This window comes from Delphinapterus leucas, chromosome 19 (assembly GCF_059928025.1).
Source record: "Delphinapterus leucas isolate spDelLeu-1000000601 "Yukka" chromosome 19, BTC_Dleu_Yukka2, whole genome shotgun sequence".
Lineage (NCBI taxonomy): Eukaryota > Metazoa > Chordata > Mammalia > Artiodactyla > Monodontidae > Delphinapterus > Delphinapterus leucas.
The window spans coordinates 58770224-58897268 of record NC_143147.1 but is presented as its reverse complement, the minus strand read 5'-3'; the positions used below and the strand labels follow the sequence as shown (position 1 = coordinate 58897268).

Here is a 127045-nt window from a genome sequence, read left to right as displayed (position 1 = left end):
TCCCACAAGCTGCGTGGCTCAGCCAAGAAAAAAAGAAAAAAGAAACAGGTGGCTGGAAAGTGGGGCCTCCTGGGGAGGCGAGAAGCAGGAATAATGTTACTCACCTTTGGTCAGGCACAGTCGGGCCAGGACACCTGGTCAGCCACACCCACAGATTCTACCTGTCCCTTTACCTGGTGACTCGGTCAGGCATCAACACCAAGAGCCAGGGAGAGTCTGCTGGCCAAGGTTTGGGTCACACACAGGTCCTGGCTGGACATGTGTGTCTGGGCTTCCTGTGGGGGCAGAGACCGCATGGCCATGGGGGTCCTACCTCAGCAAGAATCATGCATGGCCCCTGCTAAGCTCGAGGCAGAGCCCACTGCTCAGGAGTGGGGTCTGCTGGGAGGCCATCTGCCCATGCCGGACCCCCCGGTGTGCCATGTTTGCATCTCCCCACCCCGGGGAGCCCTGGTGGTCAGGGCAGGACTCACCCTCTTCTTGGAGACACCCACACAGACTCTGGGTTGAGGATCTTAATCCACTTACTTGTTTGACCACCGATCGAGTGATCATCATATCGTAGGCCCCTGGGTACTAGGTGGCAGCGCCTTGGGGGCGAGACCTGGGCATTGGTGGAAACAGGAGGAAGGTGGCATCCAGCTTGTTTGTTAGCAGTGGTCACCTCGGTTAGCACCCAGGGTATGTGACAAAACCACACGGAACCTGTGGATGGTGTGGAGGAAGAGACCACAGTCTCAGGTTCCCAGAATCCTCTTGAGAAGGGGTGGGGGGTGGCACCTGGGGGAGGTGGAGGCGGGGCAGGAACCAAGAGCTGTTTTCACTTGGAATGTCCGCTGAAAGTTTTCTAAACGTGCTCTGCGCCACTTTCTAAAAGACTGAGAGCTTGTCAATTATACCCAAAAGATTTTCATTATTTCAGAAGGTGGCTGCTAAAATCCTCCAACTGCTGTCTCCCCGAGAGGAGACCAGGGGAGAGGCCCGCATCCCGCCTTGGCCCCATGTGTGCTATGACACCAGGGAAGAACTCAGTTTGAGAAACAAAAGTCAACTTAACATGTAAAGAACACAATTACCCTAACTGTCCCTTCCTTCCAAACCCGGGAAGCGTTGCTAAGGGACACGGCTCTCCCCAGATGTGGCTCCCCATCCTTCTCCCCACGTCACCATTCCCCACACTGCAGGTGGTAGGAGGATGTGGCTGGGGCAGCCCCTCTGCCAGGAAATTCGAAGTGCCCCCAGACCACCCCTTTCCCAGGAAACAAGCCGCTCGGACCCTCTTCCCGAGTCAGAGGCGAGCTCAGGCTGGGCACAGTCGGCCCCAGTCCCTGGGAGGAGCCGAGGGTGGGGACCCCTGCGGAGGAACTCAGGGCCTGGACACTTGCACAGGCGCAGCCCTGCAGAGCAGGGGACCGCAGAGCAGGCTTGTGAACAAAGACCAGGTAAAGACATAAATCAGCCGCCAGATCACATTTCCTGCTCTGAAAGGTCCTGTAAAACACGGGAGAAAATTGACCTGTCAGGGGGATAGATGGGCAGCGTTAGTGGCCGCCAGCCAGGGGCCAGGTTCCCCTCCACCCTTGGGATCTCACCTGCACCAGATGCCCTTCACCCTGCCAAGGGTTGGGTGCCCGTGGCTGGAGCAGTCCCATAGCAGAAGCCAGGGATGGGGGTGGGAGCAGAAAGGAGGTGCGTCTACCAGGACGCCTGGTCTGGCTGGTGGGGGTCTGGCTCCTCACCGCCCCCCAACACACACACACACACACACACACACACGCCCTGACGGCAAAGCCCAGCGGCCTGAGCCGTCAGGCTATAAAACAGATGGAGACCAGAGATGGTGTCAGCAGACAGCTAGAGTGCCTTTTTAAAAAATGTAATCTTTTTTATTTCCCCTCCCCCGGCCCCCTCCTCCCTCGCTGTAACCTCCTGATCACCCCTCTCCCTTCCTGCGGTGTGGGCTGGCAGTGACCTTGGTGCCTGGACCTTGGCGTGGGGCCGCCAGAGCCCTCAAGGATGCCCTCTTCACCTTGAGGAGCTCCGAGCTGAGAAGAGCTTGGCCGGCGAGCCAGCACGTGGAAAGTTGGGGGGGAGCAGAGCCCGGCTCCAAGGTGACCCCACCACCTGCAACTCTGGCTGCCCTGGGCTGATGTGGGACCTGGGCCCCTGTGGATGCCATCTCCAGGAAAAGGCAGGAGGCTGGCGGCCGTCTGCTCCTGGGGACCGTGCAGGGGGCGCTCTGGCCTCCTCCCACAGCCCTACCCTGTAGCCACTGGTCCCGGGCAGCTGTTTAATGGCTCCTGGGGACTCCATCACCTGCTAGAGTCGTGATGGGGGCGGGGGGAATGGCCGCTTGTTCTCTGAGGGGAAAAGCCAGGAGAGGTTAAGGGAGGGGCCTCGTCCTGAGGCACTGTGCAGCCTCCCACAGGATTGGGGAGAAGACAGCAGGAGAACCACACACATCTTCCTGCAACAAGGGACTGAAAAAGGTGCAAACATCCCCATCCCCTAGGAGCGAAGGGTCTAAGTAAGCACAAGCCTTCGAGGTTCTCTGGAAGGTGCCTAGGTGTCTGGGGGTGGGCATGGGTTCGCGGGCTTCTCACTGAGGTGGCTTCTCTTGTTGCAGAGCATGGGCTCTAGGCGTGCGGGCTTCAGTAGTTGTGGCACACGGTCTCAGTAGTTGTGGCTCGTGGGCTGTAGAGCGCAGGCTCAGTAGTTGTGACGCACGGGATTAGCTGTTCTGCGGCATGTGGGCTCTTCCCGGACCAGGGCTCGAACCCGTGTCCCCTGCATTAGCAGGCGGATTCTTAACCACTGCGCCACCAGGGAAGTGCCCCCGTTAATCTCTTGCCCCAGGCTCTCAAACGGGGCTGAGGGCCCGACGGAGTGAGGGCTTGTCTCCCAGGTGCATGGGCACAGCAAGTTTGGGGTGCTTGTGGGGTGATGGAGGTTATGAGAGCCTAAAGTTCACTCACACTCCCCATGGTGCCATCTTCCCTATAGGTCACCCTGCGATGGTCCCTCTCCAGGTCGAAGGGGACCCCTCCCTCATTTCTCCTCCCCCTATAGCCCTTTGGAACCTCTGAGGACCCCTCTGTACAGCATGCCCAGATTGGCCCTCTCTTCAGCCTGTCTTGGGTCTGATACCCCAAAGGGCAGAGGGGTGTTGATTCTATTTGCTTTTTTTGTCTGTATTGTAGCTTAACCCTTCACTGCACCAGCCCTGGAAGTGGGGGGCCCTGACTTGTGCCTTAGGGTTGTCCCCACCCCTGCTGCTCAGCCTGAGTCTCCACCCGTCCATTTGTCCACTGGCTGGTTTTATATTCTCTGGCCAACGACCTGGCCCAGTGACCCTGGACATTCTGCCCAGCAACAGCCTGTCTGACCAGCCCTTGGGCCCCAGCCCTTCCTCCTCCTCTTCCTCGCCTCCGCCTGAAATCCTTGATATTAAGTGCTGGGTCCTGGGCGGCCCGGGCACAGGCTTATGTAGGACAGGCCTCGGCTCCCCGGGGGGCAGCAGACTCAGAAAAGCAGGTTACAACCAGTGAGCCTCAGGGCCGGCACGTTCTTAAGAAAGCGTCAGGAAATGCGGGTGGGCACTGTCAGGCCTCCAGGGCCTCCCTGGCATCTCGGGGCAGCTGGAAGGTGGTGGCTGAATAAACAATTCCCAGTGTCATTTAGGATCGTGTCATCCAGGGGCTCTGGGCCTGCAAAGGGCTGCATGAAGAGCAGGCATCGAATATATCCCCGTTTAGGCCCCAATTTTGGTGGTGTGGTTGCTTTTAATACACTGTATTTTCCCATGCCTTCAAAAAATTGTTTCCTAACTGTAAAGAGACAAAGAGAAAACTCACAGAGCCAAGGGGATTAGGTGCCCACATCTGGATTGGCACCTGCAGGGCCACCCACTGTCCCACTGTGGGGGGTAGTTACAGAGCAGTGAATCATCTGGGAATAAAAATTCGGCGGGGGGCATGCATAGGGGACCTTGGGGTTGGGGACTCCCAGGCTGGTCCTGCTACGTGGGGGAAGTCTGCGGTTCCTCTTCATTATCTCTCAGGGCTGAGAGCAGGAGTCCCTCCCCCAGGCTCGACTCGTCACACCTGACCCCGGGCCCCCAGGGAAGCCGGGCAGGACCACAGCTCCCCTTTCCCAAACACACCTCTCTCTCCCACAAAATAATTTAATGCAACTTAATGGCTTGAAGTTGATGTAAAAATTACAGGCGTGTGAGGTTGGGGTGGGGTGGGGCCCACGTAAGAAATCCTTTTGAAAATCTAATTGAGTTAATGGAGCCATAACTGTGTCTCATTTTGGGGGTAATTGGCCTGTTTTTTGTCACTCTGTCCATTTACATACTCCTGTTTTCTTTTAGCTATTGATTTTTTTTCTTTATAAAGTGGGCCACTTTACTGCAATTTTTAAAGCCCCAGTGATGAATAAAAACCTCATCTTCCCACTCATTAAGACACAGGAATTAGCTAGGCTCAGGGCCCCACCAGTCCATTTGCGCAACAACCCTGGGCTGCTGTGTTTTGGTTGGGGCCCAGGGGCTGCCTGCTAATGGCAAGGGGTTCAAAGGCAGCAAGAGGGGCCCAGTCAGTTTACGGGAGGCGGGTCCTGGGTGAGGGGCCCGGAGGACCGAAGGGATCTTCTAAGCCCTGATCTAGGAATGCCTCTTTCCCCCCTCCCCTTCAGAACTTCCTCCGCTGCTGAAGATGCCTCGGGCCCCTCCCTCGCCCTGCACCTGCCTCCTTGTGGCTGTAACTCAGAGGCCCCGCCCACCTGCCTTTGACTACAGACCAAGGTCACACATGCAGACCAAGGTCACATGTCCTTTAGAATATATTTTTTAATTATACAACCCATACACACACAAAATAAATGAAGCCAACGGCACAAAGGATACAAAGCGAAAGTAGTCTCTTCCAGAGCCTCATTCTCCAGAGGTGGCATCTGTGGACGGCCCCACGCCACCTGCAATTTGGTTGTTTGTTTGATCTCACTCACAGTCTCTCGGACACCTTGCCCGTTGGCACACGTAAACCCACCTGTCATTTTTCCTGACTTTGTATTACTCCCTAGCTTGTCTATACCGTGGTGTGTCCTGGTATGAGGGGGCTTGGGATCCCAGGACGTGGGATTGTCAGTGTTAGTGCCAGGAACACTGAGACGGTTGGTTAGGGTGGGTCAGCTTCCACGTATTCAGCCAGCGGCTACTGTTGGTTGCTTCAGTTGTTGCTAGTTTCTCAGCCTAACGAAGGGCATCTCTGTTCACACATCTTTGTGCCCTTATGCACATGTGTCTGGAAGATAAAATTCCTAGAAGAGAAACTGCTAGGTGAAAAGCATGCATATTTCAAATTTTGATTGCTATTGCCAAACTTCTGGGCAAAAGTGTGCCAATATATACCCCACCAAGTGTGAGCGCTTCCGCTTCCCTGCGTCCCTGGCAAAGCTAGAGATGATTGGTCATTTTGGCCTCTGTCATCTGATAGGTGACAAATAGTGTCTGGTAGGATTTTTTTTTAATCAGCTTTAAGTTATGACTTAGATACAATAAAAGTGCCCATTTTAAGTGTCCAGTTGGATGAGTTTTGGCAAATGGGTACAGTCGTGTAACCACCCCGACAGTCAAGATACAAAACTTCCCAGCAGCCCAGGGATCTTCCTTCAGGCGCCTGGTCAATCCCCATCTCCCGCCCAATCTCAACCCGGGCCACCACGACCCGCTCTTTCTGCCCCTGCGGAATAGTTTCACCTTTTCTAGAATTTCAGATAAATGAAGAAACCATGCAGAATGTACTGGCTGCTTTGCTCAGCAAATGACTTTGAGACTCAACCAGGCCATTGCTGTGTGTGTCCTCTTCACTGCCAGGTAGCGTCCACGGCCTGGTGGCCGTGTCTGCACCGTTCACCTGTGCTTGGACACTTGGGCAGGTCCAGTTTGGGGCTACAAATAAGCCAGGCTGCTAGGAACACGTTCAAGTACAAGGCTGTATGTGAACGTGTTTCATCTCCTGGGCAAACACCTGAGAGCAGAACGGCTGGGTCACAGGGCAGGTGGATGTGACCTTTTCCAGCGCTGTCACCTGCTCCCCCCCCCCACCAGGCTGCACCATTTTCCATTGCCTCAGGCAGAGCAAGAGGCCCAGCCTTCCACACCCTCACCAGCATCTGATACCGGCTGCTTCTTGCATTTGGTCACATGGGGAGGTGCGCAGCGGCATCTCTTTGTGGCTATAACTTGCATTTCCTGGGTCAGTCTGCTGTCTGACATTTGTCAATAACGATGTTTTAATCATGGAGAAATTTCAAACATTTTGTGTGAGAAATTTCTTTTTCTGTTTGTGGTTTTGGGGTTTCATCACATTTTCCTTTTATACCCCAAGTGTGATGGCTTCAGTCCCCAGAAGTTGTCCCCTCAGGCTGATCCCACTTATTTTTAGGGGTTTCCAAAGTGATGGAACTGACACCCGGGCTCACAAACCCCCCATCTCCCCAAGAAACAAGCAAGCTGCTCAGTCTTCCTCTGCCTTAGGGTCCTCACCTGGAAAAGGGTTTGAAGAGGGTCATGGGGCACAGGCACACCACCCCTGGCCACCGTCCTTACTGTACGGAGCAGAGAGCCTCAGGGAAGAAGGCTCGGAGAGGCCTCTGCCTGGTGGGAACAAGGGCTGAACAGGACAGGGTCAGAGACCATGCCCTGGCCCTCACGCCCCCTCTCCCCTCTGCAAACCTGGGCCAGGAAGGGCTGTGGTAGGCAAAGACACAGAGACCTGGCAGTGTCCCTCTGAGAGATGGGCACAGGACCCGAGGCCAGGAGAGCAGAGTGCCCGTGCCCAGAGAGCACAGCTGGGCCTCCCAGAATGGATTGGGCGGGGGTGGGGCTTGAAGAAGCAGAAATGCTGGGGAGGATGGGAGAGCTAGCTTTCCACACCATGTGCCTTGGGCTGGGGCCCACAGGCCACTCACCAACTCCCAGCCCAGCCAGGTAGCCTCCCCATTGCCAGGCACACCTGAGGTTTCAGCTCCTGGACCTGTATTTCTGTTTCGTGTCATAAGGCAAGAGTCACTGGGAAGCATGAAGCTGCCCCGGGCTGGAGCAGAGGCTGGGCAGAGAGCTGCAGTCCTGGGGAAGGAACAGCATGGGCTGAAGTGGGCAAGTGAGCAGAACTCCAGGAAAATCCCATTCAGAAAAATTTCCCTCAAGTGCTCAGGAAGCATTAGAAACATTCCAACGGCAAACGAGCGTTATCAGAATTAAATTGGAAACCTAATAGATACTGTGATCCTGTTGCAGAAGGCAAATCCTCCCCTTAATTCTGTTCTCTGGTGTGGGGGCACCCACATCCCCATCTCAACACAGGTCCTGACCAAAGATGCAGGCAGGAGGCAGGGAACGGCCCCGGTACACCCCGGGCAGGGCCTCCAGCAGGCTGGAAGATCCTATCTGCAGGAACACCACTGTCTGAGAGCTGGGGGGATTTGGGGGGCTGAGAAGCGACACTTGCCCACCCAACTGGGGCGGCCCTGCTACCAGCCTGGCTCCGCCTCCACCGCAGGGTCCCAGCCTGGTTCCAACTTCAACCCAGAGGCTGTCCCAGAATGCTTTGTGCCAGAACTGTTGCCTATAGTGTGACCTGAGCTCCTCCTGAAGGGAGGGAGGTACCACACCTCCACCCCCATCACCCCCATCTCCCATTCTGCACAAGTCCCCAGACTCAAACTGGTTTCGGGTAACACCTGAATTTAAAAATCCTCATCTGGGGCTTCCCTGGTGGCACAGTGGTTAAGAATCTGCCTGCCAATGCAGGACCACGGGTTCGAGTCCTGGTCCGGGAAGATCCCACATGCCGCAGAGCAACTAAGCCCGTGCGCCACAACTACTGAGCCTGCGCTCTAGAGCCCACGAGCCACAACCACTGAAGACTGTGCGCCTAGGGCCCGTGCTCTGCAACAAGAGAAACCACCGCAATGAGAAGTCCTCACACCGCAATGAAGGGTAGCCCCTGCTCACCACAACTAGAGAAAGCCCGTGCGCAGCAACGAAGACCCAACGCAGCCAAAAATAAATAAGCAAATAATTAATTAAATAAATAAATTTATAAAATATAAAAATAAAATAAAATCCTCACCTGCGGTCACCAGCCCTTCTACGTGGCCCTGCCCGGGGTATTGCTGGCTATTTGCAGGGGAGCATGTCTTGGGTCCCACTCTGCTCCCTGTGCCTGGTCTTGTCAGCTATCCCCTTCCTAAGCCTGGGCCTGGCCCCAGGGGCCCCCTTGCACCCCCTCACCCCTTGTAGATGGATGCTGAGCCCTCAGCATTTCCCGAGGGGGTGGGTAGGGAGTGTGGTTCCCCAAAAGTGAGAGGAATAACCTGGCATACAGGCCTCTCTGCCCATGGTGTGGTGCTAGGGGGGTGGACAGGACAAGAGACCCCCACCCAGCAGTTGGGCCGACCTGGCCTTGGCTGTCCCCTCCCACCCTGGGGTCACTGGGCTTGGGTTTCGCTCCTGGAGCATGCAGTCTGGGGGTGCTGTTGGCTGGAGGGGGGGCGAGGGGATGCTTAGTGCATTCCTCTGCAGGGTGGGGACAGGGATGTCCTGAGATAATGTTGGGGGGAAGGGGGTGGCCTTCCAGCCTAGAAGTCCTACTCTGGGCCCCCCAGGGCCCCCTCCCTACCTGCCCTGGGAAGCCTCCCAGCAGCTGTTTTCTGGAACAACTAGAGGCTGTGGTCAGTGGGAGGCCAGTGGGAAGAGCCCTGGTGAGGGTGAGGATGGAAGGCCCTGCTCCCCAGCAGAAGGGTCCCCGGCCCCTCGCCTTGCGCCCCGGGGCCCCAGGAAGACTGGGGTGGCCTGGCCAGCCCGGGAGCCTCAAAGGGCATGGAGAGTGCAGCGCTGGGGCGAGCCACCAGCAGGGCCGAGACAATGTGGTTTCAATCTAATTGTCCCAAAATATTGTTACAACAGAAACCACGTGCCATCCACTCACCTGCAACTAATCAGCGGCAAAGCTACCGAATAAATCGGTTCCACGCCCGTGGGGCCCGGCAGCCTGGCGCGTGAACCCAGGCGCCCGGGCCAAGGCCACCGCCGCCACGGCCTGTTTCCTGTGGGGGGTGAGAACGGTCAGGGGGCTCCTCCTCTCTGCAACCCCCATCCCACTCTCGAGGGCAGAGCTGGAAGGGCCAGCCCCTCCTGTCACACCCGTCCAGACCCCAGAGGGTCAGCCAGGGAGCTGGGGCCACACTGGGGCTAAAGCCAGGTCAGCCAAGGTCTTCCCGTGGTTCGAGGGCCCAGGGAGTCCCCAGCATCTTCTCTGCTCCCTGACCATCCCATCTCAAGACTGGGGCCTTGGGGACTTCACCCCTTTGGGAAATACTGGCATGCCCACTGCAGTAACACAACTGCCTTTGAAGGCACCGAGGCCTTTTGGTAAATACGATTGAGAGATTCCTCCAACACTCACATGAGCTGAGGATACCCTCCGTTTAGCTGACCAGGAGACTGAAGCCCACAGAGGACCCCTGATGTGCCAGGGCCCGTTGCTGGCGGCCTGGGGCACCCACCCCCGGTTCTTCCCGAGGTCCTCGTTGCCCTGCTGGCACCTTGCACACTGCCAGCCAGTTGGACTGGACACAGGCCCTCTGGGAAGGGCCTGTGTCCTGAGGTCCAGGGGAGGGGACAAAGCAGAATCTGAGTGCTGGAGTAGCAGGCAGCTCTGATCCCTTCCTGGGAGCCTGGAAGGCCCCCATAGCAGCCCTTGAGCTCAGCCTTGAGGGCAAACGCTGTGTCCATGGGCAGGAAAGACAGCGCAAGAGTGAGCTCCACAAACCCACCCTCAGTGGGGTATTGGGGGGAGGCTGGCAAAGACCTTCTTTCCAAATAAAGTCACAGTCACGGGTTCCAGGTGGACATATCTTTTTTCTTGGGGGGGGCTGATACCTACCATTCAACCCCCAACACAGTGACAGCCTCACCTGTAACCACCCTTGAGAACACAGTCTATATTAAGTACCATGCAAATAAGCGCTTTCCCACATTCATTTTCACAATATTTCTGGGGTGCAGATGTTATTATCCTACTTTATAGATAAGAAAAATGAGGCTCAGAGATGTTAAGCAGCCTCCTGGAAATGGCACAGCTTGGAAACAGTGGAGCCTATTCTAACAAGGCCTGTGCTCTTTCTACAGGATATTGTGCTCTGTTATAGAATAAAGCTTGAAAAATGGCAATAAGGCCTCATTACAGAAGATGCTGAACACGCACCGAAACGCCCCACGAGGAGGAGCAGCATCTCTGAGTGCCACCACGCACCACCACAAGCCGGTGACTCCCATTCACATGCGGAGATGACTATTCCCTGCATGTTCCGTGGGTGACTCCGTGTAGAATCAGCGGCCCAGAAAGGTTGCAGGTGTTCCCAACGCCACACAGCTGGCAGTCGCAGAAGAGGTCCTAACTCGGGATCACACTGACCGCAGCATCAGGTCCCCCAGGACAGGTTTTCTGGCGACAGAGGTGGGGGGGATGGTAGAGAGGATACCACCCCCGAAACCAGGCAAAGAGGATGGTGGCAGCAATGCCGCCTCCTGGCAGCTACTCCTGCTACGGGTGCAGGACGTGAGAAATCCACACAAGACCCCCAAACCTCATATGTGCCGATGGTGTCAACTTCTCCTCCATCTGTCTTTGAATAAGGAGCAAAGTGGACAGAACTGCTTTTTCACTTTTTTTTTTTTTTTTTTTTTTTTTGCGGTACACGGGCCTCTCACTGTTGTGGCCTCTCCCGTTGCGGAGCACAGGCTCCGGACGCGCAGGCCCAGTGGCCATGGCTCACGGGCCCAGCCGCTCCGCGGCATGTGGGATCTTCCCAGACCGGGGCACGAACCCGTGTCCCCTGCATCGACAGGCGGACTCTCAACCACTGCGCCACCAGGGAAGCCCCAGAACTGCTTTTTATCTCCGGTTAAGCTGGACCTGCCTGGCAGGGGAGCTGCCAAGGAGGCGGACTCTGACTCTCAGAGGGATGGGACAGGGACGGGGAGGCCCCAGGGGGTCGCCTACATGTCTTTCACTGGGCCCCTTCCTTCTAAAAAAATCTTTCTTTTTATTGTGGAAAAATACATATAACATAAAATTAGCCATTTTAAGTATTTTTTTAAAGTGTGCAATTCAGGGACTTCCTGACACTCCGACGGTTAAGACTCCACGCTTCCACTGCAGGGGGCACAGTTTCGATCCCTGGTTGGGGAACTAAGATCCCTCAGTCTGCGTGGCATGGCAAAAAAATTTTTTTAAATAATAATAAAGTGTGCAATTCGGTGCCTTTTACTACATTCACAGTGTTGCGCAACCATCACCACTATCGATTTCTAAAATTTTCATCATCCCAGACAGAAACTCTACTCATTAAGCAATAACTCCCCTTCCCCCCTCCCCACAGCCCCTGGTAACCTCTATTCTACTTTCTGTCTCTATGAATTGACCCATTCTAAGAACCTCATATAAGTGGGATCATACAATATTTGTCCTTTTTGGTCTGACCACTTTCACTAGCATAATGTCTTCGAGTTCATCCACGTTGTGACATGTGTCAGAATTCCCTTCCTTCTTAATGCTGAATGCCATTCCATTGTATGGACCAGAGCACATTTTGTTTGTCCTTCATCCATCAGTGGACCCCTGGGTTGTTTCCACCTTTCGGCTACTGTGAACAGCAGTGTGCAAATATCTGGTTGAGTCCCTGCTTTCAGTTCTTTTGGGAATATACCCCAAAGTGGCATTTCTGGGTCACATGGTGATTCTATGTTCGAGGAACCACCAGACAGCCCTCCCTTTTTCAACCCAGGTTCTTATTTATTTATTAACGTGGGGTTTTTTCTTTCTTTTATTTTTTTTTTTTTGCTGTGGACAATTTTTAAAGTCTTTATTGAATTTGTTACAATATTGCTTCTGTTTTATGTTTTGGCTTTTTGGCCACGAGGCATGTGGGATCTTAGCTCCCTGACCAGAGATCAAACCTGCACCCCTGCACTGGAAGGCAAAGTCTTCAACACTGAACCACCAGAGAAGTCCCCTAACCTAGATTTTAACCTTTTAGAGGAAAAGATTTTGTCTCCATTCCCTCCCCTGGGCCAGAGAGGAATCTGTGAGGGTGAGAAATGTCTGGGGAGCTGCTGCAGGTGGGCAAGGGGGCCTGGGAGGCCGCACACCCAGAACCCAGGCCAGCAGGGGGACCCCAGCAGCCCAGGCCCTGTGGGCTCTGCCTCTGAGTCTCAGCTCTGACCCTCCGGGGCTTCTGCAGGGCCTGAGTGGGTGGCTCCGTCACTCAGTGCCTCAGTTTCCTCGTCTGTCAAAGGTGGATAGAACAGCACCCACCTCTTAGTAGGCTCAGCGCAAGGAGGCAGGTACAGCGTGGAGGCCAGCATTGGTATGTCGTGAGCACTCAGTAATATCAGCCCTCACTGCCCACAGCCTCGCTCTTGGGGACACAGACCACGGTGGGCCGGTCTAGCCCACCCTGCACCTGGCCTGTGTCTCAAGGACCTCATCAGCTCATTTCCTGCCTCTAAACTGCTTCCAGGACCCCAGGGCAGGGGCTGAGCTCACTACCCCCCAGAAAGAAGACCTACCTGCCACCCGGAGGAGGGACCCTGGGGGCAAGGTTGTGAGCAGATGGAGCAGGGGCCTCCTCCGTCCTCTGCCTTCACAGTGGCCAAGGGCTGGGGGGGACTGCATGCCATGCAGGTTCTCTCCAGTAGGGGGTGCGCTCTGCATCTCGGCCTCACCCTTGCTTTTCCTGAGGGGCTGCAGGGACTCTTTCTCGGTCTAGTGATTCTATCAGCTGGCAGTGGCCTGGGGCAGGCCAGGGGTAGGGCCAGTACAAAGCTGGTCACCTGGCCATGTGGGGGCTCTCCCAGCTGCAGGGTTCTCAGGGGCTGAAGCCTCATCCCACACAGGAGGAGGTGCCTGGGAGGCAGGGGCTTGGAGATGAAGGAGGGGTGCAGCCCAGAGGGGTGAGCCGAAGGGAGACATGAGTGGGTGTGAGGCCAACTGGGAGCCTGTTTGGAGTGTACCTGACCTTGCCCACTGTTCCCAGGGCGGAGGGGACCCCAGGCTGCCTGGAGAGGCTGCTTCTGGGCAGGCCTGTGGAAGGTGTGTGTAGCGGGGAGGGGCTCTGGACTGGACTCAAGACCACAGCCTCCACGCTCTGGGGCTGCCCTGGGGAGAGCCCCTTCCCAGGTCATCTCAGCTGCAGCCAGACCCCTCTGGGCTCTGCGTTTCCAAAGGAGGAGCTGGCCTTCCCCCAGGCCAGCTGTGCCTTACTTGATCCACAGATGGTCCCGACAAACTTTTTTAAAACACGTGATTTCTTTTAGCGTCTGTTAAAAAAAGCAAAACCAACAGATCAAGCCCGCGATTTCACAGATCTTAACACTTGGGACGAGATCAGGTGAACTTACAGAACTCTGTTGAGTAAGCAGTGGTACAAGGTCTGGGGATGGTCAGGCCTGGACTGACTCAGGTTTGGGAGGTCCCCCTTTCCCACCACGCAGGGGCCTGGGGAGGGAGGGAGATACTGGGCTGGGTGGGAGGCCACCCGCCCACCCCCCCGCCCGCCCCCCCCCCCCCCGCCCCTGCCGCAGGCCCAGCGAGGATACTCCCAGCACGGCCCCTCCCCACAGGTTTTTCCGTCTGTCAGGAGCCCTGGCAGGCTGGCCGGCAGGCTGGGCGATGACTCACGGCTGGCCGGAGCCTATCTGCCCTGCACCCTGCCTCTGCACCCTGCCTCGGGGTGAAGTGAGAAACCTGATCAGGTGCCAGCACAGATGGGAAACCCCACCGCAGGGCCCGCAGCGGGACAGGTGTGGCTGGGCTGTGGGCTCCTCCCACGCCCACACAGGCCTCGGGCCAGGGCGTCTGAGCCCGGCTTGGCAATGTCCCCACGCTGACACAGCAGCTGCAGCTCCTCAGGCCTGGAGCCCAGGATCCAGGCCGCCTTCCCGGTGAGCTCGCGCTCCGGCTCGGGGGCTCTGCCCTGGGCAGGGAACACCTGCTCTGATGGCGGGGCTGAGGAACTGGGTTTCCCACCCGAATCCGCAGTTAGCTCTGAGGGCTCAAGCAAGCTGCTTTGTCTCTCTGGGCCTCTGTGTCTGTCTCTGGATGGGTCACCTGCTCAACAGGCATTTACAGGTGACCTCCTCAGGCTCCTGAGACCTGGAGGCTGCCTGCCCTGTTCCCCTCTGCCCCCTATGTCTCAGGGACCAGGTGTTCCAGCACCAGGAGGGAGGGGGGCCGGGATCAGGGTCTTCACAGTCACAGCTCTCCCACACTCTCCCTGGTGGAGGGGCCAGGACCACGCAGGAGTTGGGTGGCTTCCCACCCAGGGAACCCCTCCCACGGGAGCTGCCTTGAGAGCCCAGGGCAGGGCCAGGCCTGGTGCCGCTGAGGTCCCCCCTTCACTCCTTTCTTCCTCCACTGGTTGCGGGCACTACGCTGACACTGGGGATACGCGGGGAGGGTGGGGCAGGGTTCCGGCAGCAGCAAGGGAGGCCCAGCAGCAGGAGGACACCCAGCCTCTCCAAGTAGCCGAGGACTCACAAAGGAGGTGCTATTGGAGGGCACGGAACAGACTCCTGGCAGAGCAAAGGCTCCCAGGCAGGATGGCGCAGATGGGGGAGGGGGGTGACTAAGAACGAGGATGTGGGAGCTGTTGCAGGGAGCAGGGTGGGGGGCGGCCAGCACCCACTGGTGCCAAGCCCCCTGCCTGCCTCCGTCTCCGGCTGGGGGCCCCACTCCTGTCCTCAGGGCTGAGGGTGCCACGGTATTAGCGGTTCTGATGGGGAGAGAGGTGAGACCCAGGAGATGGGGGATGGGCTTAGAGTCTCCCCCCACCCCCAGCTGGGGGGTGCTGCCAAAAGCCCTGGCTGAGAGGTCCCAATTGGCAGGTGCAGGTGGGCATCTGAATTTATAGCAAGTATCCCGGGTTTCAGGCCCACCCAGCATCTTCAGAGAGTACGGGTTCTCGCCTCGGGCCCACTGACCACTGCCACGGATGCAGGGGTGCCTACTGGCTAGAGGGGTGCCCAGGAATGGACGTCAAGGGAGGGAGGAGAGGAGGGTGGTCCTGACCAGGAAGAAGGCTGAGGAGGGGCAGGTCACTGTGGCCAGCCATGGCCACGTCCTCAGGTGTGCCTGGCAGAATCAGGGCCTGGGGCAGCCACCAGCCTGGAGCTGGACATGGGCTATGACGTGAGCTCTGGGGGCCGGGGCCCACCCCTTCACCTACCCAGAGAAGGGCACTGGGACGGCTTTCTGAGCTGTCCGCCCCGCCCCCACCTTCCCCCGCCCCCACCCCGGCCCTGTGGAGCTCCTTGACCTCAGGCAGAGCAGGGGCTGCAGAAAGTGAATGAGCCAGGCCTGGAGGCTGGACTCAGAGCCTCTGTCCCATCCCCTCCCCCTCTCCCTTCCCCTCCTTCCCCTCTCCCTCCCCTCCTTCCCCTCTCCCTCCCCTCCTTCTCTCCCTCCCCTCCCTCCCCTCCCTCCCCTGCCCTGGCCTCCCCCACAAGGTCCCACAGCTACCTGCAGGGGCAGAGATTTCATTCACACATATGAAAGCAAATCAAAGGAGGGCCCCTGGCCTCCATGCTGCCCTGGGGAGGCTGCGGGGGGTCTCTGCAGGCTGATTGGGATCCCGAGGAGCAGGAGAAGGGAGGCTCCAAGCTCTAATGAACAAAGGTGGTGAGGAGACTCTGCATGGGCCTTAGGAAAATGCAGAAGGCCCGGGCTGCCCGAGCCACAGCTGGCTCACCGCGCCCTCCTCACAGGGACGGACCCTAGTCCCTAGTGGCACATGGCCAGTTGGGTTATAGGAACCTGCCCGGAGCTGCGGAGCGCAGGGCGTGTTCGAGGTTCCAGGGGATCCGCATCAGCCCAACAAGCCTGTTTCCTCTTCTGTGGTTTGCACTTTGCCAGCATGAGATGCCGTGTGCACATGGCAGTAACGCACTCAGCCCAGCACAGGGCCTAGAGCAAGCCCCCCTGGGCAGGCTCCCTCTACCTCCTCCTGGAGGCGTGGGTGCCCCTGTGTGGTGCCAGGTCTGTGGGCATTGACCTGTGGGAATGTCCCCAAGTCTGTGTCTCTGCAGCCGAGACCTGGAGTGCCCAGGCCCGGTTCCCCTTTCCCTGGCTGGGGCCTTGGGCTCGGCGTTTAAATTCCTTACACCTCAACTGTCTCATCTGGGAAATGGGATCAGTATTCAACACCTTTCTCACAGCGTTGTTGTGAGGGTTGGAAGAGGCCGCGTGTCTGCAGCCTTGTTTTAAGGCCCTGTGCACAGTGAAGTTTAAATCAACGCCAGCTGCTGTGTCCTTTCCCCTGAGCTTCACTCTTTCTTAGCCTCAGTTTCCTTATTTAAAAATGGCTTAATAACAGCAAACTCCCAGTGGCCATGGGGACCCAGCATGTCAGCGTTTGCGACCAGACTTCGTGACTGGTTTCCTCTTCCAGCACCTTCCTGTAAGCCCCAGGAGCCTTTCTGTGTCTCAGGGTGCAAGGACAGGCACCCAGGGAGATGCAAGCGCTCCTTCCAGGAGCATCTGAGCAAACAGACCCTGCCCTCACCCTGCCCCGCCACGAACAATGCAAAATACCAGCACAGCGCTGGGCTGTCCTTTCTGGGCACCTCCCAAGGTCCCGTGGGCAGGGCAACAGTGGCATGTGGTCTTGCGGAAGCACCTGGGATCTGGCCCCTCCAGGCCTCGGAAGGCATCTTTTTTTAAGTATATATAAATAAAATGTATTTGTGTATATTGACTCTGTACCCAACAGCTCTTTTTTAAGCAATACTGTTGCATTTGCTCTTTCTCTCCCTTTATACAAAATTGCTGAACCACTTGGGAGTGAGTTGCAGACACCATGACACTTCACTCCTAACTATTTCAGCATTTCAAGTCCAAGAAGGTCTTTCTAACTTCATCATGCCCCGGAAATGTAGCTGGCACCATCTCTCAGATCCCATGCAGCCCCTGTGCAAAACTCCCCAGTTCTCTCTGAAATCCTTCAGAGCCGAACCCCCATGCCTAGTGGCGTCTGGAGCCTTTCCAGGGTCTCGCACTAACCTCTTTTCCTCTAGAACAGATACCTCACCTTTTCGTCTTTTTTTTTAATGAAAAGTTGTACTTCCTTAGCCTGTTAAAGAGTATCTACCAAAAATCTTCAGCAAACATTTGTATATAAGAGTAGTGTTAGAAGCGTTCATTTTATTATTTTTTATTTTTAAAATTAATTTTTATTGGAGTATAGTTGCTTTACAATGTTGTGTTAGTTTCTGCCGTACAGCAAAGTGAATCAGTTACACATGCACATATACCCACTCTTTTTTAGATTTCCTTCCCATTTAGGTCACCACAGAGCTTTGAGTAGAGTTCCCTATTCTAAACAGTAGGTTCTCATTTATCTATTTTATTCATAGTTGTGTATATATGTCAATCCCAATCTCCCAATTCATCGCACCCCTCCCTTCCCCCCTTGGTAACCATAAGTTTGTTTTCTACATCTGTGACTCTGTTTTGCAAATAAGTTCATCTGTACCATTTTTCTAGATTCCACATATAAGTGATATTATATGATATTCATCTTTCTCTTTCTGACATACTTCACTCTGTATGACAATCTCTAGGTCCATCCATGTCGCTGCAAATGGCATTATTTCATTCCTTTTTATAGCTGAGTAATATTCCATCATATATATGTATCACCTCTTTTTGTTTTTTTGTTTGTTTTTTTTTTTGTGGTAAGCGGGCCTCTCACTGTTGTGGCCTCTCCCGTTGCGGAGCACAGGCTCCGGACGCGCAGGCTCAGCGGCCATAGCTCACGGGCCCAGCTGCTCCGCAGCATGTGGGATCTTCCCGGACCGGGGCACGAACCCGTGTCCCCTGCATCGGCAGGCGGACTCTCAACCACTGCGCCACCAGGGAAGCCCTCTTTTTGTCTTTTTTAACAATGATCACTTCAAAGCATCCAGAGCAGTTGTTCTGCTGAATGTCCTTCATTCTGGGTTTCCTTTATTCTTCCCTTGTGGCTTGACTCAGGTTAAGCGTCCTGGACAAGAGCATCACACAGGTGGCACCGTGAACTACCTGGAGGAAACTGAGGCTCAGAGAGCTGGAGTGACACAGTCACCACTGCTGGGCCTGGTCCCCCACCTGCTGCTGCGGGCGCTCCAATGGGTGCTGTCCGCCACCTGCAGGCCTGGATGGCAGGGCTCCCACTTAGAACAGTAGCTGTTTGCTCACATATCTGTCCCTTTTGTGGACTTGGGGCTCCTTGAGGTGGCACCTGTCTTTTGCTTCACCTCTGAGCTGGCCCAGAGCCAGCAGGGAGCAGAGAGGACCTGGGATGGCTGGCAGTAAGGGGTGGGGTGCCCAAGGAGCTCGTCAAGGTTACCCCCAGGGCACCTGATCCTCAGACCAAAGCACGTGGGGCTCAAGCCAGAGCTCCTTGGAGGACTGGGGGCAGAGCAGAGCCAGGAAAAGTCCAGACTGGAATCTGCATATCCTTTTCCTAAGAGGAGTCTCAAGAAGGATGCAAAGGGCCCAGGCTGAGGCCCCTGGGGCGCAGGGTGGGCCCGCAGTCTGGCTGGGACCGGCCTGCATTCCTCCCTCTGCAGCCCCAGTGCCCAGAAAGGAGGTAGGAGGCGGGGAAGGCATCACCAGTTTCCCAAGATCTTCTCCTACGAAGGCAGAATCCCAAAGGTGGCTGGAAGAGGAGGGACCCCTGTCAGCTCACTGTGGGGGGTCTGAGGCCTCTGGGGCACCTTCACGGTGCTGTCTCTAAGGCAGTCCAAGTGTGTAGGGCTTGCTGCTCCCAAGCAGGCCTCTGGCCATCAGGCAGGTGTGCGGTTTGGGTCTGTCAGGGCCCCGCAGACCCACCCAAAGCGAGACGAGGGGAGCGAGAGCTTGCTGAAGGACATAGTGCACAAAGGTGGGCAGGGCCAGGCACCCTCACCCTCCTGGGAGGAAGGGCAGGAGAGAAGGTGCTGTTGGAGCTGGCAGGAGGGCACATAGAGGGCACTGTGGCCCAGAGCCTGGGTGCACGTAGGTGGGGTGCACACAGCTCTCCCCGCCCTCCTGCCCTCAGCTCTCCAGCCTGCATCTCCCCCAGCCGCACCCGCCCAGAAGCCAGGGGGCAAGGAGGCCACAGGATCAGCCACCAGGTCAGAGCAGGGCACGGAGTGGGGCTCTGCACCCAGCGGGTCCAGCGCCAGCAAGCCACTCCCATCAATTGACTCAAATCGATAAACAGGCATAGAACAAATTCCATTTTGATGAAAGCATCACCAAACAGCAGATTCCTAAGCCCCAGGTTGGCGTTCCAAGAGTTGAGGGCCCCCACCTGGGGCCACTCACACCCCTGTTAGGATCCTGGCTGATGGGAAGGGGAGGAGCCTGTGTCTTCCGCTGTCCACCCCAGTCCCAGGCCTTCCCACCAGGACAGCAGCGCCCTCTCAGTGTCCCACAGTGCTGCAACGTAGGAACAGCTATCCTAGGCTGGGCTGGGCAGGTAAGGCCAGGGAGGACAGAGGACCTCTGGGTCAGGAGCTTGGGAATGGTTTGTGGGTTGTCAAGGTGCTCTGGCTGGATAAGGACCACTGCAGAGAAAGGCTGGGTGAAGGAAGCCGGGGTGGGGGGAGGGCAGTGACCTAGTGACACATAAAGGACCAGGCTGAGAGAGAGGCCTTGAGCTAGAGACAAGATATCAGGGGACAGAATGGGCAGGACTCAGTGAAACCCAAGGTCAGGGGCAAGGAGAGGGGGGCCACCACAACTCGAGAGAGAGCCGACACCCCTTTGCTTCCATGCTTTTGCTCCACACCCCCATGGCGCCCAGGAGGGAATGTCTTCAGGACCAGGGGCCACGCCAGGATGGCTGCATCTGCAACATATGCCTAAGTCCATGGAAACTTCCCTCAGCTTTCCCGAGGCCAGGACACCATTACCTGCAGGGACCAGGACAGGGGCCCAGCCCAGGTGCTCAAGGCCTCCAGTCATGCTGGTGGTGGTGGGGAGGGGAGAGGAGGGGACCCAGATCAGAGCCGAATGGCCAAAGGGTCACGGCAAAACTTAGAAAGCAAACAGGTCCGATGTGACCTCAACCAGAGCTGGAACGCCAGAGCTTGAGCGTGTCTGTGCTCCAAAGGGCCACGTTCCCAAGTTAAGGGTGTAAAGGAAGCATCAGACCAGTGAGTCCCATGCTAATCTAACCCAGGCACCCAACAAGGCTCCGCAGGAGGGGGGGTGGTCAGTGTGAAGAGGGAGATATGGTCCTGGAAGGGAGGCACCCCCTTTCCTAGGGATGTCCTCAAGGTGGAGCCTCCCACCTTCCCCCACCCCAAGGCCCTGGCCAGCTCCAGGCCCCAGAGCTATGTGGTGAGGCGTGAGCCCCTCCCCCTCAGAAGCTGCCCAGCCCAGGAAGCTGGGTCAATTGTCTGGCTCGGGGCCATGGGCACAGTCTCAGGTGGGGGTGGGGTGGGGTGGGGCACCATTAGGTGCCCAGCTGGAGTGACCACTTTAATTAATCTGCAATATGTCATGTTTTGGACAAAGGCGGGCTTCCCAGCCAGACAGGCTTGGTTCAAATCCTGCTGTGTGTCCTTGGGCAAGTGAGTGAACCTCTCTGTGCCTCTTGTTTTCATCTTTAACATGCTAAGGCTGTAAGTGGCCTGAGTACGGGTGCCAGCAGAGTCAGCTTCTTTCTCTTCCTTTCCTCTCCCTCCTCCCCCATGTTCCTGCAGCCTCAGGACAAAGTTGTTTGACAATCCCCATATGGTGCCTGGGGCTGGCAGTGTAGGCCAGCACAAGTCCACCAAGCCCAAGGAGGGGTCTGCACCTGCCAGGTGGGCAGAAAGGCCCTGTCCAGCTATGGCAGTCAGCCAGGAGCCGATTCCACCAGAACAAGTGGGTCCTACCCACCTCTCCTCCTTTCATCAGCCCCTAATCTTCACCGCCCCTCCCTCCTTAGTCGTATCCCGGCTCCTCCAGCTTCATTTTGGTCACATTTCAGCAGCATGGGAATGCTGGGGTAGCGGGGTGGGGAGGAGTGCTAGATTGGCTTGGACTGCATTCCAGGCCCCGCTACATGCCCCTGCCCTTGTCAAGGCAAGGTTTTTCTTGTGTCCCTTGTGAGCTTGGTCACTGCAGGGAAGAGGCCAGGAAGCCCTCTCACCCCTCCCCCCACCCCTGTCTGTCTCCCTGGGGGGTTGATCTAATCTCATCCTCAAAGAAAATTTCTGGGTGGAACCACTGAGGTCAGCTCCGCCACAAACGGGCTGCAGACACTAAAAGGGCCAAGGAAATCATCTTTGCACCTAGTGAAACATCGTCATCCATCTATCCATCCACCATTCATTCAACAAAACATTTCTTTCGTGAAGACTGCCCACCCCGCCCCACTCCGCCTGCCTCCCATCACTGACCCTGTAGCCGGTCTAGGTCTCCTGGGCAGTAGTTGGGCTGCCGGAGTCAGAATCATCTGGGGTACGTGCTGGTCACACCCATACCTCCCAGGCCACTCTCTAGCATGGGTTTTTGCTGGGGGCCCCTGAGTACCCCTGCACTGTGGTGAAGTGCTGTTGGGGACCCAGCCGTTGTGCGCTGTGCCCTTGCTGCTCCCGGGGATGCAAAGGCCTGAGCAGGGGCCTGTTTTGCCTAAGCGCTGATTCTCCACTCAGCCCCAACAGGACCAGGGTGCTAGAATGATGGGGATGGGGGGCTGTGCCTCTTTATAGGACTGGAGTCCCGGGAACAAGGTCCCCAAGCACGAGGTACCCTCTGCCTTGGGTGGACCAGCGAGACCCTGGTCACTCGTTTCCAGAAGAAGAGCTCCAAAGCCGGGAGGTGGCCTTGATGACGAACGTGGCCCCCACGGCCATCCTCTCCTGCCCCTCCTTTAAGGATCCCAAGGGCCCCGTCCCCCCACAGGTCTCCATGTATGCAGTCAGGGCTCCCCCTTCCCTCACCTCTATTGTGTAAGAGACCCCAGCTGGAAGCACCCCAGTGGACTCCGTGGGGCCCAGGTCACATGGCAAGAGACCCGAGTGGGAGTGCAGGGGTGGCTCAACCCCCCCCAAAGCACCCTTACCCCGCCATCGCTGCACCCAGCACTGGGGCTGCAGAGCTCCTAAATTGAGTGAGGCACCCCCTGCCCCTTCCTCCCAGCTGGCATCATTAGCAATGAGTGCGTCGTTGGGAAAATTATTAATTTCCATTCATCAAGTTTACTTCTGGGAAAGTTTGCCAATTAACTCGGCATGCCAAAGTGCCCAGAATAAAACGGAGAGGGAGGAGGCCTGGGACAGTCCTTTCGGGAAGTGAGGGGGGCATCAGGTGTAGATTCCATGATCCTCAGGAGTTTGGAGGGTGAGGAGGAATTAGGAGGCTGCTCCCCAGCCCAGCCCACCCGTGGCAGCGAGCGCAGGAGAGGTCAAGGCTGCTTCAGTCCTGGTCTTTCTGGCTGGGGCTGCAAGATGTCAGGGTGTGTGTGTGGGGGGGGTGTTGTGTGTTGTTGGGGGAAGGGTGACAGGCTGGGCTGGGAGCCCTGGCTTTGACAGTGCCCGACAAAGTTAACGCTGGATCTGAGGATCCGCTGGTGGCCGAGGATCCTGTGACGACCAGGGCTGGAGTGTGTTTCAGGCTTTCCGATGTTCCGCCCTGGTCTTTCCCGCACTTTCTTTCCCTTCTTTGTCCGAAGCCAGACCCCTCCACCTTTGAGGCTGGATTCCAAACTCTCCCACAGGCAACCCGACCTCTCAAGTGCCCGTGCCCACTGTGGGCTGTGGCTGGGCTTGGAATGTTGCTGTTCTGATCCTGGGTTCTCCAAGTGCCCGAGGTCTGTCTGTGGGTTGGGGAGGGGGAGGGGGAGGAGCGCAGAAGGAAACCAGGGAGACACACCTGCGAGGCTGTCTGGGCCCTCAGGGCTTGGCAGTGCATATGGTGTCCCGGTTAAGCACACAGCGCTGGGACGACGGGACAGCTGGACCCTCCAGAGGCTGTAGAAACGGAAATCTGATCCACACACAAGGCCAGGAAAAGGGGGACAGAGCCACAGCAGGGATCCTGACACACAGAGTCTCCAAAGACAGACTGCTTCGGGACCTGAGGAACCTGCCCAACTGACAGTGGGGTGGGGTGGGGTAAGGGAAGCCGCTGTGCCAAAGGTCCCAGGGTCCTAGGAGACAGTCCTGCCCAGCAGGCTTCCGGATAGCTGGCTCAGGAATTCTTCCCCGGCCCACTCTGCAGCAGCCAGGGACAGAAGGGCAAGGCCTTGGAGTGACTTTTCATTGCTTTTTAAAAGGCAGCCCAGGGCTTCCCTGGTGGCGCAGTGGTTGAGAGTCCGCCTGACGATGCAGGGGACACGGGTTCATGCCCAGGTCTGGGAAGATCCCACATGGGCCCGTGAGCCATGGCCGCTGAGCCTGCGCATCCGGAGCCTGTGCTCTGCAACGGGAGAGGCCACAACAGTGAGAGGCCCGCGTACCGCAAAAAAAAAAAAAAAAAAAAAAAAAAAAATAAGGCAGCCCAGAATGTCCATCTCTTGCCAGCCTAAGGCCACGGCCGTGTCCTCTGCATTTCCTGCTGCTCCATGTCCCATTTCACCTCGGCCACTCCCTAATCCTCCAAATGGAGGAGCTGCGGCCCCTAACCCCCTCAATTTATGCCCTAGCTGCTGCCCCCCCATCAAACCCCAGAAGTACTTAGAAATGTAAATTAAAATAAATTGCATTTGTAAATCACAAAATAGGGGCCATTTTATCATTTTTATTGCATAACAACCATTAATGAAGTATAGTCCCTGCCACCTTAATTGCCTGGAGACTAAAGTTCAATTCCTGTCAGAGTGCAGGCCCAGGACCTGTGCGTCACAGCTACGCACTGGCGTAACACAAGTGTAAATACATTTACAGGCAGGATGAGGAGCTTCAGGGAAGGTCCCAAGGACTCCGTGGTGGAGGCCCTGCCTCCTGAGTGAGGGGTCAGGGGTTCCTGGGGACGAATAGACGCAAAGAGGCCTCTTCGCCTGCCCCCCTCCCCTTCCTAACCGAGGAGGGCGCACAGAGGGCGGGCGAGGAGAGGCAGGCCCAGGCTGGGCTGTGTGAAGGCCCCCAGAAGCCCCTGTACATTCACCACCACTCCCCCAGGGACAGAGAAGACTAGTGAGGCTGACACAGGGAGGCCCAAACCAGTCACATGCTGCAAGACCAGCTGGCCAGCCTGGTTTTCCCTGGCCCCCTCCTGGGTGCAGCCATGGCCACTTTTCTGGGCTTCTCGAGCCACTGGGGGAGGGGGCCAGGAGGGCCAGAGTCCCCTCCTCAGCAGGAGTCCCCAGGGCAGAAGCTGGAAGCCGGGTCCTGTGTGTAGCTGGCCAGCAGAGTCTAGCGACCTCTTCCCCGGCCAGACAGGTGGGCCCACCACTGCTGCCGGCTCGAAGCCACGGTTCAGCCCTGTTGGTGGGGGGCCAGCATTAGGGACAGGACTATATGTCCAACAGAGAGTACGGAGGACAGCAGGGGCCTGACTGCCCAGGGAGGGGCCAGCCTCCCTCCCCAGCCCCCTCATCCCATCCCCCAAGGCCCAGGCCCATTAATCTTTAACTGTCTCTGGTATAGAGCTGACACCCAAAGCAAACAGGGGTAGGATTCCAGGGGAAGGGACACTCCGGTGAGGGGTCGCCTGGAGGGGCTGGGGGTGGGGGTGAGGTGGTGCGGAAAGGTCTACCTCTTGCCGCACCCCCACCGATACTGGAGGAAACTACTTCTCCCCAGTTCGGAGAGCCGAGACCTCTCCCAGGGGTGATGGGGGCAGGGGCAAGACCCCAAAGGCGAGGTAGGTTTGGGATCCAGACCCGAGGTAGATTTGGAAGGTTCTGAAGGCCGAGGAGGGGGCTGGGGCCAGAGCAGGGGAGGTGGTCCCCAGCTGAGGTGCCCGCAGCTGCCTGAGGGCAGAAGCGTCCCAGGAGAAAGCAGGGCAGGGGGCGCTTCCTCCAGAAATCCGCTGGGCTATTGTTACGCTTTCCGAGACCAGGGAATTTTTCCAGGAGGTTGTGACAACCAAAAATAATAATAATAACGCCCCTCCCCCAGCAGCAGGAATTCTGGAAAAAACAGCTGCTGCCGCTATCGGGCCGAGGAAAAAACAAGGTCAGGCGCTGCGAAGATTTAATTTAAGGAGCGCACCCGCAGCCCGCCAGCCGCTCACTGGAATGCATGCGGTCCTCCCAGTGCTGGGTGCGGGGTTCCCGGCCGCGCGGGCGCCACGTGGAGTGTCCTGGGCTTGCGCCTGGCTCCCCCGTCGCAGACTGGCTGTCGGGTCGGAGTCCTACCTGGGAAAGGGTGGACCGTACTTGGGGCTGCCTACCGGCCCCGGATGCTCAGGGAGGGGTTGGGGGCTAAATCTGACTTCAACAAACCGCCCACTAAATGGGGGAGGGGCGAGAGAGAAGTGGGAGGACGTCGCAGTCTGGAGAATAGAGCCCGACCTTAATCAGAAGTGACAGTAGAATGGGCCGCGGGCGCTGGCGGGCCAGGCCCGGGCAGGGCCACTGAGTCCCCCATCCCCCCGCGGTCTTCCGCTAGCCTCGCGGGCCGCGCCTTTCTCCGCCGCCGGGAGGGACTGTCGACCGCTGAGCGCGGAGAGGGCGGCCTCCGGGATAAGCTCAGAGGCGGGGGGTTGACCGGCCCTGGGCAGTTCCGCGCGTGATGCCCACTCCCCACGGGCCACGAGGTGGAGAACAAGGCGGGTCCTGGGGCCAGCTCCTGCGGTCGCCCTGGGCGAGCCCTCGCGGTCGGGGCGAGCCCTCTTGGTCGAGGCGGGCGCGGAGCACGCCCAGCGGGAGCTAGTTGTTTTGCACAAAGTAGCGCGAGCCTGCTCCATTCCCGGTGTCCTGCCGAGGGTCCTACCAGGGGAACGCGCGCCTGGCTTTCAGAGGGGCGCCTTCTCCATCCCACCCGCGCTGCCGGGGGAAGCTGTCCGTCGCCGAGGGCGGTCAAAGGCTTCGGCCCCTGTGGGTGCTCCGACGGCCCCGAGACTCCGGAGCCTGGCTGGGCGTTTCGACTTTTCCAAAGACCCCGAGGAGTAGGACCCCAAGGCGTAGGACCCCAAGGCTTCTCGGGGAAATGGCACCGCGTGCGCGCCGCTGCCGAGGCCTGCGCGGCGTGGTGAGGGCCGCCAACGGGCCGGAGCCGGGGAGATAAGGCCCGCTGCTCCGCGGAGCCCCCCGCTCGGCCCGAGTGTCTCTTCCCGGACCACCCCCTCCTGAGTGTGAGTTCGTGTCTCTCCCGCAGAAATTAACAAATAATTCTCGGTATTTCCCAAACTGGGGAACCGGGGGCGAGGAAGAAGGACGGAGAGAGGAGGGGACAGGGCCGAACCCGTTGTTTTTTTTACTTTAAAAATTTTATGTTTTATGTCACAATCACTTTTCGTTAAGACCACAAACATCCAATTTGGCTTGGCGTAATAAAATCAGCCGGAGCTCCCTTAAACGGAGCCATTCCGGTGAATTAAGTTGTGAAATCTAATCTATTATATCCATAAAGGAGAATGCTTTCATTGTAAATTCAGGTTATAAAGAAACTATACCTGGGCCGCCAGCCTCCCTTTCGGATTTGCTACTCGAAGCCTTATCAAATTACTTTAAAACGTTGGACTACCCTCTCCATATCCAACAGCAACAGAAATTAAATGTGGCAACATTTCTTCTAACTCTATGAAAGGGTCAGAAACAACTGCCACAACAAGGGGGTATAATTAAAGAAAGACACCTCTCTCAACCTCTTCTCTGTGTTGGGAAGCCAGTTACTATTTTCCCAATTAATGCGAGTTTTTAAAACAATCTAAACGAGCCAAGACTTCTTTCACTTTCTCTCCTGCCCAGGCTGGCCTGGGGCGCAGCTCCTGGGTGGATGATCGCAGGTGGGCCCCAGGACCTCTGGAGAAGGGCGCAGAGACTTCCTGGCTCAGCTGAACCTGCATCAGAGGTCCCCACCCACAGCCTGCACACCTGAGACAGGGAAGGGGTCCTCGGAAGCCAGGCTGGCTCTCTAGCTTCGGTACCCCGCCCTCAGGCCAGGGCGCTTGCTCCAGTAGTGGCCAGGCCAGACAAAGGAGTCACCAGCAAGGGGTTAACGGCCGCCGCCACCCGCCCCCCCCTTCTTAGACCTCCCCACCACACCCTCCTAAGGCAGTTCGGATAGGGAAATGCAGCACCCTAGTAATATTTATTTGGTTAGCAAACTGGGTGAGGGTATTTGTGGCCCTTCCTTGGATGGGGGTCTTGGACCCTAGTCACTCCCTGGCCAGACTACCCCTTCCCCCTACAACACCTTCCTCCGTTTCTGAGAACTAAGCCTCTGCACTGGCCAGAAATTGAGGCCCCCCCAAGGACTCTTCACTCTTGCCCCTGAAGAGGCGTGTTGGGGGACTGGGAGGAGGCGATCCATAGTTCCCAAATTCCCAGGTAACCGGAGGACGCAGCTTTTGTCAGTCCCGCGAAGATTTATGAGGCGCAGGCGCTGTCGGTCGGAGTGTGGGCCAGGCCTCGTGGAGGCCGCCAGCGCACCCCGTCTAATCTTTGATTTCCATGTAATTATTTTTTTCCTGCCACTTTCAACTCAGAGTCCGGAGAGGCGAACAAAGGGAAGAAGATGGGGGATGGGGCCGCCAGTCAGTGGCATGGAATTGGTCCGGGATCGCCCCCCAGAACAGTGTGTGTGTGTGGGGTCCTTCAACGTCCCAGGCTCCTGTCCTGCACGGGCTCCCAAGAGGGTGAAGGATGAGGGTGACCAGACTGGGGCTGGGACCAGAAGGGGACTCGCTCTCCGGCTTGACTCACCCCCAGCCGCTGGGCCGGGGTGGGAGCGGATGCACGGGAGTGGGGTTCTGAGGCCCGCGTAGTCCCCACACCGAACCTAGCGCGCCACAGGGCAGTGCTTCTAGGGAAGAATCCTTGTTAACGCCCTTGGGCGGAGGGAGAAAGAAAAAATACTTTTCCCTAAATTGCAATTAAGGGGGCCGTGGAGGAGTTCGACAGGTCTGGTACGCCCAGCCCGAGGCGGCAGAGAAGGCAGAGGGAGGCCGGATTTTTCTTCCCGCACGGAAAAGGCCCGCCCAAGCGGGTAAGAAAGAGTGAAGCTTGCATTTTTCACGTTTTAAAAAAAAGAATCCAAAATGGAAAATGATTTTAGTGGTCACCCACCCATAAGTCAACTAAAACCAGGGATAATTAAAGTGTGGGTAATTCGGGGGACCATAAATCTTTGGCGCCTTTTCCACTGGAATCGGGAGCCTTTTATGGCTTGTTTTGTTTTATTGCGAGAGAAATGAGGTCCGGGGCTTTGGTGGATGCGGGTCTGCGTCGGGAGCGCCACGCCGGGACGAACGGGTACAAGCGCAGCCAGGATACCGCGAACCTCTCGGCTCGTCCCGGGAAGGTGGAAACCGAAACTGCGCACTGCACCCCAAGGAGAGATCTTTCCCGCCCTCGGGGCCCCTGCTCCCCAGCCCGGTAACCAGGACTCGGGAAAAGATGGGGAGGCTCTCGGGAGCTGGGTATGTACAGATCCCAACTCTGGGGGGTTGCCTCCTTTTCTTTCCAACCCAAACTCTAATGAGAATATTCGGGGGCGCGCGGGGACTGGGAGGTTTTTACAGCGTGCCCTATTTGAACCCCGACCCCATTCTGCCCCTTTCACCTCGGCCCTTTGTTCTGGCTTACGGCGGGGGGGGGGCGGTAGAAAATTACACAAAATCACCCCCTCCCCTTTAACCACCGAATCCCTAATTTTCAGTCTCCCCCAAAATGGCAAGGAATATATTTCACTCCATAGGGGATTTTTCCCTACCGGGTGGAGACCAAATTACCAATTTCCCACCTATCTGGCACTCTTCCTTTCCGGAAAAAGTCTCCAAACAAAAACACCCCAAATGCAAACATCACCTAAAGCCCCATTAATCAAGTAAGAAAATGGGGAGAAAGTGAATGTGCATTCTCTCTCTTAAAGTCTCCCTAAATAAAAGCGCGCCCTTTCCTTCAACTCTCTCCAACCTTCCCCTTTGTTGTAAAGACTGTCCCATCCTAAGAACTGGAGCGGGGGGAACTACAGGTTCACATTCAGAAGAGTTCTCCCCAGGAAACGATTCTCCGAGGACTTCTTTTGTTTGAAATGGTCATGGGGGAGGGGAAGGAGCCCGCTCCAGGCTGGCTACCGGGCCTCCCCAAACCACCCCCAAAAAACAAAGCCTAAGGGTCTCCCCTAACCGGCAAGTCCGGGGCTCGTGGGGCTAACTACAGGACAAGGGGAGCTGCCCGCCCACCCCGGGACCAAGGTCTGGTCTCCCCATACCGAGGTTCCCACGATCCTCCCTCAGTACTGAGCGTCCCGTCTCGAAAATCCCCGCGGTTCCAGAGAGTAGGGGTGGGAGAGACTGCACGAACAAAGCCCCATCGTCCCAGCTCTGGGGCGGAGGAAGGGCGCATGGACTCCTCGGCAAATTAAACGGAACCTGGAGAAAAGGGACAAGCTTTTCCAAAGGGGCATTTGCACCGAGCCCCGAGATGGAGTGGAGGACAGTCCTGTGGCCGAGGCCGCAGGCACATCCTGGGCCAGTGTCCACCCCGCGTTTATCGTCCCTCCCTAAGCCCTGCAGAAAGACACGTTTGCAGCGAAAGGCTCTTACACACCAGCCGGGTTTATTCGTTCCCTACCCGGAGTGTGCTTTGGGGGAGCGGGAAAAAAGGAAAACGCACGTACCTGGCGGCGCTCCGAGGGCGGCCTCGCGGGCCCGCCGCTGGCAAGGGGGCCCCCAGAAGCCACTCCCCGCCCGGCCGGTCGCCCCACGGCCCGTCCCTCCCTCCCCGGCGACGCGCCCCGCCGAGCCAACTCTCCAGGAAGCGCAAGGAGCTTCCTGTCCGGGCGCCGGGTACATCGTCCAGAGCCAAGGCCCGCGTCTCCTCCCTATGCGTGGACGCGCAGAGGAACCCCGCGGGCCGGCAGTCCCGGAGAAGGGCTCCGAGGCCGAGGGGCGGCGCGTTCCGCCGCTGGGCTGCGGCTCCGGCTGCAGGTCCAGACCTGGGCCCGGGCGCGTCCTGCTCGGCCCGGGATCCTGCCTTCCCACGTTCCCGGCCGAGCAGCGGAGACGGACGCGAAGCCCTCGGGGAAGACGAGGAAACAGCGGCGGCCGTGGTCCGGGCAGAAGCCCCGGGGCGGGAGGGGTGCTAGGCGGAGGGGCGGGCGGGCTCCAGTCACCCAGCGCCCCACGGCCACCGCCCTCCAGGGGCGCCCGGCCCCGCCCCCGAGGACAGGCCCCGCCCCCGACGCCCCGCCTCCGTCCGCACTGGAGTCCTCCCTCTCGAACACCCGCACTCTCACCCTCCCCTCGTTAAACCCCTCGCCTCTACCCCGGACCTAGAGCCCCGCGGTCCTACCCCGCCCGCGCGGCTCCGTACCCCCGCCCCTTCCTCGCTGCTCTCCCAACTCCCCGCTGTCTTTTACCCCTCCCCCACTCGCTCTCCTCCCTCCCTCCCCTCAGTCCGGCCCCCACTCCGCGACCCCGCCCCCTCCTGTGCGTGTCTTCCCCGCCACCCGCGCCTCCGCCCCGGCTTTCTTTCTCCCCTCCCACCCCGCCCCTTTCTCTCCTTTCCCCTCATTCTGAGCCCTGCCCAATCGCCGCCCGCCGCCGCCGCTTCCTTTGTCTAGGCCGCAGCCGCAGGCCAATGGGAGCTCGCGGAGTCGCGGGCGGTGCGCATCTGGGCCAATGGGTGGGTCGGGCGGGCCGAGAGGGAAGACACCGCAGCTCAGGAGTCGTGCGCTGGCGGGCGCCTTTGGGCGGGCGTGCTCACGCGGACCACACGGTCTTGAGAAGCGGGTGACTCATCGCCCCAGCCCCCCGCGCTTCCTACCCTGTCGGAAACGGGCCTCCGCTGTCCGGAAAAACGCCCCGGAGTGTGGAGGGGGTGGGGATGACACCTCGTGGCGGCGGCGGAGTGGGACCCCAGGGACCCTGGGGATTTCGTTAAGAAGCGCCCGTCGCGTCCAGAGCCTGGGGCCGCCCCGCGCATCTCTCCGGGGACTTGCAGAGAAATGCAGCACTCCGGAAGGATGCCCTGGGAGCGTTCCGGAGCCCCGGAGGGAGGCGCTGCTCAGGGGCGTCTTCGCCCCGAACAGTCTCTTGGGATGGGATTGGGGCCCAGGAGCCAGTCCTTGCCGCACTTATTGCCTGGTGACTGTCTCAGGGTCACCCCGAATGAGGAGTGGCCCCCTGTCCCCCTGGGCTGAGTCATACTGAGGGGGAAAAGCCGGCCCCCAGGCTCTGAGATATGGAGCCTCCACGGCTGGGGCTGCACTTCTGCTGCTCTTTGCACCCTGCCCAGAGGTGCCTTCACCTCAGCCTTGTGGAGATGAGCAGGGTTCTGACCCTTTAATTCATTGCTGCGTCCCCAGGAAGAGGGACGGTGATAAATGCTCTTTTGGACCCCAAATTGCTAGTTCCCGTCTTTTCACAAAAATCAGGTTGGCTTGCTTCTAGAGGAGAATTTGTGCCCACCCCAGTCCTGCACTTTCCTTAAAAGCAGCAGACAGGGTCCGTCTTATTACATGAGGAGGAGGAACCACAGCACGTGGTCCCAGGCCTAGGGAGGGCGGCTTACAAACTTTCATTGGTTTCCAAACCTCCACTCAAATTTTGATCACAAATAAAGTAGAAACCCTAGCAAAACTGTCCGTGGAAGCACTGGACATAAAGATGAGGGAAGGACCTCCCTGCAGGACCCTGTCCATCCAGGGGTGAGCTGAACCTTGTACGTGAGTAAGGTGCCAATGGCAGAGGGACCTGCCATGTTACACACGTCCTGGGACCTACCGGGTTTGGCCTGAGGATTCTCGGTGTCCACGTCACTGGAGCTGCTGCCACCGAAGTCACGATCCAATTCCCCATTGCTAAAGCCACTAGACAGTGACCTCCAAGGCTCCACCTTGGGGTTACTCCCTACAGGCAGGGGTCATGGGGATCCTGAGCTAGGCCCCAGGAGGCCAGCAGCAGCCAGGTGGGAGCAGGTATCCCCTCCCAGCAGCCTGCCCTGGTCCAGGCAAGGTTGTAGCCCCCAGCCCCCATCAACAGGTCCTTGGAAATTCTGCTCCCAGGGACTAAGCGTCCAAGGCCTGAGAACTGGACAGGTTTAGATGCCTCAAAGAGATTAAATCAAGTTGATGATCCAGGTGTTTCCTAACAGCCTATACTCCCACCCTCAATGCCTGGAAATGACAGAAAAATTTAAAGACCCACTATAACCAGGAGAACAAGAAGGGTGCCCTTGGGGAGCAGAAATCCTGAGGAATCCTGAGGGTGGAGGGTTGTTGCTCTGGCTCGAGGGAAGAAACTGTTGGCAGGTGATGGTGGCTCATAGGCAGCAGCTGAAGGGCCCTGGGCGACTGTCAGGGTGATGCACAGGGGTGTCCAGGGTCAGCCCCACCCTGGCTGTGCCAGTCAGCAGGCAGTGGACAGAGGGGAAATCCCACTGATGAACAACACCTAGAAGAGCAGGGAGCCCCATGTCCCCAGAGCGGTCACTGATGCCCCCAGCAGTCGGCTGGACCCTCCACAGTCTCAAGGCCACTGACCACTTGTTGATGGACAAATAGGAAACCTTGCATACGAAGAGGAAGCAGCACCAAGCACCACGCATGAAGGACTTCCCATGAGGCAGGGCCAAGATTGCAGCTGTCCACCCCGCTTCCTCCCAAATTCCTTCCCATGTACTAATGGGAAGCCACTGGTCCAAGGAGGATGAGGGAGCCCCGAAGCAGATGTGAACCCACCCGCATCCACTCTCAGAGCCACGAGTGTGAGCATCAGTGACTGTTGCTTAAGCCGCGGAACTTTGGAGTGGTTTGTTATGCAGCATTGTTGTGGCAACAGCTGACTAATACGCCCAGCCTAACTAACGCAGAAATGTGTACCCAGGGAGCCGATGTGACAAAACCCTAAAATATGTGGCGTTAGCTTAGTGGTTGGCTTGTGGATGGCAGGGAAACGGATATGGTGAGCTGGAAATAATAACATGCTTCCCTTGTTATGCCATGGCTAAACATTTGGGAAAACTGGGGAGGTGATTGGAAAGAGCCAGAATGTAAGTGAAAAAAAAAAATTAAAAAGATACTTACCAAAAGTCAACTAGATATCTTAGGACATAAAAAAATTTGGACACTGAAATAAAAACTACTCAATAGGTGGGCTGAAAGGTAGAATGGACACAGCTGAGTGGTAAACTAGTGAGCTGGAAGGTCAAGCTGTGGAATTCTCCAGAACACAGAGTCAGAGACAAAAAGTTATAATGTAGGAAGGAAACGTTAAGAAACATGGGACATAAGCCCACAGTTTTCTGCATTCAGTTATTGAAAGGGAATTCCGAAGGACAGAGACAAGAAGGAAAGGAATGATTCAGGAAAGAATACTCAGGAACAGCCCTGGGCTGAAGAGGACACAGGAGGACATTTTAGAACACAGCAGAGAGAGGTATCAAAGAAAAGCTCCCAGTGGGGAAAAAACACCTTACCTGCAAAAAAAAAAAAAGAAAAAGAAGAGGATAAGCCTGACATCAGATAACTTCTGTTTCCAAGCAATGGAGGGGTACGTTCACAGTTCGGAGGGAAAATGATTTGAGCCTGTAATTCTCCGCCAGGCCTAACAGCCATTCAGTTGGGAGGGAAAACAAACACTTTTTTGGGTCGTGCCAAGTGTTAAGAGAGTTTATTTCCAACAAATACCATCTAAAATAATTACTAGCTTATAGACTCTAGCAAAACGAAAAATAAATCCGAGAGGAAGGCACAGGCTCCGGGAGCCAGTGAAACTATTTTTATCAGGGGACGCAGGCTGGAAAATACACTCAACAGTCTGGGAGGAAAATCCAAATGATCTCATCCTGGGCAGTGGAGGGAAGAGGAGGGAGAGAAATAAAACTGAAAAATGGTGTGTCTTGTTCATGGGGACAGGCATGGGTGGGGAAAGCTAAGTTCAGATATGCATGTTAAAAATTTTAAGTAACTACTAGATAAATAGAAATATAAAGTAAAACTTCTGAACCATAAGAAGGAAAAATTGGAAGGAAGACATCTTGACTTATCTAACAAGAGCAGGAAATGGGGGCAGAGGGCATAGGAACAGCAGGAAACATGTAACGAAAACCTGAAACCAGGTCACAGGAATAGGTTTAAGTATATCAGTAATCACGATAAATACTAATAAGTTAAAAGTCTTGCATTAAAAGACAGAGACACTTTGAATAGATTAAAATTTGACATCTAGAGGGTGCTGTCAATGAGGCTGACCCCCAACAATGACTGGTCTGGGCCAGGGGTCCCTAATCTGGGCTCATGGACAGAGTCTGGGGGCGTCCATGACCTTGGATAGAACCACATTATCACCCCTTTCTTTTCTCTAATCTCTACAATTTGGCATTTCCTTCTATCATGAATCCATGGCTCAACTGAAATGACAGTTATTTTCAAATCACACTGCAATGATTCCAGGTATCTTAAAGTACTGTTTCTGTCATCAGTACTTCAAATTTTTGGTAGTTATTTAATGTGTTAACGAGGAAGCACAAATATCACAATTTTTGTGATATAGTAATACATGTGTACAAAACATACACAAGTCATGTAAAGACTTTGATTGTTGTCTTATCATATAGTTGGTTTCCTTTATAATCCTATGCATTTTACATATTTAAAAACCTTATTCTAGGGACTTCCCTGGTGGCGCAGTGGTTAGGACTCTGCACTCCCAATGCAGGGGGCCCGGGTTTGATCGCTGGTCAGGGAACTAGATCCCACATGCATGCCGCAACTAAGAGTTCTCATGCCACAACTGAGGAGCCTGCATGCTGCAACTAAGGGGCCCGCCTGCAGCAACTAAGACCCAGTGCAACCAAATAAATAAATAAATAGATATTTTTTTAAAAAAACCTTATTCAAAGAAGGGGTCCATAGACTTCACCAGGTGCCAGGAAGGGCCCAGGCTCTTCATGGTGATTCCACTGCTGAAGCTAGAGCCGGGCTGGGGGGGCGGGGGGGACACAGCACGTGCAAGGGGACATGTGCTAGGACTCCAGGGCAAGCTCCTGGTTTTTCTGTTTGTTTGTTTTTTTGCGGTACGCGGGCCTCTCACTGTTGTGGCCTTTCCTGTTGCGGAGCACAGGCTCCGGATGCGCAGGCTCAGCGGCCATGGCTCACAGGCCCAGCTGCTCCGCGGCATGTGGGATCTTCCCGGACCGGGGCATGAACCCGTGTCCCCTGCATCGGCAGGGGGACTCTCAACCATTGCACCACCAGGGAAGCCCAAGCTCCTGGTTTTTGCACGCGCTGCAGGAGGAGATGCCTTGGTCTTCCCCGGATCCTGTCTGACCTGGGCAGGAAGGCTGCAACTCCAGGCACCTCGCCCAGGCCAAGACCAGAACCGACACCTCCCCACTTCCCTGAGTTGGAGCAGGGCCCTGGTTCTGGGAGACACTGTTGGATTCTGAGTTGCCAAGTCCGGCACTTGCCCACCTCTGTCCTGCAAAACATTCAACTCCATTACTGTCGATTCCAGTTTGAGGCAGTGTTTCTGCTACCAGCACACCCACCCAAAAGAAAACACCACAGAAAAAGGGGAAAAGGTGACACCAGGGGAAGCTTCTGTTTCTTGGTCTGGGTGTTGATTGCACAAGTGTGTTCATTATTCCAGAATCTGTAGGGCTGCACATTTAACGTAGGTGCATTTTTACATACGTGTATGTTGTACTTCAATACAAAGTTTTCAAGTGCTGTATCAGTGGCGATGGTTGCACAGCCGTGTGAATGTTCTGAATGTCACTGCATTGCATACTTTAAAATGGTTACAATGATAAATTTTGTATGTATATTTTACCACAACAAAAAGCAAACAAAATTTGTAGGATTACAAAAGACATGCTATATCAGACAATGCTAAGAAAAAAAGAGCAGACGAAAAGAACTTAAGGCATAAAGCATTTAAAGAGACCCTCCCCCCAAAAACACCCCACTGTATTTCATTTGCAGCCATCACAGAGATATGTGGCCCTCTGTAGTAGCTGTTTCTGTAGCTTCAGTTGCAGAGACCAGACAACAGATAATGAGCGGCACAAGGAGAGTTTGTCTCAAGCAGGAAAAAGTATAGAAGGTGGAGTCCAAGATTAATACAGCTGTTGGAGGAACTCATCAGAGATATAGAGTCTGGCTTTTGCTGGCATCTGGCTTTTGTCCTCATGGTTGCAAGATGGCTGCTGCACCTCTAGTTATGTCCTATTTCAAAAAAATGAAGGGGGAAGGGCCAAGGGATAAAGCCTAAGCCTTATCTCCACAAATCTGCTCCTTCATTTTTAGGAAGAGAAGTCCTCAGAGATTTCCGCCTACATCTCCTCGGCCAGGACTAGGTCATATGGTCACCCTTTGTCTTCCAGCGAGACCAGGAATCTGGGTACTTCCTTTCAATAGAGTAGAGGAAGGCAAAAGAGAAGGGGTTGGAGTAGGTAACGAACCTCTTTCTGTCACACCAATTGTGAACTGCAATGGACCAACCAACATATATCTTCAGAATGTATAGAGCAAAAAATGACAACCTGCCTATGTTAACAAATCCACATTTAGTAGAAGACCTTAACACATCAGTTTCAGAAGATGAGAGACCAAGTGGACAAAAAACAAATAAGGATATAGCAGATTCCAAAAGCACAATTAACAAACTTGATCCAACAGATCCATATAGTAGAACCTTGTAATCAATGAACAGAGACTCTATTATTTTCATACATGTGGACCAATCACAAAAAGTTGACTATTCACTTGGTGACAGAAATCTGATAGATTAACAGAGCAAAAAGCATACAATTCACATTCCTTGACTGCAATGAAATCATTTAGAAATTAAGAGGAAGAAGATAACATAAAAATTAGTCATTTGCTCATTTAAGGACACCCTTCTAAGTAACTCTTGGCCAAAAAAGGAAATCAGGGGCTTCCCTGGTGGTGCAGTGGATAAGACTCTGCATTCCCAATGCAGGGGGCCCAGGTTTGATCCCTGGTCAGGGAACTAGATCCCACACGCATGCCACAACTAAGGAGTCTGCCTGCTGCAACAGGCCAGGTGCAACCAAATAAATAAATAAAATTTTTTTTTTAAAAAAAGAAGGAAATCAAAACAGAAAATGCCAACTGTTTATAAATGAAGAAACAATGAGAATACTGTATCCGAAAACCTGTGGGGGGACTTCCTTGGTGACGTAATGGTTAAGAATCCACCTGCCGTTGCAGGGGTCATGGGTTCAATCCCTGGTCCGGGAAGATCCCACATGCCATGGAGCAACTAAGCCCGCGAGCCACAATTACTGAGCCCATGCACCACAGCTACTGAAGCCTGTGCACCTACAGCCTGTGCTCCGCAACAAGAGAAGCCACTGCAATGAGAAGCCCACGCACCACGAGGAAGAGTAGCCCCCGCTCGCCACAACTAGAGAAAGCCCACATGCAGCAACAAAGACCCAACGCAGCCAAAAATAATTTAATTAATTTTTTAAAAAGAAATTAAAAAAAAGAAAACACGTGAGATATCCCAAAGTGAGAATTGAAAATGTATACCATTAAGTACATTTATTGGAAATCAAGAAAAATTGAAGAGGAACAAACCGAGCTTTCAACTGGTGAAGTTTGTGAACAAAATCCCAACGTTTTAGTTAGAATTTTTCTGTCTGTTCATAAAGGAAGTTGAGATACAGATTTCTTTTCATGCTTCCACTTTGGGTCTGTAGAAGAGTTGGGAAGTATCCTGTCTTATTCTATGCTTTGGAGGAGTTTACATACGTGGTGATTGTCTGCTCCTTGAGAACTTGGTAAGCCTTGCCTTACGACCATCTGGGCCTGGTCACATTTTAATGGATTGATTCTTGACCACCTTTCCAACTTCCAATGGTTGTTTCTACTTCTTCTTGAGTCAATTTTAGCTTTTTTTTCCCCTAGAAAATAATCTAATCTAGATTTCTTTCTATTTTGTTGGTGCAGAGGTATACTTAGCATTATCATAATTTAAAAAAAATTCTGGGGACTTCCCTGGAGGTCCAGTGGTTAGGACTCCACACTTTCACTGTCGAGGGCCTGGGTTCAATCCCTGGTCAGGGAACTAAGATCCCACAAGCTGAGTGGTGTGGCAAATAATAATAACAATAATAATAAAATAAAATAAATTCTGCACTTGTATTTTTGGTTGCTTTTCTTACTCTGTGTGTGTGTATGTGTGTGTGTGTGTGTGTGTGTGCACACTCTTGATTTCTCTTCTTCCCACTAGCTCAAGAGGTGACCTCACTCCATCAATTATATCTTCCCTGTCATATAGGCTATATCCTGTCATCTCTTTCTTTCTCAACTGGCTTTTTATCTTCAGTGTGTAAACGTGCTCAAATTCCTCTCATCCTAAAAGTAAACTTCATCATCAACAACAAACCAGCCAACCAAAACCCCTCCTTTAACACTGAACGCCCTTCAGCTGATGCTCTTTCGCTCTCTTCCCGGCAAAACATCTGGCAAGGGTTCTCTACGCCAGTGCTTCGTTTTGTTTTGTTTTGTTTTCCCAATCCTATGCAGACTAATACTTCTGTAAAATATAATAAAATGAATTACTAGAAAAATGAAATTAAAACCCCAAAGTCATCCAAAAGGCAGGCCCTAATTTTTTATTATTGGATTCAACAGACATAAATTATTGTCCGACTGCTATAAATGTTGCTAAACGCTCCCTCTCGATTTCTGTACTTATCTCAACGTGGATGCAGCCCACATGGGGCCCTGGTTTGTGGCCACACGTGGAGGGTGCTGCCCACTCAGCAGCCACCCACAGGCTCTAGGGTCCACCACCAACTGGCTTCTGCTTCCGCCCTCCTTGCTCAGGCAAAAGTCTCCAAATACTTCCTGTGGCTCCTCAGCCCTTATCTCCCCGGACAACCCCCTGTCCATTTGGGCTCCCTTTCTTCACGAACTGTTCTCTCCTGTCTCCCCAGCTTGATGTCCTTCATGGGTCCTTCTTCCTCCACGCACCCTTTGAAATGTGGTGCCATGGACCCATTTCTTCTCTCTCTCCGCACGCTTTTTCTGGATCTTCACATTGTAGGTTGCATTTTTGACCACACCTATGAGCTGAGAATTCCCAAATTTGTACTCCCGCCACTTTCACTACCACCTGGTCTGTTGGTCACCTCCACTCGGATGTTCACAGCACCTCATGGTCAGCATGGCTGCATCATTAGAATTCTTGGGCCTAACTTGGAAAGATGTAGGTTGGTTGACAGACAGGAGCAGAGAGCTGTACACCCAGGCTTCCAACAGAACAGGAAGCAGGGGTGTTCCTGAAATCCAAGTAGCAGGAACCTGTGGGTCTTCTGCTTGGGCTTCATCACAGGATGTATCATCTGTTTTCCAGCTACTAGCGCTGCATAACAAACAGTCCTCAACTCAGCAGCTAAAACCACCATTTCATGATGCCCACACATTCTGTGAGTTAGGAACTTGGACTGGACACAGTGGGGATGGCTTGTCTCTGTTCCATGATGTCTCAGGCCAGCTGAGAAAATAACTGGGCATGACTTGAAGGGCCTGGAGACCGGAATCATCTGGAAACACCTTCAGTCACACGTCTGGTGGTTGATGCCCACTGTTGGCTGTGGTCTCTCCTTATGGCCTGGGCTTCCTCACAGCATGGGTGCCTCAGGGGTGTCAGACTTCCTACATCCTAGCTCAGGGCTCCAAAAGCTAGCATCCCAAGAGAACTGGGTAGAAGCACAAGGCTTTTCTGAATGAGCAAAGGCTGTCTCCAGAGTCAGCCCTGATTGAGGGGCAAAGGGACAGAGACCCATGGAAGGAGTATCAGAGAATTTGTGAACATGCTGTTTTTTTTCAAACCAACACATGAGGGAAATGTCCAAATTTCAGTCATTGCACAAGAGTCAAAATTCCAGGGAGTAAGAGTCTAACTGCTGAGATTTACTCCATGTGCAGAAGGATCCCCGGGAGAGTTCATGTAAAATTCATTTAAAATTTGGTCTATGAATTTGGGGTGGGATCCGGGAAGCTTACGTAACATGCTCCCTTAGTGATTTTGATGAAGATTCCCAGAGGAACCTCACTTTGAGAAACATCAGCGTCTTCTGTTTTTTCCCAATCCGTGAGTGGTCAAGATTGCCACACCAACCCCTCATGCAGCGCTGGACAAATGAGTGATTGAGGGGTGGCCCCCAGAACCTGGTTGGGTAGGGTGGACTAATGAGTGGAGTGTGAACAAGGGGTCCATGAGAGTACAGAGCATAGGTGTGAGACGGGAGACATGGGAGCTGGGGCAGAGGGCCGTTGGTCCTTGGCTACTGGCCTTGCTTCCTGGTTGTCTTTGTGGATTAACCTCACCTACCTCCCCTCCTAGCCTGTGAGCCAAGGGCAGGTTTCTGGACCCCAGCTCTAGCCCAGTGCCTTCTCATAGCACATTCTAGAGAATATGAGTGGACTGGAATGGTGGCCTGTGACTTAATGGAGTTTGAGGTCTTGTGAAGACATTTTTCTTTTCTGCAGACCCTGGAGCTCTCATGGTTCTGTCTGAGTGCGAATCAGAATCGACTTGGGAACTTGCTGACACACAGAGTCCAGATCTTTGGAGATTCCAGTCTAGGGGCTCTGGAGGATGGGGAACCAGCCCTTTTTTCTAAACATTTATAATTTTATTTGTGTATGCAAATGTATGTAATAAATACAGCAATATATATTTAGCAATCATATAAAATCACATTATATTATTATATATAATATTATGCTATACATAAACATTATATGTACAAACAAAAAATCAGGATTTTTCTTGGTTAAGCTTTTTATTTTGAAATAATTATAGATTCATATGCAGTTGTCAGAAATAACACACAGAAGGATCCAACATACCCTTCACCCGGTTTCCTCCCATGGTACATCTTGCAAAATTATACTACAATATCACAACCAGGATTTTGGCATCAATACAGTCAAGATACAGAACATTCCATCACGATAAGGATCCCCTAGTTGCCTTTTTATTTATTTATTTTTGGCTGTGTTGGGTCTTCGTTTCTGTGCATGGGCTTTCTCTAGTTGTGGCGAGCAGGGGCCACTCTTCATCGCGGTGCGCGGGCCTCTCACTGTCGCGGCCTCTCTTGTTGTGGAGCACAGGCTCCAGACGCGCAGGCTCAGTAGCTGTGGCTCATGGGTCTAGTTGCTCTGCGGCATGTGGGATCTTCCCAGACCAGGGCTCGAACCCGTGTCCCCTGCATTGGCAGGCAGATTCTCAACCACTGCGCCACCAGGGAAGCCCCCCTAGTTGCCTTTTTATAGCCACGTCCACTCCCCTCTTTCCCCCACCTTAGTCTCCCCCCACCATCCTCTCCTCCATTCTATAATTTTGTCATATCCTGAATGTTAGGTATATGGCTCCTACAGAATGTGACCTTTGGGACTGGCTTTTCTCACGAGATTCATCCGGGTTGCTGCACGCGTGGACAGCTCTTCCTCTTTATTGCCAAGAAGGATTCGGTCCCCAGTGTGGACAGATCAATTTGGTTAACCATTCACCCCTGGAAGTTCATCTGGGTTGTTTCCTATATTTGGCCCTTACAGATAAAGCTGCTCAAGTTCAGGATTTTGTGTGAACGTAAGTTTTCATTTCTCTGAGACAAAGGCCCGGGAACGCAACTGCAGGATTTAAGGGAGCTGTGTATTTATTTAGTTATTTATTTATCTTTGGCTGCGTTGGGTCTCTGTTGCTGTGTGTGGGCTTTCTCTGGTTGTGGCGAGCAGGGGCTACTCTTCATCGCGGTGCGCAGGCTTCTCATTGCGGTGGCTTCTCTTGTTGCGGAGCACAGGCTCTAGGCGCGTGGGCTTCAGTAGTTGTGGCACGCGGGCTCAGTAGTTGTAGCTCGTAGGCTCTAGAGCGTAGGTTCAGTAGTTGTGGCGCATGGGCTTAGTTGCTCCGCAGTATGTGGGATCTTCCCGGACCGGGGCTCAAACCCATGTCCCCTGCATTGGCAGGCGGAACTCTTAACCACTGTGTCACCAGGGAAGTCCTATATATTTAGTTTGTAAGGAAGCTGCCAGACCGTTTTCCAGGGAGGCTGTATATGTCATGTTCCCACCAGTAATGCACGTGTGATGCAGTTTCTCCACATTCTCACCAGCATTTGCTTTTCTGACTGTTTTTTATTTTAGCTATTCTGATAGGTGTGTACCAATGTCTCACGGTGTTGTTTTTTTTAATATATAAATTTATTTATTTATTTTGGCTGCATTGGGTCTTTGTTGCTGTGCGCGGGCTTTCTCTAGTTGTGGCAAGCGGGGGCTACTCTTGGTTATGGTACATGGGCTTCTCATTGCAGTGGCTTCTCTTGCTGCAGAGCACAGGCTCTAGGCACGCAGGCTTCAGTAGTTGCGGCACGTGGGCTCAGTAGTTGTGGTTCGCCGACTCTAGAGCACAGGCTCAGTAGTTGTGGTGCACAGGCTTAGTTGCTCCGTGGCATGTGGAATCTTCCCAGACCAGGCTTGAACCCGTGTCCCCTGCATTGGCAAGCGGATTCTTAACCACTGCGCCACCAGGGAAGTCCCTCTCACTGTGGTTTTAATTTGCATCTCTGACAAGGATTTGGACCATCCCCTCCTGTGTTCAGTTGCCATCTGTGTGGCCTCTTCAGGGAATGTCTGCTCATGTCTTTTGCCCATTTTCTAATTCAATTGTTTGCTTTTCCACTACTGAGCTTTAAGAATTCTTTACATATTTTAGATACTAGTCTTTGGTTGGATTTGCGGTTTGCAGAGATCTTCCCCCAGCCTGCAGCTCGTCTTTTCAGCCTCTGAACAGGGTGGGTTTTGGGTTTGTTTCTCTTTTTAAATTTTTTACTTCTGAATAATTTCCAACTTACAGAAGTTGCTAGAATAGTACAGAGTCCCTAGATACTGCTCACCCAGATTCCCCAAGTATTAACATTTTACCATCTTTTCTTATTCTATTTTTTGTTTTTAATTTTTGGAACCATTTGAGAGCAAGTTACAGACACGATGCCCATAATCTCTTTTTTTTTTTGCAGTACGCGGGCCTCTCACTGCTGTGGCCTCTCCCATTGCGGAGCACAGGCTCCGGACGCGCAGGCTCAGCGGCCATGGCTCACGGGCCCAGCCGCTCCACGGCATGTGGGATCTTCCCGGACCGGGTCACGAACCCGTGTCCCCTGCATCGGCAGGCGGACTCCCAACCACTGCGCCACCAGGGAAGCCCCTGCCCATTATCTCTTAATGCTCACCTGTGTATTTCCCGAAACAAGCACCCACATAATGTTCAAAATCAGGACGTTAACATTTATATGATACTGCCTTTTACTCACAGACCCCAGAAGAGTTTCACAGATTGCCTCAATAATGTCTTATCCAGAAGCCAATCTAGGATTACACGTTGGATTGTTGTCACTTGTCCTTAGTCCACTTAATTTCAAAATCAAAGTCTTTCTTTGTGGTTTTGTCACTTAGGCTCGAGAAAGCTTTTGTTCCACACTTTGGTTTTTTGGGTTTTTTTTTTGTGGTGCGTGGGCCTCTCACTGTTGTGGCCTCTCCCGTTGCGGAGCACAGACTCAGCGGCCATGGCTCATGGGCCCAGCCGCTCCATGGCATGTGGGATCTTCACGGACAGGGGCACGAACCTGTGTCCCCTGCATCGGCAGGCGGACTCTCAACCACTGCACCACCAGGGAAGCCCTCCGCACTTTGGTTTGACGGTCAGGGTCAGCACCTTGGAATTCAGGGAGGAAGACAGAGCAAACAAAACATGTGTATCAGATGGGCAAACTGAGGTGGGCAAGTGGAGGGGCTCAGTCCGAATGGTACAACTGGCCAACAGTGCGGTTTCCAGGCTCACTAGCCCCTTCCCAAGACCACATAGATCCCAAGCTAGGACTCTGAATATCTCTGTCAGCTGACAAGGCAACCCAGAAAGTCAGAAGACGAGAGGATCACTTTTGAAAAATCTAATTTAAAATCTGATTTTAGGGCTTCCCTGGTGGTGCAGTGAATCCATCTGCCAATGCAGGGGACACGGGTTTGAGCCCTGGTCCAGGAAGATCCCACATGCCGCGAAGCAACTAAGCCCGTGCACTACAACTACTGAGCCTGCACTCTAGAGCCCACGAACCACAGCTACTGAACCCAAGTGCCACAACTACTGAAGCCTGCGCGCCTAGAGCCTGTGCTCCGCAACAAGAGAAGCCACCTAATGAGAAGCCCGTGCACCGCAGTGAAGAGTAGCCCCTGCTCGCCACAACTAGAGAAAGCCCACACGCAGCAACGAAGACCCAGTGCAGCCATAAATAAATAAATAAATTTATTTTTAAAAATCTGATCTTAAAAATCGTTACCTTTAGGGCTTCCCTGGTGGTGCAGTGGTTGAGAGTCCGCCTGCCGATGCAGGGGACACGGGTTCGTGACCCGGTCCGGGAAGATCCCACATGCCGCGGAGCGGCTGGGCCACGGAGCGGCTGGGCCCGTGAGCCATGGCCGCTGAGCCTGCGCGTCCGGAGCCTGTGCTCCGCGGTGGGAGAGGCCACAGCAGTGAGAGGCCCACGTACCGCAAAAAAAAAAAAAAAAAAAACTTTACCTGTAGAACTGGTCTTTCTTTATATTTCATGGCTATGATATTTTTGAAGTGCCTTTGTAAAATATCCCTTAGTTTGGGTCAGTGCCTAGATTCCACTTCTGCACTTTTGGCAGGACTATATCAGAAGTTATGGCGCTTTCTCCTCAGTGCATCATATCTGGAGGCACGCAACATCTGAAGTTCCAGCGCTGGTGGCAGTAACATTCATCACTCAGGTAAGGTCGCGTCTGCCAAGTTTCTCCATTGTAAAGCTAATCAATAAGAATTTGAACTCACCAGTGAATAAGGGATAATTAGTAAACACTCGGTGAGGAGAAAAGTGGAATCTATGTAAATATCCTGTTTCCCATCAGCCTTTCACCAGCGGTTTGAGCCTTTGTCATTGATTCTTCCCTGAATCGGTTATTAATGTGCTGCTTGCCAAATGGAAGTTTTCTAATTCCACTATTCCTTCTACATTTAAGAGTCAGCTTTTTCTCCCATTTATGTATTCATTCATTTATTTATATCATGAGTTATTTATACCATAAATAAAGATAACAATCCATTACTATCTTTATTTTGTTGCTCAGATTGTTCTCGATTTGGGCAGCAGGAGCCCTTTCAAGCTAGTTCCCACCTTTTGACACCCCCATCGTTCTTTGAAGCTTCCTTACCTTCTGCCACCCCAAGACATTCCATTTGGAGATTCCCTGCCCCAGCCCTGAAATCAGCCATTTCTCCACAAAGCACTGGTTCCTTCTAGTGGATAAGGGCATTTAGAAACCAAGATCTGGGCACTAGGTGTGCTCGTTGTTATTGTGATTTCACTGTTTCTGGGTCCTTTTGGCAAACAGAGCCAAGAAACACATACACAGTCACACACACACTCACACACACACACCCCCCTACATCTATATTAAAAAACATGAGTTCATACCAATACCACAATTGTAATCTAGCTCCATGGAGCTGACTCTAGGCTTCCTCCTTCCCACATTTGAAATTCCCTTCTCCAAAGGTGAGAAGCCTGGCTTCTCATCTTCAAGACACGTACCAATGACTGTTCTGCCCTGTGTCTAACTCTCCAACCACATGCCTGCGTGGGCCAGTTCCTTGGCCCCGACTAAAAGGAATGGAAAAGAAAAAGTGAAGAGCAAAGCAGAGAAGAGTGTATTACCCTTCTGCTGCTGCTGTAACAAATTACCGCAAACTGGGTGGCTTAGGACAACAGGAGTCTATTCTCTCACAGTCTGGAGGCCAGAAGTGCAAAATCAAGGTGTCAGCAGGTTGCTTCCTTCTGGAGGCTCTGAGGGAGAATCTGTCTGTTCCGTACCTTTTCCGGCTCTGCTGGCTGCTGACAACCCTTGGTGTTCCTTGGCTTGTGGCTACGTCACTCCAGTCTCTGCCTCCATCATCATGTGTCTTCTCCCCTCTGTGTGTCTGCATGAAGAATCCCTCTTCTTATAAGGACACCAGTCACTGGATTAGGGCCCTGGTTTATGACACTGACTTCCTGTTCTAGTTCAGTCGCCAACATAATCACAGGCAGGTTAACTAATCTTACCTCGATCACATCTGCAAAGGCCCTATTTCCAAGTAAGGTCACATTCACAGGTATGGGGGTTTAGGACTTGGACAGTTCAACCCACAGCACGGTGGAACCTGTATTTGTGAGAAGCCCAGGGGCTGCACTGGTCTCGCAGGACTCCTGGGCTTGGTGTCCGAGTTCAGTAGGAGGAGGCCCTGGAACCAGAGGGCAGAGGGGGAGCCTTGGGGCAGGGCTTTGGGAGGAGCCAGAGGAACCACGGGCAGCGCCCACCTGGACCGCTGGAGATGAACGGGGTGGGCTGTGGGCAGGGTGGGCAGGGCGTGGGAGTCCCGTCTGAGACAACGTTGATCACTCTGCCTGTAGCCTGGGAAGTGCTGGCTCGGGGACCCTCCACTCCGCAGCCCGCCTTGAGCCCCAAGCCCCAGGAGGGAAGTTGTGTCTTGGTTCTTTCAGCCTCGGGGCTGCAGAGGCCTAAGGTCTGGGGTCTGGATGGGCCAGGGCAGGCCCGAGAGGTTCTTCCTGGGCTGGGGGAGAGGTGGGCAGCATGCTGGCCGAGGGGGTCTCTGCAGGTTCTCTCAGTCCTAGGTCTGCCCCCAGGTGTGACAGCTGAGTGGCCTTGGACAAGAGCCAAACCCTCCCTGGCTCAGATTCCTACCTGTAAGATGAGGGGCTGGACCTGAGGCCCCTAACCTGGACGGCTGCCGTGTCCCCCTCCCCCCGCATTCAGGCTCTGCGGTGGCATCAGGGCCATTTTGAAACCCATCCTGGGCCTAAAACTTAAAAGATAGCCTTGGCCAAATGAGCACGTGCTCTGAGCAGAAAGATGTCGGCTGCTCAGGCCTGTTGGGGAGGAGAGGACCGTATGTCTGGAGGTCAAGCAGGGGTGCTCCCCAGAGGCACTGCTAAGAGCTGCCAGCCCCTGGAGAGACTGGGGGGTCCGGAACAAGAGGGCTTGCTCTCACGTGTGTGTCGGGGGTGGGGACTGTGTTCGGGTGTCAGCAGCATCTGGAGTTCAAGAAGGAAGCCAGATGATGCTGAGCCATTTGTGGGCAGTGGGCTCTCACCAGAGAGATGGGGCTCAGAGCGAGATCACCGCCAGTCTGGACACTAGGACCAGCCCCATGTTCTGCCCCGTTCATGGTTCTTTCTGGGGCCTGGATTTGGGGGAAGGGACTAGAAATGGCTGGAGCACTCCTCATCCCCGACACAGGGAGGCGCCTGCCCTCTGTGCTCATGGGTTCATTTGTTTGATGAATTTGTCATAACTTGAAAGGCTCTGGTTTATAACACTAACTTCCTGTTCCAGCTCAGTTGCCAACATAACCACAGGCAGGTTAATTGCACGTCCATCAACCCGCCTGGGGAGGTGGCCTCCCTACCATGTGGCTCGAGCTCACGCGTGGGCCTAGCCTTGGTGTGGGGAGGCCGGGCCAGCCCTGGTGACTCAGCTGTGTGAGCCTCCCAGCCACGTCCACACCCCAGAGAGCCACACCTCATGGCCCACCGTGCTCCAGAGCCCCCTTCTCCAAACTTTCCTGAGAAGTGGCCCAGATGTGGGGCACCCTCAGCGTTTGCTGGAGAGACTGAGAATTGGGACAGCCTTCTTAGAGAGTCATTTAGCGATAGTTGTCCCCAAAATGTGAGTGCTTTTAACTAGCAACTCTGCTTCCAGGGATTTTCCCAGTAGCTGAGCCCACCAGGAGCCCGGATGTGGAGCAAGGACGTTCACAGCCCCCAAGACGGGACAGGAGCTGAGCACCCAGGGGAGGGGGGGAGAGTCAGTGACTCTGCTGTTCAAAGCTTGGCCTCAGACACTTCCCTCTACCTCTCAAACATCAGTCTCCCCATCAGTCAAATGGGCGTGTGAGCCCTGCCTCGCAGATGGCAACTCCCACAGGTGCACACAGAGTGTTTGCCTCTAACTCCATCTGCTCCGGGGAAGGGACCAGGGCCAGGTTAAGGCAGGAGGCCGAAACCAGCATTTGCAGGTGTGCATGCATGAGTGTGCATGCATAAGCACGCGTGCTCATGTGTGCACATGCGTGAATATTTTAACTGGAAATTAATGTTGGGAAGGGGGAGATGGAGGCCTGTGGCCACTAGAAATGCTTAAATTCCCTAGGTGTGGGTCACTTAATATTTCTGTCGGATGGCACAGCTCTAAAAGATGAGTCAGGGAGGAGACCGGCAGCAGGAGAACAGGATGAGGGTGTGACCAGAGGAAAGAACAGCCCTTCTCCAGGGAGAAAATCAACTGCTGTCTGAGCCCAATTTGAATTGCCCCAAACGCAGCCAGACCTCACCACAACTCAGGGCCCCTCTCCTCGGAGCAGGTCTGGGACCCTCATCCTCCCTGACTGGCTGGCGGTCGCTCCCCCACAGCGTGTGCTCCCCTCTGCCTCCATGAGCCCTCTCAGACTGCGTCCTCGCCTTCCACCCAAGATGGGGAGAGCAGTCCACTTGCCAGGGCCAGTGAGGGAGTTGGTGTCCAGGTGCTGCCATAATAAATGACCAAAAACTGGGTGGCTTAAAATAGCAGAAATGGATTCTCTCAGTCCTGGAGGCTGGGAGTCCGAACTCCAGGTGTCTGCAGGGCCACCTCCCTCTGAAGGCGCGAGGGCACGTCCTTCCTCATCTCATCCAGCTTCTGGGGGCCCCACAAGTCCCTCGGCTTGTGGCCACATCACCCCAACCTCTGCCCCCATCTTCCCATGGCCTTCTTCTCCTGCCTCCCAAATCTCCCTCTGCTTCTTTCTTTTTTATTAACTAATTAATTAATTTTATTTATTTGGCTGTGTCGGGTCTTAGTTGCGGCACGATGGCTCTCTAGTTGTGGCACATAGGCTCCAGAGCGCATGGGCTTTGTTGCCCCGTGGCACGTGGGATCTTGGTTCCCCGACCAGGGATCAAACCCACATCCCCTGCATTGGAAGACAGATTCTTAACCACTGGACCACCAGGGAAGTCCCTCTTTGCTTCTTTCTTGAAAGGACACTTGTCATTGGAGTTAGGGGCCCTCCTCATGAAGGATGATCTTGTCCTGAGAGCTTCACCTCAGTTACATCTGCAAAGACCCTTTTTCCAAACAAGGTGCCATTCACAGGATCTGGGTGGACACATCTTTGGGGTACCCACATCCAACCCACTGCAGTGGGATTACCAAGATATCACAGGCTCAGGAACAGAGCTGCTCCTGGCCATATGGTTAAGAATGTGTGCTGTGGGGACTTCCCTGGTGGCTCAGCGGTTAAGGATCCGCCTGCCAATGCAGGGGACATGGGTTCGAGCCCTGGTCCAAGAAGATCCTACATGTCGCGGAGCAACTAAGCCCATGCGCCACAACTACTGAGCCTGCGCTCTAGAGCCCATAAGCCACAACTACTGAAGCCCACGTGCCACAACTACTGAAGCCCATGCGCCTAGAGCCCGTGCTCCGCAACAAGAGAAGCCACAGCAATGAGAAGCCCGTGCACCTCAATGAAGAGCAGCCCCCGCTCGCTGCAACTAGAGAAAGCCCACACACAGTAATGAAGACCTAACCCAGCCAAAGATAAATAAATGAATAAATTAATTTAAAAAAAAAAAGAATGTGTGGTGTGGGGTATGAGAGCTGTGGGCAAGCCACCAAATTCCTTAACCAAAATGCCGGGCGTGAACAAGCCTGCAGTGGGGGCTGGGCCTGGCCCAGGGGGCCCTTCAGCGACCACGACTGTGGTTCTGACCGAGAAGGAGAGTGAGGAGAATGAGCACATGGGAGGCCCTCGTCCACAGACACTCCCCGCCTGCGGGCTTCCCTGTGTCACCAGGGCCGCCCCAACATCCGCCTGGCTCCTCTAATCCCCACCTAGAAAGAGTCTTCCCCATGACCGTGGGGGAACAGGTGGACTCAGAGAGGTGAAGTGAGCTGCCTGGCTCACCCAGCCAGTACCTGGCAGACCTGGGTTTGGGCCTGGGTCTGTCTGAGCCCGGGGCCCTGCTGCCTCCTGACACCAAAGAGGCATTTGTCTGGGGGTGGAGGCCCTGCAGCTCCCGCTGGGCACACAGGAAGTGAAGGGTCCCTTCCCATGTCATTGGAGGGCTTGGGCCCTGTGGATGCTAGGCTGCTCCTTAGAAACTAGAGCAGGAAGGGCCTCAGGAGTGTCCCAGCAGGAATGGGATCCAGGGCACACGGCAGGCCTGTGGGTGTCTGGTGTGGTGTGGGCCCTGGGTGTGGTCTTGCACGATGTTCGATGGGGGACAGGGGCACAGGTGTGGGTGCCCACGGGGGCCACATATGGCCCGGACAGCTTGAGACATGAGGGGTGTATGGGGTCAACCTCCTGGCCACACAGAGGAGGGCAGGGTTGGCTGGGGCCTGGAGCAGCCTCTCTCCTTGATCAGCGAGGGATGGATGGAGCAGGGAAGGCCTGGGAGCCACTGGCCTTTTTGCTGCAGATATGCCACTCAAACCTTTGAACTTTGGACCTCGGGTTCATTAATAATGTAAATCACCCAACAGGAGAAAGAAGCAGGAACTGGGCTGGGCCTGGCCTGCCAGGTGTGCCATCTGCCTGCCCCCCACCTTAGGGCAGGACCCCAACCCTGTTCTCTCCCAGGCACCCTTGCCTCTGGCTCAGCCCATTCCCCAGGGACCCCATTGCTCAGCCTTGGCCTCCCCACCAGAGGCCTTCCCAGGTGAGGAAGGCTGTGGGCACCTGGAGCCAAGGTAGATGGAATGTGAGAGCCCCTCCCCGTCCCACCCTACCTGCTTCTAAGGGCTGGGTCCAGCGAGGAGGCGGACAGCCCCCCAACATTTCTCAGAGCCCCCCTTGGCCATGTGGACGTCTGGTCCACTCTGTTTGTCCTGAGCCAGAGGCCAGTAGCGGCCCTCTCTGAGGCTCGTCCACCAGAACCCAAATCCTGCATTTCCTGAGGTTTGTGGGGCTGGGTTGGGGGGCAGGTGGGCAGCAGCCTTAGCTCAGGCTGGGGCGGATGGCCTGCGTCCGGGTGCCGGCTCCCCTCCTTTCTGCCTGTGTGAGCGGGAGTGGGGATAGGGATGGGGAGAGGGGGGAAGCAACCACCCCAACCAGATGGCTGGGGGAGCGCTGTGTCCTGCGTGCCTCTCAGCGGTGGATCCTGACTCCTGAGTGAGCCTTTCCAGAGGCCCCTGACCCTGCGGGGGAGCCTGGTCTCAGCCCAGGGGACTGGGTCCCACATAGCCCACCATCACTGGACACCCAGTGCCCTCGGCCATAGCATAGCATGTTCAGGGTGTGGGCCTCTGGTGGGCAGGGGCCTAGCTGCCCAGGGCTCACCATACTATGGGTGTTCAGGAGACAAGCGCTCAGTCACCAGCTGCACCCCAGCTTTGGGGGAGTGGGAAGGACTTCTGGGGGCTGGTCTGCGTTTCCCCTGGATGCTGTGGACTGAGGAGCACAGAGCTAGAGCAGATGGCACCCTCCCTGAGTCCAGCTGGTGGCCTCCATAGGGCCTGGGGGAAGAGGTAGGGCAAACTGAGGCACCCCAGGGCCTATGACCTGTGGGGCGAAGCCGGGGCCTCGGGAGAACCATGACCACTGAGCCAGTGCAGATTCACAGGGCAGCCAGTGAGGGAGTGGGCGCCCCAGGTCTCCCCAACAGAGTGGCTGCGGGACGGCATTCTGTCACCTCCACTGCTCACTGCGGGACGGCCCCACTGTCACCTCCACTGCTCACTGAGAGGGACAATGCTTAGTCACTGCCTAGCCCAGACCCACTGCAGCGGATTCAAGCCATCAGGCCCGCAAATAACCCTCGGCCCTCCCCACCTCCATCTGCCCTTCCTGCCTCTTGGAAGTCCCTCCTGACCCACGCCTTCACTTGCTGTGGAGTCACTGCAAGGTCCTCCGGCTTCCAGGGGAGGCTCTCTAGCAATTCTCCCCTCTGTACTTGGGTCTCCCTGCTGTCCCCAGCGGGGCTGAGATCCAAACCTGGCCAACGGATGCCTAGTATGCGGCGCCCACCTCTGGATGACCAAAAACTCCTCAGAAGCAAAGCGCATGCCAGAGCCAGGCCAGGACTGGGATGCTGCCATGTGCAGCTCCTGTTCCCAGCTGGACCTGGTGTGGGAGTATTTCTCAGCCTTCCCCCCACCTGGGTCCCCTCACCCAGGGCCACCCTCTCATCTCCCCCAAAGACTGCCGCTATTTAAATCGGGAAAATATTGGGTTTAACAACGTTGTTTTGAACCTTGGGACTTGACACGGATTTTTAACCCTTGTCCTGTGTGCCCCCTGGACCCCAGCCACAGAATTGGGGAAAGACAGTGCATCCAACACCCACTCCAGGGTTAACGGAGGCCAAAAAGCAGCCACTCTAGCTCTGAAGCGCCCCCAGCCCCAGGCGCTGATCCCTGGTCCCGTGGTCACCACGGGAGTGTTGGTGCAGACAAAGCTGTGTTCATCCAGCCCTGGGTTTGATGATAGCAGCACAAGGACCCCATTCTCTGCTGTCCCCAGCTGCATTCCCTCCCCAGCGAGCCTGACATCCCGGGAGGGCCCCTGAGGGTGCAGGCTCAGCTGCCGGGGCTCCAGGAAATTCACAAGGGGCCTGCACTGGGGAGCCCGTTCTGCCTGAATGGTAAAGACAGCTGCAGGTCGGCTCATCACGTCTTCAGTGGGAAGCTGCCCGCATTTTTACAACTGATTTTTGAACCTAAAAGTGGAGGTTCACATCCAGCCTGTTAAACGTAATCTTGTTGGTTTCAGTCCAATGTGACCTTCTGGAACGCGGCTTCCAGATTCTTGCCATATATCAGCAGCTCTTCCCAGCTGCAGCAATGGTGACCTGCCTTGCTGTACCTTCATCCCAGTGACTCAGACAGGCTGGCCTGGCAGAGCCTGCAGAGGGGGCTTTCCAGGGAAAACAGGGCCCTGGTGGCACCCTTCTGTGTGTGCTGCAGCCCAAAGCACCCAACTGTGGTCATGAGGCCCACATTTTTCTGTTCTCCATCTACAAGGGTAGGAGGCATGTGGAAGTCAGGACACAAGTCTGTCCCCATGAGTCTTGGGGCTGTCAGGGACCCAAGACCAGCCAACCATGTCCTGACTTTGCAGAAGAACCTGGGGCACAGGTACCTAGCCCTTGGGTGAGAACATAGGAGAGTTATTCACTGTCTCAGTCTGTTTGCCCATCTCTAAAATGGGCATGATTATCATTACATCTGCATCCCAGTCTGTCCAGAGGATTAAGTGGGTGTTAAGGACACCATCTGGCACCCCAACGCACATGTTGTCATCTAGGCCAAAGAGGTAGACCAGTAGAGTTGCCCAAAGCCTGCCCTCTGAATCCAAGTCTGGGCCCCCAACCAGGACTCTGTCCATCCCCTGGGGCTGCCCCTTATGGGGGAGGCGGGCGGCAAGGCAGCAAGGCTACCTGGTAGGGCTGTGTTCTCTCTTGGGAATGTTGGCAGTTCTTTCTCCCATTGGCCCCACTGGGGGTCCCTCATTCATTCTCTCTCTGAGAAGCACCCCCCTCAACCCCCACTTGTTAAAAGGCAGCTCCTCAGCCCCAGCTGTGTACCCCAGCAGGACAATGTAACTTGTCCAAGCCTGGAGGTCTCAGGCAGCACGTGGCCAGGTGGTTGCTAAGTGGGGACCTCCTCCAGTCCAGCGGGCAGGGCAGGGAGGGCCATGGTATAAATTTTGGAGGTGGAGGAGGGTGGGGGGCAAGTGCTTCGAGGGGCCATGCGGCTGCCCAGAGTCCCTGGCGTGACCTTCCCAGCCAAGGGGACAAAGGCTGGGAGGACTGGCGGCGCCTTTAAGGACGTGGCGCGGCGAGGTCAGTGACTGAAAGGGCCCGGGGCGCCCCGGCGGGTACCGTGCGACGGGCGGAGGAGAGGGGGCTCTCTCGGCCAGAGGCCCCAGGAGTGCCCTGCGTGGTCGCTTGCCCTCTTTTCCCCACTTCCTTGGGGTGGGGGCTGGGTGGCCGGGGTCCTCCCCTCTTCTCCCGGCGCCGGTTCGTCTTGGTGGAGGCGGGGAGCTCCGCGCTGGATGCGAGGGGTGGGGAGGGCCGGGGGCGCGTTGGCACCCCTATTCCGGCCCGGGGCCCTCCGAGCAGGAGAGAACGAGGTGCTTCGCTCTCCTCTCTGCCCGGGGCGCGTGGAAAGGAGCGGAGATTCCGCCCGAAACCCGGCGGAGAGTCGGCGGGCCGCGGGAGATGGGGGCCGGGGCGAGGGTCGCGGTCCCTCCCCCAGTACGCCGGCCAGGAGCCTGAATTCGGGAGGAAGCATTGGCGCGGGGCTTCCGAGCGCACCAACTAACGCGACCACTCGGCCTCTTGTCCCCCAGACCCTCCCCGAAGGCGCGGAGAGCCGGCGTGGGGGAGAGAGATTAGATTTCGCTCCGCTCTCATCAATTTTCTGTTTAATGTCACCGGGCCCCATTGTGGGAGAGGGAAGCACGTCACCCAGGCCATAAATTTGCGATTATGGCGCCCCCGGCCGCCCTCCCATTCTAGGGACCGGGCGGACTCGGGCGAGCAGATCGGACACCGGCTGCCCGGACCGGAGCCGGAACCGCTTTGGAGCCGCCAAGCGGTAGGTGCTGTGCCCCGCTTCTCCTGACGCGGGTCAGGGGCGCCCGGCTCCGCCCGCCCTGCGGCGCAGTTCCAAAGGGCTTTTGTTTCTGGCTGGGATGTAGGGACGCTGATTTTTCCTCACCCGCCTCGGGAGGGTTTTTGCATCGAAAATTCCTCCTATTAAAAAATACAAATGCAAGCTAAACAAAATCAATTCTGGTGGAAAGAAAAACCCATGTTTGCGTCTGCGCTTCCACCCGCAAGAGCAGAAATCGGCCGGCCAGCCTTGGGGTGTGCTTATTGAAATGGACCTGGGCCCAGAGCCTGCCAGAGACCCAGTCCTGGTGGGATGTGCTCAAAAAGGCTCTGGCAGAAGTGGCGGGGGCGGGGGGGGGGCGGGGGGGTTGGGGGCAGGCAGCACAGAGCCCGGCTTGGTGCTGGCCCCAGGGTAGATTCCTCTGGCCATCCTGTTTTGAATCGTTGGAAGAGGGAGTTTTCTGGGGAGTCACCCTTTGGGACACTTTCCTGCCCCCCCCATTACCGCCTGTAGCGGGTATTGATGAATCATGAATTGGGGTGGAATATGTATTTGTAAAGGTCAGAAGAAAACAGACCTATTGAATGATTTTTAATTAAATGGTTCGACTGTCCTGTAAGAGGCGGTGGCCAGAGGCGGTGGCCGTGCTTAGGCCAGGCCTGATCAGTGGTGGTGTACCTGAGCCCGCCAGACCGGCTACCTGCCTCTGAGGACTAGGGGGAAAGGGCTTTGCTGCAGGCCCTGGCTGCTCTGTGGGAATTTTGATGGGAGTAATTTATTTTTGGTCTATATATGCCGCAGGTGACCAGGCCAAGGACTCAACACCCACCTTCCCCAGAAATAAGAGACAGGAGGAAAAGGTGTGTTTGTTGCCTTCCCAGCCCTCATGCCCAGCCCTGGGTTCCTCCCAAAGGCAGCCTGGGGAGGGAGCCCCCAGACTTGGTCATCAGACACAGGAGAAAGTCCTAGGGCTACAGAACAGGATGGGGGTGTGACTCGGCCCAAGGGCAGGAGGTTTGTGGGGTGGGGGCCCAGATTGCTGGGCCCGGGTGTGAGTGGGGAGCTTGGCAGGCACAACTTTAGAGCAGGAAGAGAACTGGAGGGTGGGGTGTGTGGCCCCTGAGACAGGAACCGCCCAGGCCTCCATTTTACGTGTCAGAAGCAAGTCTGAATGGGCAGCCCTTTACCCTCTGGAGCCCGCTGCTGGGGCAGATTTGGGAGGGGGAGTCTGCTGGGGGCTGGGGCTTTTCCAAGTCTGGGAATTTGAAGAAATCCAGTGGGGAAGCTGACTTCGAGGTGGAAGGGGCAGATGCCGCTCCTGCCGCCTGGGCCCTGAAATTGGTGCTCAGGGGAGTTTGCTGGACAGAGCGGTGGGGGTGGGAGCTGATGAGCTGTGGCCCAGCAGATTAGGGGTTGCCAGTCCCAGTCCCTGTCCTTTAGGTTCTACTCCTGGCCTGGTTGGCCTACTCTGGCTCTGCCGGGGCCAGCTGGATTTTATCAGGGGAGACCCTGACACCCAGCCTGCGCGCCTCTCCCAGGGCCCTCCCGCCAGTGTGAGACCAGGCCTGGGAAGTCCGGCCCTGGAGGCCCTGTCCAGACATACTCTGACAGTGACACGTGTAAACACACCCAAACACAGCCGTGAATGAGCAGAGCAGCCTGGGCAGCAATGCTTACTCGGCACTTCCTGTGGCTGGGCTCCGAGGATGGGTCTGGAGGGAGGCAGGTGTCTTTCCAGGGAGGGTGGCAGCCAGGGTCTGGTTGGGGGTGTGCCTGGAAGCACCAAGTAACCTGTAACCCACCCCTCATTAGGCCCTGCAGAGCTTTTGTCCCCAGGAGGGGCAGTTCCAGCCACTGCCATCTGCCCCTATACCCGCAGGCCGGGTCTGGGCTCTGGGCAGTAGGGTCCTTCCTTACAAGCAGGAAGACAGAGGGCCCAGTTTGGGTCAGCCGCCTGCGAGGAGATGCCTCAGTGCATCACCCCCAATTTCAGCACTAGAGGGTGAGTATAGGTCCCCAGAGAACCTGCTTCCCTCTCCCTCCCATTGCCTTCCGCGGCCTCCCCCAGACTTCCTGTGGGGAAGGAGCAGTGCTGGCCTTTGGGGAGGGCAGCCTGGCACCAATGATTCTTTTCAAGACTCCCTGACAAGTCCCCTGCCTTCCTCCGGCCTAGATGAGAAAGTGACTGGGAGGCTGGAGGGACAGGACAGAGGGGAGCAGGGAGGGCAGTGGGGAGGCTCCCCTTCCCCCCTCCCCTGGGGTCTCAGGCGTCCCCCACTCCCATTATCCCCTTTAACACTAATAACAATCACCCTGTCACTAATAAAAGGTCAGGGAGGAGCCTGGCAATGGGATGCTCCTACCCATTTATGAAAATCGCTTCAATTTAACCCAGATGGGCCTCCTGGTTGATAACCTCACACAACCAGCACCCTGAATTATACTTTCCGTGTGAACACACCGGGTTATATTTAAAGCAGCAGCCGCAAGTTACGACTCTGTGTTTAACAAGCACCTTTCCTGAGCGGAGGGGGCTGGGCAGCCTCCTGACCTGGTTGGACAAACCAGTAACAGAATCACCCCCCCCAGGAGGGCGGGGCCCGGGGAAAGCTGTTCACCTGCCTTCAAAGTCTGGCTCCCCTGCTGCTCTTGTCGCCTTTTAAAACTTCCAGCCACATCCCCAAGTCTGTCTTGGAGCCTGTCTGTGGCCTGCAGAGACCAGCTGTGCCTCCCTGACATGCCGGGGGCTCCAACTGAGCAGGGCTCAGGCCTCAGCATGCAGGCCCCTTGCTCGGGCCTGAGCTGGGACCTCTAGGAAGGGATTCAGCCCAGCGCACAGGGCCTGGGAAATGCTGGAGGAAGGCCTCGTGGGCGGGCTGTGTGACTGGAGGACCCTCCCGCCTGGCCTGGCTCCTGACAACTCTTCATCCTCTGTCGGCTGCTTCCCCTTGACCCTGGGCCTCAGAGCGGCCCCCTCCCCTGCCACCTAGCCCCCTGGGCCCCTGCAGGCCCTGCTAGATAATGAAGAGGCTGTGACTGGAGGCTTTGTTTTCGGTGGGGGCAGCCCCCTTCCCTTGGTAGGGGGTGTCTGGGAGATCTTTGCCTTCCTCTCCCCTCCAACATAGGCCTGCCCCAACAAAGCTTAAGCCCGCAGACAGAAGATGGGCCGAAAAGAAGGCCACCCCCGGTCTAGGCACAAATTCCCCCTGCAGCACCTTGGAGAGGACCCTCGGGGAAGGGGTGGTGGCTTCTCAACCCCACTCATAGCCAGAGCTGAGGGCACCTGGGCAGGCAGGGGCGCAGGCTGCTCTAATGAGTGCCTAGTGAGTGGGAGCCAGGGTGGGACGTGGGGGCTTCTGGGGCCTGGTCTGGGCTGGCGCCCTCAGACCTTCCCCCCACACCCCTGCCCCCTTCAGTCGATCAGCCAAAGGCCTCGGTGAAAAGAACCACCTCCCACATCTGGTGGCAGAAGACCTCCTTCAGGGGATGGGGTGGGCCCAGCCCTGCTTCCCGGAGCTGGAGTGGTGCTGAGGCTGAGCTCCTCCAGCCCAGGCACCTCTGGGAGTGCATTTGATTTTTTCTTCTACCCCACTTACTTGAGAGGGAGAAGCAAACCCCTAATCCCTGCACCAGATGCCATGTGGGGGTGGGGTAACGCTGCCCTCCAGCTGAGGGAGGGTGGGGGGTACCATGAACCACACTGGGGCCCCAGTTCCCCGTGCTGCAGGCTGGGCAAGTGCAAACCGGTGATCCCGGAGCCCCTCCGAATGGGCCTGCCTGCGCCCTGGCCCAGCCTCTGGACCTGGCCCCCTGTGCCCCTGGTGGGAAAAATTAAGAGTCAATCTTTGTCAAGAAATTGTTTCTAATTTGCCCTTTGACTAATGGCCCAGGGAACAATGGAGAGACACCCGACACACAATTACCCAGCGCAGCTCTGCTGCTCTCTGGCCCAAGCAGGCGTTTATTCAGAGCGGCGACTAATTCACAATTTTATGTAACTCACCCAACACCTCCACCCCCTTGCGTTAAAAAATGATTAATTTCATGATTTCAGACAGAGCGGGTTGGTGGTCTTTCTGGAGCGGGAGCGAGGAGCCCTGGATTTGCTGCTGCTCTCAGGGGAACAGTGTGCGGGGGCACGTTTGGGGAGGGGCCCTAGGGCTGGGGATAGGTTGGGCGAGGGAAGGCAGGTTCTCCAGAGCACTGGTGCCAGTGTGTGCTGTGAACGTGTCGGTGTGTGATGTGCCCATGTGATGTTTGTGTATGTATGTGTGAGAGAGTGGAGTGTGGATGGGTGATGTGCAAGGGTGCATGCCCAGGTGTCAGGGTACAGCTGGCTGCGTGGGGCCATAGGCCAAGCTCAGGTACCTGCCAGGCCTGTGCCCCTGCCAGAGAAAAAGAGAGCTGGGGGTTCAAGGACACCCAGGTAGTGTGCCAGGGTGGGTGGGCCTCGCCTGACTGGGAGCCCATTCATTTGTGAAACTGTGGGCAACTGCAGAAACCTGGACACCCCAGCTCAACCCTGACCTCACATTTCTATCCCCTCTCCTTTCTCCTTCCCCGCCCTGGTTCTCTCTCCCTCCCCAGTAGAAGGCTGGTCTGCAGATCCCTACACCATGTTCCTCTAAAATTAAAAACATTTGTTAGCTCTGGACAGCAGGGAGAGTAAAAAAGGAAACCAGGGAGGTTTTCTCTGACCTGATAGTGCGCCCAGCCAAACATGCCCCGGCCAGCCGGAGCCTCGGTAGGCCGCGTCTTCCGAGGGGGAACACGGGGAGCTTATTTTGGTACTGCGGGAGCTGCCGAGCGGCCAGGCGCCTGCGCTGGGCAGCTGCCAGCCCCTGCCACATCCAGCAGGCCCGTCTGCAGCTATTTGCTGTAACAACTGTTTTGAGACAATATTTAAAAAAAAAAAAAATTCCACTAGATTTGTTTTCAAGTGACACTGGGGAGAGAAGGGGGGAAGCCAGGTGAACAGGGGGCTGCGCTTCGCCCTCCCCACGCGGGCAGCTTCTCTCTCAGGACGCGACAGGAGGGGCAGGGGACAGCACTGGGGGTTCTGAAAGCGAGTTCTCACCCCTTGAATTAGGAATGTGGCAAAGGCGAGCTGGAAGGATCTGAGACAGCCTTCGCAGGGGAGGGCGGACCCGACCCCCTGCCGTCCTCTGTCCTCCCACCTCGCTGGCACCCTGCATGTCTTGGATTGTGTCTGGGGTGGGGCCCATCAGCCAGGCTCCAGGACCCTCGGACAATATTCTGCCCGCGGGGGATGGGGACAGGGTTGGGGGCCCCGGAGGGGCCTCGCAGCGGATGCCCCTCCTCACACACTCGGAAGGAGAGTGGGAGTCTGGAGGCCCCGCCCCCACCTGGCGGTCACAGGCTGGAGCCCCTTCCTGACTCTTGCGCGCCGGCGGGACAGCACCGGCGCGCGCTCCGGGAACTCGGCGTAACTCCAGGGACGCCGCGGGTTGCCAAGGTGTTTTCTCTTGGATGGAGGATTTTTCTCTTATACACTTTTTATAATTTTTTTAAATTTCAAATGGAGCTTTAAAACTTAAGGTAAAAAAAAGTTTCTGGGCCAGAAAACAAGGTCATCGGAGAAGTAATGGGGAATTCCGCTTCCAAACGAGAGTGGGAAACGTGCGGGGGCTAGGGGCGCCCTGCTGGGGGCCGGAACTCTGAGGGCTGAGGGAAGCTGGCGGGGCCCCTGGGCGTGCGGACCCGGCCGCCTCGGCGCGCCAGGCCACCGGATCAGGGGCGGTGGGAGCCCAGCGAGCTCAGGGACGGCACAGCTAGCTGCTCCCAGGCCTAGCTCCGGCCCCGCCTGGTCCTGCGCTGGGTCCAGGAGCCGGGGCCGCCCCCGCCCACCCAGCCAGCCAGCCAGCCAGCCAGCCAGCCAGCCACCCACCCCTCCGAGGGCGCGATTTCTCCGGAGCCGGGCCAGGCTTAGGCTGGCTTTCCTTGGTGTGCGTGGGAAGCGGGCGGCCTGCGCACGCACCCGCTAGGGCAGGACCCGGAGGAACCCGTCCCCTCAACACTCACTCCGGGGCCGATGCTTTGACTTCTTCCTCCGGAAGCCATGGCACAAGCCCGGTGGTCCGCGCCATAACCGCACCCTCCTTGTCCTGAAGGCTGCGCCCAGCCCGCGCCGGCCCCCCCGGGCCCGCACCCGGGACCTAATTCAATCGCCCCCAGCCTAATGAATAGCCGTGCGCTAATCAGATCTCCGAACGCTTATGAATTTATGCGTGCCGCCTCTCCTCTCGCGGCCGACGCGCACCACCCGGGGTCGCTTCCGAAGGCACCAAGTGGGACTGGCCAGGAGCTCGGGCCATGGGGTGCGGGGGTCTTCATCGCCCGGTAGGGGTGTCGCCGGAGCCGGGACTCGGGGCCACGCGCCCTGTCCTGAGTCCCCGGCCCCGGCCCGCGGAGCCCGGAGCTTACCTGCCAGCCCCGGGCTCTCCGGAGCTGCCCCGCCGGCCGTGCCGCCCGAAGCGGGCTCCCAATTCCGGAGCCCCGCCCGCGGCCCGAGCCCCCACCCAGGTCAGAGATACCCGCGGGGAAAGGCCGGCCGGGGCCGTGCGCCCGCTTCCCCTTTCTCTCTGGGTTCCTTTGATCCGCTGGCTCTCTGCAGCACCTCGGCTCCGGGGCTGCCGGGGTCGGCCCGCGGGGGTCCTGGAAACGGTCCCCAGCTTATCTCCTTTCATCAAGCGGCCTCGGGCCGCCTTGAAACCGCGGAGCCAGTAATTGCTTTTTTCAGGAGGCCCTGTGCGGACTAGACAACAGCCAATCAGCGCCTTGTTTACACTCGGTGATTGACAGCCTACTGGCGGAGTGCCAGCCAATCCCGGAGGTCCTGCGGGAGAGGGCGGGGGGGCGGGGAAAGGAAGGTGACAACAGAAGGCCTCCGGCTTAACCCCTTCGTATCCCTACCGGAATGAGCCGGCGGAGAATTTCTAACGCGTGTGCCTGTGTTGCTTGGCATCTAGTATAAAAACGATTTTTTTTTGGTCCCCCAGAGGGGCAGGCAGAGCTTCGCGTGGAGAAAGAGAAGTAAAAATAATGTATCCATCGCCACTAAGGCATCGCCTTGACTCCAGAGAATAAATAGCATATTGTTGGGAAACCAAATCTAACAGAAATATTTGGAGAATATCTTTAAAAGTAGTTTGCATCTGATTACGATGAAGATATTCGTTCAGTGGCTCTTTTAATTGAGGCGAGAATTTAGCAGATATGCAGGAAAGCAACATTGAAAAATACCATGCATGGTTTCCACACCGTGGGTATCAAGGTGAACATATTTTAAAAATCTAGTTGCAGATGAAGAAGGGGAAATCTTTGTTATGGCCATAAACCCCCGATTTTCATTTTGATCGGTGCTGCGTTGCAAAATGTAGCCAAAAGAGATAAAAACTGAGGTTCCGCAGATAGGTGGCCAGAGATACAGGACCTTCTCCCCAGGGTCTGATCCCTGGGGCAGGGGGAGGAGAGGACCAGGCAGGCGACTCTAGAGCCCGTGATACCCAGGTTGTGGGCATGGGACATTCCTGAGCTCGGTCAGAGCAGGCGGAGGCCTCGGAGTGGTGGAAGGGCCGGGCAACCCGGGGAGGCCTCCATGCTTGGGACTCGGGCCTACCTGTGCCGGGTTCAGCCACCTGCTAGACAAATCCCAGGTATTTTAAAGAGCATCTGTTTCAACGCGTGTTGCTGTTTCTTCTCCTGGCCTCTGTGCTCCAGACGCCAAACTTTATACCTGCTGGGTTAAATTTAAAAAAAAAAAAAGCAAAAGCCTTCCCCTCGGCGTGGACACGGGCTCCCACTCGCCCCTGCTCCCTCTCCCGCCCTGCGCCAACACATTCCCATTCAGCAGCAACGATCTGCGCAAAGGAGCTGCGCAGTCGCCGGGCTTGAATTAGGCGCCATCGGGCTCAGTAGTAGCCCTGCTGCTCCCTGATTGGCAGCTCCCTGGCCCGGCGCCAGCCTATTGGGAGGCCTGTTTACGCCGAATGAGTGGCACGAGCTCCCGGCAGAGGAGGGCCGCGCGGCCAATCAGCGCGCAGGCTGCTCGGGGCTGAGTGGCACGAGCTTATTAGTATGCAGGGCCCGTGGCTCGCCGCGCCGGGCTGCAGGTTTGAGAGCCGCTCTGGATGGGCTCGCTAGAGTCGTTGTTGTGGAAGCGGTGCATTTACAGTGCAACAGTCAGCACATTGAAAATACCAATAGGAATACAAAACAAAGTCACATTTACTGGTTTAATTGTATTGCATTCAATTGTATCCAGGAAACAGCCTCCAGTAAGTAACTGAAATTGCTTTCATTTTTTTGTTTTTGTATTTTTATTATTTTATTTTTTATTTTGGCTTTGGGGATTTACAATTTTTTTAGTAAGAGAAATTCAGGGTTGCGATGTTAAGAAGTATATATCTTCCCTTTTTAAAAATCCGTTATAATGTCGAGCAGGCTTTTTTTTTTTTTAAAGATGGACTATATATAAGAGCGATTTTTTTCTCCCTTTGAAAAATCTTATCGATCGCTTTAAAATTCCCCCCGTAATGCGTCCTTGCTTTGCTCTGAGCGCTTGTTGTCTCGATCGACACCCAGCATTAAAAATAAATGATCGCGACAGGACAGGGACCGCCAGGCTGCGTCTGGCGCAAGCCGCGCGGGCGGCTCCGGGTGGACAGTCGGCTAGGTCCCCGACGCAGCCAACGCGCTCCCGGCTCTGGCGGCACCACGAACGAACCCCAGTTGTTCGCCCCCCACACACCCTGCTCCCCTCCTCCGAGCAGCCTCGGGTCAGCCCCGTCCGGTCGCTCCGCGGCGCTGGGAACCGGCTGGCTCGCGCTGGCCGAGGCGGCCCGAGCCGCCTACCAGAGGGGCTTGCCGGCCGCCGGCCGCGTGCGGGGCGAGGGACCGGGCGGAAAGGGGTAACCGCGAGGTTTTGGGGGGTTCGTTTCCCAGAACCTAATTCATTTTAGGGCATTTCAGAAAATTTTTTCCGGGGGGGGTGAGGGTGGAGGGCGTAGGTGGCCAAGCGAGGCTAGCGCAGCGGGGCTTTCTCCCCGCGCGCATTCCGGGCGGTGTGCGGGGCTCAGGCCACCGCCCGCGAGGCGGGGTCTGCGGGCGGGTGCGCCCTGGGGTGCGGGGGTCCGGCGCGGCCCCGGGCCTCGGTCCTTTTCCGGCGTGCGGGGGGGATGGTGTCGGGCGCGACCGTTTCGCAGGGAGCGGGTTCTGTGGCGGCGCCCGAGCAGCCCGCGCCCCGCGCGCGCCGGGCCCCAGCCCAGCCTGCAGGTCCCACAACGCCAGCGCACTCGGAGACGGCGCCGGGGGGTGCGGGCGGCCGAAGCAAGGGCAGGTTTTTCCGTGTATAAGTTAAAACCGAAGCAAACCCGAAGGAGCCCCACATCCTGGAGCGCTTGAGCCACGCGCAGAGGGACGGGCGGCTCCAGGGACCGCGCCGCGGGGTCCTGGGGAGGAGCCCGGCTTAACGAGGTTCGGCTGTTTCCAAAATACCCTTGTCAGCGATTTTCCAGCCGGCGTGGGGCCCCGTGCCCGCCACCGTTTTCGCTCCGTTTCCTCTCTGAGTCCGGCCCGATCCGAGGCTGGAGCTGTGCTTTGCTGCGGCCTCTCCTGGAGCTGGGGGGAGGGGGCTCGGAGCCCTAGGACTCGCGAATGGCGGCGCCTGAGCTCCGGGCTCGGGGCTCCGGGCCCAGGCCGGGGCGGCCCGCTCCCTGCCTGGCTCGTGTTCCGCAGGCCCCCAGGAGCCGCTCTCTGGCGGGCGGTGAGGCGCAGCGCGGCCTCTCCCCGGGAGCAAAGAACACAAAGAAAAGCTCCCTCCGACCTGGTAAGAATCTCTGCGGCACAGACGAGCGACAATAACCCACCTCCTTCCGCGTAAAAAGTCTAGCGGGCTAGTGGGGAAGGATCAATCCAGCCCGCGATCCACCCGCTGAAGGTGAAGATTAAAATTGCTGCTGGTAACCAAGTCCGCGTCCCGAGAATCGAGAGCAACTCTTTCTTTCTCGACAATTTTGGAATTTCTTATCGGTAAAAAGAAACCCCACAAAACAAAAGCATAGCATACACGGCTCCCCGGAGGCCGCCGGGAAGCCCCCCACCCCCCGCGCGCGCAGCCCCGGGCCCTCCGCGCCTTTGAAGCCGCAGGTTCCCGACCTCCCTCCCCTCCTTTCCCTTTGTCCCTCCCCGCGCCCCCCGGCCCCTAGCCCGGCGCGGGCAGCCCCTCCCTCCCCTGACCCCGGCGCGGGCAGCCCCCTCGCCCGGCGCTCCCCCGGCCCTGGAGGCCGGGCGCTCGCTCTGCAGGCCGGAGCGGCGGCGAGCCGAGTTATTTGTTAGACCGGGGTAGAGAGCTGACGATCCCCAGAGGGAGGAAGCCCCAAACCCCTTTGTATAAAGTTGAGAGACAAAGAGAACTCTTTGTGTAGGTTCCGTTTATTTACAATGCAAAAGCTCTCCGAATAAATATTAAAAAGCTTATCAGCTGAGCAAATATGTATTCACTTAATACATTATGTTTTCGGTTGTAGATTAAATCAAACAAAATAGTCTGCAAATAAGACGTGTACAACCTGTAGCATTAAATACAGCAATTTAAAATGGTATTCACAAAATGGAAAACATCTTAATCGCTTTATTGTCACGATGGGACGGCTAAAAAAAATCAGAAGACTTTCTGCAAAGTTCACAGTTAAGAATATTAAGCCTACCCATCTCCCTGTTGTTAAGGTGATATCAAACATTAAAACAATGCAGATTTAGGAAATGAGGAGAAATGTGTCGAATGAAAGCGGTCCTCCACGCGGGCGCACAGCCGTCCAGTCTATGTGTTGCTCCGCCGTTCCGCACTCAGCGTCTGAAATTACCCCCAATTTCGCTTCCGAGTGGACTCTCGGCGTTGGGTGGGGGTGGAAGAGAAGGGAGGTGGGGGGCATTAAGTGCCCAGCCGGGAGGTGGAGGTGGACGACGGAGGCCGGGGGTCTGCTGGGACCTGGGCAGCGGTGAAGGTTGCGCTGGGCCCGGGCACTTGTCCGCCTCCCCAGGGCCCAGCCCAGCGTCGCAAACCCCACGTCCCCCGGCCGTGCAGAGACAGGCCTCGGCTCGGCGACCCGGGGCAGGCGCTGAAGGGAGAAATAATGTGGCCGATTTGGGGCGTTGAGAGAAAACGATTTCTGACTCTCAAATCGCCCCCCTCCAAACCGATTCCAATCCTCAGAGGGAGATCCTGGGCGAATTTGACTGGGGGGCGGGGTGATTGTTCCAGCCTCTCCAGGAAGCTCCCGGCTCCGGGACGGCCGACCGGGCACTGCGGCGTGGCGGCCCAGGTGACGCCGCCGGCGGACGTAGACCCCTGGGGCTCCGGGGAGCTGGCCCGGAGTCCTGGCTCGGCAATGCGGAGTGGGGACCTGGTCCCGTTAGGGATGTTGGGGGGGGGCGCGGCGGGTTCAAAAGAATGGGCCGAAAGACGCATGAGGGGGATGGGAGAGGGAAGAAAATGAAGGTTATTAAAAAAAAAAAACTCTTGAGTTACAATCAATAAAATTACTCGCTTAATTAGCATGGTCATTCTGTTAAGCAGAATGCAGTAAAAGCTGAACCTCGGAATGGGGGGAGAGGAAAAAAGCTAGCGTCGACCCCAGGCCTTTCCTCAGAGACACCTTTGGGCAGCGGGGGAGGGGAGAGGGTGTGCGTGTGAGTGTGTGTGTGTGTGTGTGTGTGTGCGTGATGGCTTCGCAGATTTGGGTTTTTATCACCCAGAGGAGCCAGCAGCCTTTCGCCGAGGCGCCCTCGCCGCAGGGATCCGCGAAGGGGAAGCGTCGAGCTGTAACGGCCGGGTTCCTTCAGGCTCCTCCGGGCGGAGCGTGGCCGGGACGGTGCGTGTGCGCGCGGGGATCGGGGCGGCCCGGGTGGCCAGCGCGCGCGCGTGCAGCGGGGAGACGCGCGGAGCGCTCCGGGCCCGGCCCCGGGCCTGGCCGCGAGGCTCGGGCCGACGGGGTGGGGGGGTGGGGGGCGGGCGGGGCGGAGACCCCCGGGCGAGCCTAGCCCCAGAGTCACCAAGTCTCCTCTGCTTGCCTCCGCAGACTATGGACCCGCACGGCGGCCGCCGGCTCGGCACGCGGCCGCCCGCCGAGGAGCCCAGTCCGCCGGCTTGCTGACCGGCCCCGCCGCCGCCGCCGCCAGTGACCCCGGACGCCGCCTCCTCCGCGCCTCCCGCGCGCCGTCCGCGCGCCGAGCCGCCCCCGGGCCCCGGCCGCGCTGCTCCCGGGAGGCGGCGGCGGGCCGGGGCCGGGGCCGGGGCCGGGGCCCGGCATGGATGGCCGCGACTTCGCAGCGCCGCCGCATCTGCTGTCGGACCGCGGGAGCCTGGGCCACCGCAGCGCCGCCGCTGCCGCGCGCCTCGCCCCGGCCGGGCCCGCTGCGCAGCCCCCGGCGCACTTCCAGCCCGGAAAGTACTTCCCGTCGCCGCTGCCCATGGCTTCGCACACAGGTCAGTGCCGGCCGGGTGGGCGCGGGAGAGGAGGCCCTGCCGCGAGGTGGGCACAGTCGAGGGTCGTACGGGAGATTGCCCCTCCTCTCCTTGGAGCATTTGCGGAGAAGCCTTCGGTTTCATTTCCCTGCTCCGGCACCGGTGGCGGCCCGCGCATCCTACGGGCGCCCCGAGCCGGATCATCGCGGTTTAGAACGGCCTTCCCCAGGGTCCCCCAGTGTCTCGGAGGGGCAGCCTCGGAGCCGGCTAAAAATAAAGCCTTTCCCCTCCTGCCACCCTCCCCCACCCCTTCCTGCAAAAGAACTAAATTCCGCGGAAACCTCATTTCTGCATTCTGCATTCTGCATTCACATCCTTAAAACATTCCGGGGCTGGGACAACGAGGCACATTCTGCGGGAACAAAACGGCCGTTGTGAAGGTGGGGGGGGGGTGCCGCGGCCTCTCGGATTAGGGCGGTGTGTGCGCGGGGTGAGCGTTAATAGGGACTGCTGGTGTAAGACGAGCAAATCCTGTTTCTATATAAAGCCTTGAAGTGTCAGGGCGAGAATGGGTTTGCAGGGGATGCATTTGCTTTAACAAGTGCCTCTGGTATCCTGCTAAAGCCGGACAAAGCGTGGCCAGATCGCGGCCCAGCCCCGCGGCCTGCGCCCTGGGGGAGCGCAGCGCCGGCGCCGGCTCGGCTGGGGGCGGCGCGGGGGCCGCCGACGGATTTCGGTGCAGGCGAGTTCGCGGCAAATTTGCTCCAGGAGGAGAGAGCTGGGGCCGCCCTGCACTCGGGTCTTCTCCAGTTCTCTCACGGAGAGAGCTGTTCCTTGGCAGAGCTGACCCAGGCCTCCAGAGCAGTCCCCGTCTCGGGTGACTTTGATATTACTGTCGAGCCAGGTCAGAAGAGAAGCAGGGCCGGGCAGAGGGTGGCGAAGGGGCCGCGATCTCGCCTGAGACCCTGGAGGTTACTGGCCAGCGCCGGCTGAGTTTGCAGGAAGCTGGAGGGGCTGCGCGTGTGGGGACCCGCTGGTCACCCTGAAAGGTTGGCTTGCTTTTGTTTACAGTTTGTTCTAAACATCAGAAATGTTGTTTGCCGCTTTTTTTGTTGTTGTTAATTTGGCAGTAACAGTTATTGCTAGCTTGATGAACTGTGAATACTAATAAAATTATATCTGCTTTAATGGGATTACAATTAGTGTGTGGATTAAAACGGATGGCAGAGTCAGGCTAAAAGGGAAAATGTCAGAAGGGAGGGCAGTCAGAAAGAAAAACATAAATTACCTAAAAAGAAAAAAAATACGAGAAATTGCTTGCTTACTAATGGGCGTTTAGCATTTACAACGTGAGATACGAAAAGTTCGAGCACGCTGGGAGTAGAGGGGCTGGATTCAGCATTCTCCTGGAATCAGCCCTTCGCCCGCGTTTCCTGTTCCCGTGCAAGCCTTCTGCAAGGCTGCTTTTTTGCTCTTCCTTCTTCCTCTCCTTTGCTTTTTTCTCTTATAGATTTATAACTCAAAAAAGCGAAAGCACTTGCCTGGGCAATTGGTGATTTTAAATATCTGTCCTTGCTGTTCCTGTGGTTGTCTCTCCTGCCCCTGCATTGGAGATGCTGCCGGCCCAGCTCGGCCCACACTGGCGGGTTGAGGCTGGGGACTTGTGGTGGCAGCAGGGACAGTGCTACAGTTTCCCTAGCCCCTTCTGGCTGCACACACACACACACACACACACACACACCCCCCGCATATGCCATACCCTCTAGCCTGGAGGGTACAGAAACCGGTCCAGAAGGGCTCCCCGACACCAAGGCTCTCCCAGTAGTACACAGACAGGCTGGGGCTGTGCCCCCCATGGGGTGGGGCAGGGCCAGACCAGATTCCCCGTCAGTTCAGGTCACTGCTGTCTCCCTCGTCCCCATTCAACAGCCCACGGCCCTCCCCAGGTCCTGGTCAGCCGCCATTTCCCCTTTCTGTTCTTATATCCAGATGCCGGCACCACCAAGTCAGGTGGGAGCGTGGTCTGGGTGGCCCAAACCATTGTCTTGCTCATTCCAAGTTTGACCACGTGGTTCTTGGATCATAGGCCATGGAGGGTTTGGAGAAATTGGGTGGGTGCTGGCTTGGTCTGTGTCCTTGACCCAGACCCAACCCACCTCCCCCATATGCAGGGTGCTCTAGGGGGCGCTGGAGGTCCCCAGGGCACCCTGGGCGGGGGAGCTGGAGGGCCACGTGTCCCCTGCTCCTGGAGGCTGTTTGCACCTCCCGGGGGACCAAAGAGACCTATTGTGCTTGGAGATGTTCAACCCATTTGTGACGGGAAGGCTGGCCTACAGGGCGTCCAGCTAGAAACATCTGCCGCTGAAAGCCTTTTGAAATTGCTGAAAGCCAGTATCTTGTATTGGTTTTAAAATATAGCTACATCAGTTTTTTTTAAAAGGAATTATACCCCAGACTACTTTGCTTTGGTCTGTGTCTGTATATGATCTAGTTTAAAAAGAAAAAGGTATAATTAAGTTAAAATTTTTTTTGCATCTCTTGTATGGATTTCAAAATGGCCAGTTTGGCAGACTTTCTTCCCATTTTCGCGGATGGCCTCAGGTCCACAGGCCACGGCTGCAGCAGCCCATCCCGCCCCTCCCTGCACTGACTGCACTGCTGAAAGGAAAATAGCTCCGAGCTTCTTCCTATTTGTCCGGCTCTAACACGGGAGTAAGATCCAGCCACCAGAGATTGAGTCCCTGGCTTCTGAGGATTGCTCGTCCCTGGCACAGACACACGGCCTGGCCAAGGGTCTCCCTCCCTGCCCTCCGCCAGTGCTGCCCTTCCTCGTCCCCACCCAGTGCTTTCAAAATGTCAGCTTGAGGGACCCCGATGGGATGTTGGGCTCCAGGGCTTCTTTCATTGTTTTTCTAAAACTGAAAGTGCCCATAGCTTTATCATCGGGCTGAAGGGTTTTATGGTAAAGTGCTGTTCCAGTAACCTTGTCACCAAAAGGTGTAATTAGAATGTTTGGAATCGTTATTTTTAGTGCAGTGTTAGATTTTGTCTCTAATACAGATGGTCCGGAGGCAAAGCTGTGAAATCTAGGGGGAAAAAAAGGAAAATCAACAACGCACCAACCCAAGATTTTTCATCAGCGCTACTGCCTGGAGCGATTGGGGATCGCGCCTCTCCTCCGAGCGCGTTTAGTAGGAGGCAGCCCGGCCTGGGAGAAGCCCAGTCCCCGCCCCCTCTTCTAGCCGGTCAGCTCCTGCCCTCCATCCTTCTCTGTACGTCCCCCTCAGGGCTGAACCTTCGAGAATCACCGGGTCTCCACCCGAGGAAGGCGGAGGAGCCGATCAAGTCTTGGTTTCAGCAATGTGACAGCGGGTGGGTTCTCCTCTCCGCCCCTTCTCCCGGCTTCTTTGGGGTGTAAATGGCCGGGCCTGGAAGCCAGGTGCCCTGGGCCTGCGGTTGTTGGGAGTAAACAGGACGGCACGTTCCTTCTGGTGGGAGAACCACAAACTTCTCTCCTGCTAACAGTGCTTCTGATTGCCAATCTCAAAAAAAAAAAGGAAAAGAAAAGAAAAATACAGAGGAAAAAAGATAATTTCCGGGTGTAAAAAGACCCCATCAAAGGGTCCCCCTCCCTCCTCATGGGATATTTTTTTGTAAAGGAAAAAAAATACATTTTCGTAAATACCTCATTAACTCAGTGACACGGTGGAGTGTTTCTGCAACAGTTACCAACATTAAGTAGGTGTGAAAAGAGTTACTTTCCGAAGACTCTACCCATCCTGCTCTGTAAGTGACAGAAGCAGACATCAAAGCCAAGGCTGCCCTGCGGAGCCAGGAATCCAGTGGCCTCGTGGATCGGCCAGGCTGTGGCCGCCTCGCCCACCCCAGTGAAGCCATTTTTGGAATGTGGGTTTTTTCTCAGTGGGGCTTGTACTGCCCCCATGTCTGATTTTTCCTACAAGGATATTCCTATAGGAATATCCAGGTCACGTGAGCACTAAGGCAAATTAGCCAGCGAGGCAGGGAGCAGCCTTGTGCCATCCCTCATCACCCCCAAACGCTCCCGTGTATTCTTAGAAATCTCCCTCGTCTGCTGTGAGACTGGGTTCAACAGCCCGCACAGACAGGACAAAACGCACAGGAGGCTGTTAGAATAACATGGAGGGAGCTAAAAATACCCCTCAGAAACACACATAAAAAAGCCAAATCCAACAACAGAACGAGCTAAAAATATTCCAGGCTTTGGCAAAGAGCACAGAGTTAAATAAATTATACAAGAGCCATTCATGGGAGCAAGTTGACTTTCTCTCTTACGGGAACTTGGTTCAAGCTAATAAAAATAATAATTTACTGGCCACTGAGCTTTGCTTGAGTTTAGATTTAATTGGTGGGGCTTCTGGCGTTTGTCACTTCTTGGCGATTAGTGGGCTTGCCCTGGCCTGGGGTAGGGTGGGGATGGGGTGCTGAGTCTGGGTCCCTGGAAGCAGGGCAGTGGCTCTCCCCACCAACCCAAGGAGCACGGCCTGGGTGCAAGGGCAGGATGCCCAGGAGGCCAGAGGAGGGAGGCTGCAGGGGAGTGGTCAGGGAAGGCAGAAAAGAGGACAGGCAAGGCGCCGCTATTTTAATTTGATAAATGATCGTATACCTTTAAGAGTGTGTTTTAACAATCAAGATACACTCCAGCAAGTTGATAGGATGTTCGCTGTCAACTTACATATGTCATCAGCGGGGGCTGTGAGCATAAATAATGTGCGAGAGTGTGCGGGATGCGCTACAGCCTCTCCAGGAGCCCGGCAGGTAGCACCCTTGTCTCTTGTGCTGTCTGGGGGCAGCTGCCAGAGGAGGATAGGAGTCGGGGCACTTCAGGCAGGGTTTTTTTCCCTCTGGGGAGTTCCCAGGTCTTCCCACCAAAATAAGAGCTCCAGATGGCTTGCTCAGAGAGACCACTGCAGGTATGATCTGAGGCTGGAATCCAGCGTTGGCTGGTATCTTTTCAGGGAGCAGATGTCTTAAGTTCAGCCATTTCCCAGGAATGTCAAACTTCCACCTTGGGATTACAGTCAGGGTAACCTCCTTTGCTCTGTCCTCTTGCTTGCTCTTGATGAGACGCCCCTGGAAATCCCAGCAGGCCCTCCCAACTCCCAAAGGACTACACTTCCCAGAATGCTCCTGGTCTAGCTCCAGGGTCTGAGCCTGGGACCGGAATTCCAAGCTCAGATAGAGTTCAGCCAGTGCCACTGGGAATGAGTGCTTTCTGGGCGGAAGGGGGCCTTGGTTGCCACCTCCAGTAACCCCTTGCCCTTCCTCCTGAAAGAGGCCTCTGGGCCCTGCCTGGCTTCCTCCCTACCATAAATATCTGAATATAGGCCCCAAAAGATGGGAGCTGCCCCTCTGCCCCAGGGGCACCCTGTGCAGAGGGCAGCTGCCTTTATTGGCGTGGCCAGAGTCCCAGGGGGATTCCCACCATATGCCCTGATCCCAGCCCATTGCACATGGCCTTCTCAGAGGGGCCCTGGTCACACTGGCAAAGGGTCAGCTTGGAAGGGACGTGGGGACTCCACCTGGGTGGCATCAGGGCATCTCTGCCTAGAGAGTCCCATGAGAAAACCCTGCACAGACTTTGGGGCGGCGCCCCACTCCCCAGCCTCCCACTGACAGGCGGCAGTAAACCCTATCAATGCCGTATTGACCAGCATCCACCCTGGATGACTTCTGATGAATAGAAACCATCCCCCCAGGACGGGGGTGCTGCCTTAGCCCCTCTGGAAGGAAGGCCTAGCCCATCATCACCCATCCAGAGAAAGTTCTCACTCCTGCCGCTCCCGACAGCCTCCTGGAGAGGTGTGCACCCCTTGGGAAAGGCCCTCGTCGGAGGTCTTTGCTGGGACTTGCGCCACAGCTCTCGAGCTGAGGCCGACCTCAGGGCTTTGGGGTGCAGCATGTGCCCTGTCTGTTTGGCAGTAGGTGACTTGCACTGCAGGGCTTCCTCCTGCCTTGCCCGCCAGGGGATGGCTCCCCGGGGTTCCCCTGTCCCCATTAACCTCTGGGACCTCCTTTCTCCCACCAAAGACTCCAGATTAAAAGCAAACAACAAAATTACAACCAGCATGCACTGTCTAGAACATGTCCCCAAAGCCCCGGGCCACGCCAAGGAAGGTTCGGGTTTTGCAGCCCACACTCCAAGACTGCTGCTCCGTCTCGGCTTTGACGCCCTGCCCGATGACGTTTTTATGGGATAATATACCATTTAGATCATGCAGGCCTATTTGTCAGTGGGCCGCCCCTGTTTGTTGTAATATATAATATTACTGCCTCCTGTGGCCCTGCCAGCAGCTGCCACTGGAGGACGGGGACCGGTTGGTGGGAACTGGGTGTGGGCTTAGAGGAGGCAGGGGGGCGCCGGGTGGGGGTTGCCCCCTCCCCGCTTATGGGATTGGTGTGCGTTTGCAGCAGGCTGCGGGCCTGGCGGAGAGGCATCCAGTGCCCAAGCTGGGAGCCAGCCGGGCTGGCATCTGAGGGCTGCTGCAGCTGTCCAGACGATTAGGTTCCAGATTGGATCAGCCAGGAAGCTTTTTTTTTTTTTCTTTCTGACCTAGGGTGGGGGAGGGGGAGGAGGGAATGAACAGGTGGGTTGGGTTCCCTGCCCCCTCTCCCCTCCCCCAGGGCCCCCAACAAAGAGTCCAGTGTTTTTAGATCCAAAGACGTTTGAGGCTGGGGAAGGGGGGACCCACTGTGTGCCTGGAACCGGAAGGAAAGTTAAAGCAGCCCTGCTTCATCTAAGTATAGGAACTTGGTTTCCTCTAGAAATTACCAGAAATGCAGGGGAGGGGCAGGGGATAGGTGTGCTGCTGAGAGAGGCCTCTGAGCAGTAGGCTGGGGTCCCCAAGGGTGGCCTGGGGTGGTGTCTTCTTGGGGAACCTCGCCGAGTAAGAGAGACTCATCGGCCACATTTTAGTGGTGGTTTAATAACTAAAGCGCGCTCTGCCATCTTCTTGGGAAAAGGCAGCCTTGGCTGGATCCCCTTGCTCCTCCTTCAGGGAAGCCAGAGCCTTTCTTCCCTGGGACTTCCTTCTGAAGGCAACTCTGGGGAGGGCACCATGGCCCCATCATCACAGAGCCAGACCAGGCAGGGCCCCCCACCATCAAGGCAGGCATGCTGGGAGCACAGCTGGATGGGGGTGAAAAGAAGGCAGTTTGGGAACAACCAAGGGGCGGAACCCAGGGTGGGGACGCGGTGGAGGTGTAAGGAAGGGGCTGCACTCCCAGGCTGCTGTCCACCAGCATCTCACGAGCATCTCACAGCACCCTGTGGCAGGCTCCGTCTCAGCACAGGCATTGCTGCCTGGCTCAGCCCGTGTCCCCTTTGGGGGCAGAGGCACAGACCTACCCTGCAGACCCCAATGTCCCCACAGGCCCTCCAGGGCATTAACTGGCTGAGCTCACATGAGCCCACGGTGAATGGACACACGTCACACCTGCTCACGTGTGCTCACACCCCCAGGCATGTCCTTACACCCACACCTGCTCACACTCATGCAGACACTTGCTCACGGACACTCACAACTGGCCTTCAAGGAGTCACATCCCAGTTGGCCCCTGGGAGAGCCAGCCCGCCCCGCAGTCGGAATGTGCGTTCTGATCTGTCTCCAGTTCCCGCCACCTGCTCCATCCTTCAGCTCCTGGCCACCTGCTGGGGATGGAGCCTGCAGGTCCCCAGTGACCCTCGGTGGCAGACTGAGGGCCTGACATGCAGAGCTTGGTGCTGGTGAGCTGCCCACCCCTGCTTCAGCCCCCTTCTTCACTGTGTCACTGGCTTCTGCTGAACTGGAGCTGGTCCTTTCCCAGCACCCGCCCCAGGCTTCTGCTTCGAATGAAGCTATCCCCACGTCCAATTCCTCCAGGAGGTGCCGGTCAGCTTCCCTGCTCTGCCTCTGCCTGCAGGTCAGCCCCAAGCCTGTCTGAGCCTTCAGCCCTGCTTCTCCTTCCCTTGGGCCCTCCCTTACCCAAGCCCCCTACACCGTAGGTCAGCTCCCACCTACCACCCTTGTCATATCACTGTCCCCGAAGGTTCCCAACACTCAGCACATGTGCCAAGCCACCCACAGGCTCTGGCCACCTGTACTCCCCTCTTTGCTGCCCCAGGTACCTTCTCTGCTCCCCTTCCCCTGTCCCTCCTGGAGTCTCCCCACCTGGGCAGCCCCTACAGCCACCAGTGCCCAGGCTCCACCCGCATGGTCCGTGACCTCCGGCCCTGACCGCCCTTGGCAGCCTGTCCCCCCAGGCCTTGCAGCACCCCCGCCCTTCTCCACGCGGGGCCATCTTCCCCGTGGGACCCCAGCGTCCTGAGTCTGGGTGTCTGTGCCCTCCATCCCTTGGTTCCCCCAGAGCTGGGCCTGGCCGTTGCTGGCCTCCCTCCCGTGCAGGATGGCTGGGGCCGAGATGGGGTGTGCGTGCCTGTCCACACTTGGGTAAGGCACACACGTGCCTGTGGACACGAAAAGAGCCCTGTTCATTTTTTTTCTCCTGCAATTTTGACCCCACACTGGAAAATCGAGACGATAACCCTCTGGGAGAACCTCACGAGGAAGAGAAGGGCAGGAGACACCGGATTCTGAATTGGCCCTGGTCTCTTCACTAAAAACCAAGATGCCCACCCGACACCCGACCACACATACATGGGGACATTCACGTGGGCAGTATCTCCAGCCTGTGTGGCCACCTCCCAGGGGCCAGGTCAGCATCTCCTTACCTTCCAGAAGCATCTTCTGTCGTCCGCAGAGGCTCCCAGACTGTGTGCACTCCATTTAAAAGAGGTGTCAGAGCTAAAAAGATTGGCAGAGAGGACAATCCCCTCCTTCTTAGTGTCACACCCAGTGACGGGGTGAGGGGGTGGCAGTGAGAGGTCCACTGGGCAGTGCAGCCCAGCGTCATCCTTGTGGCATGCGGGCTGGCCTCTGGGCGCACGTGTGAGGTTGTGCAGTGGAGAGGGGGACCAGTGGAGATAGAACAAGGCGCAGGATGGGACTGTCCCTGCGGAGACACCGCTACCCCCTCCCCCTCCAGTAAGGGAGGGACCTGGTGGTGCAGGAGCTGGGCACCGGGTGGGACCACTTTCTGCCTGTCCCCTGACTGGCCCCTGCAGGTGACTCCCTCACCGTCAACACGTGTGGTGGGGCACCTACGATAGATTGGAGGACAGAAGCCAGCGGCTTCACCTGGGCCTTAGGGCCTGGTGGGCGAGGGGGGACAGACACTGGGGGAGAGCTGCCCGCTCCCCTCCCCTCCCTTCTGTGGTGGCTGTGTGGGTGGCTGCATAGGCAGGGGCTGGGGTGGGGGGGACAACGAACAAAAGGGAAATGAGGGCACAGGAGAGATGAGGGAGCAGGGCTATGGCCCCTCGCTGTCTGCTCCATCCCCATCCCGGGCAGTCAGGCATGGCAGCGAGGGGCTGCAGGCACTGGAGCATTGTGTTGCCAGGTGGGGCCCGCTCGCTGCACCACTCTGCTTTCCAGCATTTACACACCAGGAGGCTTAGGAGCCGCTCCTGGTTTGGGCCCCAGTGCCCAGTCTGGGAGGAGTGCGTGGCTGCCCGGGGCTGGGGGCAGCTAGTGGCACACCCCTGCCTGCACACCTCGTGGCGGCTCTTTCCCACAAGCCCCGACTCTCCAGATCCTGGTCGCTTCTCTTCCCATCACTCCCTATAGGGTCCTGGCGGCCGGCAGGTGGGGATTCAGGACCCAGTATTGGACATGGACGTGGGGAGGGCAGCACCGGGGCTCCCGCCCGCCTCCTGGCCTCAGCAGCACCGTGCAGAAGGGTGCCAGCAGATCCCTCTGTGCCTGGCCTGTGTGCACAGCCTGTCTCACCCTACACAGGATGCAGGGGAAGGAGCCGGACCTGTGGTCCCCCAGGACTTGCCTGTTTGCCTGGTGAGGCGGCTGCCCTGTCCAACTGGCCTTCCACAGGCCTGGCCAGCAGGTCACTTGAGGGCAGTTTGCCTGAAGCCAGTCCCCTTTTTGAGACATTTTGCATCCCTTTGGGTCTCCTAAAAATAAGCTTTTAATTTGTTTTAAATTAATATTAAAATTAAATCTAAATTAAATTGCAATGCATCTTTAGGCGAACTCTTAAAAAGCCCTTAACGAGTATGAATACAGATAAAATCAAGAAAAGTTGGGAAGGTGCACACGAGCAGCGTCATCTTTCCACCTGTCAAACATCTGCTCCAAGATGCAGGCCAGTGAGACGGCCCCAAGCGGCTGCGCACGGTAGTGTGGGTCACCAGGAGGTCCGAGGGCCATTGTTGGAAGCCAGGGTGCCCGGGCAGCCTGCGACTTCCTCGGATTCCAGGGTGAGGGTGAGTGACCCTGCACACTGCAGCCACTCAGTAACTGTTTGTCTAACGAGTGAGCTGGGTTAGAATTTCATTCTCTGGACGGAGCTCAGGGCCCAGTCTGTGGCTTGGGTGACAAGGACGTTTGTGCTGTCCGGTCTGGGCAGCAGTCTCTCCCGATGTTCCCACGCCAGCTGCCTGCCCTGGTGAGGTCAGCAGGTGCCCCGGGCTTACCTGGGCACTCCTCCTGGACTGCCTGGAGCTGATGGAGGTTCAGGGCAGCCCCACCAGGCCCTGGCTCCCGAGAGCCGCTGGACCAGGTGGCCGGAGGGCATGGTGCATCTTGAGGTCTCTAGGCTGTGTGGGGGGCACCCTTTGGAGACCTCCTTCCACCCGGGCAGCCCAGCGCAGAGCCCCCTCCCCTGGTCTGGCAGCAGAGCCTTTCCCACACACGACACTTGGTCGGAGCCCAGCATGTGAATCGGGCGAGGGGTCAGTCCTCAGGCTCAGGGCTGAGTCCCCTGCTGCCCCCTGGTCCTGAGGCAGGTGGGGTCCAGGTGGAGGCTCAGCAAGGCCACGTGCTTGCTCTGTGGTCACATCGGGAGCCACCCAGGAGCACAAGCTTCTGGGCTGGAGGTCCAAGGCTGGTTCTCTGCCTGAGCCCCCCGCCCCTGGCATGGGGTGGGGCTGGGGGAGCACAGGGCTGGGTGCCCCAGGCTGTGGGTGAGCTGCACGGGGCAGGGGTCTTCTCTCCGTTGGGAGCTCTTGCTGGGCCGCCCCGAGGCTGGTTCCCCGCTGGCTCCCCTGGGCTGGCTGGCAATCCATCCCCATTTGGGACCCCCAGACCAGTGGGGTGCACTTCACCCCAGAAACAGCTCTCCTTGCCCTGTTCACTTCAAGAGTTCCCAGAAACACCGTAGTTTTACGTCAGAGAACTGAGGTTTTCTCCCTACTTATACTCACCGTCTTTAGAAATTAAAATATTTTCTCTCCGTTCTTTGAAGGAAGTGGGGTGGTTTGTCAAAGCAGCGCTGTTAGAAGAAACTACAAGGATACAGAGCCCTGGGTGCATCCTGCCCCCACCCCATCTCCCTTCTGATGGGGGTGTAGCGCTGCCCCCAGGAGCACACTGTGGGGGATCCCTCCTCCCCAGCAGGCTGCCCCCCAAATGCTCCTCCCACCAGGAGCCGTGGGCAGCCCCGGTGCCAGGCCTTTCCCTGCTTCTGGTCACAGACATTAGAGTCGGGTTGGGAGGGCAGGTCTGCTGAGAGCCTCAGAAGCCAGGGATGGGGTGCAGAGGGTGGCCTGTCAGAAATTCCAGAATGTGGGCTCCCTGGAGGGCTCTGCCAGGAGAAGCACAGGGCACCCCCCCATCTGCTGGGAATGAACTGGGAGTGTTGGGTGCCCTCTTCCCCTGCCTACCCACAGCTGAGAAGGAGGCGTGTTCAGACCAGCTCGAGGTGCTGGGTGCCTGGGTCCAGGGGATGGGGTGCAGGAGAGCGGGGTGGGCACCTCCGACCCTGTCCAGATGGGCTCTCCCTCTGAGGGGACCGGTGGGGCTAGGGCGTGAGTGTGCACCCTGATGTCTACACTGGACTGCAACCACTAGGGCGTTTGTCTCCCTGCAGCTGGTTTAGTTCAAGATGGTGGGAAGGGAAGCCTTGCCTTGGCTGAGGATGCTCCTCCAGCTGGTGGGGTTTGGAGGGGGTGGCGCCGACCAGCCCTGGTCACCTGCCTGCGCCCCCCCGCCCCCCGCCTGTTTGCTGGCCTTCAGGGGCGTCCTGGAGGGGGAGTGCTGGTCATTCGCCGGGGAGGGTGTGAGAGGGAAGGGAGGCGGAGACCCCAGAAGGTGTGAAGAATAGGAGGGGGTGGGGGGCAGCCTTCTGAGTCACTCTCGGCCAGAGTCCAAGGCGGCCCTGGTGGGGAGTGTTGGCCACCCCGCACTCCCCGCCTAGCCAAAAGGCTAAATTTACCCTTTTAATAAGAACCAGACTTATATCCGGTTTTCCTTTTCTTTTATTAGTTCTGGGCTGTTGGTGGTTGGGCCCGTCCCCTGTCATCATTGCCTCTATATTTGTGGGCCTGGTGGCTCAACAAACACAGAGTTTTCCTATTATGGCCTGTGAGACACTGCCTTTGGGCCAACCGGGTCTTCTAGAAGGTTCTGCTGGACCAGCAGAGAGGGGCTTCCCCTGTGACACACTCATGTTTCTGGACGGGCACCCCTCACCGGGGCTGCCCCTGCGTCCCACGGCTGGGCTGGCGGAGGCTCGCGTTCTGCTCCCACTGCTGCCGCCCCACGCCCCTCCCCCACCAGCACCCCCTCTCCCACGGCTGCAGCTGTCTCTCTCTGCCTCCAGCCTCCTCCTTCTCTTCTGTCCTTCCTTCCTCCCCGTGCCTGTCTCGGCCTCCTCTTCTTGTCCCTCTGTCTTCTCGGGGCTGTGGATGGTAGCTGGGGTCATTGGGTGGCATCCTCAGGGATTCTGGGACTGTGGCAGCAGGGGGTGGCTTGAAGCAGGGCAGGCTCCGTGTCCGGTGAGACCAAGTGAGTGAGGGGGGTCAGACAGGCCGACATCTGGAGGCCACCGGTTTGTGGCTGGAGGGGACTACCCCAGATCCCAATAATTTCTGTGTCCTGGAGAGCCTGCCTGGTGAGGCTGGACCTGCCCGGAGCGGGTCCCAGATCGGAGGGGGCTTCTGAGCTGCTTCTCCACCACAGAGGAATCGGGCTGTCTGTGGGGAGATGGCCCCAGCCACGTGACCTGCCAACTGCCCCCAGCATCCACACAACCGCTGGACCCACTTTCAGGTCCAGGTGGCTGGGGGCTGAGCAGCTGGGCTGGGGAGGGGCCGACTCCCAGGCAGGAGGGGGTTGGGGGTCTTGGTGCTGCAGCTTGCTACAGGCTTGAGACTAGAGTTCCCCTTCCACCGTGAGTAAGCTGGATGTGCCCCCCAGGGTGGAGAAGGAGGGGGGGTAGTGTCCTGTTGTTTCTCGCCTGCCACCACAGGCATCAGACAGAATTAAAGGCCAGGAGCCTTTTTCAGAGTCTGGGCCAGGAAGGAGACCGGTTTGGTGGCAGCGTGACCCTGGGAAGCAGCATCCCTCAGGGCCGGCCCAGCCCGTGTGTGACTCCCTCACACAAGAACAAGTCACCACCTTGCGCACACTTGGAGCCAGGCGTGCACACCCACGTCCAGAGTGCACCCTCGGAGCCTCTGCCCCAGACCCGCATGCACATCTGTGCCTGTGTGCACGGCCATTGCCCACATGCACACTCAGCCATGCACACACACCCAGACACACCCTGAGTGCCCACACATAGTCCCTTCGCTGCCTCTGTGCCCCTGTGCACAGACACACACACAGGCACACACAGTATCTCATGCCTGGGCCACTGGTGGGTTCCAGCCCAGCAGGGAGTGTCCCTAGTGGCATCAGGAATTGAGCTTGCAAACTCGTGTACACCTAGAGTGGGTCTGGTGGCCGGTGGTGTGGTGCAGCCTCTGTGGCCCCTGCTGTGGCCACTTTGGGTTTCCTGTGGGGCAGTCCAAAGCGGCCCCTCCCACCAGGGCCTGGTATCCCCATCCCTGTCCCCCTCCCCCCATTCTGCTCCTGGGTGGTCAGACAGATGGACACCCACCTGCCTTTGAGCAGGCTGGACTGAAGCTTCTCCACCCCCATCCACGCGGACACCCAGGGTGGACATCCTCCCTCCCCTTCCCTCTCCTGGAATGAGAGGAATGTGGGCCGGGTCCACACAGTGGGCTGTTATCCTTCCTGCCTCCTCTTCTCCAGTCCGCTCCCTCTGGAGCCTGGCCCAGCACTGGAGGGGCACTTTGGCCTCCTAGGCAGGCCGCCCCTGGTGTCCTGAGGGAGACCCAGGGATGGCCTCAGGGGAGCTGGGTGTCCGCATGCCCAGGCAGGCTCTGCAGGGGGCTGGAGGCCGTGGGGAGCCTGAGCAGGTGTGAGCAGGAGGGCGGGAGCTGTTTCGAGCGGAGGGTGCAGCCGCCAGACGCAGAGCTGGGGAGCCCGGTGCCAGCAGCCTGTCAGCTGGGCCTCCAGAAGCATCAGGAGAGCCTGGGAAGGGGCTTGCTTCTCAGCAGCGGCCACCAGCCGTCGCAACGAGGCCCTTTTTGTTTTTTACAACCCGTTTCACCATTTCCAGAAAAGGTAGCTCACTTAAGTCAAAACAAATGCTCGTTTTGCTGTAGCTCTGCGCTCCCGCTCGCTCTCCTCAGCTCTCCGAGGCCCTTCTCTGTCCCTCTGTCAGCCTGGCATGAAGGTGGAGGCTGGAGGGAGAGGGGGTGAGCAGGCACAGTGCGCACCTGGCTGTCCAGGGCTCTGGGCCTGGCCTCTGGTGTGCCAGCCCCTCGCGCTCTGGGGGCTTTGCTGCCAGTCAGCCCCTCCCTGGACTGGAGGCTCCCCGGGGTAGCACGTGGGCTCCAAGGCAGGAACACCCTCAGCACCCCTCGGGCCTGCCCAACATCTATTGACCGTCTTGGCGGCAGCAGGTGGGCCTGGCACGGGTTGACAGAGGAAGGCCCCTCCCCCTGGTTTTGCCTGGGCATGTGCGGTCACCTCTACCACGGCCAGCACATAGAGGCCCTGTGAGCAAAGGCTGGGCTTAGTGGTCAGGGCACTCCCGCCCGGCTCCGTCCAGCTGGGGCAGCTGGGAGGGAAGTAGCCACACAGCCAGGGTCCAGGTACGGCCTGTCTCCCGGTCCAGGTTGTCTGGGCCTTGGAGCGTGGGAAAGGTTGGGCCTCCGGGGGTGGGGCCTGGCCTGAGGAACTGGGCCATGGCAGTGGGTGGGGGGTGTCGACCAGCCCTCCTGGGCATTCTGGCTTCCGGAGTGGTTTTCTCAGCCAGCCCGGCACCCGGGCCAGGCCTCCGTGGTGTCCTAGGCAGAGCTGAGGCAGCGCTGGAGTTGGGGCTGGAGCCCTGTGTCTGGGGCCGCAAACCCTGGATTGGGCCAGCCGGGCAGTGGGGATGGCCAGCTGGGGGCTGGTGCGTAGTACAGAATGGCCTGCCTCACACAGCCTGACACCTCACACAGCATTCGGGTCCCTGTCCCAAGACGATGCTAACCTTGGCCAGATCGCTGTGATGAGAGCCTGCAGAGGATACAGGGCACTGGCCACCGTGACCATGCTCACTGGAGGGGCCAGGGCAGCCTTGGAGTGGACAAGCCTCATCCAAACCCCAGCCCGGGCACTTGGGGCCGTGGGGCCAACACTGATGATGCCCATTCCTTTGTCAGCCCCGTGGTGGGACCGCCACCTGGGATCGCGAAGACCTGAATTGATACAAGGTTCACAAAGCCCTTGCCGTGAGAAGGGCTAGTGCAGATGGTGACAGGATCGGAGCTCCCAGCCCGGGGGCTCTGAGCTGAAAGCCCCTTTGGCCCTCCCTGCTGCTTGGGGCTCCCACTGTCCCCTCCCAGGTTGCTAACCACAGCACTCCGTGGGCAAGGACCTTGCCAAGAGGAAAGAAGCCTCCAGCCCAGTTCCCGGCCAGACTTGGCCGTGCAGCTCCAGCCCTGGCCAGGGCCCAGGCCGCCTCTGCTCAGGCTCTGTCTGGGCCTGGCTACTGGTCGGCGGGCGGGGGCTGGGGAGGTGGCAGCCAGGTCTGCCCACGCCTCTGCTGGCTGGGCACGGTGCCATGGCCAAACTCCTTGGAGGTGGAAGTGACACAGGAGCCCGCACGCTCTGTCTGAGGGTCAGGAGCCAGCTGGGGGGGATGGGGGGACTCTGGGTACCAGCAGTCCCCTCCCCCACACCCACCATGGCAGTGCCCGCCCAGCAAAGCCTGTAGGACTTTGTCTGCTTCCAAACTTCTAGCCCAGGATGGCGGGGGAGAAACGGACCCCTTCAGAGCAAGGCTCATGGAGCCCCATCGTGCAGGGCCCAGGCTGGGGGGCCCGTCAGGGAGTTGTCTTTGCACCTGCCCAGCGTGCATCCCCCAGGGCTGGCCTGCTGGTCAGAGAGTATGAGAGCCCTTGGCAGGGCCTGCTGCCGTGGGCTGGGGTTTCCAGAGGAGAGGCCACCTGGGTACCTGCACAGGTCTCCCACCAGGGCGAGTGGGTGAGTGCCCAGAAGGTGGTCCCTGGGACACGTGTGTGGCTCTGCCCCAGGGCAGTGGGGTCTCCCGTGACCTCCGTCTCCTGCCTTGCTGTGTCTGTCACTTGAACGTCTTCCAGTGAAGACATAAAGACATAATATTCATGTGACAAGCCTCTTCCGTTTTCAACATGAAAGGAAAAAGGAGGGAAAAGACACCCCAGATAAATGGCCCAGACGGAGGCAGGACACAGGGGGCTGCAAGCTGCCCACGAGGCTGGGAGAGGTGGAGTGGCAGGGGCAGCCCAGAAGGCTCGGAGCAAAGAGGGGCCCTGGAGAGCCCAGAACCGAGGCCAGAGGGCGGGGCTGGAGCGCTGTCCCATTTGCTCACTTACCACACTCTGGGACAGAGGTTCCTTCATTATGGACTCAGGAAGGGCCCCAAGAGGGTCCCCCAAGTTGGGAGACTGGCTGGCATGGGGCAAGGTAGGCACACAGCAGGAAACTCTGCCTGTTACTGGTTTGTCCCCTGCCCCGTAGAGCCGGGACTGGGGCTGGCTGAGCTGCAGCACCCCCCCGCAAATCTCCCATGCAGTGGGAGCCCCTTCTGGGATGGTGTCAAAACAGGCACCCTTGAGAGCCCCCACCCAGGGCCAGGATCGGTCTCCCAGGGGAGGAGGGCATGAAGCCCCATGCCTCCCCCACCCCCACCCCAATTCCAGCTTAGGGGGCCAGTCAGGTCAGACACCCCTCTGGGCCTCAGGCCTGCTTCCTACCTGCCCCTGCCCCAGGTGGGTGGTCCTTGGGGGTGTGGGTGGTGGGTCTGCAGAGGTGGCCTGCTGCCCGTGCAGGGCCCCCAGGTGTGGGAGACCCTGTGAGGGGGCCGCCTCTGAGCCTCGGTTTCCCTGGATCCTCAAACCGGAAGGGCCCTATGGGACGCCAGGCTGCTTCTTCCACCCAGCCTGGGGCCTGCCCACTGCCCCCGCCCACCGTGGTGTGGGAGAACTCAAGGTTCTCAGGCCAAGCTCCTGGAGAAATCCTTTATCCAGACCGACTCCTGGACTCAGTTGCTTCCCACTGTCCCCGGGAAGGGCAGGGCGGAGGGACTTCCCTGGGAGGGTGCGGGGGTGGGAAGGCCTGGGGGACATGGGGTGGGCCCGGGCGAGGCAGGAAGAGGCCTCAGTCATCCCACAGGCATGGCCCTCTGCCTCCAGGGTCCCTGGAGCACAGCAGGGGCCGCCCTCCATCTCCTGCAGGCTCTACCCGCCCGCCTGGGAGTCCAGCACTTCCCTTCCCAGCCCAGAGTCCCCTCCCCTGGCTGGACATGCCTGTGGTCTGGCTGGGGCCCATGGAAGTCCCAGCCTTGCGGTCTGGGAAGTCCCTGGCTCCTGGGCACCTTCGCCCCCTGCCCCTGGGTCCTCTCACGGTCTCCCTTTGGCCTGATACCCACCACAGAGGTCAGTTCACACCTTGGTGCCCGGCAGTTCTCACAGACTCTTCCTCTGAGGCCCGTGGCCAGGAGAGGCCTCTCTCATCCACATGTCTCGTTCCCGCATGGGAGTGGAGGGAAGGGGAGGGGAGCTGCCAGGGTCCCGGCGGGGCAGCCCCTCCCTCTCCCCCACTTCGGGGCCGTGCCGCCTCTCTGCTGAGTCACCGGGTGTCTGGGAAGCTCCCAGGGCCAAGCCAGGCTGGATGAGGCATCACAAATTCACAAATTCCCCCTGCCTCCCGGGCAGGGGAACGGCTGCCCTGCCTCACCTTGGGCCGGGCCTGCAGCCTCCTGGGGCCCCCAAAACCCTTGCAAACCCCGCCAGGCCCCTACACTCAGCCTAATGGGATGGTGAGCCCCCAGGTTCCACTTCCCTGTCCCCTGGGATGGTCCCAAGCTAGGCTCTCTGCCCATGGAGTAGAGGTGACAAGGTGCCGGGGGCGCTGCCGGGGTGGGGGCTGAGCAGTGCGGCCCAGACCACCCACCAGGCACCGGGTGCTGCTCTGGGCAGAGTGCTCTGTGTACATCCTTCCTATGCAATCCCCTGGTCGCCACGGTAACCCAGGGAGGCTTGATCATCCTGGCCTTGGCCACTGGGCTTGGGCAAATAGGGTATACAGTGTCGGAGGGTGCAGGTGGGCAGGCTACAGAGGCTGGCTGCCAGGGGAAACGCCAAGAGTGTCCTGGACCATAAGTGACTGCCTGCATCCCGATGCTGCCGGTCAGGGCCTGACCCTGAGAAACCCTGGGGGCGTTAAAGCAGATCCCGACACTTCCATCCTCAGGCTCCTCTTGCATGTCTCTCTTCCTCTGCCTTGGTTTCTTTTCTTGGTCACCTGGGAGAGGGCACCCCAGTCTGATGAGGTGGTTAACTGGACCTGGGGAGAAGGTTGAAGATGCTGCCTGGGGGAAAGGCCGGCCCTCCCAGTGCCACCCAGGGGGTGGGCAGAGACTGCTGGCCCCTGCTGATCCTGGACCTATCCAGGAGGTACATACTCTAGCAGGCCTGCCGGCAGCTAAGAGGCCTTGGCCTGGGAGAGTCAGAGTCAGAGCCTCCGAGTCGAAGGCCCGCCCACAGGGCCACCTGTTTCCTACAGGCCCTGGGGCCCACGGTACGTGGCACCTGGTTGATGGGGGTGGGGGTGAAGGTGCGTCATTCGGCAAAAGTGCCATTCTTGGGGGTTTTGCAGTAACAAGAGGGTGTCAGGGCCTCAGAGGCCTGAGCGGGCAGCTTCTCCCACCTCGGCTTCTTGGCTGTTTGAAGACAGAAGCCCAGGGAGCTTGGGACCTGATAGTCAGCCCTGGAGAAGGGCTCCTTAGCGCTGTCCCTGCCCAGACTCACTCTTGCCCCCTGTGTCCACAGCCGGCAGCCGCCTGATGGGGAACTCTCCGGCTTCCTCTTTCATGGGCAGTTTCCTCACCAGCAGCCTGGGCTCAGCGGCCTCCGCGCATCCCAGTGGCCCCAACCCCTCCCCCTCGGATCAGGCCTACCGTGGCTCCCACCCCACCACCTCCCAGATCTGGTTCTCCCACTCCCACGAAGGTAAGTTGGGGCCGGGGCTCCCAGCCGAACCCCACGGCTGGAGCCACTGACTGTGGTGCCCAGGGCCAGTGGTGAGGCAAAGGGCTCCCCCGCTGTGGCTGGCAAGAGTCAGCTGGCAGACTGTGCCAAGCACTCTGGCGAGGGGCTGCCTCCCTGTTGAGGAGGCCCCCACGGGGGAGGTGGTAATTGGTTGGAAACAGGGGGCCAGTCTCGCCAGTCAGTGATCCTGGCCAGATGTGCACCAGAGATGGTCAGAGAGGGAAGAAGGGGGTGGGGCCAGGAAGGCTCTGGGGAGCCGAGGAAATGTGGAACACAGCTGGGCTGGCCGGGCAGGGCTGCGCCCACCTCCTAGACTCGGGGAGGCATGGGCTCCAGATGTGTCAGCTGGGAGGGAGGGGTGGGGAGGAGAGAGCTGTCAGCAGACTCCAGCTGCCACCCTGGGGGCCTGGCCGAGAACAGAGCCCCTCCCGGCCCCTTCCTCCCCCTTGGTTGCAGCCTCATACACACAGTAGGTGCCTCATATGTGTCTCAGGCCTCGTAGCTGGCAGAAGGGCCCCTGCACACCCTTCTAGGACCTTGGGGCTCCCCTTGGCTTTCCCACGGAGGGACAGAGCTCCACACCGCCCAGCTCCCCACTGTCCGCTCAGCCCCTGGGCACTGTGACGTGGGCAGAGGCCCTGGGCCCCAGTGTCCCCCACCCGAGGTTCCTGGTATTGGCTTGGCCACCACAGCGTGGGAAGGGTTAAACCCGACAGCGGCTGGCACACGGAGAGGTAATTGCAGTTGGCAGCGGGCACAGAGGGCTCTCCGCTCCTGGCACCGGCACCGCCGTAACTCAATGACTGCTGAGCAGCGGGCGTTGTGTTTGCAGAACACGTGGACCCACACACCGCGCCCGCTGCCACCCGCGTTCCAGGCGGGGAGATTAGCGCCCAGTGCTGCTGGAGAGCGAGAGAAACTTCTCTTTGTGCAACAAGAAAGGGGCTGTTTTCCAAACAGGACAGGTGACGAGTGAGGGACAGTTGTTAAAATAATCTGGGCTTTAAGCTCCGTGTGGAGTGCACATGTTGGGCAGGCGATAAGGAGCAGTTCTCCTCCCCGGTGGAGGGGAGGCCGGGCTGGCCCTGAGGACCCAGGTGGGCAGAGCAGGCTCCCTGGCCGAGACACCTCTGCTGCCTGCTTCCCACCCCTGCCTCTTAGCAGCCTGCCCGGGGGAGACCTGGTGCAACAGTGCCAGGCCCTGGTTCAGGGCTTCCTGGGCCGGCCATGGGTGGACCCCACAAGCTCGTGGCACCCCTCGCTCCCCTGCTCTTTCCAGCCCTTCCGCCTTCTGTGGCTGTCAGGCCCACTCCTGGCCCTGGTGGGAGCATCTGGCTCTCAGGACGTCTGTGGGAGGGAGGAGAGGGCCGATTGCTGTGGCGAGGGCAGGGGATACCCACAACAGCCATGTGGGACCACCTCGACCGAAGTAACGGCCGCTGCCCTGCCCTGGCCCAGCCACAGGTGTGTGGGCACAGCCAGGCTGGCTGCAACGGTGGCCCCTGGTCAGGGTCGGGATGGCAGAGCTCTGCGTCAGGAGACATATATCCCCTGCCGCTCCGGCCCACCCTTGGGGACCTTGCCGGCAAGGAGGGCAGTTTGTGGGCAGTGCCACCTGTCCTGGGGCCCGGGGAGAAGGTGCCCCTGTCTTGCCCCTCTGGGGACTGCTGGGGAGAGGTGGGTGGAAGGCAGCCTGCAGATAGCACCCTCAACGGCCTCCAGACACTCACTTCCCCCAGCCAACGGCTGCCTTGGCGGAGCTGCTTGTGGGACACCCCGCCGCCCACAGCCACAGCCTCAGAGCCACCTGGCAGTGACAGTTGTCACCACCCAGTGGGATGGGACCAGTGTGGGGGTAGCACCCTGGCTGTGCCGGCCCCCTACCCACCCTGCATGTTGGGGAGGCAGCTACTTCGAGGCAAGGGCAGTCTGAGCAGCCCTGAAACAGCCCCGGGTCCTCCTCAGGCTGGACGTGCCCACGGTCTCACGGGGGAGGGCACGCGTGTGGGGCACTGGGCTCAGTGGGCAAACACTGGTGGATGCAGGACAAGGGGAAGCAGATGGGGCCTCCGAGCCTCCCACCTCAACACAGCCTCTGGAACACGGGGTGGGTGGGGAGCAGGGCCCATCCGGGGCTAAAGATGAGTGTGGGAGAGCAGCAGCCCCCGGGGAGAGCACCCCAGCCTGCCGGGTCCCACCTGAGGTAGCTAGTGCATCTGTCCTGGGGACCACACCACCTCCCAGGCCTGTGCCTCGGTCTCCCCCTCACACTCCCCCCTTCTCTGCCTCCGGGTAGGCTGCCCAGCCTGGGATCCCCTTCCTACGGGGTTCCCCTGCCCTCCGCCCTCTGCAGCCTCGCTCCGACAGGCCACGTGGTGTGGCTGCCTCGCTGTGAGCTCCCGGCGTAGAGGCCGGCGGGCGGGCGGGCGGGGCTGGGCCGAGTGGCAGTGCTTGCTGGCGGGCTGCCCTGGCAGCTTGCCGGGCTGCTAGTTTGACTGGGTGCCAGCTGGCTCCCTGCGTGCCGGGGCCTGTTTCTCTGCCGTGTGTGTTCAGGGGAAAGGGGGGAGAGGTGGGCGGGGGGCACGCGACATGGCTGGAGAGCGGGGGCTGGCAGGCACGGTGGGCTGCCTGGGCGGGCTGCTCAGAGGTCTGACCTCACCCTCATCCTTTCACCACCCCCAGGATGGGTGGGAAGACAGGTGCCTGGCAAAGCCTGCTTGCCGCCCCCTCCCCAGCCTGGGGCTGGTCAGGGCTAGGCCCTTGAAGGGGTTCTTAGCTTAAGGGCAAGGAGGCCAGGATGGGCTCGGGGGATGTCAGCGGGGGCCAGGAGGGTTATGGGCCCAGGCGCCTTTCCACTCCAGGCAGGGCCCCCCAGCTCTCCGTGGGTGGACCCAGTCCACCATCTGTGGGACAACTGCTAGAGCAGGGGCCAGAGCTTCCTGCTTCCCTGGTGGAGCAGCTGGGGTGCAGGAGAAGCACCCCGGAGCTGGAGGAGCCGCCCAGGAACATCTGGCCTGGGGCAGAGCTCGTCTGTGCAGCCCTCGGGCCTCCTGGCCCCCCAGGTTCACCCAAGTGAGGGGTCCTGCCAGAGACTAGACTTTCCCTTCTGGGGCCTGGGGTGGGGTGGGCGGCGGAACTGGCCCAAGGCAGGGGTGAACCAGTGTCCAGCCAGCCTGTCCTGGGTGGGTCCTAGCGGGGGTGGGGTGCAGCACAGCTGGTCCTATTGTCAGCAAGCCTGGCCCCCTCCCTCCCTACCCCACCCCCGGCGGCCTGGTGGGACCACCCACAGGGCCATGAAAGGGGATTCTGTTCCTGGGGGTTCAGCCGGGGAGGGATGGGGGCCAGAGCTGCTGTGCTCCCACAGCCTGGGCTACTTATGGTCTCTTGTGCCACCTGGAGGGGGAGCCTCGAGAGGCAGCAGGTACATGTGCCAGCGCTGGCCGTTAGCCTGGCCTGGCCTCTTTGTCAGAGCCGCACCCGCCCCGGCAGCCACTTCTCCATCCAAGGCTGGGCTGACCTCCAGTGGGGGCAGGGGCTGCACCAAAGAGCCACTGGGCACCCCCTGCTGTTCCCGGCGCCCCAGCTTCCCTGAGCCCTGTCAGCTGTCCCTCTGTCCCCCTCTGTCCCCTCTGAGGCTTCAGGGCTCACCAGGGCTTCTGGGAGCATGTCTGTGTGAGGGACAAAGGTCCCAGCCAGTGTCACCATCTGTGTGTGGTGACACCGTCTAGAGGAGCCCTCCACCAGCCCTTCTCTGAGGCAGGTCCCTGCCCTGGACCTGGTCCTTTTCCTCCAGACCCTGGCAGCTCCAACCCCTTCTCCTGGCCTCAGTTTTCTTGGTGGCCGAAATGGCCTCTGAACCTGCCCCCACAGGACCACTGACGATCACTGCCCCCCAGCCCAGTGAAGATGCCCCCACGTCTAAGCGGCACCCCTCACTCTGCCCACCTGTCCCTGCCCATGCTGGAGGCGAGGAGCTGGGTCAGTGGGAGCAGCTGGCTCCTCTGAGATCTTGGGACAGCATGGGGGAAGGGCCCGAGCTACCCAGATCCAGATGTGGGGATCAGGGCTGCCCTGCCAGACAGGCCCTCTCCCGCCAGCTTCATCTTAGTCAGAAGGAGGCCTGTCCCGTCTGGACCTCTGACCCCCTCCAGAGCCTTCTTGGGCCAGCCCTCCCTGTGACCTTGGCCCCTCACTTGGCCTTGCCTCAGCCCGCCTCCTCATCAGGGTCCCAGCCTCCGGGGACCCCTCTGTCCTTGCAGGTCCCCTGTAGCAACTGTCCACTGCTGGGCCGGGGGCCGTGGTGCCTTCCTGGGCTGACATTGCAGCAGGGGTGTGTGTGGCCAGCCCTGGGCCTGACAGGGCTGGGGAGAGGCCTGGTGTCACATCTGGGTGTGGGGCTGGCTTGCATTGTTCCTGTGGCCCCAAGCCCCGTATCTTAGACACCCCGGGGTGGTGGCGGGGGGAGGTGAGGCGTGGAGTGTGCAAGAAGGCAGTGTGTGGAACCAGGGGCAGGAGGCCTGGGCAGGGGCGGTGTAAGGGTTCCCTCCAGCTGAGCTCCCTGGCAGTCAGAGCTGCCGAGTGGGGTGTTCGTGAGGGTTTGGGAGGTCATGCCAGCTTGTTCCCAGCTCTAAGCTCTGAGATTCTGTTATCTTCTCCATCTTTAGTCCTGCAGCGAGCCCTGGGACCCAACCCTCCCCAGCACGCAGGCCCTGCTCCCTCGCAGGGACTGCTGCCGAGCCCTGCATCTCTGCTCTGTGCGGCCTGAGCCCAGCTCCTCCCTGCACAGCACGTGCCAGGAGCCCAGGACTGTCCACAACCGCCTGGCTCCTGGGCTAGCTGCCCGCTGCTTTTGTTCCAGAGGTGCCCGCGGCAGCCTGGCACCTTCCCCCGGCTCTGAGCCACTCCTCCCGGCCTGGGAACCGACCGAGGCTGCCAGGCCCAAACCTGGGGTGACTGGGGGTCAGTGTATGTGCGTGGTGGGCCAACTCTGATGGGATGGAGTGGAACAGGAATCATCCTGTACCTCCCTCGGGCCCCCACCCCAGCCCCCAACTGTGAGAGGCTGAGGCCTGGCCACTCCCTGAGGGGCCCAGCTTCCAAAGCCGCCTTCAGCCCCAGAAGGGGTCTCGCTAGGCTTCTCCCAGCAAAGCCCAGGGTGGTTGGTCCTGGGAGCTGCACTTTGATGCACGGCCTGGACACCCATGGGTTCTGACCACTGAAATCCTGAGAGGGCTTATGGACAGAAGCTGGAGTGTTTGGCAAGGAAGAGGGAGGCCATGGGGAGGGGGCTGTTGCAAGGTTACCCACTTCAGATACTAGAGCAGGGGTGGTGGCAAGTGTCCTCCCAACTTGTTGCCAATGCCCCTCCTGTACCCAGGGCAGACATTATTAGTCAATCGCAGCACTTTCTAAACTGCATGTGGAGGCAGCCTCAGAATCCTTCTTAATCCAGCATTCTGGGTGGTCACTACCGTTTAGTAGTCTTACGCACCACAGTCGAAACCCATTGGCACCCTGAGTGAAAGGGGTGTCACATGGGAGAGAGCCAGCACCCAGTTAGTGTTGGGCATTGGGTCGGGACCCCTAGCCTGGCACGTGTGGCAGAATTCAAAATGACAGGAGTGTGCAGGGCCCCAGGAGCAAGGGTGGTTTGCCTAGGTGTCTGCGGGGATTGCTGTGGGTAGAGAAAGGATGGGATCTGTCAGGGCTGGCAGGACATGGGTGGAGGGATGGCGTGGTCTGGTGGGGCTCTATCCAGAGGGGCTTTAGCCTCTGCTGAGCCCTGGAGGGTGGCCCCGACCCAGAGGAGACGGGTAGTTGAGATGGTCCGATCCGGGTTTCCCAGAGCCTGCCCAGAATGGCTGGCTATGTAAAAGGATGGTTCCTGGTCCCAGGGGTTGGGGGCTCAGCCAGTCATGTTGTGGGCAGCTGCCCTTGGGACCTGATGCCAGAACCCTGCTGGCAGCCCCTGGCCTTAACTCAGGGCTCAGTGGTGGGGAGAACTTTCTAGCAACTTGAGCCTCCAGAGAGGTGGCAATGTCTTTGTCAAGGTGGCATGGGGGGCAGGGGGCATCCGTTGCAGAAGGCCTTGCCCTCGTGGGTGTGCGTACAGGGAGCTGGGGCAGGACCCTGGTAGCATGGGGGTGATCAGAGCCCTGTGCGTCAGGCCCCTGGAAGAGTTTGCTAAGCCTTCAGTGTCTGCACTGAGCTCTGTGGGCCTGGGGGTGGGGATCTCGAGGGACCCTGTGGTGGGAGGTCCCCTGACCCCCACCCCGCTCTGGGGATCCTGGTCCTCTGTTGGCTGGCCATGCACCCCTCCCCCAGGACCTGGCCAGGAGCACTCCCACCATAGGGGATGCTGGGGGCGGGGTGCCGGGGCGTCCCAGCAGCCCAAGGACCTGGTCTGTGCTGCCCCTGCCCTGTTCAAGACTGCTTCCACTTCATTGCACCTCATTAGGTGCTGATGGCGTCAACCTTTTGTCCTCCGTTGCCACTTATGTCACAGGATTGGGTTGCCTCCTGGCGACTCAGAGCGTGGGGCCAGGATGGGGGGCATCCTCAGTGAGGTGTTCCCTGAGGCCCAGGGCCTCTCCCCGGAGCTCACCAGGGGCCTCCAAGGCTCCGAGGGCAGCAGGGCCCAGGGATACAGCGTGGGCTCGTGTGTCAGTTGGGGTGATCACAGTAGCCCGACCTCAAGGGGTGTGAGGGCCTGGGAATGATGGGGTTCTGGACCACACCACCCCTGAAAGAGTACTGGGTAGAGGAACTCTGACACCCGTCCCCTGCTCCCTGAGCCCTCTCCAGAGCCCCGCACTACCACCACGTTCTCCTCTGCAGAAGCCCCTTCGAGAACCAGGCATCTCCCAGGCTGGACGCAGCGGCCCTGGCTCCTGGTTTCAGAACAGCTGCTCTGATTCATGAAAATCATTTTTTATTTTCTTCTTCAGTTCAGAGAGTACAGTCTTGTTGGGAAAAGAAAGGGTCCTTTCTGTGGCTGGGCTGGAAGGACTTCTCCCCTTCCTCCCTCGCTGCCCCCCACCCCAGATACCCACCCGTCCGGGCCTCTTTCCTCACACTCGCCCCGGCCGCCCCACTCAGCCCTGGCCCATGCCCCCTCTGCTTCTTCTTCCGTCTCCCCCAGCTGCTGCCTCCTTCCTCCCTGAACCTTAATTCCCCTTCTGGGGTCCCAGAGGGTGGGGCTTCAGGCAGGCTGGAGATGGGGGAAGGGCCCCTGGTAGAGTTCTGTCCCCTCATCCCTGGCCACCATCTCAGGGTCAGAAGTGGAAGGACGTGCGTGGCCATCGCCCTCCCACTGCCCCCAAAGGGTGCGGCAGGAAGGAGCCCACCACTTGGCCAGCTGAATGCCTGCTCCCCGGAGGGCGGGTGGGCGGGAGGCCCAGACCTCCCGAGGGGTCATGGGGGTCTGTGCCTGGGAAACGGCGTCTGGGAAGGAGGAATTTACAGACTTCTGTTTACCAAAACGAGGCCCCGTAAAACATTTAACAGCAGCCAATTAAAGGAGGACAGCTGTGGTGGTTTAGCCACTCCCCATACTACACGCACAGGCCTCTGCCCCCGCCCCGGCCCGCCCCCACCCCCGTCCGGCTCTCGGCTTTTGTCAAGTCTTCCAGGAGCTGCGTTTAATCTAGGGAACATCTGCTCCAGATGTGTCTCTGCACACAAACCAGGCCAGTTGGCCAGGCTCTCCGAACTCAGCCGTGCCCTCGCAGGAGGGGGCTGCAGGGGGACAGGCCTGGGGGGCGGTGGGCACCTTCCCTGCGTCCTCAGATGGGCCTGGGATGTGAACCCCCAGTGGGGAGACGTCTTGGGACTTCTCAGAGCTTTCACAACGTGCACGCTGGTGGAGAGCCTCCGAATGGGGCTGGCACGGGCCGTGTTCTGCGTGGAGCACCTCTTGCGGATAGCGTTCCAGAGCTTGACCTCAGATCCCCTGGGCTAGAGAACGTGACACTGCGTCATTAGGGCTGAACGGTGGCTACTGCCGAGGGGGCTGCCAGGAGCAGGGTGCAGGGTGCGCCATTTGGACTGGGGGCCTTGATCCTGGGGCATCCCAGAGTGTCCCTGTTGGATGCCTGCCCATTTCCCATTCTGAGTGGTACTCCTGGGGCTCCTCGTCCATCCCTACCTCTGAGCTGGGTTCCACAGCCCCACCCACGCTGGCATAGCTCCCCCTCAGCCTCAGACCTGCCAAGGGGCCTCTGGGCCCCGCATGCTCACGGTGAGCTCCAGGGCTGCCCCCCATGCCCCCACAGATGCCCCCAGCGCTGAGACAGAGCCGGCCTTCGCTCTCCATCCCAACAGCTGCAGCAACATGGCAGGCCGGCCTCCGGGCCTCTGAGGGCCTGGGGGCCTGGAGGTCTGTGCTATGGCTCTGAGCCTCCCCTTCTGGAAAGGTGTTTGTCTCGTGTATTCTGTGGAGTGGAGCGGAACGTGCGGCCACGAGTTGCCACAAGGAGTTCCACTGAAACAGCAAAGGGCTCCTGTCCTAAAAGGAGTTTGGAAAACAGTTAATGAGCAGGTTCACACGGAACTCCCTGACTCAGACTCGTCCGTAACTTCAACACGATGCACTAAGTGGGGTGCTGGCACCCCTGCTCCCCAGGCATGGGGCTCACAGCTCCCTTGTTTCAAGGCACAGTTATGACCTTGTTCAAACACTTGCCCTGCGACCCGCGCCTTCCCCTCGGGGACTGCTGCCTCAGGGCCCTGCTCCAGCCCCTCCCTCTCCCTGTCCCTGAGGCCACTGCTCCCTGGGGAGACCCAATGATTCCTACTCCCTCGTCAAAGCCCAGGAGCCCCAGAAGTCAGGTGGGAAGCCGCTCCCAGCAGCCGGTCACTCTTGGGACAATCATGGGGTCCCCAAGACAAACTCTTCTGGGACTCATTTTCCATGGGGAAAATGTTCAGAGCATTAGCTCAAAGCATGAGTTGTGGAGTAAGACAGCATCCTGCCCACCCCAGCCCAGCCGACTCGGCCATCCCAGCTGCAGGCCCTCCACCCACCCCTGCCCCCTCACTGCTGGGCCTGGTGGGGAAGGACCAGCTGTGAGGAGCCACATTCCAAGTGGCTGGTAGCTCTGGGCATCCAGCAGACACACCTCCCCTGGATGTGCCTGGCCAGGACGTCAGTGCCTAGATGGGCCTCCCCGGCCAAGTGTTAGTTCTGTCTGTCTTCATCCCTTCTGGGGGGCAGGGTGTGTGTCCCAGGTGGCCAGAGCGAGGTCCAGGGTGTGGCTGGTGTTCCTGTGCTGGGCAGGGCCAGGCCAGGAGGACAAGTCCAGGCCCCTCAGAGGGACAGAGAGGGGCCTGCTTGACCTGACTGGGAAGCTCCAGGGAGGGTCTCAGGCTGGGGACCAATGCAGAGAACTCTCCTGGGGGCGATGCTGCCACGGCTGGGCACCAGCTCCTTTTGCAGATCTCACAGCACAGAGGAGGCCCGGCTGGTGGAGAGCCCCATACCTGCGGCCTCCAGCAAGGCAGAAGCCTGTCACACCCAACTAAGTCAGCCCCGGGGTGTGGGTCACTGACCCCAGAGCTGCTTGCTCACCTGGAGGCTATGGATGGTGCAGGCCCAGGTTGTGTCCAGCCCTGCCCCTCCTGGCCAGAAGCTCAGCCAGGGCTGCAAGGGCCTCTGTCCACTGTGTGTGACCACCGCGTCTCCCTCCTCCCAAGACGCTCTCCAGAGCCCCTTTTGTTGCCCTGCCTCAAAGCTCCCGCACTGCTAAGTGCTGCTGGGTGAGAAATCAAAGGCTCCCTCCTCCATCCTCCACTCTCTCCCCAGCCCATCAGCAATTCAATTTGTGCCACACCGGAGGGATGGTATTAGTCGAGTCAGAGTTAATATGATGTATTGATGGGTTGATTTCCCACCGGCGGGCTGCACGCACCAGGCTCCACGGGGCATCGCTCCCGGGCCACCCGCCAGCTTCTCGCCTCCCTGGGGTCAGGGCGGGTGCGAGCCTGGGGCCTGGAGGTGCCTCTACAGCTGTCTCCTTGCTTCTCTAGCTCCAGGGTACCCCAGATTTTCAGGGAGTCTGGCATCTACCTTCCTACCCATGAGCCACTTGGATCACCATGGAAACAGCAATGTTCTCTATGGGCAACATCGTTTCTATGGAACCCAAAAAGGCAAGTGCTGGTGTGGGGCCGTGAGGGATCGCGTGTGGCCTGGGGCACAGGTCATCCTGGAGGGGTGGAGGGCAGGACTGGGGGCTTCTGGCGTGCCAGGTAAAAGTGGCCAGCCTGGGTGAACCCTCACCTCCAGGTCTCAGGCCACGGCAGGGATAGGGGCTGGAGGAGGGTGGGCCTGCTTCTCAGGCCGCTGGAGACTTTGAACTGCAGGGCCCAGGACCACAGCCAAGCAGCAGGTTACATGCCGGGGTCAGGCGAGCTCGCTGAAAACACAGCCGTGCTCCCTGAGCTCTCGTGGCTCAGATGGAAGCATCGCAAACAACCGTGGCCCTGAGGGGTGGCACCCAGGTCCCTCAGCACCTGGCCTTTTGCTGTAGCACCCCCCGCCCCGCCCCAACAGGGGTCCCAGGGACATCGGGTGGGAGTAGGGAAGGCCCCCCAGAAGCCTGTACTTCGTGCCTCACCAAGCTAGGCAACACGGGGCCCAGGACCCACCCCACACCTGGGCCTGAGGTCAAGACAGGGCAGGGGAGGGGTGGCGGGGGGGTGGGGGCGGCAGCAGGGAAGGGGGGCAATAGCATGTCCCCAGCAGACAGAGGAACATCTACCCTGTTGGCAGGAGGTGTCGCTGGAGAGCGGATGCTGAGGTTGAGGCTTTGCTGATGAGAAGGCGGGGTTGGTGGAGCCGTGGGGAGGGCATTCCGTGAAGAGGGCATGCTCACGCCATGCGCACACACACACTCACACGTCTGCGTGCAAAGGCCCAGCCTCAAGGAGCCTGTGGGAGATGTAGCCACCTGGAGATGAGACAGGTGTGGGGAGTGGCCTGAGGCCTTGGTGCCCTGTCTCCAGGATTTTCCTTGGTGGGGTGACGTCTCATTTGCATTTTATAAAGATCTTCTGGGGGTGGTGCCCAAGAAGCTGGGGCAGAGAGATTTTTCGGTTAGTTACTGTGTTTAGATGACAAATAATGGACTTGAATGGGGACATGGGATCCCATGGGAGACCTGAAATGGGCATGAGGGTCAGGGGGTTCCCAGATAACCCCCCATTTGTGGCCCAGGCTGTAGGAGGGCGGCGCATCTGCAGAGGAGCAGTTCAGAGGGGAGGGGTGAGTTCAGCTTCCATGCAGAGGGACTGGGGGACCTGCCTTCCCAGGGGTGACTGGACATTCATGGTGGGGGGGTCAGTGCTAGAGGGGCGGATTAAGAGGTTGACCCAGGCCAAGGAGAGGGACCACCTGGGTAAGGAGGGTGGATAAGGACAGAAGCAGCTCCGGGGAGCCCAAGGAGCCCCAAGATCAGGGCTCTGAGTGGGGGTCGGCTTCAGGTGGCAGCAGCTAAGCAGGAGAGAGTCCTGAAGGGTCTCACAGAAGGAAGGGGACCCCAGAGAGGTGACCCTGCGAGGCAGGTTGGGGGCGGGCCTGTGGCCAGCCCTCCTGCCCTTCCACCGCCGTCCCCAGTCCCTTCTCACAGCCTCCCACTCTGTGACCTCAGCTTGTCTATGTCCTGGAGCCCATCTTGCATCTTTGTCCAGGCAGGGCTAGGGAAGGCCTTGGCCCAGCCCAGGGCTGGCCAGCTTTGATTGGTGCAAGTAAGACCCTGCCTACAGACAGGGCCAGGAGAGCTCCCCAGCCCCATCAAGGGTAGGGACAGACGCTGGACGCTCCCAGGGAACCAAGTCTCCTCGGGGCTGGAGGCCAGGTGCACTGCTGCCCAGAGGACAGCCCCCCGCAGGCATCCGGCTGAGTGCCTCAAACTCCCATATCAGCGCAATGTGTGCTGCTGGCAGTGCGTGTCAGGAGCAAGCAGGTGGTCCCAGCCCCAGAAATCGGACCCACAGCTAGCGACCCCCTCCAGGGTGTGGGCTACTGGCTTCCAGGAGCACTCACTGGCTGGTGGCCTCCGGCTTTCACAGTGCTGTGGTGGAGCCCCACCCAAGAACACTTCGGTTTTGGAAATTGAGCTAATTAGGTTTAGCTATACTCTTCCCCCTTGCTTTAATTAGCAGTAAATTGACAAGTAAGTTACATGACTCAGGACGGTTTTACAAATTCTGAAGGTTTCTTTTGTTCCCTCTCTGCTCCATGCCATCCAGGGTGCCAGCTGGGTGTAGATGGGGTTGGCCCCCCAGGGTCCCCAGAGACAGGCTTAGGGAGCTGTGGGTGTCCCCAGGGCTGGCTGGGGACCCAGGTAGAGAGCAAGGCACCCCAGGTTGAGGGCCCATGCTGGACAGCAAGCCATGGCCCAGTGCAGGGAGCTGGGGGTACACCTACCACCCACCCAAGCTGGATGGGCCCAGAGCTGTAGAGGCATTGAGAGCCCATAGTGGACTAGGTGGGGACGGCCATCTGGGACCATTTTCCTTTCTTTAAATGATCATCCTAGCCCCCCAGCCTGGCTGGGGGCCTCCCAGGGTATTCAGGAGGTAGGTGGGCCGGGTCCTTCACACCCAGCCCATTCTCAGACACATACCTGCCCTGGGCCTCACTTCCTCCTGGGGGTCTTAGCACTTACAGGGGGCTACTAAAGGTTGTCCACTTTACTGTCCACAGTGCACGGTCCTGCTTACAGGGGCGTCTCTCAGGCAACTCTCCACGTGGCTGGGCATCCTGAGCTGTGTAGTGACCACATCACACCACATGCTGTCCACTTAGCCATTCCCCAACTGTGAGCCCACAGCCTCCGTAGCTTTTAAGGTTCTGACGGCTGTTTGTAAAGACCCAACCAGTTTACACTCCCCCAGCATCGTGTGGGGTTGGGGGAGATGCCCGTGGCCCCAGACCTCACCCCCTGGCTCTGGTCAGGGCACACTGCCGCCCACTCCTGCCTTCCCTTCACTAATTTCCACGGGTACAGCCGGGCACAGGGGCTGGGCTCTTTGCAGCTCCCATCTCCTAGGGGCTGAACATAAGTCAAAAGCTCTGGGGCATGGGGAGTCAGTGTTTAATGGGGACAGAGCTTCAGATTGGGACGGTGAAGAATCCTGGAGATGGACGGTGGTGAAGGTGAAGGCTGCATCACACGAGGGTACTAATTACTACTGAACGGCACACTTAGAAATGGTTAAAGCGCTGACGTTTACATCACGTGTATTTTACAATTACAAACCTTCCTCATAAAGTACCAGTGGGTCAGTGTCAGCTGGCAGTGGGGAGGCACCTGGCACAGTGTCTTGGGGGCACTGAGCCCTCCAGCCTCTGCCCCAGGCTTCCCGGTGACCTCAGCTCTCTCGGCACACAGATAACTTCTACCTGCGCAACCTGCCGCCCCAGCCCACGCTCCTGCCCGCCAACCACAACTTCCCCAGCGTGGCCCGGGCCGCCCCTGGCCACCCCATCGGCTCCTGCAGCCGCGACCGGGGCGAGGCCGGCCACCTGCAGAAGGGCACCAAGGAGTTCGACCGCTTCCTCATGGGCAAAGAGAAAGCCGGCAAGGCGGCTGAGGGCAAGGATCGGCCGGCGGTGGAGGAGGACGTCGTCAGGGGGCGGCACAAGCTGGTGCTGCCCGTACCGGGGGACTCGCACTGCAAGGAGGGTGGCGTGGCCCGGGGTGCCTGCGAGGGCCGCCCCAAACACCTGGCCTCCTGCCTTCTCAACACCAAGGTGCTCGACGGTGAGCTGGGCAGGTCCGCGCTGGCCAGCTGTGCGGGGGGGGTGCTGGGGCGGCCGGGTGTGGGCGTGCCGGCCTCTGGACGCTGCACCAAGGAGGCAGCCGGCCCCGTGGAGCCTGGGCCAGCCTTCGGCGAGTGCCTGGAGCGGAGGCAGCTGCTGCACCGTGCCGTGCCCTACACGGTGCCGTCTGGCCTGCCTGCCGGGCCGCCCCCACCCCTCAGCACGGCCGCCGGCTCCTTCCCCTGCCTGCAGCTGCATGGGGGCCCGGATGGGCTCTGCCCCCTGCAGGACAAAGCCCCCCGGGACCCAAAGGCCAGCGGGCCCACCTTCGTGCCTTCCGTGGGACACCTGGCCGACAAGAGCCGCCCATTCCAGGTGGCCGAGGCCTGTGCCGTGGCGGGTGAGGGCAAGGACCGGCACCTGGATGGGGCTGCAGTGCCTGACCGTGCTGCGCTTTATGGGGTCTCCTATGCCCACCTGAAGGCCGAGGGCAAGGGCGAGCGGCGGCCCGGGAGCTTCGAGGCGGCCCTCAACCCCCGGCTGAAGGGCCTGGAGTACCTGGACAGCGCAGGCCCCGAGGCCCCCTTCCCGGGGCTCCCCAAAGCAGGTCTGGACAAAAGCGGCTACTTTGAGTTACCCGCCCCCTCACAGGACTGCGCCCGGCCAAGTCACCAGGACCCGTTGGGCGGGAAAGTCACCCAGGCCTGCTGCACTTTAGACAAGACTGCCAGCAAGGAGACCCCTGTGGGTGCCCCCGGGGCCCAGAAGGTGGCTCGTATCCGGCATCAGCAGCAGTCGGTGGCCCCCGAGGTAGAGCCGGGGGGCAGCGGGGCCGAGGCCAAGCGCAAGTCTCTGGAGCTGGCGTCTCTGGGCTACGGCGGGCCGCCCCCACCCCCCTGGAGTGTCCAGTCGGGCCAGGGGGCCACCATGGCCATTAGCGAGGAGTGCAAGGCTGGCGCCTACCTGGACCCCTTTGGCGGCACCCTGCAGCAGGCTGCCCTTCTGCCTCAGGACCTGCCCGCCCCGCCTGACGAGGTCTCGGCCATGAAGAACCTGCTCAAGTACAGCAACCAAGCACTGGTCGTCGGCCAGAAGGTGCCCTTCGTGGGCCTGGGGGGCCTGAAGGCCAGCTGTGCCCAGCAGGACGGGAAGTTCCCAGCCTCCAAGGGCACAGGCCAGGCCCCCGGCGACATGGAAAGGCCCGACTGTGCCCGAAGCCGAGAGCACGACGCTCCGCATGGCGATGGGGAGGTGCGGCAGCCGCCTGTGGGCATTGCAGTGGCCTTGGCCCGGCAGAAGGACACGGTGAGCCGGGCGGAGTCAGCCTACAGTGCCAACACAGGGCGGCAGGGCCGGGCAGCCCCCGCCTTCAAAGGTATGGCCCCTCCACAGAGAGGGAGGCGTGGGGCTGTGTTGCTGACCTGCCCTCATCCACGCACCTGAGGCTCCCAGGGCTGGGCCCTGGGCCTTTGTGCCCATCACCTCCCCATGTCTCCAGGCCCTCCCAGGGCTGCCCTGCCCTGCCCCTTCCCTGCGAGGGCCACGGGTCAGGAGACCCTCTCTTAGTTCGTCGGCCCCCCTGGCTCGAAGTAGGGTTCCTGCTGGCTCCCCAGCCGCCCCAACCCTCGCCCCTTTCTACCATCTCTAACCTGTGCAGCTGGCGGTGGGCCCCGCTCCGCCCACGCTCTGGACCTGGAGGCCGAGGAGGAAAGGGTGCGTCTGTGCGAGGACCGCTTGGGGCTCGCCGGCCGTGAGCTGCTGCTGCAGTAAGAACCGGGCTGCAGCCTTCGGGGTGGGGTCTGGGCCGTGCCTCTGGGCTCACCCGATATTGCCGTGTGGGATTAAGTGGCCGCGGTGTCAGGTTTTGTGGCCTGTCTTGGGCACAGCTGTGTACCCACCCCAGGCTTTGCTGGGGTTTCTGTCCCTGTTGGAGGGAGTTCTGCTAACTCCCCCTCCCTCCTCTGCTAATTCCCCTTCTGCTGGGGGACTGCTGCTGGGACAGATACCTCTGGCGCTGAGTGTGACCCCGAGGGGTGAGGTGGAGGAGCTGGGCCAGGGATGGCAGCTGTGCTGAGCCCCCACCCATCCCCCGTGACGTACAGGGACAACAAGGACCTCGTGGAGTTCGCCCGGATCCACCCGTCAAGCGGCTGCCCTGGAGACCTGGCCCCCCATCTCATGATCGCCGGGGGCTCCTCCCTGCAGAGCAACCAGCTGGGCGGGGACCCAGCCCCCCATCCCCACCCTGCCCACCCCCCCTGGCTGCCCCGCACCCGCAGCCCCTCCCTGTGGATGGGGGGACATTCCTACGGTCAGTGCTCTGAGGGCAGGTAGGGGTGCATGGGGCAGGACAAGAGTCCTGGCCGGGCGTGGTGGTCATTGCTGGCCTGGGGCTGACAGCCCTCAGCCTGGAGCCCTGCTTCCTGCCCCGCTCTGCCTGACCTCAGTGTCCTGTCTCCCCAGGCCTCGGGCACCCTGCCCTGCACCAGAACCTGCCCCCCGGCTTCCCTGCGTCCGTGCCTGGCTCCATGCCCCCCGTCTTCCCCCTCTCCCAGGACGCCCCCACACAGCTCGTCATCCTGCCTCCTGAGCCCACGCCCCACGCCGCCCCCCATGCGCTTGGTAAGGGCCTCCCGGGCCAGGCTGCTCGCGTGTGCGGCTGTCAGAAGTGGGTCTGAGGAAGGGAGCAGCCCCACACGGGGGTAGGGGAAGGGACAGGGAGGCAGGCACCCGGCCAGAGCCCGGGAGGCAGGTGCGAGGCGGTCGAGCGGGAGGTGAGGGCTGGCAGAGGCCAGCTCGGTGGCTGGGATGCAGCCCGGCGCTCTGTCCCCGCCGGGGCTGACGAGCCCTTTGGCCTGGCCCACAGCTGACGTCATGGACCAGGCTTCACTGTGGCCCCCCATGTACGGGGGCCGGGGCCCTGCCTCCCACATGCAGCACCCAGGCCAGCTCCCTGTCTACTCGCGGTCCCAGTTCCTACGGCAGCAGGAGCTCTACGCCCTGCAGCAGCAGCAGCAGCGAGCCGCTCAGGCTCTGGAGCAGCAGCGGGCCACCCAATTCCAGGTACCTGACCCCTCGGCCACACCCAGCTGGGACCCAGGGCACTGCTGGCTGCCTCTCTGCTGCAACCTGGCCTGGCCCAGGAGTCCCCACTGCACACTCCCCCCACCCCTGCCCCACGCTGATGTGATGCCCTGAGCAGGGGGCCCAGCCAGGCTGATCCTCTGCCCCAACCCAACAGCAGAAGCCTGAGGACCGCCACCTGGAGCTGGAGGAGCCCGCCCAGGAGAAGGCCTTGAAGTCCACCCACAAGCCAGTTGCCTTAACCCCCACGGCCAAGGGCACCCCCTCACCCGCCACCGCAGGCCCTGCCAAGCTGTCACCCTGCTGCCACTCTCCCGCCCCGAAGCCCCCTGCCGCCAGCTGCCCTACACCACCGCCGCATCCTGGCGCCCCGTGCACTTTATCCGTCTGCCCCACCGGCAGCCCCGGGCCAGGCTCCAAGCTGCCCAGCGCCGAGGAGAAGAGTGGGGAGGGCCAGCGGCCCGGAGCCGACCTCAACACGTTGGAACCAGGTGAGAGCGGGCGGCACTGGGCTGGCCTTGGCCTGCCCCCCTCCACTCAGGCCTGTCACTTGTCTGGTGGGCAGAGCTGAATGGGGGGCAGGGCTGCCTGGCTTAGCACCTTCAAGGGTGTCCTCACCGACCCAGTCCCCCCAGTAGGGCCTGGGGCAAGGTCGCCTGTCCCCCTGCTCTTTCTCTTCCTTCTTCTCCACAGTCCTTCTGGGGGACCCACAGGGGAGGCACTCAGGGCCCCCGCCCCTGGCAGATGGGGCAGGATGAAGGTCAGGCCCAGCCGGCTGGCACTGGAGCCTTGTGGATAAGGAAGCGCCTGGCCTGCCGGGGACAGTGGCAGGACCACAGGGCAACAGGCACGAAGCTGGGCAAGGGAGCTCATCCTCACTGTCAGGGCCCAAAATGCCACCACTTGGGCCCAAGGCAAGGAGAGGCAGCCTGTGGTGGAGGGTCCAGGCCCGGCCTCGGCCTCTGTAGCTGCCCTCCCACCCTCCGCCCCCCAGCTTCTCCACAGCTATTTGATTCTCTCTGAATTAGGCTGAGAGTGTACACGGGAAGCCCGTGTGGCGAACATAAAATTCGTCCCAGTTCCACAAGAAGGAGGCTGAAGCCATCCGAGGTTGTTGGGGTTTTTTTTTTAGAGTTTTTTTCCTTTTTTTTTTCTTTTATTGTAGTTAATGGGGCATAATGCCTCCGACAGGCTGCCAGCTCGTTCTGGTTCAGGGAAAGCCCTGATTCAAGTATCTTGTTTTAAAATCCCCCTTTTCTGGTTAGCCACACCACACAGACCAGAGATGGCCTCCAGGGACCGCCATGGACCCCCCCCCCCCCCGCACGAGGCAGTGGCCCGAGCTGGGGAGCACACAGCTGTCCTGGCCAAGGAGGAGGGCCTGGGGGCTTCCCCTCCTGCACCCGGTGCTCCCCTGCTGCCCCCCTCAACATACCACGTCCCCATTCCTGCCTCACACATTTCACAGGCAGAGGGTTGGCTGGGGACCCTCCCCGCCAGGTGTGGGTCTGAGGTGTTTGAGGTCACCCTCACCCCCAGCTGCTCTCTCCTGACAGCGCCCTCTTTTGCAGACCTGCCTCCCGGATACACGTGCCCTGCGGCCGGCTCGGGCTTCTCTCTGCCCCGCATTGTGCACTCATCTGACCTCTCGGACCCCGAAACTATGCAAACCGCCCCGCCGGGGGCCCAGCCTGAGCTGGCCAGGACGTTCCCTCCCGGGGAGCTGGGCCCACACAGCCCCCAGAACCTGGAGGAGCCTGGGCTGCCCTCAGGGGCCAGGGAGGCTACCCAGGACCTTGCCGCACACCCCAACCCTGCCGAGCGGGGACCCCCGGGGAAGGCAGCGGACCCCAGCCCACTGGAGGGGCTGCGAGAACTGCGGTGTGGGACCCTCCTCGAGGGAGGGGGCCCTGAGGCCACTGGCCAGGCTGATTCTACTCAGGGAGGGGCCCAAGAGGAGAGGACCACAGAGGAGGGACGGGAGGAGGGAGAGCAGGGGCCCTCGTTGGGGGCCAGCCCCCAGGCCATGGAGCAGCCAGCAAGGAGCCTGGGTGCCCCGGATCAGGCCAAGCCGGGCGAGCAGCAGGCCCCTGCAGAAGCAGAGGCGGAGGAGGCGGCCAAGTTCAAGGAGGCCGAGCTGGAGGAGGAGGAGGAGGAGGACTGGGGGCTGACTCCCGAAAACAGCCAGCCACCCAGGGAGCTGCCGGGTCTGGACGCCCTGGTGGCAGCCACCATCAACCTGGGGGATCTGCCCGCTGTCAGCCCACTGGACCCTCAGCCCCCCACTGTCCCTGGGCCACCCAGCACAGCTCCCCTGCCCCGTAGCTCAGGGATTCATGGCATTGCCCTGCTCAGCGAGCTGGCCGACCTGGAAATCCAGCAGCAGAGGACTGAGCCAGACCTGCAAGGTAAGCCCCATCCCTCCGGAGCCCCAGGAGCTGGACCCTTGGGCATAGGCTCAGGGTCAGCCGGCCAGTGGCCTTCAGCCCTGCTCCGTTGTCCCCACAATGTGGCCCCTTGTCAGGAAACCAGGCAGGTGTGCCCACACGGTGTTACCCCCAGCCCTGGCTGCAGGATGAGCCATGGGGTAGGGCCTCAGGGCCAGGCCTACACCCTGACGACAGTGTCAGAAAGGTGGCTGTGGACATTCACGATGCCCTGAAGGGGCTTGAGGGTGTCTCCAGTTTACACACAAGGATGCCAAGGCCCACAGGGGTGGGGGTGAGGGGGTCAGGTCACTAAACTACGGCCTCACAGCCAGGAAGCGGGTAGGAAAAATGGTGCTCTAGCTATAAGCTTTCACTTCCTTGGGTTTTGCAGCTTCCGAACCTAGCCTGCACGGGGCCCAGCTCAGGACGTGGCAGCCCTCGCCTCCCAGGCCCCGGGGAGGTGGCACCCCCCACGTCCCCCTCAGCCTCACTAGGCCTTGGGGCTGACCTGTGGGACAAGATGCTCCTGGGCTCCCTGCACCCTGCCCAAGGTCCCCAGGGTGCCAGCCCAGGGCTGGTGCCGCCCTGACTCGGACCAGAGCCCAAGGGCCAGGTGTTTGCTTAGGCCTCTCTAGCACTTAGGTCCCCCACAGGGACCCCTCCCAGGCGCTCCCTGCCGGAACCCCTCAGGCGGTGGGGGGAGCACCCCCAGCCAGGCTTTGTGCCCCGTTGATATTTATAGAAAGAACCCAACGAAGTCCTCAGCTGGCCCACTCGTTTTCCCACTGTGTGAAGCTCTCCACTGCCCACTGCCAGCCACCAGCACCTCTTGTGCTGCGTGGAGATACGTTCTTGTAAAGTTAATTTCCCTGAAGGTCTCTGTGTCACTCCTCTCTTGTCTGACCAGAGGGGCCACCACTGTGCTGAAGAGAGTAAGCCGGGGAGCCCTTGCCGGTCAGGAACTCTCGGAGGGCCTCGCTTGGAGCTGTAGCGTGAGGCGGGGCTGCCCCAGTCAGGGCCTTGCTGCCCAGAGCCACTGCGTGAGTGTGGCTGGCGTGAGGGTGCACTGAGCAGGCTGCCGGGCGCCATGTGTGTGGCCACCGGTCTGTGCACGTGAATGCCTACTGGACCCGTGCCCATTCATTGAATGGATGCTCACGTGTAGACCACGTGTGTCCCATTGTGGGTATTGCAGCTGCCAGCCCAGGCCAGGCCCTGCTGCCACTGCTGGGTCTCCACCCAACCCTTCCCTTCTGGAACCTTCAAACCCCCCTCTCCCCTCCTGTTTCTCCCAAGACCCCCGCCCTCCCCTCTTGGAGCCCTCAGGCCTTCACCCTCCCCTCCTGCTGCTCCCAGGCCCCCACCCTCCCTCTGTCCCAGTTAATTGGCCCGTCTGCGCAGCCTCTCAGCTCTAGAGCCGTTCCCTGCAAGCTCAGTGACTGCTTTGCCTGAAATTACTTAGGAAATCAGCTCATTTTCTGAGCAAGAGGCAGGACTCACAGACAGAGGAGGCGGGAGAAGACCATGCCGGGAACAGGCCAGGGTACAGAGGGGAGAGGGAGGGGTAGAGATCCAGAGGGACATCGGGGCCTCCTGCCCCCTCCTCCCAGAGGAGACCCCCTGAAGTACCTCCCAGGCCAGGCAGAGCTGGTGAAAGGCCAGGTGGCAGCCCCTGAGAAGTGGGGGTGAGGAGGTAACCAGGTTCTGAAAGGTGACATGGCCCCCAACTCCCATAGCCGGGCCGGGTGGAGCTGGTGTTCAGGTCCCGGGCTCTTTGCTCCCAGGCTGGGGCCAGCCCCACCCTCACTGATGTGGGCGTCCAGAGCCCTCACATCCCCCACTAGTAGGACTTGGCCGCAGGACCCTGGCTTATCCCCCACCTGGGCTCAAGTCCAGGGAGCTCAGTGGGCAGGCTGCCCAGCCCGCGGACCTCCATCGCAGGGGGGCAGGGACTCAGGCCCCAGATGGAGCCCTGGGGTGGGAGGGAGTCGGACACTTCTCTGGCCATTCACTTGGCTGGCGTGGATGGTGGGGCCTGCCTGCAAGGGCCCATCCCCAAGACACCCAAAATGCTCCACTCTGCATTTGGAGGGGCCACTGGGGGGCATGGTGCCCACTGGGCTTCCCATCCACCCTGGAATTTTGGGAAGGCCAGGCCCTGTCCCTTCCGGAGTATGGTTGCCCCTTGTTCCTGAGTGACCCACCTGGTTTAGGTGAGTCAAGATCCCAGACCCCCCTTTTGAACTTTCCTGCTGACCTGCACCCCTCCTCCCACCTTCTCCTGGCCCCAACAGCTTCTACCGGCCTGGCTGGTTGGGGGAAGTCCAAGCCTTGGCCCTCTTCTGTGCCTGTGGAGCCCTCAATCTGCCTGGACAGCCCAGCCCTACATCTCTCCTGGGACAGGGATTATAGACCCCCGAGGCTTGGGGGTGGGGCTGTTATTGTCTGCCGCACAGCTCCCTGAACTGGAGAGCAAGGCCGGTTGTTGTTTGGAGGCCAGAGAAGAACCCAGCAGCACCGCCACCCCTGCCATCTGCCCGAGCCCACCATCCCCTCGCAGAGCTCACCCTGCAGGACTTTGCAGTCTCAGCAGGCTTAGCCTGAGGAGTGGGGGCCGGGGTGGGGGGGCTTCAGGGAGGAACAGAGGGGCTTCCTAGCAGTCACAGTAACCCCAAGAGATGAGGAGACCCTGTGGAACTTTTAGCTGAAATGGGGCTTGCAGATATCCCTGCCCCAGCTGGAGATGGGAGGAGAAAGCCCCCCCAGCGCCTCCCCCACCTTCCCAGGGCACCTTTGACCCAGCAACCCACCTCTGGCCTTGACCCAGCACTGCGTACAGAGGGTTGAACTTCCGGTGTCCACCTGTGCTTTGTCCCATTACTGAGGGTGGGTCACCATGATAGCTCCATCAAGGCTATGGCTGGGCACTTCCCCTTTTGTAGTTACTAAGTATTTCGTGGGGAGGGACTTTGAAATGCTGTGATATCCCCTTCCTCTTCAAACATTGGATTCATTTATCTATATCAGTGTGACTTGTGGATTTTTATTCGCTTCAATCCGTTATAATTTGTCACTGTCACTATTTAATTTTGGTGATTGAATTATCTCAGATTTGGCCCCTTCAGCTGGATCATCCTCTGAGAACTTCCTGTGTTCCCAGCTCACCCCGAACGTCCCAGTCCCTGGAATCAGCCATTTCTCCAAGGAGCCCAGTTCCCTTCCTCAGAGAATTTTAGAAGCCAAGTTCAGGGTGCTAGTTGTGCTCGTTGCTACTGGGGTGTTGCTGCTCTCAGGCCTTCTCAGAGGGCAGAGCTGGCTGTGTGTTCTAGAAATCACGACTGCCCACTGACACCTCCAGCTCTAGGCACCCTGTCTGACCCCACAGGGCTCATCCTGGCTGATTCCTTCCCTAGCTGTAACTCCTCATACGATCAGCCCACCTGTGCATGCCCAACCCCCATTTCTGCCTCCACCCTCTCCCCATGGTTGCGCTCAGTCCCAAGTCTCCACTCCAGGCCTGTCCCCTGGATGGACACTGCCCTCCACTGGCTCGGCTCTGACCCTGCACTGGGCCATCCCTCCCCACCCACTAGGGCTGACTCTCCGGGTTTTCATGGATCTGGAAGAGGGCAAAAATGCAAGGCAGTTTCTGTTAAGAGCATAACAAGCCACGTGCCTAAATGGTTTGGGCACTGTCCTGAGGACTTGTGCCATCCCAACCGGCCTGGCCCACAGTAATCAAGGGTGACGCCTCTCCCACCCAGACCAGAGGCGAGCGCCAGGTGCCCATCTCCTTGTTCCAGGCCGCCTCACTCTGCCTATCTCAGGGAGTCCGGCTGCCTCCGGGCGTCTGGGGGTGGGGGGTGGGTACACGGGGTAGGAGGGAGTAGTCTGGGCTGTGCTGAGATGCAGGCTGATATCAAGAGCCTCTCGCGCACACTGACCCTCATGCCCCTGCAGAGGAGGAGGACGTGCTAGCCTTCAACCTGCAGCGCCTGGCCACGCTGGCCTCAGCCTGGTCCCTGGTAGAGGCTTCTGGCCTGGACAGCCCCGCCTCCTTGGCCCAGCCCTCCACTGCCGACTCCTGCAGGGCTCCCATGCTCACCCCCCGTATGCAGATCCTGCAGCGCAAGGACACCTGGACCCCCAAGACCAAGCCTGTGAGTGGGGAGCCCTGGTCGCCCCCATTGCCCAGTGCCGTGACCGGGGGGAGGCCTCGAGTGCCCAGGCTGGCCACCTGCCCACCCCATCTTGGCCCCCTAGCTGGGCTCACAGGCCCCTGTGCCCCTGCCTACCAGGTATGCCCACTGAAGGCTGCCATCGACCGGCTGGACACACAGGAGGTGGAGATGCGCGTGCAGCTGGCGGAGTTGCAGAGACGCTACAAGGAGAAGCAGCGGGAGCTGGCCCGGCTGCAGCGCAGGCATGACCATGAGTATGGCCCAGGCTGGCAGTGGGGCGGGGAGGGCTGGAGCGTGGCTTGTGGAGACACCCCCAGTTCAGGCACTGGGGCAGATGTGGGCACAGCCCAGCCCAGGGCCACCGGCTTGTGGGAAGAGGTCAACCTGTGTGTGCTGGGATGAGCTGGGCCAGAAGTGGGGGCCTGGGAGGGTCCCCAGAGGTAGTGGAAGGTTGAGGCGTTCACTCAGTGGAGAAACCAAGGGAGAGTGGAGGGGTGGAAGAACCACCCAACAGAGACTGGTGCAAGGCAGAGGCCGGTCCTCATGATAGGGGGGCAAAGGGTGAGAATAGTGGTGTCTGAGAGGGGGCTGGGAGGCCGGGGCAGAATTGGGGTGTGGGAGGGCGGAGGGAACCCCTAAAGTTGCCGTAGCAGTGCGGGGAGCTCACCTGACTGGAGTGTGCAGGACGGCTGGAACTGGGAAGCAGGGATGGTGGGGGCAGTGGGGACGCTGGCTCAGCCTTGCCCTCTGTTTGGGGACCATGCTCCCGCCAAATCTTGGGAGGGCCCCCCCCCCCGCCACAGCCCCCAAGGGTATTGCCCTCTCCTGGACCCCTGTCAGGGAGCCAGGACAGGCGTCAGCCTCTGACCACCCCTCCTGTGGCTCCCAGGAGAGACGAGAGCTCGCGGAGCCCTGCCAGGCGAGGGCCCGGCCGGCCACGGAAGCGCAAATACTCCAGCTTGCTGCCTGCCCTGCGACCCAGCGAAGGCAAGAAAGTCAAGTGAGTCTTGCATGCGTGGGCCCCGTGGGGTGCGTGGGGCCGGAGGTTACTCAGTGGCGCTGGGCTGGCCCAGGTGCCCTTGAGGCCCGGGCAGTGGGGGCTGGGCTCCTCTCTGGCTTCCATGGCCGCTGGGCCTCCGTCACAGCTTCTCCTGAAGATCCAGAACCCCGGGCCAGCCGCGGTGGGGAGCGTCTGGGGCACTGAGCCCGTAGCAGACAAGCCCCTCCCCCTAGGCCTGGGGCATGGCCGCACCAGCTCCACGCACCCGGCCGTGGCCGGCTGGGGCTGTGGCATCCCTCCTGCCAGGCCCCAGCCCCAGCCCGGCCCCACGAGTGCAAGGCGGCGTTGCGTAAAAACCTCTTTATCTGCACCGTATAGAGTCGTTGGTCACGCTGCGGTGCTGCGCGCGGCTGCCGGCGCGCGGTTATTATCCATTACCCGCCCGGCGCAGTCATTGGCGCACTCCCGGGCCTGGTATAATTGTCCTTCTCGGCTACAAATTGCCTCTCCCGGCAGGCCCATTTGCATAAATCCTCGAGCTCCTCCAAACACGATTGGCGCGGCGTGTGCGCACTGCATCAATCCTGATGATTTGGTAATAATAGTTAAATCGGCACTAAATGGTTCCTTCAATTAAGACAGAGGCAAAAAATTAATCTCAGGGCTTTATGTCACAAAACATTAGCAAACGCGGAGAAGGTTACAGGGAGGGGAGTTCGCGTAGGCTGCTGCGGACGGGGAGGGGATGCACCATATGGCTGGGGGGCCTCCCCAGGGTGTCCCTCCGCCCTGCCCAGGTGTCACCCGGCGGGGGCTCCAGGGGCCTCCATTTGAGGACCAGCCAGAACTGTAGGGGCTGCTGGCTAAGACCAGGGCCTGGCAGGGGGCCCTGTTGGGGAGCCCCTGGCGAAGCTGCCCCATGCTTTGCTCGAGCCCGCCTGGCGCCAAGCCCCTGCCTGACCCTGGAAGCCCCATCCTGGTGCTTGCATTGTGGCCACTTTCTCCACTGACCTGAGAAAACAGGCCCTGGCTGGACGAGGAAGGAAGCCAAGGCCAGGGCCCTCCCTTCCTAAGGATCGGGGTTCCCTCCCGCCCTCCCCCATCTCAGGCTCCTGCCCACTCTCCATCCCTCTGGGGGGCCCTGCCCTTCCTAAGGATCGGGGTTCCCTCCCGCCCTCTCCCCATCTCAGGCTCCTGCCCACTCTCCATCCCTCTGGGGGGCCCTGCCCTTCCTAAGGATCGGGGTTCCCTCCCGCCCTCCCGCATCTCAGGCTCCTGCCCACTCTCCATCCCTCTGGGGGGCCCTGCCCTTCCTAAGGATCGGGGTTCCCTCCCGCCCTCCCGCATCTCAGGCTCCTGCCCACTCTCCATCCCTCTGGGGGGCCTCTGCCCTTCAGTAGCTGCTGGCAGTTGGGCCCAGGCAGGAAGTGGGAGGGCCGAGGCCCGGGGGCCAAGCATGGTTCCGGGCCGGCTTCCTGCCTGGCCTCTCTGGGCAGGAAGGTAAAAGTTGACGTCTGGCCGCACAAGGCCAGGGCCGGGTCAGGGCCCTCGGCCTCCATCTGTGACTCATTTTCATTAATGCTGTGTGGGTAAGGGAGGGAGTAGGTGAGAGGCCTAGCCCCCAGCCCCTGTCTGGCAAAGGACAGGCAGCCAAGCTCCCAGCCTCACACCTGTGGGACACAGGGAAACAGGCTCAGAGTCAGCAGCTTCCAGGGCCCCATCTGGGAGCTGGGGGGGGTGCAGAGTTTCTCCTTTGAGACGGAGAATTGAGGGCAGGGGACAAAGCTCTGAGGGGTCTGAGCCCGGCACTGGGGGTCCCTGGGGACTAGGAGGCAGAGCCTGGGCACGAGTTTCTCTGGCCGCTGTCCCCCACATCCTCTTCCTGGCAGTGGCAAAGATGCTCGGGGTGGATCCCTTTCTCAGGGGCCTCTCCTGATGCCTTTTTGTTCCTAACTGAGGTAGCTGTTGGCCTTTGCACTCACTAAGTGACCTTAGTGAGTGCAAAGGCCAGCATGATCCCACCCCAGCCTTGCACAGAGGCACAGTTTAAAGCATCCCCATTTTCCAGGTAGATAGACTGAGGCCACAGCCCAGGTCACACAGTGGCCCAGCTGGCCACAGAGCCCTGGCCCCCGAGCACTGGGCTGCCCCTCCCCAGTCAGTGGGCAGAGGGGGCTAGCTAGGTAGCGGGGGCCGGGGGGCTCAGCACTGGCTTGGCCCCCCTGGCCTCCCAGCAGCTCTGTGTGCTTAGAGGAGACTGGCCCCGGGGCACAGCCTTGGCCAGGAAAGAAGCAGGGCCCTTACAGGGGCAAGTGGGTCTCCCAGACATGCAGCTGCACCACACGACCCACCGCGGTGCCCTGGCTGCTGCCACAGGGACAAGGCCCAGGTGACCAGGTGTGACCCGCGCCCCCCGTGCTCCCAGGGCAGTGCGGTCCAGCCTGAGCCTGCTGTGCACCGAGCTGCGGGGCGGCGATGATGAGCCCTCGAAGAAGCGAGGCCGGCTGGAGAAGGGCACCTACGTGGGCCTGCAACCCGCATCTGCGGTGAGTCCCACAGCAGCCTCACCCTCAAGCCCGGGTGCAGGACGTCAGATGGACAGGACAGGGGGCAGGCGGTAGACCAGCCCCGGGCCAAACACTGCCACCGCGCCCTGCCCCGTGTCACCATCCGGCTGGGGCCCCACTGCTCAGATGAGCAGACAAGGTCGGGCGAGCTTCGTGTGCGTCACACGGAGGCGAGCCTCTGAGGCTGCAGGTATGACCCAGGGCCGGTTATGCTCCACGACCCCTCCCTTCCCTCTGCTCACTCCAGCGGGAGGAAAGCAACACACAGTTATCACAGGTCACAGGAAGACTTTTCAGGAGGGAGGGCTCACGATGTCCACCATGTCAGGTGCATACCTGGTGTAGTGGGTGGACCGAGGGCACTGCCCCTCCCTTGGGACAGGCTTCCCCAGGGGTGCCAGCACCCCATTCCTTCTCAGTGCAGTGGGTGCCTCCCACCCCTCACCTATTCTAGGGTCCTGGGAGGGACAGGTGAGAGGTGGGCCTGAGTCTGTTGTCACTTTGCCTGTCCCTCCCGGAGCAGGAGGCTGGTCCCTCTCTCTAGGACGTGACAAACACCCGGGCCCTTGGCCTCCCTCCGCCAAGCTGAGTAGGCTGGGCCGTCCGGGGAGGCTGTGAAATGGGGGGCAGGACAGGCACAAGCTTAGGCTCCAGTGGGCAGGCCCTGTGCCCCGGGGCCAGATTCCCTCTCAGGCATTTTGGAGGGCAAGGCCAGCGAAGTGCCACCTTCCAGGCCCAGCACTGGCAGAGGAGAGGCCGAAGGTCATAGGGCCGTGGCTCAGGGTGGGGGACCCGGTGACTGCCGCCTCCACCTGCCCATTTACTACAGGAGAAGGCTCGGTGCAAGAAGCACAGCGGTCAGGGCGACCTGGCATCTGCAGTGGCCCACAAGGTGGCCCAGCTGAAGCCGAAGGTCAAGAGCAAGGGGCTGCCCACCAGCCTCAGCCCCTTCCGGCGGAAGGAGGCCACCCCAGGGGGTCGCATCCGGAAGAAGCTGTCGCGAGCCAAGAGCGCCAAGGTGTCTGGGGCAGCCCGGCACCCACAGCCAGATGGTGGTGTTGCTGGCAGGGAGACACCTAAGTTCCCAGCCCAGCCGGCAGCGGCCGCAACACATGAGGCAGGCAAGTTGTCGATCTGAGCAGCACAGCCAGGACCTCCACGGTCACTGGAGGCTGGGGGAGTGGGTGGGCGGGAGCTGGGACAGCCATCAGAGCCTGGTCAGGGCTCATTGCGTATGCCGGACACAGGGAGAAGCTCTCACTGGCCCAGGATGGGTTCTCCGTGCCCCACCCCCACTCGGGGGGGGCCACAGGGAGAAAAGAGGCTGCTGGATGCATCCTGGAAAGAGGGGCTAAAAATAGCCCTTCTGCCTGCTCCAGCCTGCCTTCCTGCAGTGTCCGGCCCGGTGACCTGGAGGGGTTATCTGGCCCCCAGCAAACACACATGTCCAGAAACAGGAGCCTGGAAAAATAGATGCTTCCTCCCTGCCAGCCCCTGCCCCCTCCCCCAGGTCCCGCCTGAGAAAGAACAAAGGGAGGGAAGAGGAAGCAGGAAACAGGAGGGCATCTGGCAGGGGGACAAGGGAGGGGAAGGGGCTGCCCTGGGGAAGGGGGTCCCCAGCCCTGCAAGGCGGGTGCTCCACTGCCCAGCGCATAAGAAAGGAAAACTGAGGCAGAAAAAGGGAGGTCAGAGAGGCAGCCCCTTCTCCTTTCTGGTCCAAACACCCTCACCTGGACACCTGGCCCAGGTGCCTGCCCTCGAAGCAGCCCCGGGATGACAGTGACGGGCTCCACTCAGCCCCCAACACATCCATACATGCGAATGATCCGCTCCCCCGAACCCACCCCAAAATGGCACTGCTCTGATGCCAAATCACCTGGACCACCCGCCTCTCCCCAGGCAGCGGCTCGGACAGTGAAAACTGCGAGGGTCTGTTGGAAACAGAGGCGCCTCCCAAGGAGCCCGGGCTGGCACTGCACGGTGGGGCCCGCGTGGCCGTGCTGGGGCCCTCGCCCTCCTCCGTGGTCAAGATGGAGGCCAACCAGAAGGCCAAGAAGAAGAAGGAGAGGCAGGGCTTGCTAGGTACCCAGGGGGTGAGGGCGGGCTGGGGCAGGCCTGGCCGACGAGGGCCCCAGCAGGCAGCTGGGGCTCCTGCAACGGCTTCCCTCCCTCCCTCCCCAGGGGCCTGCCGCCTGTCCAGCCCCGAGAGTGAGGTCAAGGTCAAGAGGAGGACGGTGAAGGCCAAGGTGGGCAGCAAGCTGGAGCAGGCCCCGGGGCGCAGGCCCCCAGGTGGGCCCGGCAAGAAGAAAGCCAAGGGCAAGGCCAAGGGCAGCCTGCGGGCAGAGCCGGGGGCCACACCCGGCAGGGAAGCCCTCTGCAGCCCCACCCGGGCCTTCACCTGCCACGAGGAGGGCAGCAGGCTGGCCAGTGAGCGCCTCAAGAGAGCCACGCGCAAGAGCACGGTGCTCCAGCCAGGGCTGCGGGTGAGGGCCAGTGGGCACCCCAGGGTCCTGGGCCCAGCAGGGTGGGTGCCAGATGTGAAAGGCCTTCGGGGACATTTACTCCACTCTTTCTCTCCACTTGCTACACCAAGTCACACTCTGGGACTCATATTCAGGGTCACACTCAGGGTCGGCCTGAGTCACACCATGGTCAGGCTGGGGGCAGGAAGGCTGATGCCACCCTCACCTCAGCCCCTCCCCTCTGACAGCGGAAGAACGGGGCCCTGTCCATCGCCCTGTCGCCCCGCAACGCCAAGGCCATCCTGGGGAGGGGCAGGAAAGCGGGCAAGGTGAAAACCAAGGCTGCCGGCAAACAGGTAGCATCCCCACCCCGACCTTGGGACCCAGCCAGCCCTGACCTCTCCTGCCCCTCCCAAGAGAGCTGACACTTCTGACCCCCCAGGGCAAGGGCCGGGCGGTGAGCCGGCTGCTGGAGAGCTTCGCAGTGGAGGACGACTTCGAGTTTGAAGACAGCAGCAGCCTCTCAGAGGAGGAGGAGGCCAGTGGCCCCCTGAGCGCCGAGCAGAGCGCCGCCTTGGGTGAGCAGCCAGGAGGGGATGCTGAGCGTCTGGGGCCAGCGGTGGGCGGATGGGGGCCAGGTGCTGACACCCCCATCTCCCCAGCACGCTCATGCACCATCCACAAGGAGGACCTACAGGACGGGCTGCCCGTGCTCATCCCCAAAGAGGACAGTCTGCTATACGCGGGCAGTGTCAGGACCCTGCAGCCCCCCGACATGTAAGGCCTGGGCGTGCGCAGGGAGGGATGTGGGCTGAGGCCTGAGCGGGAGGTGGTGGATGCGCAGGCCTGTCTCATGCTCCCCCACCCATGCCCCTCAGCTACAGCATCGTCATCGAGGGTGAGAGAGGCAACCGGCAGAGGATCTACTCACTGGAGCAGCTGCTGCAGGAGGCGGTGAGGGGACAGCCCCCGCTCGGCTCCCCACCCCAGGGAGGCGGGCCTGGCTGCACCCAGCCCCTCCCGGGCACCCCTTGGCCAGCCCCGCCCACTCACGGCCGCCACCCCCACTGGTCCCGCAGGTTCTCGATGTCCGGCCACAGTCCAGCAGGTACCTCCCGCCCGGCACAAGGGTCTGTGCCTACTGGAGCCAGAAGTCCCGCTGCCTGTACCCAGGCAGTGTAGTGCGAGGTAAGCCCCGCCCCCAAGGAGGCGCAGGGAGGCCCATCAGCCCCTCCCCTTAGGCGAAGCTGCAGATGAGAGACCCAAGTGCCAGGGAGGGGACCCTGTCTCTCAAGGAGGGCGTCCCGCCAGCCCTGCTTCCCAAGCTGGAGCAGGTCAGACAGAGCAGATGGTAACATCGGCTCCCTGGTCGCCAGGAAAAGGCGAGGGGGGACCTGGGGTGAGGACAGGGTGGAGCCTCTGGCTGTCCAGAAGGCCTAGCAGAGAAGGGGCCCCAGAGCCCCAGACCTGAGGGTTATAAACTGGTCACCTGGGCACCAGCTTTCCTGGGGTAAATCCTTCTGCCCCCTCCCCCAGGCACAGGATGTGGGGACCCTGCGGTCTGACAGGTGCGGGGGCAGGGGGGCGGGCAGGCCTCCACCAGGCATGTGTTTGCACACATGCGCGTGTGCGTAGGGGGAGGTCGGGGCCCCACGTCCCTGTGAGTGTGCCCTGGGATGCGGGTGATGGATGGCGGTAATATTGCCTCTCCGGGCGCACTCCGGGAGGTGGAGGGGAGGCAGGCTGCTCCCAGCTGCCATGGCCGCTCCAAGGTCAAATGTGATCCGGGAGCAGAATATCCCAGCATCATCTCTCAGGTGCTACGGAGCCCATCCTGTCATCCTCCCGTCCCGGCCACCCGGCCACCAGGGAGAACCCCGTGGGCCCCGAGCGGAGGGCCCCGTGCTCAGGTGGGCCCTGTCTCCAGGTGCCTCCAGTGATGAGGAAGACGACCTGGACTCCGTGGTGGTGGAGTTTGACGATGGGGACACTGGCCACATCGCTGTCTCCAACATCAGGCTGCTGCCTCCGGACTTCAAGATCCAGTGTGAGCCCCAGGGCCCTCCAGCGTGGGGTCCTTCCCTTTCTGGGTCAGCCCCTATGGCTGGAGTCGGGCTGGGCCTCCCCTGCGTCCAGACAGTCTCCCAAGGAGGGAGCAAGGGGAGGTGGTCACCCTGGCAGCACATCGCTGAGGCCACTGGTCCACCCTGCAGGCACAGAGCCCTCGCCAGCCCTGCTGGTGTCCAGCAGCTGCCGAAGGACCAAGAAAGCTTCCTGCGAGGCGCCCCCACCTGGTGAGGCCGCCGCTCCCAGCCTATCTCCCAAGGCACATGATGGCCCTGAAGCCTCAAAGACCCCCGGGAAGAAATCCATAGGCAAAGACAAAGCTGGTACTCGCGGGACTGCGGGGCCCTCGGGTGGGGAGGCACCCTCGGGAGTGGGGGGCCAGAAGGGGCGGGCAGGTAGTTCCTCTGACTCTCCCTGGCCTCTCCCCAGGCAAAGCGGAGCTCCTGGCCTCTGGTACCAAGCCCTCCGCGGGGGCCTCAGACCACTTCCTGGGCCGCCGGGGCAGCCCGCTGCTGAGCTGGTCCGCGGTGGCGCAGACCAAGCGGAAGGCGGTGGCCACGGCCGCAGCAGGTGGCAAGGGGCCGGGTGTGCTGCAGAACCTCTTCCAACTCAACGGCAGCGCCAGGAAGCTGCGGGCCCGTGAGGCGCTCTTCCCCGTCCACAGCGTGGCTGCTCCCGTGTTTGGCAACGGCTTCCGCGCCGACTCCTTCAGCAGCCTGGCCAGCTCCTACGCTCCCTTTGTCGGCGGGGCCGGGCCCGGCCTGCCCGGGGGTGCCCACAAGCTGCTGCGGGCCAAGAAGGCCGAGCGGGCGGAGGCCGAGAAGGGCGGGCGGCGGCGGGCGGGCGGCGAGTTCCTGGTCAAGCTGGACCATGAGGGCGTGACCTCCCCCAAGAGCAAGAACTGCAAGGCGCTGCACGCAGGTGACAAGGATGTGGGGCCCAGGCCAGGGAGGCCCCTGCCCGGCCCCAGCTATGGGCACCCGGCCCTTGTGGGCAAGGACAGGAAGGGGCGGTCGCCTGTCCACCCGCTGCCCATGGGGCTGGCACTGCGCAAGTTCACAGGCCAGGCCGAGTACCCGCTGCCCTGCGACAGTGACTGCCACAGCTCCTACTCGGACGAGGAGGAGGACGGGCCTGGCCTGGCCCCCGGCGTGCCCTCCCGCTTCCTCGCCCGCCTTTCCGTGTCCTCCTCCTCCTCGGGCTCATCCACCTCCTCCTCCTCTGGCTCCCTGTCCACCTCCAGCCTCTGCTCCTCGGATGACGAGGGCTCCTCCTACAGCTCAGACGAGGAGGACCCAGCCCTGCTGCTGCAGACCTGCCTCACCCACCCGGTGCCCGCTCTCCTGGCCCAGCCCGAGGCCCTGCGCTCCAAGGGGGCTGGCCCACACCCGCACGCCCAGCGCTGCTTCCTGTCCAGGGCCGCGGTGGCCGGTGGGGGTGTGGGCGCGGGCCCCAGCAGTGGCAGACCCAGGCTCAAGCGCAAGGAGGCCCTGAGCTTCTCCAAAGCCAAAGAGCTGTCCCGGAGGCAGCGGCTGCCCTCCGTGGAAAACCGGCCAAAGATCTCAGCCTTCCTGCCTGCCCGGCAGCTCTGGAAGTGGTCGGGGAACCCCACACAGGTAGGTGGGCCCAACCATGCACACTTACATACAAGACACACCATCTGTCTCTCCTACACACTCCCTGCGTCTGTCTCTGTCATTCTGTCCTGTGTCCCCTGCCCGCCGCCTGTCCCCGAGGCTCCTGTCCTCACTGCCCTCTGCCCCTGGCTGTCTCCTACAGAGACGCGGCATGAAGGGGAAGGCCAGGAAGCTGTTCTACAAGGCCATCGTCCGGGGCAAGGAGACGCTTCGCATCGGGGACTGTGCCGTCTTCCTGTCAGCTGGGCGGCCCAACCTGCCCTACATCGGCCGCATCGAGAGCATGTGGGAGTCGTGGGGCAGCAACATGGTGGTGAAGGTCAAGTGGTTCTACCACCCAGAGGAGACCAAGCTGGGGAAGCGGCAGAGCGACGGGAAGGTGGGGCCTGGGGTGGGGCAGGGGGTCCGGGGGTATGGGCAGGCTCAGAGTGGGGGGCCTGGGAAGGGGTATCTCAGCAACTGGCACCAGCAGCCAGAAGGGGAGTGGTCATCTATGGACATCCCTCGCCCCCGGTTCCCACACCTCAAGGCCTCCCGGCCCAAGGGTGCCGTGGGCCCCACAGAGAGTAACACAGCTGAGGACTCAGGCCCCAGAGCCAGGCCACCTGGATCCCTCCCCAGCTGGGCCTTTGTGGCTCCCCACGCAATGGGTGACAGTTTCACCTTGTGGGGGGCTGTGGCCCACAACAGCCTGTAGCATCTGCCCTCAGCAGCCCATGTCCCGCACCACGGGCCTGCTGATCCCTGCCTCCCAAGGTCAACCCAAGACAGAAAATGCCCCCAGCTCACTCTCCAGCCTTCCCTGAGAACCATGTTTGCAGATGGTGCAGAAACAAGTGTTTCTCCAATTCTGCCAGCCTGCTGGGGGTCCGGGCGCAGACCCCGGCCACACAGTTAAGAGCTTATCCAGAACTGAGGGTCCTGGGTCAGGTGGGGTCCGCTGGCCAAGGCCAGACCTGACGCCGAGCGCTCCTCGCCCCCCTTCCCCAGCAGAACGCGCTGTACCAGTCCTGCCACGAGGATGAGAACGATGTGCAGACCATCTCCCACAAGTGCCAGGTAGTGGGGCGCGAGCAGTATGAGCAGATGACACGGAGCCGCAAGTACCAGGACCGGCGGGATCTCTACTACCTGGCGGGCACCTACGACCCCACCACCGGGCGCCTGGTGGCGGCCGACGGTGTGCCCATCCTGTGCTGAGCCTGCACAGACCGGCTGCAGGCGACCCCCTGCCCTGCCATGCCCAGCGCCAGAGCCACAGGGACGTGAGGACGTGAGGACCCGGCCCCACGCCTCTGAGCGGGAGGCTGGCCCACACCTCGGAGGGGCAGGTCTGAGCAAATATGCAAACCCACCAAGGCAAGATGCAGGCTGTTTTATTATTTTCCCTGGAAGGAGAGAGAGCTTTCGGGCATCAGAACCCAGTTCCCTCCGTCTGCTGCGGAGGGTCACCTGTGCCCCGACTGGGACCTGCCGGCCCTGTCTGTTTTCCCACTTCGGCAGTTCACGAGAGATTAGAATCCAAGCCATATTTTCCCTAGTACCTCCGACTGTCTCCCACCAGGGAAAGCAGAAATCAGGTGTGTTGTCTATTTATTTCTCTATGTAAATATTGTATTTCTGCGGGAAAGTTTTATGGAAAAAAAGCCGAAAAGGATTTTTTTTTCCTTACATGCGTAACGAGGGTATGCGTGCGTGCGTGTGTGTGTGTGTCTATGTGTGTGTGTGTGTGTGTGTGTGTGTAGAGATTTTGTTCTGGGGGGCGGGTTTCTTTGAAAATGCACTGTTTTCCTCAGCCTAGCTGAGTTCCAACTGGGGCGTCTGTGACGACAGAGGCAGCTGGGGGTGGGGGCAGGGGGCCGGAGGGCACAGGAGAGGTCAGACAGGACCCTAGGTTACACCTGTTGATATCTTGGGGGGACTGTCTAAGATGGAAGTCACACTCAAGTTTATTTCCTTTTAATTCATCTCCTGGGAAAAAAAGGATTGGGGGGCGGGCTTGACGATAAGGGTCCCTCGGGGAGAGAAGGGATGCCAGGGCAGGCTCCCCAGCCCGAGAGTGTGACGGCAGCCATATATGTATCTTACCTCTGTTTAAAACAAAGCAAAAATGAACAAATATTTTAAACTATCGATAAGAAAAAGTGATGTTTTGATTTTATTTCCTGAATGTTCCAAGTTATTTCTGATTTCCGTCTCAATGGCCAGCTTGTCCAGCCTTCACTCAGAGCAAGGAAGGAACTGGCCCCCGCCAACTCATGTGGAGGTTTCTGGGACTTTTCTGCGGCCACTTGGCAGGGCTGCTGGCCTGGCAGGGTAGTGCTTGGGGCACAGAGCAGGGTTCCCTCCTGCCTACAACCCAGCCTCAGGTGCACGGAGCAGCCCTCTGCCCAGCGCCCTGGCTACCGTTGTGCCGTGTGGGTGTCCCAGACCCTCAGCACCACCCCCGTAACCCTGGAGAACTCATCACACCTTCACTTCTCCTGAGGCCAAGAGGGACAAGCAGGGCAAGCCAGACCCGTGGCCCAGCAGCCCTTGTCCCCGAAAATACACACTGAGGGCCACGTGCTCCCATGTCTCACCATACTAAGTCTCCCCTGGCCACAATGGGAGCCCCAGGAAGGCCTCCCAAGTTAGCCACTGCTCCTTAGGACAGGCTCTTGTGTGACCCACAGACACAGGCCAGGTACCTGGGAAATAAGGGATGTCAGTGGGTGCCCGGGCCCCTTTTTCTTTCCAACCAGGAAATCACCCCTCCCCCGCTCCTGGTGGCTCCACGGGAAGTATAGGGACATGGAGGGATTCCCCTGCACCCCAGCTTTCTTCTCCCACCCCAACTCTCCACTTTGTCTCGGCTCGAGTGCAATATTTCATTCTGGTGGTCGTCCTGGAGAGGCGGCTGAGGTCCTGCTGGCGGCTGGGGAAGTGGCAAGATGGTGTGGGGCGACGCGGCCAGTGCCAAGGCATGTGTGGGGAAGCCCCAACCACAGAAATTAGAACCTGAGGCTACTTCCAACCCCAAGCACCAAGGCAGGAGCGAACGAACAGGCAGCCTTTTCTTGGCCTCCCGCCCTCCCATTGGTTCTTCTCCCTAGTCCATGGACTTTTGTCCTTTGCTTTTCTCTTCCCATCCCCCTCTGTCCGTGTGCGTGCGGACAGCGCGGCCCTTCCCACCATGGTTAAACCTGGCAAAAGCACGATTCTTGTAAATGTGTAAACTAAGAGGATGGTTGAATTTTTTTTTCAATGTAAACACTAAAAACAAACAAAAAAAAATACAAAGGTTTTATGAACAGCAAACTCTATGTAAAGGCATTTTAGTATTAAATTTTTTATTGATAACTTGCTTAAGAATAAATATATGAACTATTGTGCAGGTTTTCAATGGTCCGGAATCCTAACTTCACCCCGGTGTCCGTGTGCGTGTCCCATGGGGACTCCCTGGTGGCCCCAGAGGCTAGGGTCTCAGCAGATGAGGGACTGGGACATCTGGGTCAGGCCTACCTCGGCTGCGGCAGCCGAGCAGAGCCCCTTGGGGTGCTGGGCCCGTGAGAGGCACATGCAACCAGAATGATTTTGGGGTGGCCTTGGCCTTTGAAACCCCCCAGGATGAGGGTCCCTTATCTTAGTAGATCTCCCCCACGGTGGGTGAGATGTTCAGCCTGAACCAGTCCACGTGGCCAGGCCGGGTGCCCCTGGCGGGGAGGAGTGGAGGCCCCAGACACAGGAGGAAGGGTGGTCCCCACAGTGCAGGGAAGGGGTCTGTGCAGACCAGACAGCAGACGCCCTCCTCAAGGAAGGCATGAATTTACTCATCTGAGAAACATTTTCAGCTGTGCAGGAGTAGTAAACAGCAGTCCTAATCGTTCAACAGCGGGTTGGCCCCCCAGGGCCTGAGGGGTGTTGGGCGGGGGGTACATCTCAATGCATCCCCCAGCCAGAGAGCCCCACCCAGTGAGGCTGCAGCCCCGAGGGCTTTCCAGGAACCCTACCAATTTGGGGGGGTGCTGTTTTTCCTCCACCTCTAGGACCCCCTCCCTGGGGAGTGACCTCCTCAGCTGGGATTGGGGACCCTGATGAGGGGAACCCTAGGTCAGGGCAGATAAGCATGGGGCGTGGGGCTGTGACCAGTGTGACCAGCACTCACCCCCCCAGCCACCCCCACCCCCCACCACCACCACCCACCCCCGCTGGCATGTCAGGAGCTGCGGGCCATTTTCACATATGCACAGACAACACTGCCAGCCACCCACTCTGGGGCTGTCCCGGGCCAGCCCTGACCACGCCCCTTTCCTCTGAGAGAACAGAGGGGCAAGACCCCTCCCTGGGATGCAAAAGGACAGGCCAGGGCCCAGAGCATGGAGACCGAGGCCAGGCGATGCTTGACAAGCTCTTCCCTTGGCCCCTTCCGAGCCCAGTAAGCAAGAGTGGTTAGAGTGAGGCTCCTGAGCCGGCGGCCTGGGGCCGCAAGGATCTGGGACAGACAGTCTGAGTGCCCAGGTTCAGCTGCGCCTGAAGGCAGGCGACCTAGCCCTTGGATTCTCCGAGTCCGTGAGTCAGCAGCCCCCACTTTGTGCAGGTGAGTTGCACAAAGTGCAACCCTCCAGCTGCTCAGGAGGGAAGCCCAATTCCAAGGGCTGCAGCAGGGAGAGGGAGCGAGTAGGTCCAGAGGAGACCTTGGGACCAGGACAAGTGAGAGAAGAGGTCTGAGAAAGGAATGCCTGCGGACCAGGGTTTCCGGCTCAGAGCCCCTCTGTCGGGGGGAAAGGGGGCAGAGACCCCTGTGGGCCTGGAAGACCCGTCTTCAGCACCTTCGGTTCCGTGCTGCCGCAGAGCCCACGCAGGACCTGGGCCAGAGCAGGGAAGAGGGTAGGTGGGGAGCACAGCTGGTGGCCAGGAGGGCCGGAAGCTGGAGCCGGACTGTGGCAGAGGCTAAACCCTGAGGGGCCTAGACAGGGTCTGCATTGTCTGCTGGACAATGGGACACCGAAGGCTCTAGGCAGAGTCCGAAATCAGATTGAGGCCACTCCCTCTGTGACCCCGGAGTCAGAGTTACAGGGGCTTGTCCAGCACCTGAGGGAGGAGTTGACACCAGAGAAAGACTCTAAGGGCCTGGGGTGGGGGCAGGAGCACAGTTTTAGGCTGGAGGGTAAGGGGGCCCTGAGGGCCAGAAACCAGGGAGGGGTGCCAATGGGCCCAGGAATGTGGGCAGGTGGGGGTGAGCTGGGAGGCAGGTGACTACTGGGTCACAGCAAGTGAGGACCGCAGCAGGATTAGGTGAGCCCCCAGGGGTCCATCCCCAGCGGCCCCATCTCCTCCTCCCTTCCCCCACCCACCCCCTCTTCCCACCTTAACTCAGACAGGGTGGCCCTTGCCTTCCAGAACCTCCTGCCTCCCAGAATAGGGCCTGGGCAAGGGACGGCAGTGGGCACGTGAGGCTGCAGAGCCCCAAGGGTTAAACACACGGGACTACACTTGAATCAAGACAAACGAGCCATTATGTGAAATGCTGAAGCAAGATAAGTGATGGCATTGGGTGAGTGAGATCAATAAAAGTGATGTTTTATCAGGTAGAAATGACAATCTGGCTGATCACAATTTGTTTTTAATACCACAAACCAACCGGGGACAGGGGTTGAAATGTTCGTGCCTGGTTGGGGCGAGGTGGCTGCGGGCTGGGTGGGGAGCTCAGACCCAGGCCAGGGATGGGGGAGCTCGGCTCTGCAGCCTAGCCATTAAGAGGTCACCTGGGCACTCAGCCAGCCAAAGGCCGATGACCAGCCAGGCCCTTGGCGGCCTCCTGAGTCTGTGCAGAGGCCCTACCAGGTTAGGAGGGACCCACCTCTGGGGCCCCTGAGTGAGGAAGTGGACCAGGGCAGCACCAAATAGGGTGACCCTAAGGGCTCCCTGGCTCCCAGAGAGAAGCTGGGGTCCGGACCTCCAACCTCCATGCTCCCCGACCTCTGCTGCCACCCACCCCCTGCTGCCACCCACCCCATTCCCCAGGGCTCCCGGTGACAAGCCAGCACCCCTTCCAAGCCATTTCTGCTCTAAAAGTCAGGCCACCTCCTGAGATCCAGGACAGTGACGAGAGCAGGGCTGCTCGGTGCACAAGGTCCAGGCAGACAGACAGGCTAGGGATCACCAAGGTGAGGCCCCACTCAGTGCGGCCTCCGGGACCAGAGTGCCACTAGCAGGGGCGAGAAGAGGTCCGAGTGACTTGGGCCTCTGGAGAGAAGAACGGGAGGAAGCAGGCTGGGCAAGGTGGCCAGTGGGAGCGCAGAGTCCTAGTCTGTGAACCGGGTCCCTGACGCTTGCCCACTTATGGGAACGGGGTGAGGTTCATGGGAGATACCAAGGGATTTCTGGATCCACATGTGGGCAGAACGCTTTCTGTGGGCCACATGCCACTGCCCAGGTAGGAAGAGAGTGACCGTCAGGGCCCTGGGCCGGGCACCTCACACTGTCTGCCACGCCACCCCCTCTATGCCCTCCTGGCTGGCAGTGACAAGGCTCAGAGTGTGGGGACATGCGCAGGCCCCGGGCTGGACATAGTGGAGCTGGATTCCACCCACTGTCTGCCTCAGGGGCCTGGCTCTCCCTGACTTGGGGATGCCTCAGCACCCAGGAAGCTGCCCCAGCAACTCCACCAAGGAGCCCCCTGGCCTCCCCAGGGGCTTGGCTGGGGGTTGATGGGGCTCCCCTCTGGCTGCACTGGGGGCACTGCCTACCCTCCCCAACAAATACTCACGGAGCCATCTAGATGTCAGACATGCATCCACTTGCTGCCCTATGTGAGAGGGGATGCCTGGTGGGTCCCCAAAGCCACACTTCCCTCCCTCCGCGCTATCCTGGGACCCCAGGGCCCTCGTGCAGCCCCCAGCCCAGCCCTGAAGATGGCAGGAGCGTGGGGGCTGCTGGGAACAGCGCTCTGGGACAAAGAGGACCCGAGAGAGAGAAACGGGGTGAGCAGAGGGACCGAGGGTGGGAGCGCTCTGAGCAGCAAACTGGGCTAGGGGCCAATGTTCCTCCTTCCTGCCTGGCCCCC

At 59.2% G+C, this 127045-nt stretch overlaps 1 protein-coding gene and 1 pseudogene across 1 annotated transcript; both read left to right on the top strand.

Annotated features, from left to right (window-relative positions):
• The first annotated feature begins 53990 nt into the window (after window positions 1-53990).
• LOC149746790 (uncharacterized) lies at window positions 53991-67032 on the top strand (annotated as a pseudogene).
• Window positions 67033-67053: 21 nt separating this feature from the next.
• Window positions 67054-123377, top strand: BAHCC1 (BAH domain and coiled-coil containing 1). Its single transcript, XM_089901556.1, has 27 exons — window positions 67054-67364; window positions 86587-86766; window positions 96832-96954; window positions 100200-101945; window positions 102228-102336; window positions 102673-102881; window positions 103034-103192; window positions 103437-103633; window positions 103812-104145; window positions 105226-106062; window positions 110044-110243; window positions 110382-110518; window positions 111154-111264; window positions 113690-113810; window positions 114661-114956; window positions 115735-115913; window positions 116013-116314; window positions 116542-116649; window positions 116736-116871; window positions 116956-117070; window positions 117172-117247; window positions 117373-117481; window positions 118221-118340; window positions 118507-118683; window positions 118790-119976; window positions 120140-120376; window positions 120991-123377. The coding sequence occupies exons 1-27, from the start codon at window positions 67187-67189 to the stop codon at window positions 121195-121197; spliced, it is 7890 nt and encodes a 2629-aa protein (XP_089757682.1). The 5' UTR covers window positions 67054-67186; the 3' UTR covers window positions 121198-123377.
• The last annotated feature ends 3668 nt before the right edge of the window (window positions 123378-127045 follow it).

Excerpts from the sequence above, each read along its gene's own strand:
- BAHCC1 (XM_089901556.1), top strand. The coding sequence starts at position 67,187 with ATGGATGGCCGCGACTTCGCAGCGCCGCCGCATCTGCTGTCGGACCGC. Across the intron at positions 113,811-114,660 it reads GCCTGCAACCCGCATCTGCG|GAGAAGGCTCGGTGCAAGAA; the intron begins GTGAGTCCCACA and ends CATTTACTACAG. Across the intron at positions 114,957-115,734 it reads GCAACACATGAGGCAGGCAA|CGGCTCGGACAGTGAAAACT; the intron begins GTTGTCGATCTG and ends CTCCCCAGGCAG.